Source organism: Rhyacophila brunnea, unplaced genomic scaffold (genome assembly GCF_057557595.1).
Source record: "Rhyacophila brunnea isolate RB1 unplaced genomic scaffold, BYU_Rbru_1.0 scaffold_19, whole genome shotgun sequence".
Classification (NCBI taxonomy): Eukaryota; Metazoa; Arthropoda; class Insecta; order Trichoptera; family Rhyacophilidae; genus Rhyacophila; species Rhyacophila brunnea.
The window spans coordinates 19,114,967-19,259,145 of record NW_028232848.1 but is presented as its reverse complement, the minus strand read 5'-3'; the positions used below and the strand labels follow the sequence as shown (position 1 = coordinate 19,259,145).

At 34.5% G+C, this 144,179-nt stretch overlaps 3 protein-coding genes across 6 annotated transcripts; 2 read left to right on the top strand and 1 right to left on the bottom strand.

The window, feature by feature from the left end:
• The first annotated feature begins 36,946 nt into the window (after positions 1-36,946).
• Positions 36,947-45,414, top strand: LOC147072821 (uncharacterized). Its single transcript, XM_085945727.1, has 6 exons — positions 36,947-37,072; positions 38,666-38,714; positions 40,426-40,628; positions 41,062-41,310; positions 44,047-44,229; positions 45,244-45,414. The coding sequence occupies exons 1-6, from the start codon at positions 36,947-36,949 to the stop codon at positions 45,412-45,414; spliced, it is 981 nt and encodes a 326-aa protein (XP_085801853.1).
• A 16,495-nt stretch (positions 45,415-61,909) lies between these two features.
• Positions 61,910-99,311, top strand: Upf1 (Upf1 RNA helicase). The gene is made up of 12 exons (XM_085945804.1): positions 61,910-62,265; positions 74,707-74,897; positions 75,309-75,509; positions 75,615-75,685; positions 76,472-76,655; positions 77,228-77,437; positions 89,101-89,271; positions 90,654-90,813; positions 93,773-93,967; positions 94,215-94,509; positions 95,162-96,885; positions 98,477-99,311. Exons 1-11 carry the CDS (start codon positions 62,083-62,085, stop codon positions 96,460-96,462), a joined length of 3,162 nt encoding a protein of 1,053 aa, XP_085801930.1. The 5' UTR covers positions 61,910-62,082; the 3' UTR covers positions 96,463-96,885; positions 98,477-99,311.
• Positions 99,312-119,504: 20,193 nt separating this feature from the next.
• On the bottom strand, positions 119,505-141,401 carry LOC147072819 (poly(A) RNA polymerase gld-2 homolog A-like). Of its 4 annotated transcripts, none has more exons than XM_085945794.1 (10): positions 141,165-141,401; positions 140,499-140,882; positions 139,346-139,543; positions 137,964-138,082; positions 137,701-137,872; positions 136,606-136,752; positions 135,709-135,837; positions 134,655-134,832; positions 120,105-120,214; positions 119,505-119,951 (listed from the first exon to the last, which is right to left on the bottom strand). In XM_085945794.1, the coding sequence occupies exons 2-10, from the start codon at positions 140,818-140,820 to the stop codon at positions 119,818-119,820; spliced, it is 1,509 nt and encodes a 502-aa protein (XP_085801920.1). In that variant the 5' UTR covers positions 140,821-140,882; positions 141,165-141,401; the 3' UTR covers positions 119,505-119,817. The 4 variants fall into 4 exon arrangements, with proteins under 4 accessions (XP_085801920.1, XP_085801921.1, XP_085801922.1 ...); XM_085945795.1 differs by having other exon boundaries at positions 140,499-140,793; XM_085945796.1 differs by having other exon boundaries at positions 141,243-141,398.
• Between the last annotated feature and the right edge of the window lie 2,778 nt (positions 141,402-144,179).

Below are 144,179 nucleotides of genomic sequence, written 5' to 3'. Positions count from 1 at the left end.
TTCAGGGTATATTTAAATGTTTTAAATAATTTTCTTAATAGAAAACCGCCATCAAGTAGTCGATGGCGGTTCTTCTGGCATTTAGGCTACTACGAAATCAATTTGGAATGGTCTTAGGCTCATTTGAAAGTAGTATCTGTTAATATTGTATTCATAAACATGACGTTTTCATTATAATAAAACGCATGTATGAAATTAAAAAAAAAAAAAAAGAACTAAGCTTATATGTACACGAAATGATAACAATTCCTAGTAGGTATTTGGAAGTTTTACAAATCTTCCGTTATGCAACGCTCAAAATAGAAAATTTCACAAACCGGAGAGCTCGATAATTTTCCAAAAATGTTAACATTTATCTAATTTTATGTATATTTTATAAAAATAAGTGTTAGATTGTTTTATTATCATTGATTATTGATTTTTTAAATAACTGGATGATCGTCAGACGGAATTCTCATTTTTGACAAAAAAATGTGTTTATTCGTTCTTATAAATATATAGTACTTAGTCTGATGACAATTAATTTACTTGAATACAATTTATATTTAAAAAATGATACAATCTAAAAGTTCATCATCCAGAAAAGCCTTAAAACCAAACCTTTTAAAAAATGCTACTCAGTCAAGGTTTGTTTCAATATATTATATAATATCCTATGTATGTTTTGTAGGCTTTTACAATATCTTTATTTTTAATAGAGAATGTTAAATCAAAAATATTAAATTATTCATTGCTGAGTATAAAATAGTATAATTAAAAATACAATCCGTTAAATTAATAATAGGTTAAAAAATTTATATTAAATTATTATCAGTACCTTCGCTCGATGGGTGAGTTGACACGATGTTGGGCACCATTTTCAAAAAAAATATTTATTCAAAAATTGTTTTCTATAATTTAAAAAAAATGTTATGGATGCTAGTTTGATAAAACATATCATTAAACAATTAAATGTAAAACATTATTATCTCTAAACTATAGCTTGCTTATTGCTAATTGCTATTACTTGCACACTATGAATATTTATGAATTTGCAACAAGATTTTTTTTCTTACATTAGAACAAATTCATCACTATGTAAATTGCACGAGTTTTCCGTTTTCAAAACAAGGTGATTTTGAATGTAAATGAGGCGCTTAGAGACGAAAACAGCAGTTTCCATTTTCATAAAATGTTGACGAGTCAATAATAAACATGTTATAATTTCTGAAAAAAAGTATTTTAAATGTTCTTTGTATACCTACTAATAATATACTTATAACATTTTATAATACTTTTTTAGAAATTATACATATTACGTTTTTAAATTTTCTGTTGAATCATATAAACTTGACTTGACTAGCTTAAACGATCAAAAAAAATGTACTTGATAGAAATAATACTGAAATGCCATATTGATTTCCATAGTAACGCACGTATATATTAATGATTTAGTTGCTAGGATCCACTTAGCAACCAATAATAATTTTACTTTTTACGGATTTCTTCCGAAATAACTTTTCATACAAAACAGAATTAACTGAAAATGAAATCAATTCTACTTAAAGATGGCTAAAAGTATTTAAAAAAATCATTAGCATCGTGTTCTGATATATTCTAAAAGTTTCAAATGTCTAACTAGTCAGGAAGTTAGTAAAAAATCGATTGCAAGATTTGTACCGGACAAATAAGAATACGAGCTTGTAAAATGGAAACTGCTGTTTTTGTTTATCAAATAACATCAGTTATTTTTTTTAACTTAATTTACACACAATTTAAAACTGAACAAGGCAGATTCTATCCGCTTAATTGTCGAATTATCTAGATTGGATAATCTATAATACTGATATGAAAATATGTTGACTATGACTAATAGAATAGCGGAATAAATATTGTTATTGTATATTTTGACTTTTTAGAAAGTTCGTTTTCCACTAGGCTTTATTACATACAAAATGCAATAGAATATTAAGTTCCCAACAGTAGATATACCTACAAGATGATGATGAAATAACATCTACTGCAAACAGTATTTTTTATGTTTTTTTAACGAAAATTATCCAGTAATCGGTATAGTTTCTTTATTATTAAATATTACTTATTTCATTAGATAAAAAATCGATTGCCAGATAAATTGAATAATCTACACAAAAACTGTATTTATTTGCAATTCTGTTAAACACTTTATAATAACAACACTCACTACATCTAGAATTACTATTTTGTAATTATTTTCTAGGAACATTGAATGGTCTTGTGAAAATACGAATACTTAATTTATTATTACTTTCCTTTTCCCGTTGGTTACTGTTACTAGCTCAAAATACAAAGGACACTGCCATAGTCACAGTTATTTTTTTTTATTTATACGAAATTAAAATTCAAAATTTGTAGAAAACTTAAAAGATGTGTATGTCTATGGGGCGGCGCATACATTGGTCTTCATGCGGTGCATAAAGTAATTAAAAAAATACATTTATTTTAAACATAATACGACGATTTTGTTTATCTTGCTTCTTGTTTTACATGCACCGGGGTTGCGAAAAGATTTATTACACAATAGGCCTCTTAAATCAAAATAGACCAAAGTTTGCACGATGAGGATTCTGGCTTATACCTTTTTCTTTAAATAATTAAGACTTGGACCACAAAAGAATAGGGGATACATAAAACGTGGTGTAGGAGGTATATGCCAAAGATGTCAATGAATAATATATATTTTTGTAAATCTCCAGAGAGTTTGCAGTTCTTTAGGGAACAAACAATTTGAAAATGTTCATCGTTAGCGCATCGAGGGTCGACCCGAAAGGAAGATGCTGTCTATTTAATTTTACGACCACGTTAAGATCACTACAAGCTTTTCAGTCATCAGTTATGACGTTTAAAATCAGTCAGCATCCTTACATTACTATCTATGTCAACCTTCTATGTCACAGGGCTCCATATGTTCACACTGTTACGTCTCCTGCTCTTTACGTGTTGACTTGTTAATAATGGAGACACTATATCGCTGGCACTATTGAGAGCAATTAAAAGTAAATATTTTTTTCTGTTTATCCTCCTCACAATTCTTCTACATTCAAAATAATGCTTTCCTTCGGTCAGTAACGTCACCAGATAAAAAAATGTCGCCCACAGGCAGCACCAAAATGCCACCCCATTTTTATACAGTATTTTTATCATCTTTTCATGACTCCAATTTCTAAGAAACATGTTGCGTGGATACATTACTAACAAAATATAAAGGTACTTACCACTAAAATATACAAAATTAAATTTATACATATTTTCCCCCCAAAGGTGGGGATTTTTGAAATTGGAAACACAGTAGCTTCGTAGAATATCCGTTTTATAACTTTGCACTTTTTTGCACTTTTTACTACACTGATACGCCTCTTTACCTGATTATCTCACATAAAATTAGATCAAATGATATTCACTTGTATTAATAATGTAATTAATGTTTTTAGAATATATTACATCACTTTTATCCTGAGCTTTTATTTTGAGCCGGAGTGCAGAGTTATGGAGCGTATACCTACTCTACATCTCATAATATTAATAATATAACCATAATAATATATTGCATCTATAGATCTTTATCCAATGCCATCTATAGTCAGGCCTTGGTACGAGCTTGTGATTTTCGTTCGTAGTGCTAATTGTTGCTTACACTTTGAATCGTTTTCGTAATCGAATTTCGCAATAAATAAAGATTTTCGATTGCATATTTAGTTTTTATTAATTAACGTGTTATTTTTAATATTAAATAATAATATTTTCCTACAATCATTTTACCGTATTGCATTCGAAGTACGAGTATAAGCAATATCTAGCAATACTATCAAAATTCACGATTTCATGCCGCGGCCAGATTATCGAAGTTCTTGTCCTTATAATACCTCGACCTCCAAACTAATATCATTTTCTCTAAACCATTTTAAAATGTGGACTTACCTATATAATATAGTTATATTACATGTGCTAGTTAATAAAATGAATTTATCAAAAATAGTTAGGTACTTAAAAGAAATAACAATTTTTATTATTATTATGATTATGATATATTTTTATCTATTATATTATTAAAGTAGGTAACCTTTCCACATATTGTATTAAGCCAAAACCGGTTTCAACTTCCGGCATTATCAATTGTTAATATTAATTTATTGTGTTCTTTTCACTGACAGTATAGAGAAAATAATAATAAAAATATAATTTTAAAAAATAATTTAATTATTCCTTATCATCATACTTCGCTTTCTAAATTTTACATGCATACGTAAATGGCCTTGTATTAATTTTTGGGTTAACGTGACGCCTAAAAATCAATTTTAGGATCATGTACTTGACCCCAGTAATATAGCATAATATGAATGTTTCCAAAAACTTCACCGGAAATATGAACTGTCACATGTATAATATATGGATATTATTTGTTAACGTTTGAAAACGTAAACATTCTATATAATATATAACAAGATAAAAAGAACTTTTTATATACTTACAGCGTTTTTAAATTTTCTGTTGAATCATATAAACTTGACTCAGCGTGGGTCAAAATTGAGCTTTTTTTCTATTTTCAAAGCATGATTCTGGACATACCTTAAACGTTGTAGATAATCTATTTATATAATTTTTGAAGCCTTATTATCCTTTATATTTATTTTAAACATTTGATGACTGCATAAAGTATTTTTATTACATAAAATAGTATTCTTTTAAACCTCTCGCTCTAATGTTTTAGAATATAGTCATATTTCAATACATAAATGTGCAGTGGCGTAAAGATTTTTTACATTTATTAATATTTAAACGCATTTATAAAACCATCAGTATAATTTATATTGACATTATTATAGTGAAATATTTACGATAAAAAAATATATTGATAATCTCTGTGATCCCAAATTTTACAAGAATTAGGCATTTTATTATTCAAAAAATGGGCAAGATTAACACATTTGAAGATAATTCTAAAGATAGTAATTATAAGCTATGTCTTTGACCATTCAAGTGTGATAAACATCCTACGAATAATGATTGCTTTATAATAATTATTTACCTATAAATAAGGTAGTGTTTTTTTGAAATACGCCATTTCTTTTGGCATTCCCCAGTAGTTAAGCTAAAACATACGGCCGTAGCCATAAATTGACAAACTATAATTGAAGTAGGGAGTAAAATGATGTAAACGCGCGTGTTTGAACATGTACCTAACCGATTTTTTTTAAAAAAAGAAATTTGGCAATCACGCAGTTACGATCAATGGGGAACGCTAGAGAAACATGATTATACTATTTTTTCTGGAATGAATTGTATGGTTTTGATATGTACGATATATTGTGGTTCCAACAAGATGATGCAACATGAGAGAAAATTTCAGTGAATATATCTCTTAGATAATATATTGATAACTCTATAATATTTACCTGATTAATATATTTGACGATTTTTTTAAATTCTTGGTTCTCGGTTTACATTCTTCGGAACTACGAAAAGAAAATTTATCACAGAATACAATATGTCGTAAATAGAACAATGACAAAATATAGAAAAGAAGTGCCTTATAAAAATGGACTTAATTTTGCCTAATGAAGATTCAGGTTTCTACCTACATCATTTTTATGATGTGGTGATTTTTTGAAAATCAGTATTATGGCCTGATAGCTCAGATTTAAAAAAAAATATTAATACAGAATGACGTAATATCGTCGCTATAGGATTTGCTTCCCGAATATCCATTTTTGTCGAAATCGACATTTTAATGCAGTTCAATTTCTTTTATCGAAGTCTACCGAAATCATTTATAAAAACAATATATTTTTATCTAGGAACAGAGATATTTTTTTAAAAAAACCCGAATACGCCATGTTAAGTTACAATTACTCTGTGGTGTTCTCCCGAATGTCCAACAGTTCGTACCTGAATATCCAAGTTAATTTCGGTCGAAATAAATCTCTGGCTGAGTTTTTATTTCACGAATATGACTTTTAGCCAATCAAACCGCGTTGACGCCGTGCATCTCGCTCCCATATTCACGCTGTCTAGCTCTAAAACAATCACGCCCACTTTCATATTTTTCGGCCGTCCGGAGGGCTCTTTCAATTTTCGTCTTATTGATATTGTTTTTAAAGTTACTATTGTTTTAATAGTGAATTCATCAAATTTGAAGAGATCATTTATAGCTGATACATCACCAGTTCGCCCTGAACTTATAGTAAAGTTATGGAAGTGAGTATTTTAACCTAAATAACTGCATTTTGTTTTGATAAATGACACAAAATCCCAAAGGTTATATGAATTCTACAGTATGACCCGGCAACTACTATGACGTAAAAAATAATTATTATTTCAAATTATTATTAATCAAACATTGTTTGTCTTTATTTTACTTTTAATCTAGGTATTTCTATGAAAATAAAGGCGATGCTATTATTTATTTTTGAATGCGCTGATAGTTAATTTAATTTAATATGTATGTTAGTAACTATTTATTTGGTGAATATTATATACTTAAGATATTGGTACCTACCTAATATTAGCAGCCAATGGTTATTATTTTATAGATGCTATTATTTTGTGTTGTCATTCCAATAGTAAATATATAATATTTATTTGATGGTTTGTAATAAATTTAATTGTTAATTATAGAAATATATAGATAAAATAATATATAGATTATTTTTTTTGGAAAAAGTATTAATATAAAATTGTTGGCAAGTACGAGTAAGTACCATCATAAAATATTGGAGAAATCCGTGACGTCGGTTAGTAATTGAAGTAGAAGATACCTACTTTTATTTAATAAACAAAAACCGATCGCCGATAGTCGCTTGATTTTGAAGAATACTGATGAGCAGGTATTAAAAGGCCAATAGTTAAAGTTTGTCGTTATAAGTATGTCACCTCGTAGCATAGTGGATAATTCGTGGACTGGGTCGTAAACCCAGGAGATGCAGGGACGATTCCTGCCAGGTGTCTTACTTTTTTCAAAAAGATTTTTTCTATTGGTTATAATATATTTTCTCAGAAGTGATTTTAAAAATTATGTATGTTCAATTATTAGAATGGTACATTCTTAAATCTTGTGAATTTTTCGTTCAATAAAAAATAGTTAAAAACTATTTTATTAGGTACTTAATCCGAAAAAAACCGAAAAAGCGATTACCGCATGTTATTATTACATACAAACTTCGGTGATTACGATCATTAAGTATTTAAATAGTAGAAGTAATTATTAACAATTATCGTGTAAATAAATATAACAATTGAAGCGCGTACTTTTTGACCACTCAGTAATCCGTGGGCCGTGCAGCAATACGCTATGGTCTTAAATCCCGAACGTCCTTGTTTTGTACCGAATATCCATTATTCTGAGAGAGAGCTAAAAATTTCCCGAATATCCACAGTGAGTACTTGTGAATAAAACGTATTTTCTGTGCATTTAATGATTTATACCAGTATATTATTCTTGGAATCTATTTTTAGATAATGTTGCAATCATACAGTGTAGAAAGAATGATTGATGCATCTACTAATATTTAAATATACGACAATGAAATTTGTTTTTCGTCTCCTGTAAAATTGACATTAGGTCTATTTGGGAAACAAATCCTATAGCGACGATATGACGGGATGATTACTAAAATACTTTTTCTTTTATTTTAATTTACTGCAAAAAGTTTTGTATCCCGTTCAAAAGACAATTTTGCCTACGTCTCGTCTTCCCAGTGATTTTATATTCAGTAATGTGTTAGTGCAGTAAATTTTTGGAGCGGTTTGGTTCTTGCTTCTTTGGATAGCGTTTTTGTTATTCGATGATCTATCGATCTGTAACTTTCACTAACATATTCCTTATGGACGGTTTCCGGATATAAATGTAACACACATATTGTGTCGTCGATCTAGTTACGAGATAATGGAACTTGGGCGTCGTCGATATATGTGAATATTGAAGTTCCGATAAAGGCACTGCCATGAGATTGGGGGGCGGGAGAAGGGGGGTGGACTCCATCTAGTACCTTTAATATTGGAATAGGTAGTTACTTAATACAACAACTGACCAAAACAACTTTACTGTAGCATCCACATAATAAAGTCCATATCTGTCAAGCAGCACGAGATATTGTTATAATGATGATAGCGTATATTTAGTGTTATTCCGTTTTTTAATAATATTTTAAGTTATGACTCTCTAGACAAGTTACATTTAGTAAATTGACCCCCTTATGGGGATTAGACCGGAATCGGCTTCTATCAATCGTATAACTAAGAACTAGCTTCAATCAAGTAATAATAATATTAAGTTGTTATTTGAGATAAGATTAGCTTGTTGCTTAACTGGACAAATTTTGACAAGTCAAATCGGCAATCGGACCTCATCAAGCGAAACGTCGCTCTGGGAGTCTCTCGTCTGCGTGACGGTTAAACAGAGTTGAAAAAATGTAATAATGCCAATTTATATTATTTTGTAAGTTTTGGGGGATATGTCACCTCTCCCTCGCTAACCTTATACAATTAAATCATATGTATTTCAATCTATATTATGTCATATTAAATTCGCTAAATAAATAAATTCTAGCGTATGCAGTATGCACCTACATGAATGCTGTGTTATAATAATTGTTACCGCTGATCTCCCTTTGTAATATGATCCAAATTCCAAAGCTTTCAATTGTCTATTTGGTAAGTAAGTTTTAGACAGAGTTTTACTGTAGTTATATGTAAATGTAAAAAAATTTGGTTAAGATCATACACTTGACCCCAGTAATGTCGGATAATGTAAATGTGGTCAACAATTAATTTATTAACGAACGGTCGCGTTTACAATATGGATGCTTGTTAACTTTGGAATAGGACGACTTATGTTTTAATAATATACTATTTTCACAAATCAGTGAAAATCGTCGAAATATCGCAATACATAACTTGCACCAAAAGAAAAAAGAAAAATTCAGCTATAAAAAAACTATCCGCAGTCTTAAATGTTTTTTTTTTTTCAGAATAATTGGCATTCAATAAAATTTAAAAAATGGAAAAAAATCAAGAACTCCAACTCTGTAGTTAATCACTTAAATCACTGTCCACATTAAATTTATTAAATTACTTCTATACCGGTATTTTAAAACTGACATTTTCAGTATCTTTCAGACACGTTTATGTTTTTTCAATTAATTTAATGTTATTTCTCCATTAGGTACTTACTATTTTTTACGATAATATCCGATACTAGAAGATCATTTTATTATGGGGATCCATAGAGTTTGTATTAAACAGATATGTCCATACTCTGACTCATACACAAATTGAAAAACAATATGTGTACTTGCCAGACCCAAAATTCGAACCTTAGAGCGAAATGCAGAAACATTTGTCATAACTAAAATTTCCTTAGCAGAAAACACTATGCAGAAACATTGTCCTTAGTTAAGATCATTTCTATTGAAAATAATACCATATTTAAAAATTTTCTTTCCTATAGTTTAGGTAAATTATTTTATAATTGTTAAACGATGACAAAAATATGACAACTGCATTTTATAAATGCAATAACTATAAATACATATTAATATTTAATTATAGGTACTCTTATGTTTCCGTTATAAGTCATTATACGTGATTCCACAGGCACCGCAAGATATTTTTTTAACATGGTAACACTAGCGTCAAGTGTCATTCTATCACCTGGCATCTTGTATTTCTGCGGGCTGGCGTATAAAAGTAAAATAATATTCTGCAAGTACATGCCAAACGAATTAACACTATCAATAGCCATATTGAGATACAATGTTAAATGAATTTGAGTGTATGGACTGTTTTATAGACATGCGAATTTATTTTGACAGCAGCTGTCAGTGGTAAGTGGCAATACAGAAGGGGGCGTGTTCATAACAAAAGTAGTTTATGGTTAAGGAATCCTTAACTCTATACTCAGGATTGTCTATTATAGTTAAGGCATGCTTTTCGGCGACTTATCCTTAGGATCGAAATCTTAGATTGTGCATGCCGCTCTAAGCTATTACCCACGACTTGCTATCGTATTGCCTATTAAATTGAGTGTAAAACCTCTGTGTTGCTAAAACGCAAATACATTAATTAACTGAATCCAACAAAGATGAAAAAAATAATAAAATAAAATCCATCAAATATATTCATTAAACGGTCGCGATGAATCTACATATTATTTTAAAATAGAAAACATCCGTTACAAATGTTTTCAAGAATCCTTTGAGCATTGATGACGTTACGTTCAACAACCGTTGAATTTGAGAAAGCTTTTCCTGCAGCCGGACTTATTTGCACTTGATGGACATAATATTTTAGTTAAAATTATCAATAGGTATGTATGCATATTCAAATTATTTGTAATTTTTAATTTTTATTTGTATTCTACGATATTATGATCTATACATATTTTTAAAGGTTAACATAACTAATATTGGCAGGCACCTACCTACTTTAAGTTTTTGCTATAAAATAATGTATCAAATAGATTTGAATAGATCCATTACCGGTGTTCAATAATAAATAAGTACTTACCAAAATACCGATATTTTCATTCGGTATTGAAATCCCTGGTAATATGTTCCTTGGATACTGGGTACATATTTAGCTGGATTATTAGAAAGGATATAATATTATATTGTAATATGAGAAAAGGATAGTTCGTTAAATTTCAAGTTATAATAATAATTGAATCAAAGAAATGGGAATTTAGAATAATCGTTCTAATGCTCGATGTATTTTTATTTGATTGTATATAATAGTAATAACAATAACGGTAATAATTCGTTTCGTGTTCGTTGTGTTCGGTCTTGTATTATTTATAGTTGTTGATTTCGGTTGGTATGGTTTTTTACTCTAATATTATTTTCCGCCTGTCGCCGGTGTTTCCATCTCTGCTATAACAGGAACAATATATCCTCACCCCTCTATTTTTTCCCAAGTTGTAAATTAGTTCAAAATATCAAGCATCCCTTTCTCACATTACATAGTTTCTTTTGTACCCCCAACACACAGTATTGACAATAATACTATAACGTTACATAAACTAAAACTATTACTTTTATTCAACGAATAATTCACAAGGTTTGGGAATGAAACCTTCTTTATATTGAACATACATACTTTGAAAACACTCCTACTAGAAAAAAATCTTTTTCTAAAACTACGACGCCCAGCGGACAAACCTCAAGTAAGTCCCGTCGGGCATCGTATGTTTTAAAAAAAGATTTTTTCTGGTAGGTATATATAAATTTTAATATATTATAAATGAGGTGTCAAATTATTTATGTTCAATATAAACTCAAGCATAAATATCATTCCTACTAGTGCAGGATCCCATAGACTTTTCGTATACATAATATGCGGAACGCATTCTGAATATTGGAATAGGTTTTAGGAGTCACAAAGATATATAATGTTGCCAGGCGATATTAGTGGTCAATTTTTTTTTATTGAGGTTTTAATTTTTTTTTCTTATAACCCACCAAAAATTGTTCTGTGTTCTTCAATAAAGCCAAGACCGAATCAAGGATTAATTGAAAATGCAATAATTGTACCCAAATAAAAATAGCGGGTAGTGCAATGTGTTCAAAATTATCGATTCTTAGGATCCTCCTTGGCTTAAATTATTTTATTTAGTAATATTTTTGTATAGAATCACCCAGATTGGTTTCTTTACCATATATATGTATATGACATTAGTTTTAGTATAATGGTCAATCCAGAAACAGTGTAGGTTGCACATATAGGTAGGTGAATAAATGAAATAACGATAACCACTAACCACACTAAGTGCACTTTATTAAAAAAAAGAAACAAGTCAAGTGTTCAAACTGCTTTAAGTATCATGATCACAGTTTTTACAAACACTACTTACAGATTTGCACAATGATATAGATGTCAAAGCCGATTTCTTATAACTACATGATAATGTACGGCAGTTAGAATAATTACATTTGCATGGTTTAACTAAATAATTTGGTAGAGGTTCATTCGTTATTTTTGTCTTAAATACAAATTATTTTCTCGTAACTCATAGCCAAGTTGTAGGAAATCAACAGGCTCAAATAGTGGATCAGATGAGCTTGTGAGATGAGATGTCCATCTGACAGGTGCAAAGGTGGGGTGGGAAATTTTCAAAAAAAAATTAAATGAACATTTTCCGGATTTTTTTTTTGAATCAAGTAACACCCACTTATATGAAGGAAAACAAAAAAAACTACAGTCTTTGAAATTGTCTGATCGCCGAATAAAGTGGACAAAACGGCTCAGCATTTTGTAAACACATTGACTCTATGGCGGCCATTTTGGGGAATCGACCAATCACAACTTTGCGATAGCCGCTGCAGGTTAAGAGACCGCCCCTTTATTTAAATAAAACAGTTATAAATTGCGGTTCGAAGAGACACCACGTATGTTGTCTCCGAGAAAAAGAAAGATAAATAAAACGCAGCCATTTTGCACACTTGCCACGAGTTAATTTTATTGTGGTGGTAGCGGCGTGTCACCTTCCGTCCGAAGTGAAGTATCGTAATTAGCAGTAACAATACACCCGCGCGGTAAAATCTCCGTGCGTTTCCCGCGTATAGTGTCGCTTAATACGTTACTATACTTCACGTCGAAAAAAAAATCAAGAAATTTGAGATACAATAATATGCAATGCTTGAAAATCGCACTTATAATACGAATTTTGAAATTCTGTAAATGGCATCATATGTAATACATACTATGGATACGAAAAATGAAAAAAGGTGAAAAACGTCATTTTGTTAGTTACAATATTATACGTAGGAGGTGTCGAAATGTAACAAACATTAAAATACGTTGATAAGCAACAATATACTAAACAAAAAATAAAGAGAAAAAAAATATACATCAATTTTTATTTTTTTGTACTATCGAGGGGTGATAAAACTACCACCTGAGCTACCCGACACCCCCCAGATATGTCAGTACCCAGGCAGCCTGCTGCTGAAAAAGCACGTTCAGCTTCCATACTCGTTAGAAGCATTGTCAGCAGATATTTATATACCAATTCAAGGTGATGACCACGTGAACCCCCATTTTCAAAGAATACCATTTCTTTTTTTATTACGGACATGAGGCTAGTATCATTTTGAACTTTCGATTCGCATGTCATCATGATTTTTGTTATTGCGTCTTGTAACTGTTCTTTAATCGTCATTTGTTCACTTGATAAGGATTCTATAATATGAGATGACTGTTTTGAAGAGCATTCAATAGATGCTGTTCGATCGAGTGGCTCTGGTATTTGCAGCATATCTTGTTCCTTTTCTTCGGCTAATCTTTCAATTAATTTTTTAATTGTTTCCCTCATAGTTTTAGGAGTTGCTGTCGAAAACATTTTGTCATTTTCATTGTCATCGAATGATTGAGGATTTATTAGATATTTAAGTGTATCAGTTAAATCGGTTCGTCTTCGTTTTTGTATATGTTTTTTTTAGAGAAATTGACATATCTTTGCTTAATGCAGATTTAAGCTCGGTCAATTGCTAGAAATTGAAATTTAAAATTGCGTCGGCTGCGGACAAGTTGGAGTCACGTCGACAAAGTGCTTTGACAGTTAATTTTAAGGGTTTCAAGACTTCTATAATTTCTGCAATTTTCATGACATTTAACGGGAATATTCCTCAAATCTATTAGTGTTTTTTGTATACTTGATTTCAAAGATATAAATCGCTCCAGCATATTATAAAAACTATTCCACCTTGTTTTACGGTCTAATATAAGTGAAAGTTCTTTTCCGTGTTCATCTCTAACGAATTTTTGTAAATGAGCATCATTTTTAGAGGGTGATCTTCTAAATAACGCTACAAATTTACTGTATTGCTGAGAGTGTTCTACCGATAAAATGATATTTTCCGATTCACAATAAGCCATGTTAAATCCTCCTTCTTCATGGCCATCAGTTAATTCGTCATTTTCTTCAGAGCATGATTCCGTGGATTGAGCTGGAATCTTTATATAAAGGACTTCAGGAATAGCAAGGTGAATTCCATGAGCGATACATAATTGGTGTTCTGAGATGACAAGCTTTCCAACGCGCACCATAACGCTTGCACCGTCGGTTACTATGGAAACTATAAATCATTATCCAATGAAATACGGTGTTTTTCTAGACGTTTCTTCATTAATTCTACACAAGCATCAGCTGGCATTGATCCATACACTCTAGATAAACCAATATTCCAAAATTTACCATTTTCACTGTGCACATTAATGTTCATGTAGCGTTTATTGTCCCCCGATGTCCACTCATACAACGTCAAACTAAAACGCTTTCTTAGATAATTTTATTTCAAATTTTCTTGCTGTAATCTACTACACGGTTTCTTATCGAAGTAGCAGAAGGTAGGAACTGGTATCTTTTAGCCAACAGAGCTGCTCTCAAATCAAACGATATAGTAAAAACACTGAATGGCAAACCATCTCGCGATGTCATCCGTGCCAGCACAGCCTCAAGTGATTAATCTTCTTTGGTAAAAAAATAATCAGATATTAATTTTCTCTTCAGCGGTTGTTCAGGAGTTTTGGTGGTTTTCGTAATAGGATTGCATGTACTTAATGGAAGAGAATTGGCAGAAGTTGGCTCATAAATTTTCATCTTGTGTATTGAAAACATATGTGTGTGCTGTCCTTTGGTATTTCCTCCGCCAGTTTTTAACACCACATTGCATGTTTTACACTTAGCTGTAGCTCCATCAACCGATGTCAAATAGTATTTCCATATTGAATTGATATCACCATCTATCTTGTGAATGTGATATTTTAATTGTTCATTAATTTTTCTATTGGTGTCCTGTTGAAATGCGATCTTAGAACTGATTGAAATAAAAAAGATGCCAGATTATGTAGGGTAAGCCGCCCAGTGAATGCACACTTAAGGACTTTTAGACAATTGTAAAATTTCTAAAAAAGCATAGGGTATTCTTATAGTTCTTTTAAAAATTATTGTACTCATATATAGCTTATGTAGATTTAAATGAATTTAATAGATATATTGTGCAACACATCTCTGTTCAATAAAAAACATAATATATAAACTAACACAGAAAAGCCCAGTAATTGAATACAGAATCTAAAGAATGCACCTGAAAAAAACCAGTAAATGAACTAAGCATATTAAACATATTAAGCATTTATTATTTTACAATTATAACAATATGTAAGTGTACAATAAATTGTGTATAGCTATGTTATTACTAATTTTATGCGATTGAAGATGATTTTTATTAAAAAATAGGAAAATTTTGAAATTTTGTTAAGCATTGAAGTTGCTCATTTATCTGCCGCCACATCATAAAAACTGTTACTGTACTGTAAATATTCCTTTTTGTGAAGTAATCATACATAAAAAAAGTTAAGGTCTACTTTTCAACCATAATGCATTAATAAATTCTTTGGTCCATTCATTAGATTAAAAATGCTCGTTAATGAATTGGTACCGTAGTGTTAAAAAAGGTGTTCAAATACTAGCTATAAGCTTCCTAAAAAATTTAAATACATAAATATCGACATTACAACTATATATTGTAATCATTACAGGGTATAATAATAAATAAATAAATTATCACTAATCTAAAGAATAAACACACCGTTTATTAATTGGATTAACCTCCATTAGAAAAACCACTTAATGAATACTCATATGTAACGTTACGGCACAAAAAACATACAAATAAAAGGATATCTTACCTTTATAATCTTCAGTTACTTCAGCAAAATCAATAATTGGGTAATATATGCAGGAAAAGGGTTAAAAAGTCACAATTAAAATTTCGGCCTACTCAAACTCCTGAGTACAGCTAGGAACAAAACTTCATGACCAAAAAAGTCGACCGAATATCAGCATACCTCCTTGGCAAGTGAGGCAGGAGGAAGTTTCTGAAGTTGTTTTCATATGGATATAAGTGCTGTCAACGTATAAAAAAATCCCTACTTCAGAAAAATATCACCCAATTCTTTTGATTTTAAAATAATCTAGTTTTGTTCATTCACTGGGGGGGGGGGTTCATTCACTGGGCGGCTTACCCTATTATCTGAAAGGAGTGATTTTTTGTTGATTCGTCATAATTTCAAACTTCAATTGTTATTATTTCAAAAGGAGAGATAATAAATAACGTTTTTATTAATGAAAAATGCGTTAACTTCCCCGATGCTATGATAGAGTTCAGACTTTAATGGATTTTACATCCATAAAATACATTATGAATCACTTTGAACGACCGGTACGTTTCTTAATTTAGCCGCCTCACGGAGCGTCGTCAACAAGTGCGCGCTTATAATATTTTCAAAGTCTTCGCAAATTATTAATAATATTAAAATAATTATTATGTAAGTATGTGCCGCCAAAGAAATAATTCCGGGATTGGAATCGTTAGTGGTGAGTATCAGCTAATATTGTTTTTTTTTAAATTATGGTGCAGGATCCCATAGACTTTTTGTATACATAATATGCGGAACGCATTCTGACAATTGGAATAGGTTCTAGGTGTCACAAAGATATATAATGTTGATGTTGCCAGCGATATTAGTGGTAAAAAAAATTTTATTGAGGTTTTAATTTTTTTCTTATAACCCATCAAAAATTGTTCTGAGTTCTTCAATAAAACCAACACCGAATCAGGGATTGATTGAAAATGCAATAATTGTACCATGCCATCGGCATGGTCGTAGAACGGTTCGCCCATTTGAAAAAATAAAAATAGCGGGTAGTGCAATGTGTTCAAAATTATCGATTTTTAGGATCCTCCTTGGCTTAAATAATTTTATTTAGTAGCATTTTTGTATAGAATCACCCATATTGGTGTTTCTTTACTATATCTATGCATATGACATTAGTTTTAGTATTATGGTTAATCCAGAAACAGTGTAGATTGCATATAGGTAGGTGAATAAATGAAATAACGATAACCACTAACCACACTTTAAACAATTATTAATAAAAAGAAACAACAAGTCAAGTGTTCGAACTGCTTTAAGTATCATGATCACAGTTTTTACAAACACTACTTACACATTTGCATAATGATATACATGCCAAAGCCGATTTATTATAACTACAAGATAATGTACGGCAGTTAGAATTACATGTGCATGGTTTAACTAAATAATTTGGCAGAAGTTCATTCGTCATTTGTCTTGGAACTCAAAACGTAACTCGTAACTCATAGCCAAGTTGTAGGAAATCAATAGGCTCAATAGTGGATCAGATGAGCTTTTCCATAAATAAACTTGTGCTGAAGCCCAAGTTCCCTCAAAATTCCCTGTTATTTTTTTTTGAGAAACAAAAAAACCTATACATTTGCAACAGATGACAACGCGTACTATATTTTTTCCCCAAATACTATAATTTTGGAGGCCCTGTACTATAATTACACTTTGAAAAGATGGCAACACTGTGTGTCAGTCACAGTGAAGTAATAATAATTAGGCGGCCAAGTTCGTGCTATTAATTATTATTGTTCGGCTCAGTACGAAATTGGCCAAATAAGACTTATGGCAATCATTATTTTATGATTATTTATTATTATGGTAATGTGTCCTTAAACGTCAAATGTATTATTTTACCGATAGAGAGATAATAAAATCACTGTGACCGACATCACTTTTTGAGAATTTTATCCTTTACTTGAGACTGTGGAAACCAGTGGTGAAGAATTATCACTAAGTATACGATTATTTAATTAGAACCTAACTTAATAGATTGGCACCTACCCAAAGAAAAATAAATTTTAATTATAAATGGTGAAAATCGAAATCAATAATGATTATTAAATATAACCTAGATAAACGTTTAATGTTTACCTAGATTGTAAATAAATCATTGAATAATGAGAGTTCATTTATTAATTAACCACAATCAAAAATCATGGGTATGGTTATTATTATTAATAATAACCACTGCTTTAATTCACTCATTTAATTGCTCTCTTAATTAATATCAACGAAAGTAATATTAAAATTATTGATTAGTTTGCTTGATAACAAAATGGCCGCCAATAAAACAAACGGATAGTATTCTTTCAGATATATTTACAATAATTAATCATTTTTACATACACATCACACATTAAGTTGATACAATATAATAGCATACGATGCTGCAATGACTGTTAGTGCGTATACGTGGGACATGTTGATTTGGATGATCCGCGACTCTTGATTGGAGAACCTTCCCACCACGCGAGACATAGCCAGGAGCTGTCCTCTGTCTTCTGATTACGATTGACACCATGGAAATTAAACAAAGAGCACATTTTCATTATTTGATACTAGTATTGTGAAAGTCATTGTATACTATTGTATATTGTGTGGATTGTGAGATCTAAAGTTTTCATATGTGTCCGATAAGAATGCATCCTCTCTCTCATATAATCATAGAATATTATGACTGTAAAGAAGTGCTGTTGATAACAAATCTCATGAATAGATTATTCGCAAAGTGGAAAGATAAACAAAATGAATGATCACATCAATTATTTACAGAACGAAGATATTACCCTCACTGGCACGGTACCCATACTCGTTGTCTAATGCTTGAGGTATTGGCTTCTGGTTCCATGAATAAATGAAGAAACAGAACGGTGACAAAACAGAAAATGAAAAAACAGAACAGTTACAAACAGAACAGCGATAAATAGAGCCATGACTTTTCAGGAAAAATATAACATTTAATATTGAAATTGTCGTATCTCTATAATTATATTGTATATTTTTTTAATAATACAGGTTTTCAATAGGTACGTGATAAAAAATCAAATTAGTAATTACATAATTTCTGCATTCCTAATAGCTGGAAAGCCTCAATTAAACGGGGCTCAACTCGGTGTTGCCGGCAGGCAAGGTATATTTCAATCTAATATGTTCAAAATGTAGTATTTAATTAATAAATAGATACGAAAAAAAATGATGTTTTATTTTTCCACTGGCTGTTCTGTTTTGTCACTGTTCTGTTTTGTCACCGTTCTGTTTCTTCATGTTCTGTGTATTCATGTTCTGTTTGTCCGGTTACCTGGCTTCTCGTCCGGAGGCTCCAGGCTCGATTTCTATTGAGGTTATAGGTTAAATACATCTATTCAAAGCCGCCAAACAGTTTTAAAAAATCCTATTCAGTTTTAAAATGGTTTTCCTAGATAGTATAATTATTACTGTGTCTGTATGACGTATTCTAGCAATGTCATCGTGAGGTGTAATTTGTGAAAATAAATAGTTACATGAGTTTGAAGATGTGTCGATATACCTATGTAAGGAATCCGGTCGCCGTAGTCAGTAGCCCGATGCACATTTTGCTCATGTGGACAGCGCAAGCCAGTATGGTAAACAATAGTCTGATAATCCTTGATGACTTATCCATTTAGGGTAGTGTATCATAGCCAAATAAAACTACCTATCTCTACCATCGTGGTCGACAATTATTAATAAATTATGACAGTTTTTTGTCCGTTAATCGAAACACATGCATAATATAACGATTACCAGTTTTCGTTAATCCACTCTTATCAGAAGAAGTTGGCGCTTTGTGCTTCTCTTGCTATAGAAAAATATGGCCAGGAAAAACAAGAAAGAAAGAATATTTCAATACGATTTGGTGCGATAGGAAGATGGTGAAAATCCCTGTACGGCCAATCGATTATCAAGTCTCTTTTATTGAAGATATATTATTATCATGACGTTTAGTCTTGAATGCAATGCGTGATTGTCATTCTGTTATTATTATATACTGCAAATACTTATTAGGTAGAATCTCAATCTTTTAACTTACTGATTGATAAAGTATTCAGCTTTGCGAGTAGAACTTTTGTCCATTCGGCTTCTGCCTCTAAAGCTCCCCCCAGTGCAGCAGGACCCACAATATACAGTCCATAGTGGATCCACCAAGTAATAATGGAAACATGCTGCATAACACTCTAAATAAGTAATAAATAAGTAGATATTATCATTATTAGGCCATTTCTATTTATCAACTCTTCACTCTTTCACCTGTAAATAGTAGTCTTGCACGTGTTTTCTTACCAGTTGAACGTTCTAATTAGTGTTATAGACAAAGTGGGGCATCTTATAAATCCATGTTAATTCTTTTTAACTGGAAAATAGAGATAATTAAAGAATGCAATCAAAATATTCACACACCACAATTATTATATATTGTGCATGGTAGCTCTTCCAGTTTGGCGGGAGATTTTGTTAGTTACAATAATTATGTCAGATTGTAAAGAAATGTGGTCAATAAAATGCATGTCGATTTTTTAAAATATGGCATGTTCCTGATATTATTCCAAATTGTATGTATAATCTGTAATAAAGAATGATACATTACTTAATTTTGAGTTTTATTCTTTTAAAAAATTTAACTTAATTACCAAATTTATTTTTATTGTACAGAGCCCTGACAACATTTTCTGGGGATGTCCTGCATCAGCAAAAAGAAAACTCTTCGTTTATATCAATCACCAATTCACATTCTTTAGAACGAATGCTATTTAACTAGGCTAAACCGCCAATTTGAAAGGTCACTCATCGGGATTAGTATTTTTTTAATTCCCGGGATTAAAAAAAAACAAGTTAAATTATTTTTTAATATATTTGATACCGATATGTTGTGTAACGTATTTTTTTGTAATACTAGAAATGGGTCATTTTGAGCACTCTTGGTTTATGCTTTGGGTTATAATTACCGATTCCATAATCCGGCAAAAATCACGGTATGGATTGTATTTTTGAGATGTATTGCTTTATTAATAAACCAACCAGTTATTAATATGTAGTTAGTGTAGATAAACTTCTTTAATTATTGACAAAATATGTACAACTATCATGAAACTCAGGATTGCAATATTTTCAATTCATGGATTTGGAGATTAAAAAGCGTCCCGGCGTTGCAACCCCTAATTTTTTTATTACGTATAAATAATTCGGATTCATATATAAAACAATTAATTCTTAGATTCAATCATATACCTATCTAATGTTATTTATTAACCACACTTTATTGCAAAGCAATGAAGTCTTCGGTAATTGTTTCCCAGTTCCAAGCTGAAATTCGCACGTCGCGCTGTGAGACACTCCCTGTAAATAGGAGTTAAAGTTACTTATAATATGGCGGTAACGTCACTAATTCTCATGTTGGCACTACAATGCTATGACAGTATATTATTGCCCTCCTCCTGAAAACGCCTTCACCATTTCTTGGTACAATTCTTCACACCAACTTATCCATATTACCTATGGCTACTTCTAAAAGATAGATTATTTTATTTGTATATAGGTACTTACGATGTACGGATTGATTGTTAAGAAGAAGAAATTAAAGATGATGACAGTTGCAACGACCCCTGCCAAACTTGCAATGAGATACTGAAATAATATATTTATTAATTTAAGAAACCAATCAATAAATCAACTTTTTGCAGCCATCTGAGCCAATGGCATTATTAATGGACGACGCATTCAATACAGTAGCTAGCAAGTAAATTCGCGCATTCGCATGTATAGGTAGACGTCACGCAATTTCCATTATGCGATATCACGCATCGGGAATTTATAGCAATATGACCTTTATTGTAATTGTGCTAGAGCAGTGTTTCTAATGTCAATGTTCATTTGAGCGAACCCGTTCGAACCAAACCATTTGGCAGACCCAACAAAAAGCATCAGGAATTTATAGCAATATCACCTTTATTGTAATGGCGTTAGAACAGATTATGCTATTCGGCAGACCCGACAATAAAGTGAGTGTCATTTTCTTTTCCAGATGATTCGTCCATATTAATGTCATTGATCTGAGCAGATACCATACAAGATTATGACAAGTTTCTTTCAGCTAACGTTGTAAATGGTTTGAAGACATTCGGAATTCGGTACATGCGTAGAAATGAATTTCCGTCAGTGTCTATATTCAAGGTGACTAGAATTCTGTTCGACTAAGGATTTTTGCGGCTCTCGTGGTGCAGTACGTAAGGCGCTGGCTTTCCATCCGGGAGCTCCGGGTTCGATGCCCGGTGAGGTCAAAATATATTTACATAATCTAATATGTAAATTCCTCAAGCCTGGGAGTTTTTCCACTGTTATTGGGCTTCACGGCCTGTTGTTGTGTTTAACAAAGAAAAAAATACTCAGATGCTGGACTGCTGCTATCTGCTTCAGAATTTTACCAAATAGTAACCGAATAGATCATGGTTTCCTAAACTATGGGTCGCGACCCACCAGTGGGTCGCGAGCGAATATTGAGTGGGCCCTCGCCACTGTATACATGAATTAAAAAAAATATGAACTGATAAATTTGATATTTCATTCAGCTAAATACCGAAATAAATTGAATATATCAAACTCACTGCGATTAAAAGTAACTTAAGTTGAAGTTGATGTTAAAACTGTAATGAAGAAAAATAAGATACAAATACATCATTCCCATTGAAATAACTTTGTAAAAAAAACCTTGCAGGTGTAGGTATTTAAGTAATAATTTTTTTTTATTTAAGTTGTGTTTCTTATTTCAACAGTCTTTCATTCATATTGGTAACACTTATAATTTTTTTTTTATTTCAATTAGAACAAATAAGACAGCATTAAGTAGTTCCACGACTCGCCACTAGGGAAACTGAGCATTACCAATATTTATGCCCTCTTTTCTCTAAGACAGCTAAGAGGTGGGTCCCAAGATTGGAAATTTTTGTTAGATGGGTCGGAGCCCAATCAACTTTGGGAACCATTGGAATAGATTGTAATGACATAACCAACAATAACAACATATCGTGAGGATATTATTGTCAAACGCTTGGATAGATTCAAAAGCGTACCTATTTAAAAATCCACTCACAATGATATTGAAGAAATATTGAACATTTTCTTTCCGCAGAAATATAGTTTACTATTATTGAGTGCTTTCTTTATAATTTTGAGTACCTAATTCTAGTGTACAGCCAATTAAATGAATTACGCCAATGGACTTGAAAAATAGAGAAATAATAAAAAAATCGAATATAGAACAATAGCTGCAGAAAATATAGTTTATATATTTTCTGCAGCTATTGTTCTCGCGGTCCATTTTCCGTGAAACCAATGCATCGTCATATTTAACATTGTGTGATCAAACTGTTCTGGATTAGTGCAAGCGCAAAAAAAGCGTGACACTAAAATCAAGTCCGTCAGTGATTCAATTTATGTTTACTCACCACAGGGAATAGACGTTCTGTTATAATTGACGTGTTATCAGTTAGTATTGACAAGGCTCTGCTTATTGATGTCAACTCAATTCTGCTCATGATAACTTTGTCTTTTGGCAAAAAGGAAGGGAAACCATTTCTTTCGAATTCTATTGAGTTACTAATGTCATATTTAAAACTTTGCAAATGAAAATTCAAATACTGCCAACGCAACAAACACTGAAACGAATCTGACATGTAACGGAACAGTGCGAAATCTGTCGTCAAAAGCCTAATGAATATGAGTACTTGCTCGTAATAAACGCTATTAAACCATACATAATAATCTAAAATATTGTAGAAAATTGTGCGTATTACAATCACAAAAAAAGATTTCGATATCCTGATAGATGCGATTTTGTAGAAATCATCTGGAGACTGTAACAGCTGATCAACTTTGAGAAAATTGTTGAAAATTACAGTCCTGTCATTTTTTCTAAATTTTGTTTCGACCAGCAATACGACTATAGCATTCAAGCTTTCTAAGATATCGTATGTCACATTGGCACTGATATACAAAACGTTTTTCAATGCCTTAGATATACCTTCGATTTCGCGGTAGTTCGCGTACAAATTAGCAGGACACATGAATACCAATTGAAGCATTGCGTATATTTTTACATATGGCCAGATCAACACATAGGCGCCATTTTTTATTTTCACTGTTTGAAAACCCCAACAACTATAACATTTCCGCATAAAAACACAGAATATATCTTCCTTTAACATATTTTAGATTATTTTCTCCTTTCTGTTATAGTGCATATTATAAACAATTATAACTTCCTGGAACACTTTTTTAGAATGACAATCGATCGACCCGATGGTTTTATTCAACAATTGAAACTAATTTAAAAACGTGTTTCATTTATCTGATTATTGATTATCTAGCTTTCATATGAGTGACAACTTTCATGTGTGGATTGTATTTGATTAATCTAAGTTACGCAAAACGTGGCACATATTTTATAAATTGTATGTAGGTATAGTTATTGTTTATTAAGCGATAAAAAAAGTATTTAGAAAAAGTGACGAATCGATATAGGCAGGTACATTAAATTTCAAATTTCAGGTAGTGATTGCAATACCGGTATTTTGAAAACCGGGATCGTGGAATTAATCAACACCGAAGTACCGATTTTAAAATCTAAAATTACAAGATAAAAAGAACTTTTTATATACAACGTTTTTAAATTTTCTGTTGAATCATATAAACTTGACTTGACTAACTTAAACGATCAAAAAAATTTGTACTTGATAGAAATAATACTGAAATGTCATTTTGACATTTCATATTGATTTCCATAGTAACGCACCCATATATTAATAATTTAGTTCGTAGTACCCCAGACCCCTAGCAACCAATAATGATGTCGAAATAACTTTTCACAAATAACAGAATTAACTGAAAATGAATTCAATTCTACTTAAAGATGGCTAAAAGTATTTTTTTAAATGCATTGGCATCGTGTTCTGATATTATATTCTAAAAGTTTCAAATATCTAGCTAGTCGGGAAGTTAGTTAAAAATCGATTGCAAGATGTGTACCGGACAAATAAGAATACTAGCTAAGAAAAACGTTGTAAAATACCGGTATTTTCAGTAATTCGTAAGCAGAAACCAAAATACATTTTCATCCACGAAGATTTAAAAAGGCAATCTGTAACCTGTTGGTTATACGGTAAAGAACCTTCTACTTCCATTTCCATAAATGACGATGGTGAAGATGAAGATGAAGAAATCACATCTCCTGATCCTTACAGTCTCCTTTCATTACGAGATATGTTGAAAAAATCGATATCTACCTACATAATAGTTACACTTCAAACTACAAGTTACTACATAAACATTCCCGACATAATATTGGTGAATCTGGGAGCATTCATAATTCAATATAATATCTTATATTAAAGTCAGCATTTTACTCCACTTTCAAGATCTCTTTCTTTCTTTCTTGTATCTATAGGTACATACTTAAATAATTATGCTATAAAATTCCTATTATTTTTTGCTATGTATATTGATAGACATGTATATTTTTAACGTGTATCTACCTACTGTTATTCAATAAAAATATCATTAATGATATTTTTATCCGGGATTGCAATCCTTAATGTCAGGAGAATCAGAAGAGACATACGTCAAGCTACTATTGACAATTGAATGATATAGCTATACATACACTACGTTATAATGTGTACCAACTTCATACTTACGACTCTTACGAGCACCTACCATAATTTTATATATATAATTAAGATTACGATTGTATTTCTAATTTACTAATCTACTTATTTTCTTCTGTCTTTCCCTTGCATTCTGGTAGCTTTTATTACGTATTTTTAAGAGTTTTATTTAGATGAAATTGATCTCAATACTATTCCGCCATCTATTTCCGATACAATATTTCACGGTGAACTGTGATACGTCCAACTACATATTATTATAATATACACCTTTTATATGGACGCTGTGTAAAAAATATTCTGCCCAGCATTCATTATTTGTTTGATACAAAGACTTGGTCGCCACATAACCCAACTGCAGATGGATCTCTTCACAGTTGTATGTATCAATATTATTTTAGTCTTTTTTTAAAATAATATAATATATTACTTTATGAATATTAATCATTTTTTTGTTAGTTCACCGTGATTCTCTCTCCCATGGGCACTTTTTGTTAGAATGAGTCACAGTAAATTCATTCAAAGCATACCTGAGTGCGTGACGACCTTAGTTTTGGATATCTGCTCCTGATATAATATATCCAAGCGAAAAAAATGCTGACACTTCTCATTATTCTCCGTATATATGGACCGATTAGGGATGGCACCAATTGGAGGAGAAGATATAATGCTGAGCTCTACGGGCTGTACGAAGATTGCAGCGCAGTTGAATCAATTAAGATTAGGAGACTGCGATGGCTAGGTCATGTGCACCGTATGAATGACAATGAACCGGCAAAGAGAGTGATGTCCAGCAATCCAATAGGACGTAGAAGAAGAGGGAGGCCAAAGATTCGCTGGTTAGATGGAGCTGCCAGTGACGGCCGTATTCTGGAGGTACCAAATTGGAAAGCGGCCACACTGGATAGAGACAGGTGGAGGGAGCTGTTGGAGGAGGCCAGGACACACACCGGGTTATCACGCCCCTGATGATGATGACTTCACATTCAAACGTGATACGCTCGAGTGTGGTGCGGGGCGGTTGGTTTGGCAGGGTCTACATTAATTGTGTTGATACAAAAAGAGTTTTGGTATAAATTAACGGGAAATATACCCATCACCTGAATATTTTTAATTTTATGGTTTAAAATTAATGTAGTAATTACGCATACAAATACAGAAAATGTCTTCCGTAACTTGTCTTTATAACCACAATAATACTTATTTAGTACAGTATATTGTTACTATTATGAATCTTATAATGTTATTAGTTATTATAAGCTATAATACCTATGATAAAATTATGTACGCGCGTTAGAAGTTAGGTATACTTCTTTGGCGTAACAAAACAAAATAAGCCGTTACCTGAGTATATTTATATTACAGTGGATTAGGTTGATGAAAACGTACGCGATTCATCTGTGTCTCATATAACACATGATTATTGTAATTTAATTATTGTATTGGACCAAAACTCATCTTTGCCATACAGTGGTTATAATCGATTCAGAGGTGCCCATGATGAATTAAAATTATTTACCAACTCAACATTCACAAAAAAAATTTATTTATTGATATATAATTTTACTCATAAACAATACTTACATAAATATAGCCTCAAATCTTGATACACAATCTTTACAATGAAAAATAAATATACACTCAAACATAAATAAAGTTTTATGAATATAAATTAACAGTGTAGAATGTTAGTCTCCAGAAATTTGTTTATAAACATATATATTCGCCAAAAAAAGTATAACTTCAAAAAGTTTCAAATTTTTAAAACATATTGAATAATTATTTATTTAAAAAGAACTAAATCAATGATTTTTTGGAATAAAACGCTTGGGAGTTTTCACATATGCTAGGGCGCTAGGCTAACAAATCAGGCGGGAGTAAAAGATTAGAAGAAGTTGATCAGGAAATAACACGAAAAAATGAAGTACTTATCTAAACTAAAAAAGTCAGGGACGCCTATGGATTATTTACCAAAAAAGCCGCGAAAACACGGATTGAAGTGTCAAATTGTGTTAACCTTTCTTTACGTTACATGCTGCGTTTCCATCCATCTGGGTTCCTTGAACGCTTCCTTTCACTTCTTTCCTTTCACCTTCCACGACTTTCCAGTTGTGAAATTCGCAGTTATTATAATTTATAATCGTCGCTATTGCAGTACCATATCGTGGTGCAAAGGTAGTGCGTTCGGGTGATAACCGAACAATCGGTGGTTCGAATCCACTCGAGTGCGTTTTTTTTCGTGTGAAAAAAATAAATTATGCTTTACATCGGCGCGCGCAACTTTGTCACGCCAAAAAATACACTATGCTCTGATTTCCCAAACGCGCCATAGGAAGTATAACTTCAAATATTGAAAATCATTTATCTAATGAGTATGGTTATAAAATATATCATGTAACATGCTGTATAATATAAAAACGTTTACGTGGTGTAATTACTTAATAGTTTCTGAAGGACGCAAAAATCGATTGAATAAACTATTCACTGTTGTAATGCGATTGATATCAGGGTTGATAAAAATATTTAATTTATACATACAATAAAAGTATATTGACAATTTTAATTTAAAATAATGCACATAATATTGATAGGTACTCGTGTTATCGTAGCCATGTAAGACAATAACTTGCCAACAAAAATTAATAAATTAATAACTTATTTATTTATTTAAGTATACAAAATATTTCACCAAGATGACAATATAATTATTTATTATTTCAACGAAGGTTACTACTTATACTACAAAACGACAGACATACTTGAAGACCAAACACGTTGTTACAATCATGGCACCTACAAGTGGGGTGCTGGCAGAACTCTAGCCTGGGTGTCTGGACTGGGGGGCCCGGCGTGGCGGGTCAATAAGTTCAGTGATATAAACACACTCAAAGAAATTTGCTCTAATAGTAAAAAAAGTCGCCATTTCACTTGAAGATTATTAACATTTCAAAAAAAGTGACTGTGCGATGCAATCTGATGATTGATATAATTAAATGATATTCACGTGTAGAATTTTATTTTATTGTTATTCTTAGCGTGTTTCGGGTCATCGGGTTTTAAAACCATTATGTACCACATAATCAGAAGTGATTTTCAATACAATGAAAAATTGTGTTGAATGATAGTCGAATTAACTAGTTTAAAGAATATTATCAATGGGAATATTATTAAATACCTATATACTATGTTAAAATAAAGATAGGTAAGACACTTATTCTTGCCATGCCATGTTTTCTAAATAATAATTAATTGGTATATCAATGTATCAACTTTACCTGTCGAACACAGGTAACATTTATATCATGGGTGGCCAAACCGCGGCCCGCGGGCCGCATGTGGCCTACTAGGTGTCAACTTGTGGCCCGTGGAGCAGTGAGAAAATAAAAATAATATCAATGCTGCCGTTAGATATGCTAATTTAGCAAATTGAGATTCGATATTAGCTCAAGATTTTAAAAAGCACCGTCTGCTTTTTGCTGCATTTGCAACCCCATTCTCCGTAGATGTGAATTTGCAATTTGGAACATTGTGAAATATGTTGCGATGAACAGTTGAAGGAGAAATTCCATCAGGTTGGTTTGGAAGAGTTTTACAAAACATTTATTTGGATAAGGAGAAATTTCCTACATTTTACAAACATGTTCAAATGATGAAACTCTATTCTAGATAGATCATTCTAATGATCTAACACGTGTGAACTGCGTTTTAGTCGAATGAAGCATATCAAATCCCGAGTGAGAACACGAATCACTGATGTGCATTTGGAAAACTGTTTGCGTGTAGGAACAACCTCACTCGATATCGATATTAATGCACTTAGTTCTTCCACACAAAATCAAACTTCTCACTAAAATTTATTATTTTGTTTGTTTTTTATTATTTAAAAAAAAGTCTAATCTAATAAAAATGTTTGATTCTCATTTTTGTTTTATTTAATTAATATATATATATATATATTTATTTTTTGTATAATAAAAAAATCGGTTGTACGGCCCGGTAGGAAATCTCATTTTTAGAATCTGGCCCGGCTGCTGAAAAGGTTGACCACCCATGATTTATATGGAATAAATGCAATTGAAAAAAGTTAAATAACTATCACAAGATACATATATATTATATCAGCATATTTAAACAGATAGGATTATAAATACATTCTGGTCCTTCATCCCTTAATAAGTTGATATAAAATAATCGTGTATGAAGCAGAAATTGATATGAGCGAGTAAATCAGTGACAGATTAATTGGTAAAATACTTGAATCCTGGTTAGACATGATGTTTGCTTTGCGTGACATGGCCACCATTTGACCCCTGTCTCTGCCTTCTAAAATAGTACATAAAAACAGTCGATTAATATGATTTATATTATCTAAATTGTATTTTATCGAATTTTCCGAAGGTGCGATGGAAATAATTTCGTTTCATCAGATATCAACATTCATTCGATGACATATCTCTTTATCTTGCTAAACTCTCTGTAGTAAAATGACATCTACATACAGGCAAAATTAAATATTTTTAAAATGAATAACTAAATACACGTGACTAGTACCTAAATACAATAATAATGGTACCGATGAACACAAACCTTAAAAGAAGACACGATTTTCGAGTGTGGAGAAATAATATAGCATAAACAAACACTACTTGTTAAAGAATATGTTATTTTCAGTGTTTTCAGTATTACGCCTGTGTCATAATATTCATTAAAGTTTGTCACGTAAACGCTACGTGCATTCAATATCGATAATGTTTGAAGATACTTAGGTGGGTTTAAATTTCTTGCGTTTAATGGGTTGCCCCTATAAGTTGTAAACCAAAATTTCCGTCAAAGTCTTGGTCTATGGCAGGGGTCGGCAAACCGCGGCTCGCGAGCCACATGCGGCTCTTTGGGTATTGGCGTGTGGCTCTTTGCCAAATTCCCAATTCATATTTTTTACAAAAAAAGGATGATTGTTGTCGTTTTAAAATCCGCCCATTCCAAAAGTCGACAAATTAAATTTGTCTCCATTTCATATTGACACGAGCACTTTTGAAATAGATTTTTTTTGTGGATTTAACAAGCAAAGAGTTATGTAGCTCCAAATTTGTAGGTCTTGCCACCAAAATTGAGGATTTGGAGAGAGAAAAATGCAATTTAATTTCACATCTCAGCAGAGCGCTCTAAAAGATCTACATAATAAGGTAGATACTACGATTTTAATACATTGTATAGCTTTCCGAACTCATATTCGAGTCTACTTGATATGTATGTGAACAATCATTATTCAAATATGAATAATATAAATAGCATTTAGAGAAGCCAAATAACCGATGAGAATTTAGAGTCGCGCCTAGAATTGAAAACTACAAGCTACATACCAAAAATACAGACACTCTCCAAAGAAATGCAAGGACGGTCATTTTTCACATTAGTTTTAAGGAATGCGTGAAAATGGTATGTAACTCATTTTCTGTAAAAAATATATTTATAATTTCAACAATAAAAAACTTATATTTGCGTTAGTTTTATTCGCAAAATCTTCTTCACTTGATAAATAAACAATAACATTCAATGAAATAAATCGTATTTATAAAAATATATTTATGGCTCTTGAAAAAAAATTTGACCGTTGTGATACTCATATTAGGCTCTTTTGGTCCAAGAGTTTTCCGACCCCTGGTCTATGGCGACTGGCTTTCCCATTATTTATAACTTATAACAAGTCGTTTGTAGATTTTTAAAAAGTAAGTAAACAAATCGAAATAACAGATAACCTAATTTGCGTTATGCTTTCATTTGCTGGGAAATATTTGGATACAATTTCGATAAAGCAGCTTAGAGCACACTATCAAATTGAATATTGATAATAAGATCAAACCCTTGTGTTTATGTTACTGTGGCTCGACAATAGGTACCTAGCTAGTGTTCTTCATAGTTAGGATTACTGTCAAAAATCCTTATATAGAGAAATACTTGTCACCATTGAAATGTTGTCACCAGCTTGATCACTTATTTACATTCATGCAGACAACATAAAGTAATTCGCTTCATTCACTATAATATACTTGTGTCTAATAAATTGTATATTACCAAGAGATAGGTATTCAAAGTAAACAACAAAAACTTGATATTATCATCATCATAATGATAATATATTATTGTTTACGGTATGTAGGTGCGCATATTATATTCCTTACGAAAGTTCATGAAGATATCTAACTTCGCCAATAAGTCTCTAGTCCAAGCTGCTTCACCTTGTAACATCTCTCCTATAATACATGGTCCTCCAATTACTTCAACGTAATGAATCCACCAGGTAACTGTCGAAATATAGACGCCTGTCATCTGTAAAATAAAATAAAATATTCATTACAGTTTTCGATATCAGTGTCTCAATTTCATAACATTTATTTTTATCACATCATATCCATTTCAGGGCTCGAAATATACCAGAGCGCAGCTTCGGTTCTTGAAACCATCGAGATTATCGCTCCGTCTCCAATGGCCACTATATTCCGGTAAGGGTGCAGACACACTGCATTGCAGTAGAGTCTGCAGCCTTACGGCACAAAACTGTGAATTCCGACCGTAATGCTTATACTTATAATGCAGAAAATGACGGTTATTTAATTTTTTTTTAAATGGTAATACGCCATGAACGAAATATGCAATTAAAAATCTTCACTTAGCGTGATAATAATACCGGATTGCAATAACTAGCACTAGGATAGGAAATCTCAATTTATTGCCACGGCTATTATAGACCTATGTTGCTTAACCTTTTTACATCCGCGGACCACAAAAAATCAAAAAATGTCTTGCGGACCATCAACGTTGGAATAAAATAATAAATATTTATATTTACACTATTTTTGAAAAAAATGTCGAAATATAATACAACCCCACTTCAAATGTTGGGTTTCTAGGTAAACCATGCCCCCCGTCCTTCTATAAAACGACTAGGTATATACAATAGTGTCATTCATTCCGGAAATGACTTGTTAATTCATTGTGAACCCTTGTAGGTGCATGAGTTCCGAATGATATTTATTACTTGAAATTTAATATAAGATTTTAAAAATGAATACTAACTATTTTTGAACTGCAGAATATTTTTGCGGCCCACCAAAAATCTTCGCGGACCACCGGTTAAGAAACTATGCTCTAGCTAGACGACCATGCTTTGTCTAGTGGAAAAAAGTAAAAAAAGTGTTCCGGTTCTAAAATTATTTTTTCTTCAACGTTAATACGTTATTTTTGTCGGAAACATGCTAAATCAATAATTTATGAGTACAAAGCAATGACATTTTATGAGTTAGGCAGACTATATCATAAAGAGAGAAAAGATAATGATACAACTGCGGACAGAATATTTCGTAGAGTGCACGCCAACCAAGGCTTGGGAAGTTGCTCCTGGGACACATCCAGTACAATTTTGAAGGTCTCCTAACATTAGTTACGCCTGCATAACGGGTATAGAAATTTGGCCGGTGGTGGAGGGAAGAGCAAGTATATTTCGTAGATATTCGGTTTATTTCGCCTGCGATGCTGATAAACTTTGCATGCCAATTTTTTAGTGGATATGCATGCCATTCAAATAATATCATTGTTTTTATCTATATAAGATAGGTATGTAGGTAACTATGTAATAAAACAAAATATCGATCACCATCGACCATTCAGGTTGTCAAAATGTTATATTACGAGAGCTAATTCACTTTAATATTATAAGAATACCGTGGATAGATGTTATATTTATTATTGTAAGTGCTCAGCCGTAGTGGTTTGGCGTGCGCGGCGCGGCGGCGTCTTGCGAAACTCAAACGTATAACCGCCAAGCCACAACAGCTGAGCACTTAGGAGCACGATGATCTAATTCACACAATATCACAGGCATACGGCAGTAAAATATTGACACTTGACAGCACTACATAGGTAACAAATTACTGCCGAATATCCGTCAGAATGGATGAGAATGCTTGAGATACCCATGAATGACGGGGCAGGAAAGTAGATATTCTGAATTTGTATTATTTGTAAGCTTTTTTACATGTAATACTTGAGCCCTTTTACAGAAAAAGATCGTCATCGCAGCAGCACTAATTTTCATTTAATCAGTTAAAATGACGCGCCATACATTTATTTACGTATCAGTCAAACATCAGTATTAAATTCGACAAAATGTAACAGTAGACTTATTAGAGTGATGACTCGCGGCACATATCACCCGTTTTATAATATTATATTTCATTTAAGATTTCAGGATAACGCTATCTTGCCGAAGAGGGCTCAATTGTGTTTTGATACTTACATTACTATTGATATGGTCGACGAAGAAATAATTGTTGATAGTGGCATTAGCCATAATCGCCGCCATATTAACCAGAACAAACTAAAATAAAAATCTTATGTATATAACTAAAAGACAACTTCGAATTGTTGATAAAATCATTAAAATCACTATCTACCGACATAAAAATATCGACTGAATAGAAATTAAAGCACAAGAATTTCCGCACTTAGATTACATTATACTAACTACCCTACCGTAGACATGTCGATTATTGACGTACTTATTCCCAAACCACGTGATATTAAATCTAGCATTTTTGTGTCTCAAATAGGTTTCATAAAATGCTAATTGGTCACTTGAATAATTCACCTAAAATATAGGTGAATTATTAAGGATGGACTTCTGATATTGTTGGCTCATGCTGGCCATAAAAATACGGTTTTTCTTTCAGACCTCAGACTCATTGAATTTTAGAATTTTCATCGTCCATTAATGTGGTAAATGTTTGTCGAAGACTAGCCGCTATTTGTAAAGGAAGAAAAGTATCGAACTATCGGTCAAAAGAACTGATAAATATCGATATTTTTTGACTTCCTGTGGTTAGGGCCGGATTTAACTAAATTAAAATTAGTAGAGCCCCGGGAACCCCACAATGTATTTGAAAAAATCAATAAAAACGGAGGAATGCGCAAATGTATAAACTTCTAGATTCTAGTTTGGAGTACAAATATAATTATGTATATTTCCAATTATCAAATCGCTCTGGCAACAAAATTGCCAGAAAGATGATTGTCCACATTGTCAGGAAATGAAAATTATCGGCTAACTTTGTTTAAGACGTGTACTTGCATAATTTCTGACGTGTGAAAAACAGTAGATTTTGAGGAAATATAATATTTTTAATGTATTATTTTATAATTGAAATTCATTTCAAATGTCATACTTTAAGCTAGTTATCTCTGACTATAGTCAGGCCGTGGCACTGAATTGAAAATTATTATGATGGTAGTGCTAGTTATTGATTATCTTCAAATGCAATGCGGCACTCATAACCTATGGAGTACCAACATGAAGATTGTCGATTGTATATTTGGGAATGTATGAGGAGGTAGGCAGGTGAGTTGATTGAGGCAGCATCGATGTGGATGTTTGTAGCGTTTATTATCTTGTTACACGACCTCTCACAAACAAAAGATTCATCGAAGTAATCAACAAAGGAACAGCATGTAAAAGCGTCTGAAATATTCTAAACATCAACGTATACGCATGTTGTCCTCTTTTCGCTATAAGCGCAATAAGTAGGCGAGAAACGGCTGTTTCTCGTAGACGTTGTGCAATGTCAGTTGCCACGTATCTGTGGATGGCCTCAGCTTTTAATGCGCGACCTTTACAAAGTATCGCGTTGAGCTTAGGTGCTTAGACCGAACCGCGATCCGGTAGTGATGATGATCAGGTGACGAGCTCGGGATTATGTGCTCGAGGAATTAATATCGAATGACCAGTGTCGAGAACAAGAGACTGTGAGCAGGTGACTGAACTCGAGTGGAGTGAAGAGTTATGGCTCACTCTTGCTTATTTTATACAAAAGAAGTCCATACATTATAAGAGTCACTGTCGCAACCAAATCATAATAAACACTGTTGATATAGGTTATGATCATTTATGTTATTCAATTACGATGAAGTGCTGACCAAGTGCTTCCGCAACTCTGATTTGTTTTGAAAACCAAACATGAATATCGAAGTGTATCAATATATTATTGTAATGCTGAGTGATATGCTCACCATAACAGTTTATTATTTTGCATTCAGCGCTCGAAATGGAAAATTTTACGAATCGGAGCGCTCAATAATTTTCCGAAATTATTATGTAAGTACTCGTATACTTACCTACTTATTTTATAAAAAAACAACTGTCTTAGATTTTTTGTTATATAGATTTTCTTGTTCAGATGGTCAAATTCATTTTTCCACGAGACGGAGCGATAATTTTGGGGATTTCATGAACCGGAACGGCGCTCCGGTCGATTTCGAGCCCTGTTTGCATTCTAAGTATGAGCACTACCATCGAATATTTCAGTTTTGTGTCATGGCTTCACTACAGTGGGCCTTGCCAATTACCGAATGTTTGAATATGTTCGTTATATTTGCGACATTTTCAGTGAGTATGAAATAGGCTTTACTCAATGCATCAATGCGACAAATTCCCACGTTCGGAATACTTTTCTTTGGGATCATTGAAAAACATCCATTTCGTTGAAATCGTATGTCCACTTCACATGAAATATGCTCTTTGTAATTTTGGAGATGGTAATTTAAATATTGGAAACGTATAAGACACTGGTAAATGTCGAACATGAATCTAATTACTGACAAATCTATAGCCATTATCCTAATATACACAAAAGGTTGCTCCATCCCCGTATTCCACAAAAACAAATTAAGTATATTATAAGCAAGGGTATATATAAAGTGTAAAGCAAGTAATTATTTTCAGTTAACAACAATTCATCTACTCGTTTAAAATTATTATAAATTGTAGTTCTTTTTATTTTGTTTAGAATAGTTCCAGAGAATATTGAAATGAAAGCATTTAGTCCCTCAACAAATTTAAAGGCGAGCATCGTCCTATCGTAAATGATTCCACTCTGATAGCAATTAACTTCTCGGGTAAATACCGCGAATCCATAGATATTAAAAGAGAAAAATAAAATGAAAAATAGTAACGCGTATTGTTTTATACGGGGGCGTGTCAATATGAATGATTTTTCGATTTGCGTCACAGTTTGGAAACCGTAAAAACTGTAAAATCCGCGCATAAATGAATACGTGCATAATTTCAATGCATCCATATTACGCAGATAATATATTATAATAACTAAAGTTTGGAAAGAATTTAGTTTTTAATATTGATATAAGAGAACGTTGTGCATAGTCAAATGGCTCAGATTAAAATGATAATGATAAGTGCATATTTCTTTTTCTCAATCGATTTTCGCAGCAGGTGTTGAAAGCCAATTCGATAATTAAAACGTGATTGAATTAAAAACAAATACTGCAGCATAAAAGAATAATTATTTTATTTAAAAAAACATGCTTATAGTAAGTTCGCAGTGGCGAAGGGAGAAGTAGGCTGTTGATATCCGATATAAATAGTGCACACTAACAATGACGTTCCTAAGCAAATTGCCGCCCTTAAGCAGACTTAGAATGCCGTCCCTTTTCATTTATCTCTTCAAATTTACTGCAAATCGTTAGGTTATGACGGTTATGTAATGCGCCGGCTAAACGGCAGCGACTTGGCTGCGCGGTATAGACTTTTACAGCGCTTTTCAGTTTGCGGGAGCTTCAGTTTTCCCGTCCATACACACAGGATTCCTGATAGAAACTGGTTTGCGCAGGTAACCTTATGGTAAAGCATGAGCGTCTAGCCGGTGCTTAAGGTTAGAAGTCACCAAATCTTTAAATTAATATGCACACCATTATTATTATTATTATTTATTTTTTATCGTAAATATTTCACTATAATAATGACAACATAAATGTTACTAATGGTTTTACAAATGCGTTTAAAAATTAATAAATGTAAAAAATTTTAACACCACTGCACATGGATGTACTGAAATATGACTATATTCTAAAACATTAGATCGAAAGATTTAAAAGAATACTATTTTATGTAATAAAAATACTTTATGCAGTCATCAAATGGTTAAAATAAATATAAAGGATAATAAGGCTTCAAAATTATGTAAATAGATTATCTACAACGTTTAAGGAATGTCCCGGATCATGCTTTGAAAATACCATAAAAGCTCAATTTTTACTTACGCGGCGCACGTTCCCCCTTAATAAGGAAAACGTTTGCTCGCAAATGTAGGTGGTTCCGGAAAGACTTGCATAATGCGCGGCCTCCTTACGCAGGGCGGAAAACTGCTCTTCGGGATGACATTAAATTTGTAAAAATTAATCGTATTTAATAATATTAATTAAAAATAACAGCATTATGTTTTCTGTCACTGACAATTCAGGTTATATTCCTTTTCTACTGCATAATTTGTTCACATATCACACATAGAATTTTGTCGTATTAAAATTTGGTGATGAAATACCAGGGAACACGGAATTAATGGGAACTAGTAACAGGCAACCGATCTAGAGTGTGGAAGAATATGGGATAAACTTAAACACGTGCCAAGAATACGCGATTCTAAACGTGTCCTTCCTTCCAACAACAGTACTTACTGCTCTCGGTTTATGCACTGACGCTCGTTCAATATTGGTGTATTTGAAGGTTGCAACACACACTATTGCATGTCTATCCCAACGTCAACTTCTACATGCTCACATATACACATTCACACATTCAAAATGTAGTCTGTTAGGGTATAACCTATCAGAATTCTATTTATTAATCTGTTCTGGGTGAAGTACCTACCTATTTATTATTTTGGGCCGTGGTTTGTGCATCACTGGTGTATACAAACTATCATCTCAGGTAGTTCGAATCAAAAAATAAGCCGCGTCCCTGATATTTTGTATACTCAAACCTACCAAGCACCCGTCTAATAACCAATTCCGGGATGATGAGATTAAGTATTTAAATCCTGGGGTTGTTATGTACGTATGCTTATGTTCAATGCAGTCGTTGCAAGAGCATTTTATAAAAGCAAACTAGGTAGAACAATGCCGTATTGATTTAATTCGTATTAGTCAGTTACTTTACTCGAATAATAATATTATAATGTACCTACCCAATAAAATCGATGTGGTTGAATTTAATCCACTTATAGAAACTGTCAGTCATTCTATTCTGTCTTGCATCATTTATTTTACAAATATTGCCGCGCTTTGACGTTATACACCTACAGCACGCAAATTGTTCGAAATTTAAATTTAAAATGTACTATTACGTGAAAAAGATAAAAAAAATAATTAGTTGGTTTTCGTTTATTATAGTAATTAGTATATTATATCAATATTTTAATCCAAAGCCGAAAAGTTTAGTGACATCTGTAAATGCTGAATACGATTTCATCATTGGTATGTAAACAATGTTTTCAAATAATAAACTTCATCATCATCATCAGAGGCGCGACAGCCCGGTGTGGGCCTCCTCCAACAGCTTCCTCCACGTGACCCTATCCGGTGTGGCCGCTTTCCATTTCGGTACCCCCAGAATACTCAAGAGTCACTGGCAGCTCCATCCAACCAGCGAATCTTTGGCCTGCCTCTTCTTCTACGCCTTATTGGAAAATTGAATCGTAGAGTATCTTCTCTGGTTAGGAACATGCTGAAAGAGTTGTTTGAGGAAACGCGCATCCATCCAAGTGAGGGCAAGTGATTCGAGTAACACCAGCTGTCGACGTCATCAGACAGTTGGATGTATAACTACAGTAACGTACCGTGAAGTAAGGCATTGCATGCGCTGCGTAGAGGCGGAAAATTGTAAGGGGTGACAACTTAACAAAGTAATACAAATAGGGCCGGATTTAAAATTGAAAGGTGTGAAAGGTGTCCCCTAAAAATACAAACTATTAAAATGTCGTTTTAAATAAGTACATTTTCATATTACAGCTTTGGTTTTTTTCTCTGTAATATTTCACCTGTTCTGTTATTAACTTCGAAGGATTTTGATTATGCATGCAAAATTATGTTTACTTGTTCAAATGTCTGAACGTGTAAACTGATATATTGTATGGAATGGGTTTCAATAACATTATATTTTATTCAACTAATTCTGTTGAGGTTTTTGATACCAAAATTCAATCGCGACTATTTTGAGAACTAAAGATAGACTAGATAGGTATGTTATGGCCCTGCGTACGGATATTGGAACTTTTGAAAGTTATTTGCCATTCCTTTAAACGTGAGTGTACGGGATCTAAAAATCAGTATGTATCATAATAATAATAATCATAATAATATCATTCAGTGAAACGGCAAATAATTTTCAGCAATATGTGGGACGTAATTTCGGCCGCGTTGCCAGTCGGAGAGCGATAATCAATCTGTTAGCACGTCAATTTGTTTTGTGATGGCGTCGGAGGAATTATTTCTTAAATCGTGTAAAAATGACTAAAAAATGTTACGTATTTACTCGAAAAACAAAACATGTCAATGAATATATTATTATTATTACAAATAGAATAATAAACATACCACTAAATGGACGTATGTTGACTTTTTACGACAAATTGTTTTGTTCTGCACGCGTCGTTTGCACAATATTCGCGTCGCGCAGTCTCGATCGTTTTAGACCGTGCCCCAGCTGAAGTACAGCCTTAACAATTTACATTAAACATATTATAATATGTCCGATTAAAAGTGCGAAGAATAAAATATAGATAACGCACTTAAATAAAATTTGGTACTTCGATACTTCCGTTCAAATCACTAGTAAAAAATATTTATATTACAGCCACATATGTGTATCTCAGGACGCAAGAGGTTATGGTGTTTGCTAAAGGGTGCACTTGGCATAGGGATGTCACTGCACAAGTGCGACTATTTTTTTCGGTTCGTCTGTTTAGGCTTTAGGCCTTTAAGGGAAGCCAGCGGCAAACAAATTTTGAAAATAGCCGATAATATCGGCAATATAATATTGGATTATTTGATAGGTTAGGTTATCATTCTTGAATTCATGAATTTTGCCGAAATCGCATATAAAATTTTCCCCTGTTCCTGCCTTTCCAGTAAACAGACTTATACTTTTTTTCTAATAATAATCGATGAATTACCATGTTTTTTTCAGTTGGTGGTGGCACTGCTGGCTGTGTTTTGGCATCTCGCCTATCCCAGTCAGAAAATGTGAGCGTCTTACTCCTGGAAGCCGGAGATCAATTCGGTTACCTCTCCAGACTTCCGATTGCACCAACACTGCTCCAACGAGGGTCAAACGACTGGGCTTTCGAAACGGAGCCGCAGAAGTTTTCCTCCATTGGACTTAAGAATCAGGTTCAGTTATAATAAATTAACTATGTTAGTCATATTTTGTAGGCCAAGGTGCCTCCGCTGGGTAAAGGGCTTTAGTGATGTTTTTATAATTATACTCTTGTTGCATAACAACTATATTTCAATTATTGGACAGTTTGATTAATTCATGCATATGCATGAAGCACTACAAGCTTCTGATATCCAATGTTGAAATAGCACTACGGATTTACTTACCATGTAATCAACCATGTTTTATTCAAAGCTCGCTCAAAGATCCATCTGAGTTGGGTCTATTCTGGCTGTTATTACTATTTTATTGTTTTAATTCTCCATCTTTACCTTCTTATTCCTGCTGACTAAAATGGATTTCCGGAATTCACTGACTAGATTATATATAGTGTATATGCATAATTTCAGTTTGTATGTTTTTTATTTTGTGACATTTTCAATTTAGATACAATTCCTGCCACGAGGAAAGGGTCTTGGCGGATCAGGCCAAGTTAACTACTTTCTCCATGGTACCGGAGTTCCTAGTGACTATGACAACTGGGTGAAGATGGGTGCCGAGGGATGGAGCTATTCCAGCTTGGAGAGTATCATCAAGAAAACATTCGTTTCAACCAGATGTGCATCATCAATAAGCGACACGTCGAACCAATCTGACAAAATCAATTGTTGCAAAGATAACGACTGCAACGGGAAGGTATAATGTTTTATTTTCCTTCGCGATTGATATCCATCAATGGTTTTGTTGTTTTTCATTCGCAGCAATTCAGAAAAATATGTTTTCCTTAGGATATGATCTGGCTTTTCAACCCTCGGGGCCCTTACCAATTTGGAGGACAGACCGACGAACCATTTTATTATTACTGTCCAACAAGAACATTTAGGCATATGACGGAAGGCGCTGTCGTCGACTAAATGGGAGGAGCTTGTTAGTTCACAGTTTTAACACGTAGCCAAGAAGTTATTGTTGGACAGTAGTACAAATTGTTTACCCATGTCCTTATTTATTTATTAATTCATTTGTTTATTTATTATAGCAGCCGATTATTAAAATAACTGACATTGATGACAATTTGAGTGAAATAAGTCAAATATATTTGAAAGCTGCTTCAGAATTACCCAGCGATATAAAATTGGATGTGAAAACAATGATGAGTACAATATTTAATGGCGAAAGAGTCTCAAGCTATGCTACATTTCTATTACCATCTCTCAATAGAAATAATTTGCATGTTTTCAACAAAGCCATTGCTACAAAGGTAAGTTGTAGTTGTCATCAGTGGCGGCCGGTGATTTTTTGGATTGTAATTTTTGAGGGTGCGCTGGAAACCCACCTTATTGAAAAATGAAATCAATTCGGCCTTATTTTTGATTTGACAAAACGTTATTGACATTTGGGAAATTACCTGTATATTTTATATTTTTAATAAAACATGTTGCGAGTTACTTAAATCTTTATTGGATTTGTTTTAAGAAACGATTTCATCTCTTATAGTAGATAAATACCTCTTACTTTCAACGTAAACCATCTTATTCTATATAAGTACATTATATTTAGCAATTTGTACACTGTATGAATATTGATTATTATGAAACTGCACTTTGTGAAATAGTACTAAGATTTATTAGCTTATCACTAGAATTCATGAATTAATAATTTTCTATACCTATTATAAATAACCGACATCATTTCGCATTTAGTCAACACACAGGATAATGAAATATTAATTTTCCATAAATGCGATAGGTACCAAAATTATTTTTATCTTCATTGATTTAATTTGCAGTACACATAAATCAAAATATCTTACCGACATTCTATTATATTTCTTATCCATTTTAAATTTATAAAATAATGAATTCTATTGTATTAAGTTTAACAGGCATTTTACATACGAGATTTCTAAATATGATACTAAACATAATTTGAGCGTGAAGTCGCGGCGTCTATAATAACAACAATAACAAACCATAATTCAAATCTGTAAGTGCTCTCTACTCAGAACAATATGATGTCATTTTACCCGGTCGGCGCTCGATATTCTGGAATTTACGCAAGGCGTAAGTGATTAGCACGGTTTAAGTTGTTTTATAATGGCTTTAGTTAATACTAAACTTTGGGTTCATTTTAAGTAAACAAAATTATTGCCGGAGCGCAAACGATTTCAGCGAGGATGACGTACACGGTGCATAGTGCCTGTATTATCGCCGATTGGGAATGTGGGCACATCGGTTTGTGGTTTGCATTACAATAAGTGAGCGATAATATTAAAAACCTATGAAGAAAAAATATAATTTATGATTTTGAACGATGTTTCATAGCAATGCAAGCAGTGCGGTGCACTTGCATGATGTTAGACCAGCCGCTGCTGGTTGTCATAAGACATAGATCCTGAAAATCTTGATTTACCTATAATGATAACTCCGCTCATGTCATCTAGACCGGTGTTTCTCAACCTTTTTACACCTGCGGACCACTGAAAATAGGAGAAACATATTGTGGACCGCTAACGCAGAAATAAAAAATATTATTTATATAACACGATCTGAATTTTCCGGCGTTTCTGGGGTGAATAAAAAAGTAATAAATGAAAACGATATTTGTGAAATGTTCAATTTCAAAATAAATATGCAATTTTGTTAATTTTTAAATTTTATAATATAAAACAATAGGTACTAAAAAAATGTTAGAAGACGAATTGATTAGGTTTTTTTTCTTTTGAGTTTTAAGTGCACTTCCATTTACGTCTTCCATGGGGGGATAAAGTGCAAGTGAAACGTCTGATCGCGGTTGATTTCGTCACGTAAAACGATAAATCTATTTGAGGATCAAACACACAATACACAAACACTCGCACGAGCACGGATTTTGAAGATTTCATTGGAATTTTTAGCATAATAATTTGGACGCCAAAAATTTGCGAACCACCAGTGGTCCACGAACCACCGGTTGAGAAACACTAATAGACTCTAGAGCAGTGTTGCACAAAATTTTTGAAAGGAGTGCCAATTATTTATCCAATTTCTAATTTTGGACGGGCTGCAGTGAGTTGAAAAATAATGTTATATTATAGCTACTAGAAGAGACATACATTGTATTGTTTTAAATTTAATAGGTTACAATGGTTACATATTGATGATGAAGTAAGTACTTGTTATGTTGGGCCGCAACAAATCCCATTTTGGGCCGCGGTTTGTGCATCACTGCTCTAGAGGCTGTGATCCATAAATCTCAAGAAATAATCAGAAAAGGTTAATCTCTACTCTCGAGATTAATTTCTCAATAAATCATCAATAAGAATAATTCTCGAGAGATCAAGAAATTGTCACTAGACTAAGCTGCATGAGAAAATTTGATGTATTATAATAATATAATATAATTATGAATATAAGAATTATGTATTTTTTATAAATTGTTTTAATGTCTTTACAGATAAATTTCAATGCAGAAAAATGGGCAGAATCTATTGACATTTTTCGGGAAGGTGAAGAAATCAGAAAAGTATTTGCAAAGAAAGAAATAATTCTATCCGCTGGATCCATCCACACTCCACATTTGCTCATGTTATCAGGCATCGGGCCTAAATTAGAACTGGCGAAATTTGGAATACCAGAAGTATTTGTCTCGGAAGGGGTTGGGAAAAATCTTCACGATCATTTAAATATGCCGCTGTATATCAGTATCAAAAAGCCTATATCTATGACATTAGATAAAATCAAAACTATGAAAACTCTCTTGACTTACGTATGGAAAAAAGAAGGTAATCTATTTTAAGCGGGGAATTAGTAGAAAATCGCGTTGAAGAAAATCTTTACATGTAGGTACGTGATGGGACCTAAATTTAGTGATTCAATTATCTGCATGTCGGGATGCATGAAGTTCATGCATGTATTTTGGTTTATATTTATATAAAAATTGTAAAACTTTTCACTTATTATTAACATTTTGGATATTGAATCCTGTAAGGTGTAAGACATATTTTGCGTCTTTCGTTGATCTCTAACGATACGTTTATATCATATTTTTTAACATTATATATTGATTTTTAACCATTCAAACGTCTTGTATTTTTCATTGAAGGTTATCTTTCATCTCTTGGTATAGCAGCAATGGGCAGAGGAGAAAATCATTCGTCACTCGTATTATTTGCCATGGGATCCGTAGACGAAGTCCTTCTGAGAGAAATTGCCAATTATAAAACAGAGGTAAATAACTACGTAGGTAGAGAAAATATAAAATAATAATACAATAAAGTTCATAATACAATACATACAATAAGTACAAATAACATGATAACTTACAGAAGTAGGTACAGAAAGCTTTTGATATTTTTGTTTTTGGTTAACTTCAACTACTTTACAGAAATCTCTCTTAATGGAAGTCTGTATAATAATACATTCCATAGTTTTATTCTTCTCATGCCATCCCCTATCGGTGATCATCCCTCTATTTTCTGGAATGGGACAGTTCAGTGGATCCGCATTCGTATCAATTAGGTAGGACACGAAATGTGGCGCCATCCTTTGCTGCATTTCCCGTTGACCTTTCCTTGGACAGCGAGCTAGTGATTGGCCTCTCATAATGTGGTCGTGATATTTACTATAGTTTTCTATTTTTGGTAATACGCAGAACTTCTCTGTCTTTTCCCATTCATTCGAGGATGTCAACATTTGTCACCATATCTCTCTTCTCGGTCTTTCCCTCATGGCTGAGGATCATGACCACTCCGAAATGCAGTCATCTTTTGAGCGACTAAGACTCTCCACCCCTGTGACCCTCTGCTCTCTTAGGGCAGAGTGAATGCTTCCCCCAGTAAGCCATTTCACTTGATCGCACCGACACTCTTCTTCTGCTTCGCTTTCCCTGGAGGCTGCCCACCAGTCTCTCCAGATTATCTATTCTGCGTCGAACAATATGTCCCTGCCCAAACTATTTTTCTGTGTGCGAGCCTGTTGTCTGCTATCCTGTGTACCTAAACCCTTTAAGTTATCAGTTATAGTTACCGTATAGTGTTATATTACCTTAGTCCCCGGCAGCCTTAATTAAATGACCAGAATGCGCTTAGAACCCCGGGACGGCTATGAGTATTGTGACCTGAAATGTGCGATCAATATTTTAAAAAGGCAAGGTTCATACTTAAGTACTTATAACTATTAGTATTTCCATTAATATTTAAATTGCGTCCAGTCTCCAATCCACATAATTATGTTGTTTATTATTTTTATTAAAATCATCTATTTTCAGACATTCAGGGCGCTTTTTCCATTCTACGAGGATTCCGAAAAAGAAGGTTTTATATTCTTAGCAACATGTCTGCAGCCAAGAAGTCGTGGTCAAATTACTCTTAGAGATGTTGATCCGAGAAGTTCACCAAGAATTGATCCAATGTATTTGTCAGATGAGGCCGATGTCAGATGCACAATCAATGGTAGATCCAATACTATTATCATTAAAAAGTACCCATACATTTAAAAAAATAAAATAAATGAATGTCATATTGTTTGTACAGTAGACATCAATTTTATTTTATCCGAAATTTACTAGACTGTTTGGAGTAGTATATTAAAACGTAGGTATATACGGCATACGCAGTGTAGAAAATTAATCCCACGTAATTCAGGGTAAAAAATAATATTATAATTTATTAACATTGCGTGTCTATATAAGTATTACAGTAAGTAGGTAAATGTACAAATGCTGGTTCAGAACAAGATACCTACATATTATTAAGTGCGTAAACAAAATGATTATTCTAACAAAATGTTTAAGAACATTAAAAAAAATTGATCAAAAATACTGACAAGCGTGGGAATGTTTTTCATCGGAAGTAGCGACGCGTGGTCTAGTTATATACTATTTAGATTAAATCGCGCAATTCTATACGACATAAACTATACAAACTACTTTTAATTTGATTGCAGTGCTTGCAAGTTCGGATGTGCGTTCAATTTTAAAACTTTTCATCAGTGGAGCGTGAATTCCATGAACATTTGTGTTAAGACAAGGGCAGTCTTAAGACCTTCGTAGGCCCTAGGTACTTTTATTTCTAGATGCCTCAATCTCATTATTTTATATTCTGGTCCGCAGTGTGCTTTATACTTAAGGTGGCCTTTTCAGGACAGGTGTTTAAGGAGTATTAATTTGTTCGCGCACAGATGTATCTTAGTCTGGACTATGTACAAAAATGTGGTATGCATTGGCACATTTTCAGATGTCTGTAAAATTCGTCCATGCCATTACTAATCTGTGCCTTTTATTAAATATCGTATATATATTATAACACTTATTATACATAATATAGCATCTTTTTTTTGGTGTTGCCATATTTTTTTTGACCAAAGAACTATACAATTTTTGTGTAGACACACAATAATAATATGTCTTGTACCTACCTATTTACGAGGGGAGTTCTATAAGTTCGCGAAATGGGACAGCAAGGAAAGAATATAATTATAATATATGTTTAAAATTATTGTTATCTTTCAATATATCTAATCTCCACAGACATGGATACATTTCTTATATCTGTCGATTAATTTTTATAAACTTTCAAAAAATATTTTTCCAATTTGCCTTCAAAATGCTCGTTTACGGCTGCCTGTAGGGACTCATCATCATCAAAATGTTTTCCATGTTACTCTTTCTTCAAATTTGGAAACAGGTAATAATCACTAGGTGCCAGATCAGGACTGTAAGGTGGGTGAAGCAATTCCTGGAAGCCGCATTTTCCCATTGCGACCATTGCAATTTGAGCCTTGTGAACAAGTGTGTTGTCCTAAAGTAATAACACGCCTTTTGTTAATAATTTGCTCCTCCTTTTTACTTTAATAGATTCTTTTAAGGGGCTTAGAATATTATCGTAGTATTGTCCTATGCTGTTGCCATCACCTTCCTGGCCGATGGTACGACCTTAAACTTCTTGGGGACTTAACCACCATTTATGCTCCTGCATAGGCTCCTGTTTTGACTTATTGTCATAATGATGAACCCACGTTTCATCCCCCGTAACAATTTTGTTAATAAGTTCCTCTTGATTGACGCCAGAAAGCTTAAAAAACTGCCTAGAACATTCCACACGGTAACTTTTTTGATGTGGCATAAGCATCTGTGGCACCTATCTTGCGCTTACCTTTGACATCCTGAGATTTTCGTGTATAATTTTGGAAATTTTTGTTTTGGATAGATTGAACCTTTCTGCGATTTCGAATACTTTTAGCCGACCATTTTCCATAAGGGCATCTTCCATTTTTAATGCTATTTCATGTGTCACTTGGCCTTCTACAACGGTCATCATCTTCTAATGATTCTCTACCTTGTTTAAATAAACGTGAACACTTGTAAACCATGGTTATACCACAACAAAGAATACCATAAACAAATTTCATTTAATTTTAGATGGTTTCCACACTTTTCCCCTATTTTGTGAGGAATTTAATTACTGCACAGAGCTCAATATTAATTGACATCTTTAAAATTATCATAGACTTTCATTTGTTCTTTTGAATATTGGAAACGATTTGATGGAACATCAACTTGAAATTGCACAAGTATACCTAAAAAGGATTACCTAACAATAAAAAAAATATTTTAACCCCAATAGTTGCTACTTTCACCACCATTCTGCAAACTTATAGAACTCCCTTCGCAATATTAAATAATAATATACCTACCTACAAATTATATGAAATTATGTATTATGATCTATTTTGCAGGAATTCGAATAGCCATAGAATTAATAAACACGCAATCGTTTAAAAGTATTGGCGCTATAATCCATTGGCCTGACATAAAAATATGTGCACATCTATGGACAAGAGGCATTGTAAATGATGATTATTTGGAATGTATCATCAGAGCAGTTGCCCTTACAGGACATCACGCTGCTGGGACCTGCGCCATGGCTGGGGAAACTTCTGTTGTCAATCCATCATTACGGTCAGAAATTCGTCATTTTTGTTCTTCCGCAGGTTCTTATACTAACACTAAACTTTGTTTAATTTAATTATGAATATTTGTCTCGATTGCTTAGTTATTCTTAATATTCTTAGTAATTAACCCTTTTCTATCCTCTGAAGAATCTAAAGACTCTATGTTTGAATGTTACCTAATGGTTAGGGTTAGGCTATATTATGAACAGAGTAAGCACATTTGCAGCGTCCAGTGGCATAGAAACCAACACCATAAACTGGCAACTGGCAATAAAAGTTCTTCCTTGTATGATATGTAGGTATATTTAATTATTCATCAAATAACATAAAAACATAAATTAATGTAATTTTGGTGTACCTACTGTCATCTCCCTCCATTTGGCGAAAATGAAAAGATGATGTCACATTTATTTTTTTAAGGTTTTTCGTCTTCGGGACTTGGAGGTGGACAAATAAGCCACCGGAATTGTAGTCAGAAACGACGAGATTTATTTACGTTAATATCTACTAATGGTTACATTTTTATAATTTCTTTTATGCGTAGCGCGAGTTAATAATTTTTACTCTTTGACTGTCTGCAGCGTTCTGTCCGCCATTTTATATTTCGCTCTCAGCGAGAAGCGTCATTTTCGACAGCGCTTTCAGTGACCTCTTCCGCTGAAAGCTGTCTACAATGGCGACGTTGCAGATATTTTTCAAACAGCCGCGATTGACAGCATTGCCGGCTTTATTATTATTTATTTTCGTAATCAACCCTTACTATTTATCGGCTTCCGGATTCTCCAGATCCACAGAGACATCCCCAAATGGGGACCATTTGGGAGTGTAACACTAACTATATTTTTTTAACTTGTGGGTGTGCCGTGGAATTCTGGGAAAACCTTTGATGTGCCGTGGGTAAGAAAAGATTTCGGAGCACTGCTCCATATGACGCAGCAAACTTTTCAAATGGCTCAAAGTCGGCGTCGCCAATTGGGTCCGTGTGTTGACAGACCCTGACAAGCAAGTCCGCTCGGTCAGATTCCATCAGCGGGAAATCCCAGAGGACATGCTCAGCGTCTTGATGGTCGTGACCGCATACGTGCATTCCGGCCCATGTTCTATCAAACGAAAACCACGTAGCTTGGCTGCGAAGTCACCATGGCCCGTCAGGAAATGGCTTATCCAGTGTGTTGGTTGTCTCATCTGAAGCTTACAGGATTAATTATTAATTTATGCAGTTATAAACTAGGTAGTCCTTACATTTAAATAATATGTTTTTACAATTAATGGACGAAAGTCAAACGAGCGCAAAAGATAATTATTTACCTACGTTATCATTCATCAGTGTAGGTACATGTTATTATCTTAATGATACTCACGGCGGTTGCAAACACATGATTGTATATAGGTAAGAAAGATAGTAAGTTAGGTACTTACCTACACTGTAAGAATAAAAGGGATTTCCCGACTCGATAATTATTGTAAAAAAATGGTAGGTACTTACTCAACAAAATATGCTACCTACCAGTTCTCTATGGTGTAAAAATAGAACCATAACTACTTATTTTTTTCAGAAATATTTAAGGGATATTGACACGCTCCCGTATAATTAAGTTCAGGTAAGACGACAAATTAGATTTTGCTACTTTTTAACGACCTCTATCAGCGCCATCTTTAGATTAATAAAGCCTGAGCATATCTTTTTGCACAAGCAACGAGTGGTTCACTGTCCAGCTGTCAAAATCAGAACCCAGATTGTTTGACATATTGATTAAACCTTTCTCGTTTCAAATTGAATTATAAAAAATTCTCAAATCAAATATATTAACTATCAGTGTTATTTATAAATAATATACTTACATTCCTGTTATTCATCAGCTGTCAAAGTCAGACTAGTCATTCACACAAAAACCGGTGGTTATATCGATTTCCAAAAAATATGTAGCATTGATCTATGCATTACATTTTTAGAAGGTGTGTTAATGCTAGTGTATTATTTATCATGTAACTTATCTATTCAAATCAAACCATTCCTTGTATGAACACGACGGACGCGTCAGTATGAGCACTCCATATAACAATGACAGGTCATCCATAGACAACAACGGGAGGGGCGGAAATAGTAGAACCAGTCGTTGTAAATGTATCGGCTTTCTACTTGAGTCGGCAATGCCTCTATGCATTCTAAATGCGTTCTGTCGTGCAATGTAATCTCGCCACTGCTGCTATATAGTTTATTGAAATTTTCCGGGTCTACGTACAATTCAAAAAAATACGCCGGTAAGAGGTCAGTCAATTTTGTCACACGAGCCACGTATAGCAAAGCATGACTTAAGAGCATACCTGCCAGTGACGAAGGCTCCATAGTAGGCGATTATTTAAAGCCTACCTTCTAAGAAAAATAGATCTTCAAGTAACTAATTTAAGTTAAAAAATAAATAAACACACAGAAAAAAAAAACATCCAATTGAGAGTCATCTATCATCATAATTATTAGAAGTTTTATTTTATTTAATATGGTTTATAACCATATACCCATACTAGCGCCGCCTGGATTCAACTATATTATGAATTAATTTGACCCCTTTTCCAGATCTATTTTGTATGACTTCAGTCTCATGGCGCCAATCACTGTCTGGCTTTTTATTCCGAAATCATAAGTTGTTTAGTTTGCGCTTACATCGGAAGGGCACATTTATTCAAAATAATTATTAATAAGATAATTTAAAAAATAATTTCTATGGGATTCAATCACAGATAAATATTGATTGTTAAAAATATAAAATAATTTATCTCGCGATTTTTATTTATCAGTTATTTATACCAAAGTCTGTGTTTTAAATATAGATATAAATATATAAGTAATTTAAAAGGTCTAGTTTTACAGGTTAAATTATAAATTGTTATGGAACATATTATTATACACAACAACGGATATTTTCAAAGATGATAGGTTATGTTACGTTTATAAATATTTAGGAAAATACATAATTCAAACTAATTGCTTATTTATAAACTAGTTATATCAAACTAATTGAGCTTTTGAAATTTCATCGATTTAGTGTACCTATTCATCAGTAGTAATATTGGGTTATCTTCTTATTTCCCGTAAATATATATGACAAGCGTGGTTACTCCACAGCCTACCTCTTTCCAAAAGTCACCCTTCGCCACTGATACCTGCATACATAAGTAAAACGGCAAATAATTTTCAACAATAGATGGGAAGAAATTTCGCACTCATCGCCAATCGGCGAGCGGCAGTCGAGGTGTGAGCACGTCAATTTGTTTTGTGATGGCGTCGGAGGAATATATTTTTATATCGTGTAAAGATGACTAAAAAACGTTACCAATTTACTTGAAAAAGAAAACATGTCAATGAATATAATGTTATTATTAGTAATAGAACAATAAACATAACATTAAATGGACGCATGTTGACTTTTTATGACAACTTATGTTTTGTTCTGCACGCGCCATTTGTACAATCTTCGCGTCGCGTAGTCACGATCGTTTTAGACCGTGCCCCAGCTGAAGTATAGCCTTAAAACATCATATGAAAAAGTCAAGATTTTATAATATTTTATCTAAGGCGATGTCTTTACCTACCAGAGGCACCTAGCGGAAAAAAATACAACATAAGTTTGCAAGTTGAGACATTTTTTTGACAATTTACAATTTCATCTGCATTAATAATTAATAAATATGTATCTGAAAACATAAAGAAAAACATTTTTTTAAAGATAAACTTATAATAATTGTAAAAAAATCTGGATTTGTCAAAGGACCTCATATTATTATTACATATATTTTATGGTCATAGTTATTATTAAGATTTAGTTTATTAAGTTTTCTATGTTGTACCTAAGAGATTTTTGACAAATTCATAGTTATAATATTTTTTATATTTATTTTGAAAAACATCGATTTTTATAAAAAATATAAATGTGTAGGTATAACTTGAAATCCTTATTATTTATATCAAATCGAGCTTCAATATTGGCACCATACCTAAATAAGATAGCCCTTACAAATCTTTCCCTACCTATTTCTGTTTGGAAGTTCTAAATTTATTATTGTAAGTAAGTATTTATTATGAACTTTATCAATTACAGAGTGCTTGGAGTAGGTGGACTGAGTGTGGTGGATGCCAGTATTCTTCCAACGCCAGTCTCTTCTCCACCCAATTCTGTTATAATCGCAATCGCAGAAAAAGCGGCTCAGATTATTCAATCTCGCCACAATATTACACCTTCACCAACAACAAACTAATTTTTAACAAAATAAGATAAGGTGTTGATTAAACATTTGAACCACAAAAACTGTTTGATTTTGTTGTAAAATGTAATCCCATATTACCATCTCCATATGTTTTGTAATTCTGCGGATTTTTTGGAATAAACGTAATTTTGTTTTATTTTTTACACTTTCGCTTCTCATTGTACCCTAAATAATTAATTAACTGTAGGCTTTTCCGACGTTTTGTGTAAGTAGGTACTGACACGTCCTCACACTTAACTCCTCAAAAAACTCCTCTAAAACCTCATACTTAAGTACTTTTGAATCTTTTAAGAGGCCTAATCATCCCCATTACCATTACCGACTCAAGAGAAAGCCGAAACATTCACGACTGGTCCTACCATTTTCGCCCCTCCCATTGAGGGACAGTTATTCGAAGGGCGGCAAATTGAGGAGAATCATTAGATATATGTATAAATAGCTACATAAACTTAGTAATAACGGAAATATCTTTCCATTAAAAATTTCACCTCAGTGGTTGGAAATAAAATGTAATTAACATAAAAGGTTTAACAGAACTGCACTAAATATTTTATCGGCTTCGCGATGTCTAGTTTACTTCCATTGTCCTTGGACGTTATGTCCTTGATGGCCAGCAATGGCACGAGCAGATTTACGAAGTAGGTATATTTTAATTATACGTCGGTACATAGTTAGGCACCTAATTTAAATAGTATTCAAAAATATTTTTGCCAGTCACTCACGAATTTTGGAAGGTGTCAGGTATATTTTTAAATGTATCTGAAACCGTGGACTCGCAATATTGTCTATTGAAGCAGAGATGGCATTTAAATAAAATTAGATTTAGTGGTAAATTTTGTTAGTAATGTATCCATACAACATATTTCTTAGATATTAGGGTCATGAAAGGATGAAAAAAACTATATAAAAAAATCTGTGTGTGTACTTATGTACGCGCGTTAGACGTATATATACTTATATACTTATTTGGCGTACAACGATGAAACATAATAATTATTAGGTATTCGAATTTCACTTCGACACAAAAATACATATTTTTACAGTATAGGATAATATTTGTCACATATCCCGTGTCAATTTATTTATTAGCGGCTTATAATAATTGAAGACAATAATGAAAGGAATTTTACCTACCAATAAAACTCGTATTATTCATGTTGACTTTGAAGTCCTTGAGATAGAGTTTGCTCTTCCTTTATCGCGTGAGGAGTTATTTTACTAATTTATCCCATTTCTTGTCCTTTTTCTGGCAATATCCAAACCCGCGTCCCAAACAACTTTTTATACACAGATTTGGGCAGCGCTCGAAATGGAAAAGTTCACGAACCGGAGCGCTCAACAATTTTCTGAAGATATTACATAGTTACCAAATTTTATGTGTACCTACTTCATAAAATTAAATGTGTTACATTTTCTATTACATGGCCTATCTAGCTTAGACGGTCAAAATATTTTTTCCACGAGACGGAGCGATAATTTTATCGATGTCGCGAACCGGAACGGCGCTCCGGTGCATTCCGGTCCATTTCGAGCCCTGGATTTGGGAGGCTGCTTTGTTTCCAGGGGCGGCTCTACCTTAAGAGACCGAGGGGACAGCCACCCCCATCATTTTTTAATTAATATTCAATTACATATTCATGTTACACATGCCTGCCACAATACATAGACTTTGTTAAGTATAAATTAATTATATATTTTATTTGTACCGTTTTCCCATCCTTGATTCTTGTTTCTTGGCCTAACCCTAATGCTCTATATGAGTTTTGGCTCTACCTACATAGTACAATACAACGATACTTCTGGGGTCCAAATTGGGTGGCCCCATTAAAATCAAAGCAATGTTTATATTATGAGATGCTATATGCGATTGCCAGTTATGATTCTCAAAATTCATAAGGAAGCTGAATAATAAGTACATCTGTAGGCCGCTTTACACGTGCCATCATCGTGCGATGCACATTTTACCCACATGTACCGATGCTGGACCGGGGACACCGTAGCAGATACCTGGTCCTGCATAAGTGTGAGTAGGCAATAGTGGGCGTATTATTATCACTTATAATATATTATGAAGTTATCTTTTCGGTCGGCTGTAAATTCATATCCCATGACCCACCGGTTTAGTTTATTGGTTAGTTTGCCATTAAGTGATCAAATATGTAATATATCTCCTTAAGTTTTAAAATATATTTGTTAATACATACTAAAATAATTTATAATATCTTTAATAATAATAACAAAGGGTATGTGCTATTTCAGTTAATTATATCAATATTAATTTGTATTACTTAAATATTAATTGTAAAGTACTAGTTGTGGATAGTTGAATTTCACGTTAGTAAAATAAGTTTGATAAATAATATTAGGTATTATGATGAATGAGGTGATTTATTTATTGAAATATAAGTTACATATAAGTTACAAGTACATTGACATTTGAAGACAAACTAGAAGTGAAACGATTAGGACCTCACCAACCAGTCACCCACCGTCAACAGATTTAGTTATTGTGTATGAACTAATCAAAACAAAAAAAAGCATTTAACTCCGAACGGTTTACCAAAAAAACATGGTTGACGGCGAGTGTATCCTTGAAAAGACTATTTTGTTTTCCTTGTAGCAGTAAGATTCTTTCGAACGCAGGAGGCATATGACGATGAAGTAATAGGTACAAAAAGATATGTTTTCTACGTTTGATTAATATTGATTAGGTAGGTACTTATTACATATTTCACGCCATCTGACCCCACTTACTAAAAGATGCTAGAGCCGCCACTGTTTGTTTCATTAACAATTTGGCTTCCATATTGTCTGGGTGTAGCGTCTAATATTTCTTTCGTATTTATCTAACAAAATAATCTTGTCGTATGTTAAGTGATCGTTAAGTTAACATTAAGTGATCAGTGAATATGGCGCAACACCTGGAGGACCGTGAGGAGGAAAATTTACAATTGATAGACACATCAGACGGCGAAACGGAACTTCTTCAGGAGGAAGAGTTCGATGTCAGAGTGTCAATCAGGACGCAAATTTTTTTTTTTTGTTTTTATTAAGGAAACAAACAGTTACATTTTGATGTTTGAGGTATCTTCACCACGTACCTTATTTCAGCAGGGGGACAGACAAGGAGTGGCACATCCACCGCCGACCCTTGAGGCGGAGAAAACCTCGGTGATGAAACGTTTACGCCCGCCGCCAGGCGCCGACCCCCACACAACCTTGGGAGTCAAAGTACCAGTAATTAAAACTACTGTACAGGAACCGATGTACCCCAAGCCAGACTCGGCTCGAGTCTTGGAATTGACTGGACTCCAACATTTCGACTCCTATGATTGGGCCGGTGTAAGGTACAACGACGCCCAAAAACAATTTTTGGCGGCCCCTATATATATCCCCTATATGCCCCTATATGGCGGAGAGGACGCTCGTGGCCCTCCAGAATGCGATGTTTTCCCAACGGGACAGCTTTTGGAAGGCTATGCAAGGGTTGATAGATTTGGCAATCGATCCTCAAACCACCATGACTGCCGCGGGCTTGTACCCAGGGCTCGAAATGGACCGGAGCGCACCGGAGCGCCGTTCCTGTTCCTGAAATCGGTAAAATTATCGTGGAAAAATAATTTGACCGTCTGAGCTGGATAGGCCATATAATAGAAAATCTAACAAACTTATTCGTCTTAATAAACTTAAGTCTGCCCATAATAAAATTTGTGAGGAGATTACCCAAATCCTCACTGGAAACGCGCTGAAATTATACAGGCTCGGCGCCAGATGATTTGGGCCTCGGTGAAGGATACCTTCACTCGGGAGGCACTGTCAAAGATTCCTTCAAGCTCGGAGTCTCTTTTTAATAAGGACCAACTGGCCACCTTCCTCCAGAAGGGAGTTGGACCGGAGAAACTCTTCGAGTTGAAACCAAAAGAGTCCTCATCTAGACAAGCAGGAACATCTGGGGGAGCTCAGAGGGCGCCCTTTCCATGGAAGCTTCGTCCCGGAAGGCACTCGACCTCGCACTATGGCCGAGGTACTTCCAAGGGGCGACGTCCTGTGGGAAGGCAGTTCTCCAGAGGAGGTAGGGGCTCCACCAGGGGTCCGTACTCCAAGCGGAGGTGACCGCAACCGGACGACCAACAACATTGGGGGGCGCCTGAGAGACTTTCGGGGAGTCTGGATGGCGGAAGGGCTCCCCCAACGTTGGTGAAAATGATAGCCGGAGCCCGCATTACCCTTTGTACGAAAACCACCATTGGTAAGTCCTTCCTTACTTTTACGAAAACAGTTTCAAACGCGACAATCAGCAAATGTCACTCTCCAGATCAAGGAGTTGTAAAACTCAGGGGTTCTAGCCCAACTAGTTCAACTAGTTCAACCCTGTTTCTGATCAGGAAACAAGACGTAGCCCTGTATTCAACCTAAAGCGTTTGAATGCGTTCCTACAACCAAAGCCATTCAAACTATTTCACCATTACAAGGTTCCAGCCTTCTTGCAAAAAGAAGACTGGCTAATAAAAATAGACCTAAGCCAGGCGTACCTCCATGTACCCATAGCTTCTCAACACCGTCAATTTCTTCGACTAGCCTACCATGGGGAGCTCCTACAATTCACGTGTCTCCCGTTCGTACTGTCAGCCGCTCCGATTATGTTTGCGTCCCTGACCAATTGGGTCGCCGAATGCCTACGAAAGAATGACTTGAGAAGAGTCACTTACCTAGACGACTTCTTAGTATCCAACCAATCCCGAGAAACACTCTCGGTTCAGGTGGAATACATGATAATCTTCCTACAGTCGTTAGGGTGGATAATAAATATGAAAAAATCCTGTCTGATCCCAAGCCAACAACGAGAGTTCTTGGGTATCACGTGGGACACACACAATCGGAGATTCCTATCGCTGGAGAAGTGTGTAGCGCTCCGTCACCATCTGCTAACGCAGTTACAAAAAGGCAGTTGGTTCGCAGTTCTCTCTGCAATTCAATCCCGGGTACAAGCAATCAAAGGATAAAATCTGCTTCTGCAGACTGACAACAAAACAGTGGTGGCATACATCAACAACGAGGGCGGCACAAAGTCTGTCCCCTCCTAAACCTAAGCCGAGAGATCCTAGTATTTACCAGTCAAGCCAACATCACGCTTACTGCACAATATCTCCCCGGAAAATACAACTGCGTGGTAGATCATCTCTCCCGCAGGAAACTCATTCCTGAATGGCACCTCATCAACACCGCAACTGTCCCCTTGTTTCAAAGATGGGGAGTTCCCGATGTGGATTTATTCGCATCCGAAACAGCACATGTTGTTGCAACGTACGTCTCACGAGAAGTTACAGACAGTGGCGCTCTGTTTCACGGCGCTCTCAGCCGAGTATTGGACTTCAGACTGGCGTGGATATTTCCCCCACCAAACTTACTTCCACGAGTCCTAGCACACCTGAACTCAGCAAGAGGGAGGTAGGTACCTACTAGTGGCACCGAGTTGGAAACAATGCTTTTGGGGAGCGGACTTACGACGGAGTGCTATAGGTACTATACACAATACATCACCTACAGACGACACTAGTAGATACTGTGACCAACCGTCCACCTCCAAGGACCCAGGATCTGTCCCTTCAACTATGGACAATTTCGGGTGGGCTGAAATAACAGCAGATTGGACGGTAGAAGAAAGGGCGCTCGTTATTTCCGGATGGTGCCCTTCGACCCTAAAAACATACAAACCAGCTTGGGACAAATGGAAGGCATGGTGTAACATGAACCTTATAGATCATAATAGCCCTCAACCAATGGAAGTGGCCAGATACCTAGGCTACTTACACAAGAATGAGGGTTTTTCGTACAACACCATCCTAGTACACAAGTCGGCCATAGCTAAATTCTGCAAACCAATAATCATTGGAGATATCAGCAGCAACGTGGTAGTACGGCACACGTTAAAGGCAATTTCGGTACATAAAACCAAACCCGTAAAACCACCGGTTTGGGATCCAAGACGAGTGATAGATCATCTTAGGAAAACAACACCGGTGGAATACAGCCTATACGAAACGTCTCGCAGCACAGCTACTCTGCTGCTTCTCGCATCGGGACGAAGGGTTCATGACCTCACACTACTCAGTATAGTAGACAATGGATTAGTGGATAAAGGTGACCACATAATTTTATGGCCAGTGTTTGGCGCATAGACAGATACCGCCAAGCATCGTCAATCGGGATGGAAGTTAAGCACTTCCACATGTCAGAACATCGACCCAGTATTCTGGCTACGGAAACTCGTATGCGTGTCAAACCCAAGGAGAGAGGAAGGTGGGGATATTTCAGAATTATTTATATCTTCAAGATGACCACCAAAACCAGCCACCAGGGCAATTATAGGGAATTGGATAAGGTCAGTCCTGTAAGAAGCAGGGGTACAAGAACCATCAGGCAGTGTCCGATCAGCGGTGGCTTCCTTAAACTGGCTAGAAAAATACCCGATAGATGACATCTTAGAGAGGGGTAACTGGCGTAGTGAGTCGACATTTCACGACTACTATCAGAGAACGATGGACACACCACCATCAGAAGGGGAAAAAACCCATTAACTTCTCTATTCAACCCTATACATTGAAGGGCACGTTGGACTATACCTCGTCAATGAATCATGGTCACATACAGGAATTTGGCATACCCAACACCATGTGATAACAAACAGATATTTCAAGGACTTCAAAGTCAAATTCTTAATGAGGACCGGGAGAGGCTGTTGCCTCCAGGTTCAAGTGTTGTAGTTTCAATTGATTTTAATTTTAATATTCGTCGGCATTCTTCACTCTTGGTTCTTCGTTTTTCACCGGCCGTCCGTTCTTCCTTCTCTGTCTCTTCTTTTTCTGCTTGGAGAATGGTTGTTCTGGATCAGTGTCTGGTTCTGGATCCGAATCAGGTTTAGATGGTGTTTCTTTTGGTCGGTAAAGGTACTTGACTTCATTTGGGAGGTATTCCTTGATTATTTGGCGAAATTCTGGGTAGAGTCTAAATGCGGGTTCTATTTTATCGGTCTGACGAAGGGTCATCAAGAGCTTCGTTGTTGTACTTATTTGGGGTCTGGCTGATTGTTGGTTTTCGCCTGTGGTCTTTTTTCTCTCCAGTTCTTGACGGAGTTGTTGGAGTTTTAGCTCGGTGGTTAGCTCTAATTTGGACTTTTCGCTTGTGGTCTGGTCAGGTTCGCTTATCTGGATGTCGGAATTGTCTACTTCCGGGGTATCTCTGGTGCTTGGTGATCTGGACGGTGACGCTGTTGTTGATCTGGTCGGTGTGGGTGGGAGTTCGGCGTAGGAGGTGCTGATGGCATCGTCCACGAGAGTCTCCGTGTGATGTTCTGTATCGTCTAGGTTAGTTTTTTCTTGCGTAGTGTTGTCCAGGCGGTGCTTGGGAGTCGGTTTGGGTTTGAGTTGTTGTAGAGTTGAGTCGATTTGGGCTGTAGTGTGTGTTGCAGCTCCTCCTCGGTGTTTCGATGCTTAGTATGCGGTGTAATGCGTGATGTAGAGTGTAGATTAGCCTCCCTCTGTCGTTGTCCAGGAGTTTGACTAGGACAAGAGGCATCGGATGCTGACTCCTGCCCCGTGTTATCCTCCGGACGCTGACGATCGGGAAGCCTCTGCAAAGTAGGTCATTGGTGATGTCTTCCGTGTTGATGCCGATCGGGAAGCCCCTGATAACGACGGATATTCGGTCGTCCTCGTGTCTTGTTTATGTGACGGGGTCTGCTTCCTTGATCGGCGTGAGTGAAGGTGATCTGTAGTAGTGTTTCATGCTCCACAGAGGAGCATTCCAAATCTATGTATAAAAAGTTGTTTGGGACGCGGGTTTGGGTATTGCCAGAAAAGGGAATGACCAAGACAAGAAAATAAATGGGATAAATTAGTACAATAACTTCTCACGCTATAAAGGAAGAGCAAACTCTATCTCAAGGACTTCAAAGTCAACATGAATAATAAGAGTTTTATTGGTAGGTAAAATTCCTTTCATTGTTGTCTTCAAGTATTATAAACCGCTAATAAATAAATTGACACGGGATATGTGACAAATATTATCCTATACCTACTGTAAAAATATGTATGTTTGTGTATGAAGTGTCTAAATACGGTAAATTTACAACATACCATTGTTTGAATTATTTACCAACTCAACATTCACAAAATTTATTTATTTATTGATATATAATTTTACTCATAAATAATACTTACATAAATATAGCCTCAAATCTTAATGAATAATCACAATAAAATCATAATAAAAGTTGCAAAATTATTTGGAACACCCGCGCAAAATAAATTATGTTGCATCGCCGGGCAAAACTTCCGTCCCACGCCAAATTAATGCGTTACATTTGCGCGCGCAACTTCGTCCGACGCCAAAAATACACTCTGATCTGTTTTCCCAAACGCGCCTAAAGAAGTATAACTTCAAAAATGGGGCGGCATTTTGGCTCTGCCTTGAGGCGGCATTTAGTCTAAGGACGTCACTGGTAATGTGTGCATACATCATATTAGATAATATTGAAGTCATGAAAGGATGATAAAAAAAAATACTGTATAACAAACAGAGGCGACATTTTGGCGCTGCCTAGGGGAGGCGTTTTGTCTAGGGACGTCACTGTGTATACTTATGGCCTGTGTTGAGATCGGAGGCGTAGAAAATCAAACCTGATAGATTAAATTAAATTTATTGATGGAGAAATCATACAACAGATATTGTTATAAATTTTCAAATGAAATGCCTACGTCAAAATAAAATAAATCTTGCAAAAATAATAAAATGGTTTATAAATCAATAATTGTCTGGTTATTAATTTTGTATGTGAATAGGTAACTACCAAACTACCTAATAAATGATAACTACTGTATCATCAACATTATGCCTCGAAACGCCGTGAAATGTATTTTAATAAATTGTTGTATTTTGTAAACTTACTATGAAAAATACAAAGAACAATATAATTACCAATTATTATTGTTGTAAAATGCCTACCTATCTAGGTAGGTAGGTATCATCTTTTTTTTGGAAACGTGCTGATTTTATTGTCTATGGAAACATAGAGCTAAAGCAAAATAAAATATCCATGCTCTATTGCCTCTATTAAAATATGGTCGTTTCGTCGGGCTGTTTGGTTACTACTGCTGATCATGATTTAAGTGTAAATAGTTGTCAATTTTAATTTGCAGTGTCAAAAAATTTAATTTAAAATCAATTGTATATAAAAGTTAATGTAAATCCGCTGGCATAAAAATAATAGTGAAACACGATGAGTGTCGATGCCTACGGACCGAGCTCCCAAACTCTCACGTTTTTGGATACTGAAGAATGTGATCTCATCGGAGCTGACACTCAAGGATCGGAATTCGAGTTTACGGATTTTACATTACCGTCTCAGAGCCAGACGCAAGCTTCGCAGCACGATCATGCATCGCATGGCATTTCCAATCAGGTAACTGGAACTGCGTCGATTCGCTCATTACATGACGTTGTCACATAGCTATGGTATGATGGACAAATATATGATTTTTTTCCAAGAAGAAATTTGAGCGCTCCTTTGTTTTTCAGTTAGCGATTAGTATGAAATAAATATGGATGAGCTTTCATTAGTTATTTTTGGCTGTGTTTGTTGTTGGTAAGCAACGATATGAGCTGACAGGGTCGTTAAATCCTTGAATTCAATCTGTCGAAATTGCCATGAATGTGAATTACTGCATTTTAACCTTAAAATTATCAATTTGTCACTGTTATTGCTCAAATAACATTCTTTCTAATCTAATGTTACATTGTTCGATAACTAAGTACCTATGTATGTGATGTTTCAAATTACTTCTCTTATTGGTTATGTTTACTGGAATAATCCAATATTATTCATTATAATTATTATACATACATACTAGGTATCTCAATCGACAAAATGACTTGCTTATTATTTTTGGTACAAGTCGGTTATGGGAAAGCCAGGCATAAACCGCGCTAATTGCCATAGCCGATTTTGGCAATATTCATGAATTCAAGAATGAAACCCTAACTTAACATAACCTAAACTAAACTAACCCAACCTAACAAATAATTCAGTATATCAGCTATTTTCAAAATGTGTTTGCCACTGGCTTGCCTATAACCGACTTGTACCTTATTTTTAGTAAACATACAATATTCCATGTCTTTCTTTTGGTTGTGGTCTTTTTCGAGACATAAAACAAACCAAAACTTACCATGGACTAATACCCCGTTTACACATGCATGGATGTACTGTGCACAGTAAGAAAATGTATGGGGATATATGTATTATCCTGCAGTTGGCAAGATTGGAAGATTCCAAATTGTGATGATTTATTGCGCGCAAGTAAGATTATTTTCGAACTGCGCCTGCGCAGTAGAGCGATAGGGGCGAACATGCCGGTAAAAAAACGAACTACTCATTTTGAGCTCCGATTTTCAATACGACCCGTCAGATAGTAGTGTAAAATGACAACATCACGCCTCACTTACTCTTGATGAATGAAATTGGAGAGACAGTCAGCACTTTTACGTGTAAACAGTTATTGTCATGACAGTTTAAAATAAGCACAATTGCCGACAGTAATTCCATGCACGTGTACAGGCGTCATGACTGTATCTTTATTTCATGTTTTAATTAATCATTTTTATTGTTATCAATGTACATATTGATAAGGCTTTAAATAATTACACCACAGATAACAACATTGATAATTCAGATAGTGATTATATCCAATGTATTGAATGGTGTTAATCAATAAATGATGATGATGAATGTGTCTAAATGTTTTATAAGTGTGTACCTACTTGTCTAATGATTTATATGTGCCGCAGATGTCCGCATGAGCTTTTATAATTATAATTTTTACGAAAACAGTTTATTCCTCGTAGACCAGTGTCTGCCAAACTTTTTTACTTCACGGCACACTGGTGAATGAGATTTATGCCGCGGCACACCAAATAAAAATGCCTTAAAAAGGAAATGTACCTTATTAATATGAATATGTAAAGGAAATCATAGTGTAGGTAACAAATATTTTTAATTTTATCAGCATATATCTATGTACATAGCAGTGGCGGCCGGTGATTTTTTGGATTGTAATTTTTGAGGGTGCGCTGGAAACTTACCTTATTGAAAAATGAAATCAATTCGGCGTTATTTTTGATTTGACAAAACGTTATTGACATTTGCGAAATTACCTGAATATTTTATATTTTTAATAAAACATGTTGCGAGTTACTTAAATATTTATTGGATTAGTTTTAAGAATCTCTTATAGTAGATAAATACCTCTTACTTTTAACTTAAGCCATCTTTTCTATATAAGTACATAGCAATTTGTACACTGTATGAATAATGATTATCATGAAACTGCACTATGTGAAATAGTGTGAAGATTTATTAACTTATCACTAGAATTCATGAATTAATAATTTTCTATACTTATAATAAATAACCGAGATCATTTCGCATTTAGTCAACACACAGGATAATGAAATATTAATTTTATATGACAGAAATGCGGTAGGTACCAAAATTATTTTTATTTTCACTGATTTAATTTGCAGTACACATAAATCAAAATATCTTACCACATTGTATTATATTTCTTACCCATTTTAAATTTAGAACATAATGAATTCTATTGTTTTTAGTTTAACAGGCATTTTACATACGAGATTGCTAAATATGATACTAAACATAATTTGAGCGTGAACAGTAAGTCCCAGCATCTATAATAACAAACCATAATTCAAATCTGTAACTGCTCTCTACTCAGAACAATATGATGTCACGATATTCTGGAACTTACGCATGGCGTAAACGATTAGCACGGTTTAAGTTGTTTTATAATGGCTTTAGTTAATACTAAGCTTTGGGTTCATTTTAAGTAAACAAATTATATTGCCAGGGCGCAAACGATTTCAGTGAAGATGACGTATACGGTGCATAGTACCTGTATTATCGCCGATTGGCAATATGGGCACATCGGTTTATAGTTTGCATTACAATAAATGAGCGATAATATTAAAAACCTATGAAGAAAAAATATGATTTACGATGTTTCATAGCAATGCAAGCAGTGCAGTGCACTTGCATGATGTTAGACCAGCCGCCGCTGGTACATGGGTGGTAATAATTTTATTAGCGAGAATAATACATTTGATTTTTAGAAACAATTCTGTCAAAACGCGGCTCTAAATTAGATAACCAAACACGTAATTTCTCATTTACCATTTGCAACCGCTCTCGTTTTCTTGATTTCATTTCCACGAGCGCTGAAAAAGATAATACCCTAAAATACGACGATCCAAACGGCAACAAAGATTTAATTGGTGTTGTAGCCAATCGAGGATATTGACTCCAAAGCGATATACAAAATGCTAACAACTCTAGCTCAGAAAATGAGGCTTTGTGCACAACATTGTTTTTTTAGATATATTAAAATTTCCTCCTTTGTTAGTGTCTGGTGTAGGGAATCCAATCCCGAGCCAAAATTCCGATCCCGAGATTTCGGGATTACAATTTGACAATCCCGGGACTGGTCCCGGGATTGGCATTTTTTTCCATTGTTAATATAAAAAATTTATATTTACAAATAACATTGATAAAATCGGTCAAAAATAAATCTAGTATAATTTATTCTATTTAAGACATTTATATTGTATACGTTCAATCTTGGAAATACACAAGTTTAATGGAGTAAATAATATTGTAATATAAATAATAATGTGAATTTAATATGAGATTGCTGTTTCTGATAGTAAAGACATAATGAATGGATTAGCAAGATTTAAAATAGTAAAGCAAATAATCATGGCGTACTTATGGCCTTTCCGCTTCATAAATCTAATTAGTCAGCCAATTATGAAACTGCCGTAAAACGTATGATATCATGGTGGAATTACTTTGTCAAAAGTGCGAAGCATTGTTTTTTTCCAATCTTTCTCATTTTTAATGATTTATGTGAAAAAATAAAATGAATCGGCTACCTACACATGGGTATAAATCAAACTTCATTCAAACTCAGTTTATTTCTAATGTAGTTATTTTTTGACGATGGCCGCGTGGATTAAGCGCCGGTCTATAGTGTTGAGGGTCCCATGTTCAAATCCTGGGTCTGGCAAGTTCACATATTGTTTCTCAATTTGTGCATGAGTCAGAGTATGGTCCTAATAGGTTGAGCAAGTGGCTGACATCCATTTCTCGTAAAAATAAAATCCGTTAATACAAACCTCCACTCTGTGGAGGCCCAAAGGATCCTATTAGGATCGGAAATGGTCAAAAGAAAGAAGAAAAAGAAGTTATTTTTTATTAAAAGTATTTTTTTCTGTTTTATTTTCGCTTTTATTTTATTTTCCATAAAAATTGATAAAAATATCAATCCCGAAATCCCGGGATTATGTTTATCAATCCCGGGATTCATATGTATCGAAAATAGCTCGGGATTCGGGATCCCGGGATTCGGGATCCCGGGATTCGGGATCCCGGGATTGGAATCCCTAGTCTGGTGTGAACCGTCAAATCTTACGAATGGATTGATGACCCACTGGTACATTATTTGATAATCAAGTGATGGAAAATACTTGGAAAATGATGCAGAAAAGAGTTTTAATAACCTCTGCGCTTCTGGCAAAATTTTAGATTTGTTGGGAAGCAATCAAGCTGTGAGTTTTTAACTTTTTTGGTCCACCCTAACTTGTCAGCGAAAGATTTTAATTTTCCTGTAATTGTAATATTTTTGTTCGCTCCTTGCAGGCTTAAATTTAAATTATTTAATTTCTCAAAAAGATCATTAAGACATGTTACTTCCAGCCACTAATTGTCTTCGTGAAGAAAATCATAACCCATATTCTCAGTATCGAAGAAAGAAATTATTTCTGCTCGTCTCTTTGCGATAGTACCTACTTTAATTGTGTTAGTACTTTTCCTTTTGAGACCCAACGTAGGTACTTCAGTATGAAGCAGCATACATTTAAAATCAGAATCCATATTTTCACACAGTGAAAGTGACAAATAGTTATTAATGTAGATGATGAATTTATTTTAAATTGAAGAAAATTTATAGGCATTAATACAATACATTAACAGTTTGAAAGCTTCTTCCTTCGCGGCACATCTAAGACTTCTAGCGGCGTACTAGTGTGCCGCGGCACACAGTTTGGTAGACACTGATGTAGACAATTATATTAAATACCTTTTTCTGTCGGCGCAGATGCTTTTCGATCCGATAATTGTTAATTTAAAATTTGATATTTTCATACATTTCGATGCATCATTATCACACACTAAGATTATGTTAGGTTATATGAGGTTGGGATAGGTTGGGTTTGGTCTAAAAAAAATTATAAAAGCTCATGCGGCACTGTTACCTTATTAATAAAACCTTTTTTTTTACAATGGAACTTCTTTCCACACCCTGGACATCGATTTTTGAACGAAGCGCTTTCGAAGTATGCAATGAGTTTAGCAAAAAAAAGTGAAGGATTGTGTGAGGATAGCTAGATTTTGACCACCGCGACTAAAACTGCCGTATGCATTAAACTTCACATGCTTTGGCAGTAGAGGCGTTAACTGCGGTCGAATTTTGACAGGTGTCAGATTGTAATCAGATTAAATGGTAAAGTAAGTTCTCAATTTGTTTCCTAAGTTAAAAATAACAATGACCTTATTTTATATATTCATATTACATAATACCCCGTTTACGCGTGCACGGATTTATTGCTGACAGTATATCTTATCGCGGCCATTATAAAAAAATGCACTTGTTGCAAGATTGCATGTTGGATCAAAAAAGTTTAGCAGCTTCTGAATTTTCACGTGACAGTTTGAACTTGTGAGATATTTACGCCTGCGCAGTAGAATGATAGTGGCGAACCTGCCGGAAAAAGAGCGAACTACACCGCGTAGAGCATTTTTGACGTTAACCGATATTCACAACCAGTCAAATAGCACCATAAAATGATAACGCGTCTCACATACACTAGAAGAATGAGATTGGCGAGACAGTCAGGACTTTTATGTGTAAACAGTTATTATAGCGATAGTTGAATTTACACACTATTGGTGCCAGTAAATTAATGCACGTGAACAGGCATTATAATGTTAATTAGAACTGTTTGAAAAAGTGTCAGAGCATTCCGGCTTCATACGACTAATCATCTGAGAGACAGACAACATCTGAAAGTGGAAATCACTTGCATGTGCTAGTTCTTTATTTTGGTACGCGGTTATGTTATGATGGTAAAATAACGACAATGGCAACGCGGTGAATATTTGATGCACTTTTATCAGTGTTGCCATCTCTCGTCAGCAAATATGCCAGATGAGATACAAAAAGAAGCTATTTAAAAAAAAAAAAAATAGATTTCCTTGAAGTATGTAAGTTCTTGGTATTCTTTTGCTTAAAATCATGTAAATTCTAAGTTTAAAAAACATTATAAATTATAGTAATAAAATCCCCTGCGGTGCAATTTTGTTCAGTAGACATATACATTTATAATTTGTGCTTGCGCGATACTATAGCGGAATAATTTAACCTTGAACATGCACTGTTGTGATATCTTCTAGTGCACATGAATTAGACAGGGCTAGTGTTTATTATTCTTACGGTTGCTACCTCGGCTGTACTTACATCAACAATATTAGCTTTCTCTTGCTTGGCGCCTATTTGGCTATGTATTGTTTCGCACCAAAACCATTGAACATCACGGTAATGTGGTATGTTTGTATACATTTTTTAGTTTTTAAGCATTTAATTGGCTAAACAAGTATACCCATGGCTATTTTCAAATTTTGTAATGCATCTGCGTGGGGAAAGTTACTGACCTACAGAAATACATATTTCATTGAACAAGCAAATTTAATTATCTATCTATCTGACTATCTGACTTCGTTCTTTACAAGATTAACCACAGAACAGACTAATAATATATAAATGCAAAAGCCAGTCTCCATAAATCAAGGCTATGAATTCTGTTTTGACTTAAAACCTATTGACTGTCAATCAGACTGCAATTGAGGCTATTAGTTTCAAAGTTGGTAACCATCATTTTTATTTTTTTTTTGATATTATTCTTGATTATAATAATTAGGTAAGTCTTTTTTCATTATAAGTACCTATGTATATTCATAAAATTTCAAATCCAGCTTCGTTTGTTAGTCAAGCATAATTAAATCGGAGGTTTAATCATTTGGACTCATTAACTGCCATTTTTTATATTGTGCGACTAACTTTAAACACGATTTTTATTAATTTTAATGACGTTAAGGACAGGGTCATATAAACTTGTGGGCTTTAATCATAACAATATTTCACGAGATCACGTTATTACTTCCGATGAAACACTAAAAGTGCCCCTCGAAACATGGCAATATTAATTGCTTGTTTGTCAGTATTTTTTGCATGTGCACAACGACTGTTTTAGAGTGAGGATAAATTGTTTTCAATATTGAAATTTTTAATAATAATTGCAGCCGATATCAAATATTCATCAAGAATGTTTAATTTTTCTGTTACCCGCTAATAATTTAAACAAATTTATTCATCATCGAAATTTATATATAATTTACATTGAACGCAGGAATTGCTTTAAGTAGTCCTTTCTTAGTTTTGAATATTTCTTCATTCATTTCAATGGGTACATACTCACACAGTGGTTGTCAACAGTTTTACCTTGTTTTAATTACCTAACCCTAGTACTTTCCTAGTTTTATTTTCTTTATTTTTATTTTACATTCACAACATATTAAAATTGACTTATTATGTATAATTCAGGCATGTTCAACATGACGATCACAGGATGGATTTGGTCGATCCATAGGAATTAAGTTGCGAAAATGTAAAAAGCATCTGTTCCGTTGTAATATAACATGATTTCATTGTGATTTTAAAGGGGAAACATTAACCATTACTATTTTTATTTCCTTAATTGACACGTGAATGTCGTTTTCAAATTAACCATTATAAAGTCAAAGTCCCCATGACGGCCTGCTGCAGGAGTGAGTAAGAGAATACTTATGTGAATCCCTAAGCTTCAAACTGAGGAGTAGTTTAATCACACAGTCGTGCAGTAGGATAATACAGTAAGTCCTTGACTTACGTTTCAATTTGTGTATGAATCAGAGTATGGACCTAATAGGTTGAGCAAGTGGCTAACATCCATTTCTCGTAAAAACAAAATCTGTTAATACAAACCTCCACTCTGGAGGCCCATGTGATCTTATAAGGGTCGAACATGGTCGAAAAAAAAAATGTAGGCCCATTTTATTTTCACATATCCTTTGAAACTAACCATATTTTAAAAAATTGCATGATTTTAAGTTTTATTCGACTTACATGAAAATCTTCAGAACGGATTAATCATGTAAGCCGACTATGAGTGTAGTGACTGGCCAAAAAAGGCAAAAATAAGTGTTATAATGCCTCGGTGTGCTCGGCCAAATATAATACGTTCGTTTGTTGAAGAATAATGACGAGAGTGCTAGCACTGGATAACTGACAGTTTTGATACTGGTTAGTAGATCACAATCTACTTGAAGTTTGACATGCTCGAGGTATATTATAATATTAAAATAGTGACCTGTATTTATTTGTATTTTATCTTTTTATTGGTTGCATAGGTAGGTGTAGGTAGGTATTTTATCTGTGTTGACAAACCGCAGATAGTTATAGAAGATGGCATTTATTTATCAGAGATAAAGTTTAATGACAAGCCAACATTAACAGTATCACCGATATATAAACTGATTGAAAGCGGATCGGTTGGTGTGAGAATATTAGTTGCATAAAAGAAAACAGAGTGAGATACCGAACAGACCTATTGAAAATGAAGAAAAAAACAATTTGTACATTATGTAAACTGTACTTTACCGTTATGTAATGTCTGTGGACGTCTTAGCGGCAATCTGTGAAACTACGGCATCCCCCACACATGTATATTTGTACGCCCTGACCTTCGCACTGTATGCAGCACTATAAAATCACACTCAAGATATGATGATTCTAGAGTAGTTTAGTTTCCAATTTCAAGATGATTGGAAAATTCATAGTTATTGGTGAAATATCCTCAGGTATATTACGAACAGTATAGCAAAAACACTGTAGTTATTTGCTCAGTCCCACATTGAAAATCTTGTCGACTGGGATACAGTCATAAAATAGTCATAATGTTGTATCTTTCTTTCGTGCGCGCATAGACGAGGCCATGTCAGGACAGTGACGTCACACGGCTACCCGAAATGAATGCAAAATCAACTCCTGCACATGTGCCGGTATAACATGTTGGTAATATATATGCGCCCCCATCTTAGGTAAAATTTGTTGCTTGGGACACCAGCTATTTTTTTCAAATTAAAATGTCGCATTCGAGCTGTACATTAAATTACAAGTGTTGTGATTCCCAACAAAATCATATTGATATACTCGATTGCAGTCGAGACGAGTTTAGATGTGCAACCCGACCCGGCTTTTGGTTATTAATCGTATTGACTCGCACACATCTCGTAGTTGCATAGACTAAAAGAAATAGCTGTTATACATGGATCTTATTCATGAAACTCATCAATTCTGACAGAGAATAATAATATATCATAATCCCATGTTAAATCACGTTAATATGGGCAGAGACAAATTTAGTTTTTTAGTTTTTTTTGAAAGCAACTACCATCAATGACCAACAAACTAATTTCTGGAATTCAATATAAGTAATTATTATTAACGGCCCACATGCTCGTCGTAGGTCAAAATTGAGTTTTTATTGTATTTTCAAACCATGATCCTGGATACTCCTTAAACGTTGTAGATAATCTATTTATATAATTTTGAAGCATTATTATCCTTTATAGTTATTTTAGACATTTGATGACTGCATAAAATATTTTTCTTACATAAAATAGTATTCTTTTAAACCTCTCGCTCTAATGTTTTAGAACATGGTTTCCCAAACTATGGGTCGCGACCCACTAGTGGGTCGCGAGCGAATATTGAGTGGGCCCTCGCCACTGTATACATGAATTAAAAAAATAGGAAGTGATAAATTTGATATTTCATTCAGCTATTTATAATTCCTAAAAATTTAAATAAACTTAAGTTACGAAAAATATTGTGATAAAATAATAATAATTTGAATTGCCAATGCACTACATTGTTAAATAATAAATAGTTTCAATCGTAAACAGTTAACGAAATTTTGGCTCTCAGTTGCTGATAATTATCCTTGCCTGTTCGATGAAGCTATGAAAGTCCTCCTCCTCTTTCCTACCTCATATCTATATGAGGTCAGATTTTCTGCTATGGTTAACATTAAAACTAAATACCGAAATAAATTGGAAATATAAAACTCACTGCGATTAAAAGTAACTAAAGTTGAAGTTGATGCTAAAACTGTAATGAAGAAAAATAAGAAACAAATACATCCTTCCCATTGAAATTGCTTTGTAAAAAAACCGTGCAGGTGTGGGTATTTAAGAATTTTTTTTTTTTTATTTAAGTTGTGTTTCTTATTTCAACAGTCTTTCATTCATATTGGTAACACTTATAAAAAAAAAAATATTTCAATTAGAACAAATAAGACAGCATTAAGTAGTTCCACGACTCGCCACTAGGGAAACTGAGCATTACCAATATTTATGCCCTCTTTTCTCTAAGACAGCCACCGCTCGAAATGTAAAAGTTTACGAACCGGAGCGCTCGAAATTTTTCTGAAGATTATCAAATTTTATGTGTACTTTATAAACATAAGTGTGCCAGATTTTCTGTTATATCTATGGCATATCTAGCTCAGACGGTCAAATTATTTTATCCGTGAGACGGAGCGATAAATTTACAAATTTCACGAACCGGAACGGCGCTCCGGTGCGTTCCGGTGCGTTCCGGTCCATTTCGAGCCCTGAAGACAGCTAAGAGGTGGGTCCCAAAATTGGAAATTTTTGTTAGATGGGTCGGAGCCCAGTCAACTTTGGGAACCACTGTTTTAGAATATAGTCATTTTTCAGTACATAACTGTGCAGTGGTGTTAAGATTTTTTACATTTATTAATTTTTAAACGCATTTATAAAACCATTAGTATAATTTATGACGAGATAATTTTTGTAAAATATTCATGATAAAAAATTATATTGATAATCTCTGTGATCCTAAATTTTACAAGAATTAGGCATTTTATTATTCAAAAAATCGGCAAGATTAACACATTTGAAGATGATTCTAAAGATACTTGTTATAAGCTATGTCTTTGACCATTCAAGTGTGATAAACATCTTATGAATAATGATTGCTTTATAATAATTATTGACCTAAGAATAAGGTAGTGTTTTTTTGAAATACGCCATTTCTTTTGTCATTCCCCAGTGGTTAAGCTACAACATACGGCCGTAGCCATAAATTGACAAACTATAATTGAAGCTGGGAGTAAAATGATTGACGCGCGTGTTTGAACATGTACCGTTTAAAAAAAAAATTCGGTTAGGTACATGTTCAAACGTACACGCGCGTTAACATAATTTTACTCCCTAATTTAATTATAGTTTGCCAATTTATGGCTACGGCCGTATGTTGTAGCTTAACCACTGGGGAATGCCAAAAGAAATGGCGTATTTCAAAAAAACACTACCTTATTCTTAGGTCAATAATTATTATAAAGCAATCATTATTCGTAGGATGTTTATCACACTTGAATGGTAAAAGACATAGCTTATAATGAGTTTCTTTAGAATTATCTTCAAATGTGTTAATCTTGCCGAATTTTGAATAATAAAATGCCTAATTCTTGTCAAATTTGGGATCACATAGATTATCAATATAATTTTTTATCGTGAATATTTCACAAAAATTAACTAGTCATAAATTATACTAATGGTTTTATAAATGCGTTTAAAAATTAATAAATGTAAAAAATCTTAACACCACTGCACAGTTATGTACCGAAATATGACTATATTCTAAAACATTAGAGCGAGAGGTTTAAAAGAATACTATTTTATGTAACAAAAATACTTTATGCAGTCATCAAATGTTTAAAATAAATATGAGGGATAATAAGGCTTCAAAATTATATAAATAGATTATCTACAACGTTTAAGGAGTGTCTAGGATAATGGTTTCAAAATACAATAAAAACACAATTTTGACCTACGACGAGCATGTCCCCCCTTAATATACTGTTTGTGAATTAATATAATAATAAATCCCAAGGTTACCCAATAACTTTGGCTATATTTGATCACTTCATCTTTTCAATTCTAATTTTAATACCGAGTAGTTTTGCGCATGCTTTAGGTTGAAAGCGTGTTACACACTGCGTCAACTGTCGACACTTGTACGTCAAATAGTTTTCAATTTTTCACGCGAAGCAGTGTTGTCATATTTTTATAATGTTGATTTTAATACAGAGATGTAAAAAATATAGAATTTGAAAAAAACTGTAGTACACAGAACATTTCTCATTTTGCATCCTACAGAATTATAGTATTTTTGGCTTAGTCGGCATAGAATTATAGTAGAAAAAGTATACCATAATACATTTTTCTCAGGGAATTATTCGATTGGCAACACTAATGCGCTGTTGATTAGATATCCATCGGTGATGGATCTATGTGCATATGTGCACTAGTACTTTCATCATAAAAAATGGCCAATTTGAAACCGGTTTGAGGCAGGCTCTGTATGCACCGTGATGCATTCATCTAGCAAACGAAAAACTGCCCGAATATAGACAGGGCTAATGATGTACCTCTCATGTACAACTCATGGTTTCAGCAGTCAATAGAAAGCAGATCTCTCAGCATAACGGCACTATGAATATTTCATTCAGTTTCTGAGACTAGAGTACATTGGAAGCAATGGTTATTGACATCAATATGCTAATTTAAAGTTTTTTTTATTGACAGGTGAATGGGATCGGAAAGTCAGTTGACATCAGTTCCAAAATCGCCAGCACTTCCCAAGCGTTGGCTGAACTGCAGTTCGAGGAGGAAGATGATGTCCTTTACAATAACCGGGAGCTGCCCGATCATGCGTGTAAATATTGTGGGATACACGAACCCAGCACCGTTGTCATGTGTAATGTCTGCAAAAAATGGTAAGAATGAGTAATTCATACAAACTACTGTTGCTTAGGAAATCTTTTGAAACTGAAGAGGACATATAATATATATAAATATGAGTGGCATAAGAAGTTGGAAGATTTTGAGAACCATAAATATATTTTTACAAGTATAAATATATTAAAAATAAATCACAATACACGAACATTCCTTAAAATTAATACAAATTTTAACCTTACATTTCAGTTCTTCAGATACATTTATAAAACAACTTTTTATATATTCACTATCTGTGAATGGTTTTATGATTATCTGAACGATTTAATGGTGCAAGATAAAACTTGCAATGTTCTCTTTATTGGCTATTATCGATCAATGAAGTACTGAACTTGGTTTTTCACATTTGTTCTAATAGTCTTCAACTGCTTTCTACTTACATGTTGAAGGTTTTGCAACGGAAGAGGGAGCACTTCTGGTTCGCACATCATCAATCATTTGGTGCGAGCCAAGCACAAGGAGGTGACCCTGCACTGCGACGGCCCGCTCGGCGAGACCCTCTTGGAATGCTACTCATGCGGAGTGAGGAACGTCTTTGTGCTGGGATTCATTCCCGCCAAGGCGGACTCAGTTGTTGTTCTGCTCTGTAGGTATGTAGGCAAATACAATATAAATACTGAATACCTTATTTTAAGCAACATTTTGGTAATGTTTCAACATAATTGTCTATCTATTGGTGATTTATTTCTTTTCAGACAACCTTGCGCCGCTCAGAGCTCTCTCAAGGATATGAATTGGGACCAGGAACAGTGGAAACCTTTGATAGGTAATTTTTATATATTATATTCAATCATTGTTTAGGGTGAACTTCCTGTCATTTTAATGCTCTATCTTTTCGTACCGTGCAAATTATCATCTAATGATCATCACATGAAATATTTTTATACCTTAACTTCCCAATACTTAGGTTCATTATGCCGGGTCCACACTGGCAACCTCGTTAGATTTTATGATAATTATCGTAAAATTTAATGAGGTTGCCAGCAACTTGTTACCAGTGTGGACACGGCATTAGGTAGAATATTGTTCAATTGTTATGTTGTAAAATATCTATATTGTTTTGACGTGGAATGACAGCAGAATTTAACATACTTAACTCCTCGGCAGTTGCATAATTAGCTTGAAAGTTTTTTACTTTCCTGCCAAGCCAAAGCATGACATCATTATCAGCCTGTTTTAAATCCATTGTTGGATGAAGGCCTTCTCAACACGGGGGTCTGGCAGAGGAATTGGAAATTATGTTTACTCATTTTCATACAAACTGTGAAGAGTTTGGAAAGTTTTTTGTTGCGTAGAAAATGGCACTTATGTCTAACATGTCTAACAGGTCTGATTCAGCAGTATTGATAGAGAAACCTCGGAAGGCTCACATCTGGTAAAAGATCATTGATAAAAGGTACATTGATTTGTGAGGTCATCGGTATTTTAGTCCAGTTTTCCAGTATTTTCTGCGTTTTGTCACAGAATTTGACTAACGCAGCGTTGAAAGCTGACCTTAGAATGAAGTTATAGTAATCATTGTGTAAAGTTAATTCTGTCGTTGCTGTTGTAGCGGACCGTAGCTTCCTGCCGTGGCTGGTGAAAGTCCCTTTGGAGCAGGAGCAGGTGCGGGCCAGGCAGGTGACTCCGCAGCAGATCGTTCGCCTGGAGGAGTTGTGGCGGGACAACGTGGACGCCACCTTCCAAGACCTTGAGAAACCCGGAGTGGATGAAGAGCCTCACCAGGTCTTGCTTAGGTACACCCTCAACCGTCAATTATGTATATATTTTTGAAACCATGTCTGAACCTAAGAAGATCATAGGGGGGTCTCCACAGTGAGGAGGTTGGATTAACAGATTATTAGTTTTTACAAGAAATGTATGTTGGCCACTTGCTCAACCTATTAGATCCATAGTTTATGTCAATTCATACATTGAAAAACAACATGTAACTTATTTCGTCTGACCTGGGATTCGAACTCAGGACCCACGGCATTACATGCCTACACGTTATCTGCTCGGCCATCGTGGGCTTTTTTTAATAACTTATTTATATTTTTATCGTTTTAGTTAGTTATGATTATGAGCATTCACAATTTTTGGTTTTCCCCTTTTTTCTTCATCATGACCTCAATAAATCGAGAGTAGACCAGCGGCCAATAAGGTTTTTTTTTTAACTTTTATTGACAGGTACGAAGATGGCTTCCAATACCAGAACGTGTTCGGGATTCACAATTTTTGGTTTTCCCCTTTTTTCTTCATCATGACCTCAATAAATCGAGAGTAGACCAGCGGCCAATAAGGTTTTTTTTTTAACTTTTATTGACAGGTACGAAGATGGCTTCCAATACCAGAACGTGTTCGGGCCTCTGGTGAAGCTGGAAGCGGACTATGACAAGAGGCTGAAGGAGTCTCAGACGCAGGAGAATATCGAGGTGCGTTGGGATGTGGGCCTCAATAAGAAGACCATCGCCTACTTCACTCTGGCTAAGACCGACGGAGACATGAAGCTCATGCACGGAGATGAGCTGCGCTTAAGGTTTTTATTTTACTCACTCATTAATACTAATCTACTGAGTGACCTTCTAATCTCACTACATATTTGTGGGATTGAAAAATACTTTAATATCTCTATGTGTTGCATATTCATAGTCCTAATGCTATTAAAAATATGAAAGGAAATCAGAGGTATTATGCATTTTCGTTTTCCCAAAATGAATGGTAATCCTGGAAACAATATCATTCAAATTAATTTAAAACTGTCTCAAATGTGAATCGTTAAAACTTTTAGTGTCAGATGGCATTCGTAACTATTTTCTTTAATATTTTTTTTACCACGTTTGATCCTAAGAAGATAACATGGGCCGCCTCCACAGAGTGGAGGTTGGAGGTTGTATTCACAGATTTTTGTTTTTACGAGAAATGGTTGTTAGCCACTTGCTCAACCTATTCAAGAGACGACATGCTAATATTTCAGATGGTGACAGTATATTACTACCACAGTCAATTCGGTTGCGATCATCACATAAATAAAACACCACTTAAGGGCGGACGTGCTCAGCGTGGGTCAAAATGGAGCTTTTATTCTATTTTCAAAGCGTGATCCTGGACATTCCTTAAACGTTGTAGATAATCTATTTGTATAATTTTGAAGCCTTATTATCCTTTATATTTATTTTAAACATTTGATGACTGCATAAAGTATTTTTATTACATAAAATAGTATTCTTTTAAACCTCTCGCTCTTTTTTACCTAACCGAAAAAAAAATCTTTTTTTTTAAACGGCACATGTTCAAAGACGCGCGTTAACATCATTTTACTCCCTATTTCAATTATAGTTTGTCAATTTATGGCTACGGCCGTATGTTGTAGCTTAACCACTGGGGAATGACAAAAGAAATGGCGGTATTCAAAAAAACACTACCTTATTCTTAGGTCAATAATTATTATAAAGCAATCATTATTCGTAGGATGTTTATCACACTTGAATGGTCAAAGATATAGCTTATAATTAGTATCTTTAGAATTATCTTCAAATGTGTTAATCTTGCCGATTTTTTGAATAATAAAATGCCTAATTGTCAAATTTGGGATCACAGAGATTATCAATATAATTTTTTATCGTAAATATTTTACTAAAATTATCTCGTCATAAATTATACTAATGGTTTTATAAATGCGTTTAAAAATTAATAAATGTAAAAAATCTTAACACCACTGCACAGTTATGTACCGAAATATGACTATATTCTAAAACATTAGAGCGAGAGGTTTAAAAGAATACTATTTTATGTAATAAAAATACTTAATGCAGTCATCAAATGTTTAAAATAAATATAAAGGATAATAAGGCTTCAAAATTATATAAATAGATTATCTACAGCGTTTAAGGCAGGGGGGGGCAAACTTTTTGGATGGAGGGCCAAATTCAAGAACTCAAAATGAGCGGCGGGCCGCAAGTAAAATACCATTTTTAGATATACACTATTTATTATCACGAAAAATAAACAATAAAAAAAATAATGAGAAGAATGAAACTGTTGTACATTTTTTAACATTTTTTTTAAATTCAGGTGTTAATTTAGTAGTTGATATTCTCAAAACTGCTTGTAAATGGGCATCGGAGATATTTGATCGTAAAGATTTTTTATTGAGGTTCATGATCGAAAATGTTTGTTCATTCGTCACTGTTCTGGCAGAAGACACTAATTCGAAAAAATGACAAATTGAGTTAGTTATATCAAAATGTTCCTTATTTCAAACTTTACCGTCTGGAATTCTTCTTAATAAATAAACAGTCTTTATTTTAAAGTCATCCTTTTTACGATTACTTAATAAACTCACATGATAGACCATTTCAAACATTTTAACAACTTCAATGTCAAATTACTCAAAACTAGTATTCTTCAGTTAGTGTGTTCTGCCAGAACAGAGACGATAATATATAGGTCGATCAAAAAATAACGAACATTTTTCTTGGATAATCTTTAAGTTGGTCGAATTTGTCTGAATTAAGGGCATTGCAAAATTTGGACATTTATTCACGACGATGCAATTCTCTTAAATCAGTGTCACACTGCAGATCAATAATCTCAAGTTGTAGCTCTGTCGGTACACTATCAATATCTATTGAAAATGGATCGCGTACTATTGCTAAACTTGTCTCAATTTTCACCAAATCTTTGTGAAAAATCGTCATTCAGAGCTTTAATAATTTTACCATATTCTTCAAATTTATATTCTGATATATTCAGCAACTTCAAAGTTGGAAAGTTTCCACGTTGTTATTCGATATTTGTTGAAGGAATAACTTGAGTTTTAATTGAAATCCATTCAAACTTTTTACCATATCATGGGCATATATTTTTTTTCCTTGCAACGCAGAGTTAAAAGTATTTAAATGTGTCACGTTCAACGTAGAAAATAGTGGTTACATAGTGTGAGACGAGACGCAAGGAAGACGTACTGAGATAATACATTTACGAAACAACAAATACTTACCTCAAATTTTAATCTATTGTGAATATTTTTTAAAAAATTATAAAAAAGTTATTTGTAATTAGAAGTACAATTAATGATGGCGAGCCGCAAAAAAATACCCGGCGGGCCACATGCGGCCCGCGAGCCGCAGTTTGCCCCCCCCCCCCCCCCCCGGTTTAAGGTATGTCCAGGATCATGCTTTGAAAATAGAACAAAAGCTCCATTTTGACCTACGCTGAGCATGTCCCCCCTTAACCTGTTCTATGCCAGGAGGTATTAGTATGGCCATATACGGAGGGCCGCGATTTTCTTTGAAAAAATAAACTTTAGTAAATATACCTTTTTTGGCATTATATTAATACTATATCATATAAACTTACCAAATTAAGGCCATTGGACCCGTTTTTTCCTGTCTTCTCGGAATCGCGGAAATGATAAGCATATTTAAAACGAATTGATACACAATAAACTCTTTATTTATATAAAATCTAATAAATAGTATTCAACTAAAACGTACTGTGTCATTAAAATTTTTCGAATCGCTTTACTTTTTAAAATAAATGACAAATAGTAAGTCCTGTTTTCGAAATTGGTCAAAACGACTGTCACGCCACAATGAATGTTGAACTTAATAATAGTTTTGCAGGTATATATTGTATGAGAGAAATGGGTAAAACAATACATTTCATTGATTAACCCACGTACTTTTTTTAATTTCAGAAAAATAAAGATTTTAAAGCCATTTTAGTTTGAGTATACATCAGCCAATTTTGAATGATTTTTTCTCACAAAATAATATATACTGCACAATAAAAATATTTTTTTATTATAATATAACATTTCCGTAATACTATAAATAATAATTTATAATAAAAAAATAAATAAAACCCCATAAATTCGGTACAATTAGTGACGCTATATTACCAAAACACGTCGTACATTTTCATGTATTTATCCTGTTTTCAGACAATTTAGAAATATAATGATTTTGCAAAATTAACAAAAAGAGACCATTTGATCGATTAATCCATACAGTTTTTCTAATTTCTTATTTCTAACGTTAGTACGATCTGGAATTTCATCTGGAATTTCAACGGGTAAGGACGTCTTTTTTTTCCCAAAATTTAGTCCGAAGCAATATTATTTGACTCATGGAAAAATGACCTCTACTCTCTTTGCAGTAACAATCAAATTGGCAAGTCGCAATTATTCGTATCGTTCTATTCCGAACACAGGACGCATGCCAGGTGCTATAATTTGTGTTGACTAAAATATCAAACATCATATAGTACCACTGAATGTCAAACTGAAAAAAATGCAGTTTTATTATATTTATTATATTATTTATTATCTTGTTATTGAAATGGTTGCAGCATGTGAGATATTGTAAGATAATTGAATCTAATAACCACGATGGCTACAAGGAAGCACTGAAGGTATTCGTTCGGTGACCCATTTATAAAAAAAAAATATTTTGGTCTTGAGCAGTTTAGATAAAATATAGGTGGACTTTAATTGTTTTGATAAATATGTACCTACTTGGTTAGGCTTTAAGCGATTTGAAAAACTTTGCATGTACTTAATACAGTTTTTATGTACCTGGGTGGCCATGTTTTGTTATTTTTAAAGGGACGTACGTATCCAGTTGTATGTTTATTGGCATTATCAAAATGCGTTTTCCGCTGTATCCGCTTTAACCAAACAGTACCGAAAATTTAAAGTAAAATACGTTTTCTAATGCTGTCATCGTAATGGCCACTGAAACATGTGTCACAATTTTATTAATCGTTAAAATAATAATAAAAAAAGTCTTTTGGGGCACAAAATCACGTATATGTTTTATGATATATGTATTTTTCAGATGGTTTGTGGTAAAATCTTTTTTTTCATACTGCCACAATTCAACTATTCATAATTAATTGTTTGTTAAATTTTTCATAGTGATCTTTGACTTAATAGATAGGTGATAAAGTTTTTACCTTACTTTATTGTATTAATTTATTGTTAAGTGAGTATTAGCTGCTTTCGTTGTCAGTGTGTATTTGATGAGTGCGCATAGTGCCTGACGATGTCGAAAGGCGAAACCAGGATCGCATAAAACGACTCAAATGAAATAGTACAAAACTTAAATCCATTAGAATTTAATATATTTAATGCCGAGTTGAATTGAATGGAATCACCTTAGGCATGTATTAGTAATTATTTAACACAAGTAAAAAATATATTGAGGTAAGAACCTAGTTCATTGAATAATAAAAACAATATTACTCGTTACATCACAACTGACAAGATGTATATGAATTGTATATTGCCTGAACTCGTTGATCCTAGACTAACACGGTTGATGGATATAAGAAACAATATAATAATTATATTAGATGCTATCAATAGAGATGAAAAAAAATTTAAAAAATAATAATTTATAATAGTTATTCTAATACATTACATACCGTTAAGCCTGTACACTAATTAAAGAACCAATTATTAATTTTATATACACTAATGTTCCGAAATCCTCCGCGGCGACCAAAACGTACTGCCGTCAAATACACGTTATTATAATAATGGTTTCTTAAATCTTGATTGTTGCTTACTAAATTTAAAAAAAATTGTGCCTCGACAAATATTCATTGAATTGCTTTCTTTTATGAGTCATGTTTTTGTAATTCAATAAAAACGCAATAATAACAGACATCTTTTATGCCATCTTGTGAATGTTTTAAACTTATAATTTGTAATGTTAGCTCATGAAAAAATGAATAACTTTTGTATTCATACACACCGATATATATAAATAATATACCAATTTGAAACACCTCAGAAACATACCAGAGTACCATACCTCCAAACTCCACCAGAGTGGAGGTTGGAGGTTGTATTCACAGATTTTTGTTTTTACGAGAAATGGTTGTTAGCCACTTGCTCAACCTATTCAAGAGACGACATGCTAATATTTCAGATGGTGACAGTATATTACTACCACAGTCAATTCGGTTGCGATCATCACATAAATAAAACACCACTTAAGGGCGGACGTGCTCAGCGTGGGTCAAAATGGAGCTTTTATTCTATTTTCAAAGCGTGATCCTGGACATTCCTTAAACGTTGTAGATAATCTATTTGTATAATTTTGAAGCCTTATTATCCTTTATATTTATTTTAAACATTTGATGACTGCATAAAGTATTTTTATTACATAAAATAGTATTCTTTTAAACCTCTCGCTCTTTTTTACCTAACCGAAAAAAAAATCTTTTTTTTTAAACGGCACATGTTCAAAGACGCGCGTTAACATCATTTTACTCCCTATTTCAATTATAGTTTGTCAATTTATGGCTACGGCCGTATGTTGTAGCTTAACCACTGGGGAATGACAAAAGAAATGGCGGTATTCAAAAAAACACTACCTTATTCTTAGGTCAATAATTATTATAAAGCAATCATTATTCGTAGGATGTTTATCACACTTGAATGGTCAAAGATATAGCTTATAATTAGTATCTTTAGAATTATCTTCAAATGTGTTAATCTTGCCGATTTTTTGAATAATAAAATGCCTAATTGTCAAATTTGGGATCACAGAGATTATCAATATAATTTTTTATCGTAAATATTTTACTAAAATTATCTCGTCATAAATTATACTAATGGTTTTATAAATGCGTTTAAAAATTAATAAATGTAAAAAATCTTAACACCACTGCACAGTTATGTACCGAAATATGACTATATTCTAAAACATTAGAGCGAGAGGTTTAAAAGAATACTATTTTATGTAATAAAAATACTTAATGCAGTCATCAAATGTTTAAAATAAATATAAAGGATAATAAGGCTTCAAAATTATATAAATAGATTATCTACAGCGTTTAAGGCAGGGGGGGGCAAACTTTTTGGATGGAGGGCCAAATTCAAGAACTCAAAATGAGCGGCGGGCCGCAAGTAAAATACCATTTTTAGATATACACTATTTATTATCACGAAAAATAAACAATAAAAAAAATAATGAGAAGAATGAAACTGTTGTACATTTTTTAACATTTTTTTTAAATTCAGGTGTTAATTTAGTAGTTGATATTCTCAAAACTGCTTGTAAATGGGCATCGGAGATATTTGATCGTAAAGATTTTTTATTGAGGTTCATGATCGAAAATGTTTGTTCATTCGTCACTGTTCTGGCAGAAGACACTAATTCGAAAAAATGACAAATTGAGTTAGTTATATCAAAATGTTCCTTATTTCAAACTTTACCGTCTGGAATTCTTCTTAATAAATAAACAGTCTTTATTTTAAAGTCATCCTTTTTACGATTACTTAATAAACTCACATGATAGACCATTTCAAACATTTTAACAACTCCAATGTCAAATTACTCAAAACTAGTATTCTTCAGTTAGTGTGTTCTGCCAGAACAGAGACGATAATATATAGGTCGATCAAAAAATAACGAACATTTTTCTTGGATAATCTTTAAGTTGGTCGAATTTGTCTGAATTAAGGGCATTGCAAAATTTGGACATTTATTCACGACGATGCAATTCTCTTAAATCAGTGTCACACTGCAGATCAATAATCTCAAGTTGTAGCTCTGTCGGTACACTATCAATATCTATTGAAAATGGATCGCGTACTATTGCTAAACTTGTCTCAATTTTCACCAAATCTTTGTGAAAAATCGTCATTCAGAGCTTTAATAATTTTACCATATTCTTCAAATTTATATTCTGATATATTCAGCAACTTCAAAGTTGGAAAGTTTCCACGTTGTTATTCGATATTTGTTGAAGGAATAACTTGAGTTTTAATTGAAATCCATTCAAACTTTTTACCATATCATGGGCATATATTTTTTTTCCTTGCAACGCAGAGTTAAAAGTATTTAAATGTGTCACGTTCAACGTAGAAAATAGTGGTTACATAGTGTGAGACGAGACGCAAGGAAGACGTACTGAGATAATACATTTACGAAACAACAAATACTTACCTCAAATTTTAATCTATTGTGAATATTTTTTAAAAAATTATAAAAAAGTTATTTGTAATTAGAAGTACAATTAATGATGGCGAGCCGCAAAAAAATACCCGGCGGGCCACATGCGGCCCGCGAGCCGCAGTTTGCCCCCCCCCCCCCCCCCCCCGGTTTAAGGTATGTCCAGGATCATGCTTTGAAAATAGAACAAAAGCTCCATTTTGACCTACGCTGAGCATGTCCCCCCTTAACCTGTTCTATGCCAGGAGGTATTAGTATGGCCATATACGGAGGGCCGCGATTTTCTTTGAAAAAATAAACTTTAGTAAATATACCTTTTTTGGCATTATATTAATACTATATCATATAAACTTACCAAATTAAGGCCATTGGACCCGTTTTTTCCTGTCTTCTCGGAATCGCGGAAATGATAAGCATATTTAAAACGAATTGATACACAATAAACTCTTTATTTATATAAAATCTAATAAATAGTATTCAACTAAAACGTACTGTGTCATTAAAATTTTTCGAATCGCTTTACTTTTTAAAATAAATGACAAATAGTAAGTCCTGTTTTCGAAATTGGTCAAAACGACTGTCACGCCACAATGAATGTTGAACTTAATAATAGTTTTGCAGGTATATATTGTATGAGAGAAATGGGTAAAACAATACATTTCATTGATTAACCCACGTACTTTTTTTAATTTCAGAAAAATAAAGATTTTAAAGCCATTTTAGTTTGAGTATACATCAGCCAATTTTGAATGATTTTTTCTCACAAAATAATATATACTGCACAATAAAAATATTTTTTTATTATAATATAACATTTCCGTAATACTATAAATAATAATTTATAATAAAAAAATAAATAAAACCCCATAAATTCGGTACAATTAGTGACGCTATATTACCAAAACACGTCGTACATTTTCATGTATTTATCCTGTTTTCAGACAATTTAGAAATATAATGATTTTGCAAAATTAACAAAAAGAGACCATTTGATCGATTAATCCATACAGTTTTTCTAATTTCTTATTTCTAAAGTTAGTACGATCTGGAATTTCATCTGGAATTTCAACGGGTAAGGACGTCTTTTTTTTCCCAAAATTTAGTCCGAAGCAATATTATTTGACTCATGGAAAAATGACCTCTACTCTCTTTGCAGTAACAATCAAATTGGCAAGTCGCAATTATTCGTATCGTTCTATTCCGAACACAGGACGCATGCCAGGTGCTATAATTTGTGTTGACTAAAATATCAAACATCATATAGTACCACTGAATGTCAAACTGAAAAAAATGCAGTTTTATTATATTTATTATATTATTTATTATCTTGTTATTGAAATGGTTGCAGCATGTGTGATATTGTAAGATAATTGAATCTAATAACCACGATGGCTACAAGGAAGCACTGAAGGTATTCGTTCGGTGACCCATTTATAAAAAAAAAATATTTTGGTCTTGAGCAGTTTAGATAAAATATAGGTGGACTTTAATTGTTTTGATAAATATGTACCTACTTGGTTAGGCTTTAAGCGATTTGAAAAACTTTGCATGTACTTAATACAGTTTTTATGTACCTGGGTGGCCATGTTTTGTTATTTTTAAAGGGACGTACGTATCCAGTTGTATGTTTATTGGCATTATCAAAATGCGTTTTCCGCTGTATCCGCTTTAACCAAACAGTACCGAAAATTTAAAGTAAAATACGTTTTCTAATGCTGTCATCGTAATGGCCACTGAAACATGTGTCACAATTTTATTAATCGTTAAAATAATAATAAAAAAAGTCTTTTGGGGCACAAAATCACGTATATGTTTTATGATATATGTATTTTTCAGATGGTTTGTGGTAAAATCTTTTTTTTCATACTGCCACAATTCAACTATTCATAATTAATTGTTTGTTAAATTTTTCATAGTGATCTTTGACTTAATAGATAGGTGATAAAGTTTTTACCTTACTTTATTGTATTAATTTATTGTTAAGTGAGTATTAGCTGCTTTCGTTGTCAGTGTGTATTTGATGAGTGCGCATAGTGCCTGACGATGTCGAAAGGCGAAACCAGGATCGCATAAAACGACTCAAATGAAATAGTACAAAACTTAAATCCATTAGAATTTAATATATTTAATGCCGAGTTGAATTGAATGGAATCACCTTAGGCATGTATTAGTAATTATTTAACACAAGTAAAAAATATATTGAGGTAAGAACCTAGTTCATTGAATAATAAAAACAATATTACTCGTTACATCACAACTGACAAGATGTATATGAATTGTATATTGCCTGAACTCGTTGATCCTAGACTAACACGGTTGATGGATATAAGAAACAATATAATAATTATATTAGATGCTATCAATAGAGATGAAAAAAAATTTAAAAAATAATAATTTATAATAGTTATTCTAATACATTACATACCGTTAAGCCTGTACACTAATTAAAGAACCAATTATTAATTTTATATACACTAATGTTCCGAAATCCTCCGCGGCGACCAAAACGTACTGCCGTCAAATACACGTTATTATAATAATGGTTTCTTAAATCTTGATTGTTGCTTACTAAATTTAAAAAAAATTGTGCCTCGACAAATATTCATTGAATTGCTTTCTTTTATGAGTCATGTTTTTGTAATTCAATAAAAACGCAATAATAACAGACATCTTTTATGCCATCTTGTGAATGTTTTAAACTTATAATTTGTAATGTTAGCTCATGAAAAAATGAATAACTTTTGTATTCATACACACCGATATATATAAATAATATACCAATTTGAAACACCTCAGAAACATACATAAGTATTAGATTTTTTTTTGAAAAATATTTGGACTGAATTTGAACCTACAATATGATAGGTTCAAGAAAAGGTGTCACTTCACAAATTCAGCATATCAATAATATGAGGTTCTTATTTGGAGGTCTACTATTTTTATTATTATAATTTATTCTACCTACCACAAAAATGTTTATAAAATATGTTAGAAAAAAAATATTATTAATTCAACACTTTTAAAACCTCTGATTTCGTATCTAGTCCCGGAGACGCCGAGCGAAGCGATTTTTGTTTTTTTACTTTGATATGCGCTGAAGCTTATGGCTAATTGTTGAGGCGCTTACGTCAAATTTGATTCTTACGAATGAACCCATAGGCCTTAATACACAATGTGTCCATTTACGCCGTCATTTATCGAAATAAATCAAACTTAATATTTCACAAAACGTCAGGGTTGTCACAACACTTACACAGTAGAGATGAGAACGTGATTATGTATGAGAAATAATTCTACAATATGCAGCTTCATATGCACTGGGAATCAAAACATATTTTTCCTCTTCATCAAAATCTACATCAAAATTACTGTCATCCGATTCAACAGTGAGGCCTGTTCGGCATTTTATGATGTACCTTGTGTTCTTTCCATTTTGATTAGGAAGAAGATAAAAAATTTTATATGTAAAAAAGTTCAAATATCCCAGAAACTTGACTTATTATAAAAAGATATAATTCAAAAAAGTCAATGCGAATAAAATAAGTCCCGACACTAATATCTTATAAAATAAACAATAACCGACACAACACAGATTACGAAGGTTTAAAACTTACGAAATCGTACACGTAAATTACGAATAAAATGCAAAAAGTTTAAAAGTAATTATTATAAAACTATCATAAAAGAAATGAATTATAAAGTGAAAATATTTCAGCCGCGAAACCGAATTAGATATGTCAAATACGACTATGAATATTCAACTGGTATGTATTCCGAGATGTGTCACTCCTATCGAGTATTAGTGTATATTCAGGAATCACAGTATTCCCCGTTTTTCGTATGCATAAGCGAACCATAATTTCGATTGCATCTACTATAAGTAAACGGGAATCCCGGCGTGTGGCACAACCCTACTAGCGACGCGTTTCGGTAACCCAAGAAAGCTTTGTTTAAAATTGACGTTTCGTGATGATAATATAGAAATTGTCAAATGTAAGTATTACACCATGATCCTAAGAGATGTCGCTGTGTGGGCAATGTGATTGAATTATTCAAAATATTGACCTCGGCCGATATATTGCGTTTCAAGTGGAGCGTCTTTGCACGCGCATTTTGCTTGGCCGGCCCTCTGTTCTTGGAATAGAAAAGTGTGCTAAGACGCTGGCGGCAGTTATCCGGTTAAGGAATGATGTGGATATCGAAACATGCTAATAGCATTTTCTGTTGACAGATATGTCGGGGAAATGCACAAGCCGTGGGCTGGAGTGGGCCACGTTATAAAAGTGCCTGACAATTTCGGAGATGACATCGGCCTGGAACTGAAGAGCAACAGTGGAGCGCCCAGTGACTGCACCAACAACTTTGTCGTGGACTTCATCTGGAAGAGTACTTCCTTTGATAGGTCAGCTTTTTTACATTTCTAATACATTCTGTTACATGATGTCAAAAATCATGACTACACTGAGACATGGGTTTTGAAGTAATAATTGCATTGATAATCAATTATTTATTTATACCCTGGTCATTACTTACCTTATGAGCTTGGATCTACAATTATGTTGATGTAATTTTTAACAGTGTAGTCTACAATTAGTTATTCACTGGACCCCTACCGGTGCTTTATTTAACATGTATCAGTGACAGTGTTGCCAACCGTACTATAATTATAGTACAATACTATAATTTTGATCCTGCAAAAAATGTAAAATACTATAATTTTACGCCAAATATGCCAAAATACTATAATTTTAAAGGATCCGAGCCGAAAAATGTTCCTGTACTATATTTTTTACAGAAAAAACTATAATTTTTACGCCTTTGTACTATAATCAGCATAGAAAAATATAGCAACACTGATCAGTGACAAATAATGATACATACAGTAAAACCTCGTTAATACGAATTCCATGGGACCGAAAATCGAATTACGAAATATTAAATGTATGGGGGAAAAATATTAAAATTTTGAAAAAAAAAAAAATTTTGATTTTCATTCATTTTGTATCCGATCATAGATGTGCCTATCGAATTGGGTCATAAAATGTCAGAATTATTTTTATTACCTTCATAAAATAAGTAATTTTTGATGTTTTAAGAAAAGTCTGTCACAATTTTCAATGACTGGCTCATGAAATAGTGTACTTTATTACGATTTATTGAATATTTTTATATGCCAGGGACTCTGAAATCATTTCGAATTACGAAATTCGAATTAAAGGTTTGGTTTTATATGAAAATAATGTTCAAGGGACTTTTTTTCGGGAAAATTTCGAATTACGGCGAATTTCGAATTATCAGTGTTCTTACTAACGAGGTTTTACTGTATCTTCATTCCTCCCATGTTCGAATCGCAGAAGTTTCTTGCGAATGATTTCACAGGCAAGATGTTTCTTGCAAGTCTTTTCCACAACCTCCGTAGGTTGCGATAACACTAATTCGTATACTGTCAAATAGTATATAGAACATGTATTTTACATTGTGAATATGTTAAAAAGTTACCTATGATTTCATACAATTTGTTTCATAAAGCACCCACATAAGCGTCCCGTATGACATATTTCAATGTTGTTTTAAAATAAACTCTACCTATATTGCAATAAGGATGCACATTGCAAGTGTTTTTGAGATCTATTCTGCTTAAATATTCACCATTGCCCACTTAAATATAGAGATTTTCTTTCTTTACCGTGTACAAGTTTATGTCAATGATTTTGTACTACGTTTATAGAAAATATACTTAACATTCCAGCGAATGTAATGAACGTATGTGTGTATTGTTTGCAGGATGCAGCTAGCTCTTCGCAAATTTGCAGTGGATGATCAGTCTGTGTCAGGGTACATCTACCGGCGCCTGCTGGGCCACGAAGTGGAGGAGGTTCTCTTCAGATGCCAGCTGCCCAAGCACTTTAGCGCTCCCAACTTACCCGAGCTCAACAAGTCCCAGGTTAGTTTTAGATACATCATAATGTTGATTAATGTATGCCAATTTAAACCAGAGGCTTGGAGCGGACATTTTTTCGAGGTGCTCCGCTCTGGAACCTAATACTTGCTCCAGCTCCACTCCAGGGTCTGCTGCGATCCGTGTAAAAAGTTTTTATCGGTATTATATTTATACAAATGTTAAAAAATAAGTAGTTTTAAAATAAGGTTTGTTATTTGTCATTTTAAATATTAATTCTATTAAACAAAATTTCCGACAGCAAATCGTCTTTCATTATCTGCCTCTTCTGTCGAAAAAGGTGAGGTTATTTATTACTCGGCAGTGTTGCCGTATTTCAAATAATTCCAGTGTTGCAAAGTGTCAAATATAATATAAGCACTACAAATTTTCGGTGCTCCTGGTATATCCCCATTGCTCCGAGCTCCGCTCCAACGCTCTGGTTTAAACAACTTTACTCATGAAAAAACTCCTAATGTATTCTAGACTTCGACTCGGCCCTGCTTATTATTCGATGTGTTCAAGTGTTATATTATTGGCTTTATCTAAGTTATTAAATTTTTTTATCGGCAGGAAGTTTAATGATTACTAAATCAATTCTTTACATTGAAATTGCTGATAATTATTTTATGAAATAGGTACCTAGTTAAAAACATTTTTTTTTAAATTGAACCATGTTAGGTTAGGCATTCATGTATCAAGTGACGTAAAAATGTGCTATAAATGCCAGTCGCTAGTACATTCAAGTTATGTAAATAAGAAAAAATTAAACAGTCGAAAATACTTCATGTACTTCAATTTTAAAGAGTTAGACAGCGTCATTTTGCGGATCCTTGCATATAAGAAAAGATGTTCAAGTTAATTATGTCAGGTTTAAGAATACACTTCATTCATAATTACACAATACTTTTCCTAATGAGAATTCATCTACTATTGTATGGTTGTAAACGTACTATTATGAATGGGAATTAATATGACAAAACATGACTTTAATCATTTAAATTCATCTCATGCGGTTTTGTATAAAGTTTGAAAGCATGATTAAGGGCCGTTAAAAAATGGTAAATGAAAATTTAAGTAGTTTATAAATTCGTCCCTTCGTTCCTTTCAGGGGCAAAAAACAGGCCTTCTTCTTTAGCCGTTTTTGTATTTTAAATGAAGGTATTAACTACAGGTAACCCCCCTGTTCATCGCAGGGGATTCCCTTGTTTGGCCTCTACGTTTATTGTGCAAAATTTGCGATTACATACTGTCAAGTAATGCATTACAGCCACGTTTTACAGCACTCACTCGCTCATAATCTTTATCGTTCTCTTCGAACAACTCCATTTTCCACAGTTTTAACACCTAACATTTGCACGGGAAGTGGTTCGGAGACGTCATTTTCTAGGGACACGTATGGCAGTCCATTTCCTGCAGCTCTTCATTAATTAACACATTGATCGCCAACTAGTTTTACATAAAATAGTTAAAAAATGATTATTTGTTTCTAAGGTATTATTTGATAGGTTATGAAAGAATATAGTGTTTTTTTTCATTTTGATGATTTTTTTACGTAAATATTGGTTTTTATGATGTGCCGGTCACATGTGTCCGTCGCGGCGCCAACAACTTAATTTATTATATTGCGCCGGGCCGGCCATTTCGCCAGTCACCTGTCCATATGTGTTGACGAGAGCATGGTGCCATTTTGAGGCCGAATTATATTTAGATTTAGATAGTATAATAAACAGAAAAGGCACAAATACGGAATAAAAGTTTTCAAATTTGGTAGTATAATACCTGGTTACACATAAACTGGAAATATACATATACATACATTATAATCATTTTTATAATTCTATATTTTTATTATTTACATAATTTTTATAACTTACATTTTTATAATCTATTTAATTTTTATTTTTTATCAATAAAAACACATGTACAATTTAAAAGAACTTTTTTTTTCATTATGTACATTCTTTACATTAGTGAGTCTATATTTTGTGACTGGGAAGACATATTTTCAGGCCAAGTGGCAGTAATATACAGAAAGGCCATGCCGGTCACCGCGTATCGAAAAATTCACTGCACGCGTGCCCGCCGGCGCTGTAGAACAACTCTAAGGTTGTCTTCTTTGCCGGTCACCGGTGACCCCCATGGCGATCAACGTGTGATTTTAACAAAGTCTGACTATCATCTACATTAACATCTTTCATGCGTCCGGATATGGCTTTAAGACAACCTCTTCGATGATGTTTTGAATATCATTTTCATAATTACAGTGCACTTCAACAATATCACTGAACAACCTTTTCCAAACACCCTTCATACACGACTGGGTGACTTCATTCCACGCTTCGTCGATGTTTCTGGTAGCTTTCATAATATTAAATTGTTTCCACCAAACCCGCATGGCATCTCTATCACCTCCATCAGTTGTTTCTTCAATGAGTTGAGAGAAGAAGAGTTAGACGATCCTTGGATGCTTTAAATCCAGAAGCAGTCTTCTCCTCTATGGAAATAAACGTATATGTTGGCATTCGTTTCCAATAGAGCCCCGTCTCATCCACATCAAAAATTTAATTTGGTGGATAATTTCCCCTTTCCACAATTTCCAGTTTTAAAAAAGATCGCGATATAACGAATCCGCATTCGCCGGGGTCGCGATGAACGGGGTTAGCTGTATATAAAATTCTCTTCCGAACCATTAATTGAAATCAGGATTCGTGGCCTTCACTAAAAGGTAACCGAAGGATGGGAGGTTACAGTACTGCCCTGCTAAGTAAAAAGACTGTTTTTGGTTCTCATTTCACTAAAACCAAAAACACAGTCGTTTTACTTAGGAAGGCAGAGTAAGTACGTGCGTTTTTAGGATAGTGTAAAGTTGAAATGAGTATTAAAACTAATATTGACCATAGAATCGTTATGATCATATTGAGCGTCCTGTAATTTTTGTGTAATAAATTTACATTATTGTCAGGTGTATGCGGTGAAACATGCCCTGCAGAGGCCGCTGTCTCTGATCCAGGGCCCGCCAGGTACTGGCAAGACAGTGACGTCGGCCACCATCGTGTACCAGCTGGTGAAGCAGGGCGGCGGGCCCGTCCTGGTCTGCGCCCCCAGCAACACCGCCGTCGACCAACTCACTGAAAAAATTCACAAGACTGGACTCAGGGTATGGATCCCATTACATTATTTGTACAAATGTGAGGCATCTTACTAAATTCTTGTGTTGTAATTTCAATACTTACAGATGTGAATCGGAATAGTAAATCTATTTTACTATTTCTGGCAATTACATTCATTATATTGTTTTACATATTCTCAAGATGTAACACTAATGATCACTCACTATTTATTTTAGTTTGAGTCTCACTGTTTTAATTGTCGTCTAAATGTTACCTGAATTAAATAAATTGTAGGTGGTGCGACTATGCGCAAAGTCTCGCGAAGCTATGGAATCTGCTGTGGCCTTCCTCGCCCTTCACCGGCAGGCGCGGGCCTTGGAACCTGGCTCGGGAGAGCTGAGAAAACTTCAACAACTGAAAGAGGAGGCGGGAGAACTGGCCGCAGGAGACGAGAGGCGCTACAGGACCCTTAGGAGGGCCGCCGAAAGGAAGCTGTTGGAGGCCGCTGATGTCCTATGCTGCACCTGCGTCGGCGCCGGCGATCCACGCTTGGCGCGACTGCGCTTCCATTCTATCCTCATTGATGAAGGTGAATAATTATTTCATTATGTGTGATTCATAGAACAGAAATTGGAACGCTCGCCTCCAGGCCTTAATAACATAGTCAAAATTACTTGTTTGTTTTTAGGCCAATATTAAATGATTTTGTGCATTTCTATTCCGTGAGGCTCTTGTTGGAATTGCAATATTATTGGAGGTCACTGACTGTTCAATTGATTGCAATCTGGTTTTATACAAAGGGCTTAAGAATAAACTGTAATGTGACTGTAAATGTAACACAATATTATGTACCTGTGTGTATCTTATGAGTGGATTTGATATTGAATTTGAAAATTGGTTTTTGGTACTCAAGTATGTATGTATTAACTATAATATTAATACATACTTAGGTAAAAGTCTATTCTTTGGTATCTCAAGAAATGTCAATATTTTCGAGCTTGCACATTTGTTTGACTGTTATATATAACATAGACATCATGACAGCTGTGAAAACTCATCCATACGTGCAAGGTAAATAATTCAATCTGATAATTTGTCGGAATTTGTTTACTGACTTCGATAAAAAATACATATTTGCATATTATGTTATAGTTTTTTTTATTGATTGTACTGTTTTTACTGAAATGTGAAATTCCAGATAATATAATGTTGAAAATTAATTATATTGTTTGTATTGTCAGGGATGCAATCGACAGAACCAGAGTGTATGGTGCCGGTGGTCTTGGGGGCGCGGCAGCTGATCTTGGTGGGCGACCACTGCCAGCTGGGGCCCGTGGTGATGTGCAAGAAGGCGGCCAAGGCAGGATTGTCGCAGAGCTTGTTCGAGCGACTCGTGGTGCTGGGTATCAAACCCTTCCGTCTGGAGGTGCAGTACCGCATGCACCCCGAACTGTCTCGCTTCCCCTCCAACTTCTTCTATGAGGGGTCCCTCCAGAACGGGGTGGGCGCGGAGGAGCGCACACTGCATAAGATTGATTTCCCGTGGCCTGTCCCAGACAAGCCCATGTTCTTCTACGTGACACAGGGTCAAGAGGAGATTGCCGGCTCTGGCACCTCGTATCTAAACCGCACGGAGGCAGCCAACGTGGAGAAGATCACTACGCGCTTCCTCAAGGCGGGCGTGCGGCCTGACCAGATCGGCATCATTACGCCTTATGAGGGCCAGCGCGCCTATCTGGTGCAGCACATGCAGTACCAGGGCAGCCTGCACTCCAAGCTCTACCAGGAGATCGAGGCGGCCAGCGTGGACGCCTTCCAGGGCCGCGAGAAGGATATCATCATTATGTCATGCGTGCGCTCCAACGAGCACCAGGGCATTGGCTTCCTCAACGACCCGCGCCGCCTCAATGTGGCCCTCACGCGTGCTAAGTACGGTATTATCATCGTGGGCAATCCAAAGGTACTCTCCAAGCAGCCGCTTTGGAATCATTTGCTCTCTTTCTACAAGGAGCAGCACGCACTTGTGGAGGGGCCACTCGCCAACCTCAAGGAGTCGGCTATCCAATTTGCCAAGCCTAAGAAGTTGGTCAACGCCGCTAACCCCGGTTCCCATTTCATGTCAACATCTACGTACGACGCTCGTGAGGCACTCGCACCCGGTGGAGCCTACTGCCGCGCCACGCCCCGACGCCCTCGTGACCCGCTCGCCTACATAGGTCCCGAGCGGGCGCAGGCTGCCTTGCACGCGGCCGCCGTGCCCGCTGCCATGTTCATGAACATGGTGCATGTCCCGCCGCGCTTCTGCCGCCAGCAACGACGCCAGCGCCGTCCCGTTCCCACTTCGGCACGCCTCCTCTCGCAGGAGCCTCTCTCGCAGCAGGGTGCCCCACCATTGTCGCTTTCCCAGGGTCTCTCGCAGCCAGAATTGAGCCAGGAGTCAGCTGCACCCGAGTACCAGTCGCAGGCGGATGGGTTGCTATCGCAAGATTCTACTTATCAGGGCAATTATCACCCGAGGGCGCGCTTTTCGCAGCCGTACTGACGGGCAGAGGGACGCGAGCCCCCGTGGGGGGACCCCGCGAGACGCAGGGGCCCGGGTCTCGATGACCGAGGGCGACAGCCGTAGACGGCGGACGGGACGGACGGGCGAACCGCGGGTAGCTCCCTTCGGAGATCGCGAGACGGAAGTCCTTTTCTAATGAGTGTCTCTCGGAGCCGGAGATCTCCTCCGGAGGTCGGCTCCGCTCGTGACATGCGATTTGTCATTTTATTTTCTCGCATCCTTCGCGCCCCGTTTATTTCCTCAGTGTTCCATCTCCCATCCGGTCGAGGCCGGACGCAATAGATCGCGCCGTCTGCGACCGTCGACAGCATAGAATATTGTCAATCTTCAGCTGATAAACTTGACTCTGGACCGTTTGCGATCGACTCTGACGACGGCCGTGTGTTGTCGCGCACTTCGCCCGCCAGCTAAAAACACTCGGTAGAGACATCTTTATCGAAAATATTTTTTTCCGCTTTAGTTAATAAATTTTCAATGATTCATTGTGAAACTGAACATTTCACAGTGGATATCGGCCGACTAATTTTCTAATTCGATCAAAGTGTAAATATGTAGACGTCACAATAGACACGGGGGTATTATATTATTATCGTTACCGTTGGAGGAATATTATTTCTTCGCAACGAGGGATTCCACTTACGGAAATATTTGGTCACGATGTGAACTCCTGCCGTCGTGTAACATGAGAGTAATATATTCATCCTTTCTCACTAATCCTGCAATTGTTCTGATGTGAATAAAATATATCTATATATATATATAAATATTTATAATTTCATTTTGGGAAATAAGAATTCTCTTGTCTTGGGGAATGACATCACAAAGTAATGAAATGATCGATTTGAATCTGTCGAGAGTATATATTTTTTCAGGAGCAAATTGAAATTTAAAAGTACGATTTTAAATTTAGAAGTAAATGGTAAAATTATAATAAAGAAACATCACAGAATTAATAAAAGACATTTATGTGTTTACTTTAGTGTCAAATATGACAATATCAACTCGAGTTTAGTTGAAAGTGGATCTTCATATAAAATGTTTTCATTTCGAATGAGGGACATGTTGTTTTATCGTTTCAAATAAAATAATACAGAATTTACGAGTCGTTGCCATGGAATAACAAAGCTAAAATGGTAATTATTGGGTGTGGTGGTTATGAGTTTCTCACTAAATATCTTAATATAATGATATATTATGTACTATAAAACATTTACCGGAAAAAAGTTGTACAACGTATCGACTCAAGACTCTTACCATGTTACCATAAGAGCGAATGGATGTACAATACAACCTCCTCATATCTCTTTCACGATGATAACTGGATGACCATGGCTGGCAGATAAACTGCATAATATGTAGCCCATTCTCTACTTCTGTTAATCTATGGTTATTTCAAATTAAAATATAATTCATTTTGCTGTGTGTATACCAGTGGCGAAGGGTGGAGGTAGGCTGTTAAGATCCGCCATAAACAGTGCACATTAAACTTTTTCAGACATACATATTTGTTTTCATTGATAGGTATAAGACTACAATTTACAGATAGTGTTGGTTAGTTTTTAAAATTCAATTAAACTCTGAGAAACCAAGCCATAATAGATAACAGTCAAAAAATACATGTCTATCTATAAAATATCTAAAAATATGCAATTAAATCATATATAACTTTGAATATTTTATAAATAGAATAATATTTTTTATTTATTATAGTTTGGTTTAGGCAGGGCTTAATGAATTAAAAAAATTAACCAACAATATGTGTAATATGTATTTTTAATCCAACGAAAACAAATAACTATGAATGAAAAAGTGTGCACAATTTTATCGTATTGCCCAAATTAGACCAAAACTATTATGGTTTCGTTTAGGCAGGGTTTAATTGATTTTTAAAAACTAAGTAACACCATCTGTAAATTGTAGTCTTAGTTCAATAAAAACAAATACATATGACTAAAAAAGTTTAGTGTGCACTATTTATAGCGAATCTTAACAGCCTACCTCCACCCTTCGCCACTGGTGTATACACATTATTGTTTAGAAGCAAATTATTAATTGGTTATTAATTTTTCTCATATTTATACACTTGACTTGATTGCTAATAGCTTACATACCTTAAAAAATCAGTATTGTTAGGAAATTGTGTTCCATATAGAAAAATGAATAATTATGTTTGAGTAGTTCATGAGTATATTACATACAGTAAAACCTCGTTAATATGAATTCCATGGGACTGGAAATCGAAAAAAAATTCGAATTACAAATTATGAAATGTATGGGGGGAAAATTTAAAAAAAAAAAAAATTTTGTTTTTCATCAATTTTGTTTCCGATCATAGATGTGCCTACCAAATTGGGTCATAAAATGTCAGGATTATTTTTATTACCTTCTTAAAATAAGTAATTTTTTATTTTTTAAGAAAAGTCTGTCACAATTTTCAATGACTGGCTCATGAAATAGTGTACTTTATTACGATTTATTATTATTCGAATTACGAAATTCGAATTAAAGGTATGGTTTTATATGAAAATAATGTTCAAGGGACTTTTTTTTCGGGAAAATTTTGAATTATCAGTGTTCTTACTAACGAGGTTTTACTGTACTTATTTATGATTGCATGAACTATAAAAATATCAATTTTATTGTATTTTTTGGGTAGTTTGAAGCACAAAAAAAAGATATCGACTGTTAAATTTATATGAAACATACATCTGATTGTTGAAATTTCATTGTGCTCAATTCAATCGACTGAAAATTATTATGTAGTAAAATTATAGGTTACACATCTGTTACGAATGACCTTTGACTCGTTAAATATTTCAGTGAGAATTAAAAAAAATGTATTTATAATGTGGCCAATGATCATTTCATCCAACCCTGATAACAACTGTACAGTAAAAACCCCATTAATTCTAAATCGGAAAAGTAAATATTTCGGCGAATTTCGAATTAAACGTGTTCGTATTAATGGTGTTTTTACTGTTGTAGTACCTATGTAAAACAAAAATGGCAGGCCTTCCATGTTTTCAAAATGATTATAACATAATAATTCGCACCGTGAGTGTAAAACCAGGCAAGTGCATATTTTTCAATTTCGAGATTAATTGCGAAACAACTGCAAAAGTCGTGAACTTGATAATGTAAAAGTGAAGTAACTGAAAGAACATGCAATATAATGTAGATAAAAACCAAATATTATGGTTTTTTTAGAAACTATTTGTCCTGACAAAACAAAGACTTCAAACCCTAATATGTATCTCCAAAATATGTCTTTTGCACATGTCATGGTTTTACACTCACTGTGCGATATGTACATTAATCTTTTTCACTTTGACTGCATGACTAAAAAGTATGTATTATTTATTTGTCCATTTGAGGAAAAAAAAACTTATTGCTGTCTTGTCACAGTCCCAAACTTTTTTTATATATTCGTGGATATAGCAGATTTAGAAATAGATGATTCAATTCGGACTAATTCTTGGATCTTTGAATGCAAAATAATTCCATTAAAAATTACTGTTTGATAATTTGAGATGTTTAGGATAAATGGGTACAAATGACATGTAATTGAAAATATAATTAGGAGCAGTTTCACATCCACAACACATCTATTTATGGATGAAACAGGATTCAAACATGTAACTGGTTTGAGTGAAAAGTTATGAACACTATTTTCTATAAAATATTATTTTCATTGCAGCATAAATGATTGTGAATGTTTTAGCTTCGACTTGTCCTCTGTCAAACGCAAAAAGCGCATTGCAGAACCATAAGATAGACCAAAATAGCCGACTTAGTTTGTGTGAGATAGTATATTATTTTTATTAAAACGCCTTAGCGGAAGTGGGAAAGAAAATGCAATGTTTCCTTACAAATTGATCATCTTTTCTACTTACTCTTCTAAGTATGGTTCTGCATCACGCTCTGAAAACATTAATATACATGGTATCGATTCTATTTTGTTGAATAGTAATAATTGATCATTTAAGAATGAGACCCCATTCACAGAATTCAATGAAGTCGATTTACTCTACTTGGTCAGTGGTGTATTTGTATTTGTTTAATCTTCAGCAACTCATTTATTTGACTTGCACAGTTCATAATACAATTTTCAAGCCTTTTTTCCTATTTATTTATGTCACACACTCAATGAAACAGTTGGTCTCATGTCAGTACAAAGGAATGTTTCTCTACTATTCGTTTTTGTACTGTCAATTATGTTGATTATGACCCCTAATATGAAATCTATTGTAATTTAAAAGCAGTTCAGTGCGGAGTTCATACGGTGTTACTTGTAAGCGCTTGCATCGTGTCAATGTAATTAAGTATTGTGTTGGATTGCGGAGACTTATAATTTAAAAGAATATTCAAGACGTTACACACAAAATTAACTATGTCCGCGTGAATTAATTAAAATAAATACACATCAATAAATTTAAGCTTGAAATGTTGACAGATATAGAAACTTGTGTTAGTTAGAATCGACTCATTCATTCAGCAATAGATGTATATGCATATATTTGTTATTTCTTTCGTAGCCAGTACTTACATCAAATGTTATAGTTGTCTTTATGGGTTATAAATAATATGTATTATTTTTTGGTGTCTCGAAGAGAGTATTATACATTTTGTTGTTATTTGAATATTCAGGGTTGATAATAAACATACTTCTGATCCATAACAATGTGTTTTATTTTTTACTTAGGCTTCCCTACAAATGTTCTTGGCTTATAAGACATGGGATAGGCCCTCTTGCGTTTCATCTATGCTAATGGATACATTAAAGCAGAGGTGGTTGATGAAATGTTGAAATTAACCTTCTAGAGTTTTGTGATACTCCGTTTTTGGCGAAATTGTCTTTTTAATGCAGTTCAATTTCTTTTATATGAAATCGTTGAAAAAAATTTAATGTTTTTCATTGGGAACAGATATTTTTTCAAAATTGTCCAAGAAACCACAGTACAAAACAATCGGTATCGGTTTGCCCAATATGTGGACCAAGCGGCGCCAAGGGTTGTTATGCGGATACTGATGAGGACTACAACAGTGCGAAATCTTTATGGTGATAGGCGGCGGCTTGGAGAACTACATCCCCTCTCGTTTTTCAGTACTTTAAAATCGAAAACCATAGACAAGATCATTATTAAAAAATGTGTTATTTTTTGCTGGATGCAATAAAATTAACAGCTTCTAGTTATTACATGTCATGCAAATTATTTTATTAAGGGCGGACGTGCTCAGCGTGGGTCAAAATGGAGCTTTTATTCTATTTTCAAAGCATGATCCTGGACATTCCTTAAACGTTGTAGATAATCTATTTATATAATTTTGAAGCCTTATTATCCTTCATATTTATTTTAAACATTTGATGACTGCATAAAGTATTTTTATTAAGGTGAGTCGGGGTAAGTGTGACATAGAATTTGATTAGATGAATTTCAACCTGGTTCATGATGAATTTTTTTTTTTTTTTTTTTCGACCATGTCCGATCCTGATAGGATCATATGGGCCTCCACAGAGTGGAGGTTTGTATTGACAGATTTTGTTTTTTACGAGAAATGGATGTCAGCCACTTGCTCAACCTATTAGGTCCATACCCTGACACACACAAATTGAAAAACAATTTTTGTACTTGCCAGACCCAGGATTCGAACCTGGGACCCACGGCTTTATAGGTATGTTTTAAACAATTGAAAACTTTACCATATGATCTACAATATCATTACAATTAATATGTACAGAAGGAACCCACTGTATATCTTACTATAATACGACATTTTAATAGTTTTTGATTACTAGTCAGTTTGTTACACTTACACCAATATTGGGGTAAGTGTAACTAAATTCACCATTATTCCAAAAGTTCTTCAAAACCATAACGTATTACATGCATAGAAAGGTAATATATCATTTAATGGATATTGATTCTTAAATTAAAACTTTTGTATAGATTTTCAACAAAAATGATCTCTATCATTTTTTTGGTGTAAGTGATGTCCCGAAACAAAAATGAAGTTTTTTATTAGGTAGGTACTTAATTATGTAATGTGGTTATCTCAACAACAGGAGTGTTTGGTAAATCAATCAAAGGCTTTTGAAGATTAACTTATAATTTTATTCGTCTCAAAAGAGCACAAATACGAAGTATACAATACAGGAATGCAGAGTAACCCTAAAAATAGTCAGTACTTACATGACAAAGACGTAAGCACTTACAGTAAAATCAAAACGATAAAGAGGTTTGTCGATTCTGTGCGGCGTGAGAATAAGTGTACGAAAGAATGAGTTAAACTTGAAATGTTATAATAGCTTTACCAAGAATTAACAGGGTAAAACATTATTTTTTTAGCTCGAAATAGTTAGCATTAACAAACAGTTGATGAAATTTAATATACCGAACATGATTATTTTCGTATTATTACAAAATTAAATAACAATCAGCAAAAATAAAATGTGGATACAAATAGAGAGTAAGTTATAAAAGAAAAAATAATAATTAATACACAAAAACATTAAATCTCTAGTAACGTTTTGGGTCTCATTCTCGAATCATTCTTTCGTTTTTACTGTACTTACAATTCAAGTTAAGTGCTTACTTACAAAACTATTTATTCTAACTTAATTATTTCGAATTGCAATATTTGAAATTGCATGACTAGGTACCTACTGAATATTGAAACCAGAGATTTTTGTTTTGAAAATTATTTCGCCTCTTCGTCCAGTTGATGGTTGAGGCAATATGCAGATGACATCCTCTTCTTTCACTTCGTAAATGTCTTCTACTCTTGGAAATGAAAACATAGTTTCATTTTCTTTTTTAATCGTCTTAAGTTTTCGAGGAAACTTTATCAGAATTCTGTCATCTTGCTCAAGTTTTATTATAACTCCGACAAAATGTATCACAGTTTTTTTTGTAGCAAATTGTACTACAATCCAATTTCTAACATTTCTGAATTAGATGCACCTGCAGTATCATCAAACTGATCAAACATTGATATATTAAGCATATTAATAATTGAAGGATCGTTTTCCTCATCGCCGAGCAAATCATTAATATAGTCTTGCATATTATCTTCGCTTTCGTCATTTGATGTCCATGACAAATCTTTTTCCGATGACATGGGTTTGTGTTTTTTTATGTTTTGATGTACTTTTATCGGTTTCAATACCTTCTTCTGCATGTTAGTTTTGTCTTGCAATGGCTTTATTTTCTTTTCTATTGGGACATTATTTTTCATTTTCTCGATAACATCATAACATGTAATCACTTCTGCTCCTGGAGCAACCATTTTTCTCTTATTCTTTATAGGCGCCTTACTACTGATAGAATTCATTAAAAGTGTTTCAAACAAAGTTTTTTCTATATTTTCTGCAGGAAACTTTTGTAACAGTGGCATTTCTATTAAACTTTCGGTAACTTCTTTATTTGATAATTGAACAACTTTGCAATCCATAATTATAGGCTTAGAAAAACATTCTGAGTCGAACAGTCCCCATACAAATTGACGATTTTTTTTCTTCTTCAGAAAATTCCATTTAAAGCGATTTTCGCAAATTCAAAATCAAATATTCAGAGCAGTGGCGGCCGGTGGTTTCCAAAATTGCTTTCATTGGGGGTGCACTAAAAGTTTTCTTACCTTATTTAAAAAGCATATCAATTCACCGTTGTTTCTGTTTAGCGAACACCTCAATCACTTCTCATTAAAGTCTTGAACTGTTTGTAAAAGTTTTTTCTCAATGCTTAACCTAGGTAGACATGTTAAGTCAGTCCTGATTCATGGTAAGTATTTCTGAAAGACGATTTAATTCTTTTAATGGTTGAAAAACACTTTTCAATTTCCACAGATGTCATCGGACCATCCTTTTTTTATTCTGACTCTTTTTATTATTATTGATAAAGTCTACGTTTACCGACATCATTTTAAAACACATACACTTCACTGATTGAACTATAATTATAAGTATTAAGTATTATAAATCTTTTATTCAAAATTTATCATTTTAAAACACACACTTCCCTGATTAAACAATAAGTATATATATTGTTATTAATTTATTTTTATGAACAAAACTATCGAAATAACGTGACAAAACACCTAAAAAAGCCGACTATACCGACGACCGCAGAAATCATACTGAATTGTATGTAAGAAATAATATTTGAAGAAACTATTAAAAAAACAAAATGGGTAACTATCGATTGTGTTGAATAGGTAGGTACGTATTTTTCGACTCTCGACAAATCGTCAGTTTTTTCGTCCACAAAAAGCAATAAAACTCCAGCAAAATGCCTGCATTGTTAAAAATATGACATCATGCTAATAATTCACTTCCTTTGAGAAAGAACATGATAACTAAGATTTTAATTTTTTATAAATTATATTCAAATATTTGCAAATATAGAACGATTAAAGGATCGATCCAAAATATTTATGTTTATAATCAATTTTTATTCAATATCAGCCTATTTTCAATGAATTTATATGAGATTTAAATAAAAAAAATCTATTTTTTTATCAATCCTGCTAAATCTCAGTTACTACATTTTTCAGCGTAACTTTTGAGCTGTGTCCCAAGTGGTCATAAAATTTTGTGTATTAATGAGTTATTTATCGTTTTCACGTGTCGGCTTGAACTGTTATTACCCAATGTAATATGAACGGCAAACTAATTCCATATTTGTGCGTTCACGTCGAGCGCACAAATTCGGTGACTGTTTACTGAGTATATGCTTTTGGTATAAATTTACATGGATTAAATTGCGATAAACGAGTGATGACTTATGAATAGCATTGTTGCACATTGAGTGATGTTTAGGAAAAAGCAGTGCAGCGCACATGCATGGTGTTAGAGGAGCCGCCGCTGATTCAGAGTCCCTTGGATTTCGAATTATCTAGGTTATACTGGTATACAAATTATTACATATAAACATTCTATTTCAATTACGAACATTTTCGATCTTCGATACTTCGATCGATATAAATAATGCGTCATGTCCCATCACTAGTTAAAATATTGACTTTGCAAATTCATAGAAAATATATGGGGGAAGTGTGACAAAATACAAAGGCACACTTACCCCACGTGTTTACTTTCGTGGGGAAGTGTGTCTACTCGATTAAAGGTTTCAAATGCTTATAAATCAGTAAAACGATAACACAACGCGAAGCAGCGTATCAAAACACATATACTCACCAATTTTTACAACCACAACATGCAGATTTCCGTGTTTAAAAAAATATTTTAGTAACAGCTACCAACTCACTCGACGACATCAAAATGGCTACTGGAGAATAATCCATGTGGTCACATCAGGAAACACGGTATTGACATCATCTCTGATTATTTTTATAAATTAGTGAGTTTGCTATCATCTTTCTATAGATGGCAGCATCCAATTTGTAGTAGATACTGAGAAAACTTAGTAGCTACACTTACCCCAAAGTCACACTTACCTCGACTCACCTTACATAAAATAGTATTCTTTTAAACCTCTCGCTCTAATGTTTTAGAATATAGTCATATTTCAGTACATAAATGTGCAGTGGTGTCAAGATTTTTTACATTTATTAATTTTTAAACGTATTTATAAAACCATCAGTATAATTTATGTCGACATTATTATAGTGAAATATTTACGATAAAAAATTATATTGAAAATCTCTGTGATCCCAAATTTGACAAGAATTAGGCATTTTATTGTAAAACAAATGGGCAAGATTAACACATTTGAAGATAATTCTAAAGATGATTATAAGCTATGTCTTTGACCATTCAAATGTGATAAACATCCTACGAATAATGATTGCTTTATAATAATTATTGACCTAAGAATAAGGTAGTGTTTTTTTGAAATACGCCATTTCTTTTGGCATTCCCCAGTGGTTAAGCTACAACATACGACCGTAGCCATAAATTGACAAACTAAAACTGAAGTAGGGAGTAAGATCATGATAACGCGCGTATTTGAAAATGTACCATTTAAAAAAAAAGATTTTTTTTCGGTTAGGTACATGTTCAAACACGCGCGTTAACGTGTTCTAACGTAACAAAAATAGCGATTAACGTTTAGCATTAGACCAAATGTTGGCAAAGCAAGTGTACTCATAATGGATCAAAGTGAATAATGGAAAAAATGTATGATAAGACAAAAATTAAGAAAGGGTCTGTTACAAAAAAATTGTGTTCAATTTTTCAAAACCATGTTGCTGTTTCAGTTGTTGACCATCGAAAAAATTTAAAGTTCCAGTAGTTGACCAATTTATTTTTCAGTACCTAGTTGACCATGTCTAATTAGGGGTTCAAGTAGTTGACCACTACATTTTTCAGTAGTTGACCATGTCTAATCAGGAGGCTTCATGGCGAATCTGTCATCAGAGTTGCCTCAAGGCTTCCTGTCAGACCACTCTATCCCATAACTACTTGAATCAACTTGGTAGCAATGGGCGGTTCAGGAACAAGTTACATAGGAAAGGATTTTGTTTGACAGCCAATCATCAGCTTTGGTCGGGTAACAAAGGTGCAAAATTAGTTACTTCATCAAAATAAAAATACTTACAAAAATATATTTATTTTAGCAACTAGGTACATAGTAACGCATAGGCTCAGTACTTACCAAAATAAAACTTAACATAAAAATCCTTAGATATTCCAAATAAAGTCCAATTCCGGAACTGAATAAACATTACGAGTTTTGCTTACTTGTCTCGGGTCATTTATGTGGGATACTACCGTCTTCCATTCATAGCTAAGTACATCGGGCCGCTCTGGCCATTTCCATAGTCTCCTGCACTTTTGCATCGATGAAATAATAGCTTCTACTTTAGAAATATGGACGATTTTCCCCGGGAATTATTCTCCTTAAAATAATGTTCATTAATGACTTTCATAACGGGCAGCCATCGAGTTTTAGGCTTAAAGCTTTCATCACTAGACTTATGCCATTCACTCTCCGCTGAGTCTGAAATGTCAACACTTGGGTTAGAAGACTCAGAAGAAAAACGCATTTTCTTCTTGACTGCTTTCAATTTCCCCATTTTTTTCCCTTCCTTTGCTTGCTCGTTCAGTTCTTTCTTTGCCTCTCTGCAGTTCGTTCTTTTTTCAACCGTTCCATTATTTCTACTTCTTCCTCTTTTTGTTTAGGAAATACTCCTGGCCAGTGGCGCACCCAGGATTTAATATTGGGGGGGCCCAAGGAGGAGAATGTAAATTAGTTCTATATGCTCTTTTTCTTCTTCACAGCCTAATTTCTCGTTTATCGGTCTTTTGTCTATTGCACTCGGTGTACCTACACCATGATCCCCACATCCTGAAGCGGGCATACCTACCGCTAAGATTAAAGGCAGTGTGAAACACTACATTAACGTTTATCAAATTGTGTTTTAGTTCAAATTGAGGGTACTTGTGTATTATTAGCGTATTATTATTAGTACAGTGAATTATTGGCGATTTTTTGACACATAATAATCAAAAAATATATTGCACAATTATATAAGTAATTGAAAATGTTCATGGCCATGGAATATAATAGCGCCATAGGCGACTTTTTTGCTATTAAAGCTAATTTATGATGTGTGTTTATCTCACTTATCTGGTCAACCCGACATGCCGGGCCCCCAGACTAGAGCAATGTAAGCCCTCCCCAGCCATGACCTACACCACTCTGGAATTCGGGTGGACACCGAGAATTTTTTGACAGTTCCATTAGGGTTTGGGTTTCTAAAAAACCTGACATCAGTGTTTCGAAATTTTTGTGTTAGAAATTAAAATCGAAGAAATTTTTCTAAAAAGGGTGCTGGAGAATTATTACAAATCATTTTTTTGCCGTGTTTTTATTTGTCTAACCCCAAAAATATAGTTAATTGGCTTTCAATTTCAATGTTTAAAATCATTCTGATAATTTTCATTTTTGGGGGGTGCCAGGGCCCCTTGGCCACCCCCTGGGTGCGCCACTGCTCCTGGCAAAGTTTACCGGAAACAATAGTGGGAGTTTTTTCCCTTTTCGTCTTCTTGTTGAATTTTTCTTCCCCATTACCGAGGAAGAAAAAATATCTCTTGAATGGACTACGAACATTTGATGGACCAGCCACGGGTTCACTGGCGATTGGAGACGAAGTATCATTACAAATCCTTATACCAACCTCCTGTGCACTGGCGATTGGTGACAAATCACCATCACAAGTCGTTAGACCGGCCACAGGTGTCCTAGCGATTGGAGATGAAACATCATAATAATTCGTAGTATTCCAGGCGGCCAAAGACATATCATTGGATTCCTCTTCTTGCAATGTCTCATCGATGAGTCTGACCGGCTCAGGTGGAGTGATATTTTCCAACTCATTTTTTACTTTTCGCCACAGTGCGAACAGTGACTTGTCATCTTGATCAGGATCGTTGTTTTTGCAGAATAATTCAAGATTTTCCTCATCAATGTTTCTACTCAGGAGCTGCAGTCCTCTCTCTAAATACCACTTGCGTTCCTCTGATGTAACCATTGAAGGCACAGATTCTCCTGGTACTGTTACAACTCGAGGGGTCCATGGACAAAGTCTACATTTTCGGAAATTTCTTGAGGAATTCTTTTGTACTTGTAGAGGACTGTCGTTGGTGTGACAGCCCCATGGATTCTTTATCATCGGCATTTACCTGCTGGTACACTGTCTAGTTTCCTTTTTTGACTAAGAGCCTGCCCCCTAGGGGCGGCAGGTTATATGAAAGTATGGTGAAGGATGCAGGTAATATAAAAAAGTATGGTGAGGTAGGCTGATAATCAATTTGCGGCAAAATTAACGTTAACATTATTAATTATATGGGTACGTTATAATGACCAAAGTAAATCCTCCGTGATGCCCTGCATTTTTTTTTATCGCGTCGCTATTTCTCGTAAAGTTGTCGGCTATTGTTGGCCTGCTTCATTCAGTTGCTATATATTCAGGGCATTCAAGAAATTTTTGTGCTGAAAAAATACACAAAACCCGTCGCTGAAAAAATAATAAAAAAAAGTTGACCCCTAGGTGATCTACTGGATAGAACCACCCTGGACACTTCTAATTAATAAATAATCATTGTTCCACACTTATGAATATAAAAATTGTTCAAAACTATGTGATATAATTTTAATTAATTTATTGAGTAGTTGACCGCCCCCGGTCAACTACTGAAAAAGTATTAAAAAAAGTTTGAGTAGTTGCCCCCCCCCCCACAAACTTGCTTCCTTGTAAATTTAACTTAAAAATGATTTCGATACTTCAATAGTATGACTGCCCGTAATGCATCAACTTGATATCATGAAGTCAAACACATTAAATTGTCATAATATGCTTACATCCACCTTAACAATTTACTTAAGAAATTAAAAATAAAATGCTTACGGCGTGATGTGTTGTTTTCAAATAGCTGCTATGACGCTCCTATGACATATGGTGATGTGTTAGTTCCTCAATCCGGCCACAGATGGCTTCACTTGTCTTAACTTTACAATTTAGAGCAATACCGCGTCTACGTTTCTTATTTTTGACATTTTATTGAAAAAAGGTCAACTACTGGTACATGGTCAACTACCGGTACATTTACCTTATTTATAATCTACTTCAAGTAGGTATATTTGATATTTTATATCATTAAATTCAGAAAACCAAACCCGACAAATTAAAGTCGCGTAAGTCTTAGTATAATTAATTTCCCTTATAAATATTTATTTTATTATGTTCTTCCTTCTACTCTTTATATACAAATAATAATCTGAACAAAAACTATGAAATATTTTGCTTAATATAATTCAATTAACACAATCACTGCTGACCAGAGATGTTCAGAGATGCAAACTGTGTGCAACACGTGGTCAGTTTGCACTATCTCTCTTGCTATTTTCCGGATATGGGCTCAATTAATATTTACTTAACACATTTAAATATCATAAAAAAATACAGTTGGGAATCTCCATTATTCACAATTGGAAGAGATCGCTGCTAAAGTGCAGTATCTGCCGTTAAATAAATACAAATTCTTCTTCATAATTTAATGAGTAATATCGCTGGATTACTATTTTAATATATTCTAATATAATGTATCTCACATGTCTAATAAATAAATATGAAAGATCTTCAAGCATTGAAATATAAGGTAATGAACTTTGTTTTTCGTCTCCTGAACATTTCACATATTGTCGCTTTGGACAAACCAATACTAGGACGAAGTTATAGCGGCTCTCGTGAAGCAGTGCGTAAGGCGCTGACCTTCCATCCCGGAGTTCTGGGTTCGATTCTCGGTGAGGTCAAAATATATTTACATAATCTAATATGTAAATTCCTCAAGCCTGGGAGTTTTACCACTATTATTGGGCTTCACGGCCTGTTGTGGTGTTTAATAATGAAAAAAAAAAAAAAAATAGCGCCTGTACACGTGCATGGAATTGCTGTTAGCAATTGTGCTTATTTTAAAAGACAATAACTGTTTACATGTAAAAGTGCTGACTGTCTCTCCAATCACATTCTTCAAGAGTAAGCGAGACTCGATGTTGCCATTTTATACTACTATTTGACAGGACGTATTGAAAATCGGTTAACCTCACATGAGTAGTCCGTTTTTTTACCGGCAGGTTCGCCATTATCGTTCTGCTGCGTAGGCGCAGATCTTCTTTGTGCGTAATAAATCATCACAATTCGGAAACTTCCAAACTTGTTTGATTCATGCACGCAATCTTGCCAACTGAAGGATAATACATGTTTCCCCATACATTTTCTTACTGTGCACAGTAAATCTATGCACGTGTAAACGGGGTATTATGCTAGTAAATTCTAAACTTTCTATTATTTACAAAACCTATGAATTTATTGTTCATGAAATAGTGTAATAAATACACTATTATATTAAAATGTTTGTTGATGTCAACAAACCCACATAACTATTAAATGTTTTCAGGGTGTGGAAAACGAGGGAGAAATGTTGTAATAAAACAAACTATTGTTCTTTATCAGTTTATTAATTAGAAAATTGTACAAACACTAGCAGACCAATAATTTATTTGTATAAAATAAACCAATAAAGATTCATATAACGATGGTATTAACAACTTCAAAAATACACAATATAATATGTATAAATATATCGAATGTAAAACATAATCATACAGCACTTACATCATAATATTATCTATAAAGCGATATTCGACTGGCGCTTTAAAGTGTTTTTAATGTGGAATGGAAATGTATATTTAGTTTCAGATATTATAAATCTACTATTTTTACAGTCACAGAAAGCTTCCAATTACAGACTTTTTAATACTTAATTGGTGTATGTTCGATCATCACTCATATTTAATAAATTGTGGCAGAAGGTAGTCAATACATCTGTTTTATTATGTATATATATTTTTGAATTATTTTCTTGTTATTCAACATTTTCTAAAATACTTATGTCATAATTTCTTATTCAGTATCGGTTCATTTATGAACATACAGAGTACAATAAACCGAATTGCTATTTTGTTTAAATTTAGAATTATTTATTGGCAGTGATTAAATTATTGACCAGATTATTAATTTATATTTATACATATTTGGTGTAGTAAGGAATATATTATAATGCTATTGAATAGTGACTTATAGAAATGTTATGTAGTTTTATATGGAAGAATGTCAGGTATGATAATACTAACTCCTTTCGGTTATATATAAGATTTTACTTCTAAATCTTCTTATATAACCAAAACTTGACGATGCAAAATAACAAATTACAAAAAAAAATATAAACTTGTACACATTCAGTCACAAAAATCTGAAGACAAAACGTGAGCCTAATACTACAAGGTTCTAAGTGTTCATCCTTGAAAAAACGAAACCCAACAAAGAAGTAGTATTCTAAGCTGCCTCATTGTTACTTTTGTTTCTCCAAAGACAAACACTTAGAACCTTGTAGTTATCCACTCGCGAAAAACTATCAAGTCTATAGAAATAAATATTTTACTACCTATGTTCACAATTAGAAAGCATACCATCTCTTCAGTTATGGTGCGCTGTATGTATGGCAATATGTACAATGTCTGAAATCACACGAGCAGTGCTTTTTTATAAGATGAAATAACAAACGCGTTTCTTTTAAAATAATTAACTATATTATAATTACGAGTATTAGAGTACCTATCGTAAGTTTCAATGATTGAATGAGAGCACGCACTTTCTTATTTGTTTCACAACAATTTTTAGTTACTCCTATAACATTACATTCGCTGTTTTATTTTACAACAGCAAGATGACCCAGTTCTATATGGAAAAATTTAAAAAATTCAATGTTTGGGTTAATGACGCCATTCAATGTAGGAAGGATTTTTTTATGATTCAGTAAAAAGAGACATGTTAAAACTTCTTTTGTCATGAAATAGAATAACCCTTTTGTTAAAAAAAATCTTCTATAGATTCTAAAAATATGAAATTCAAGCATAAAAAAGACCTCTGGTCTACTGATTAAGTTAACCATAATTCGAATTGCAGTTTCTTTTGAAGAAACTTCACACTTCAACAATCTATGACATTTGTTTGCCAAAAACATCTCATGGAAAGATACTTCCATCAATTGTATGTAGGCGGCCAAAACCGATACAATAAATAATAATGTAAAACACTGAGAAATGTAAACAAAACAATAGACTTCAACCGACACAAATGCGGCCTGCCATTTTGTTTTCAGGGCTGTCAGAAGAAAATAATGAACTTACCAATATACCAATAAGAACATACAATCATTTGATTTGAAATTCAAACTGCCATGAAAATTCCTAATACTTCTTTTTTCTAGATTCTCAATTCTTTAGTTTAAACATTATTTTAATTCTATACAGGAATGTCTGGCTCGATTCCTTAATGAACCTTATAATTTTATTGAGCCTAAAAAATCAATTTTAAAAAAATGGAATGAGCATTATTGTGCAAAAATTAATAATTTAATAAGGAACCATTATATTAGAACAAGGAGTTGTGATTTGTTTCCGTATTAACTAGGTTACTAGGGTATTATTATCATATCTGCTTTCCGGAGGAGCATAAACTATTCTAAGATATTTATACTGTGGACTGACAATCTAATTTTTTTTAATTTGATGTATTCCACAATAAATTTAGATAGTAAGTAGTATTTTAGCACCGAACATTCGATTTAATATATGTATTGAGAGGGCCGGATTTACCATAGGTCTAAAGGGGTCACGGAGCCTGAAGAGAAGATTGAAAAACTCAGACCATTTTTTAAAATTTCGTTTTTTGGGACCCGCAATAAATTTAAACCCCGGGCCTTATCTAGTGTAAATCCGACCCATGTATTTTTTTTATCTTACATGCACAACCCCTGCGTTGATTGTGTAGTGAATACAATTCAGCAGTGCATTCAGGTAATACAGGATAGCCATGTGTATTTTTACAATACTAGGTTTTTTTGTGTTATAATTTAAGCCTAGTCCAGACCAATACATAATTACCCGCAAATAAATTAAGGGAATGGAAAGAAAGGAGGGGGCTTTAACACTCAAAATAACCATGATAACGTGTCATTCAAGAAGTCACACTGTAGTACATACATATGTTATTTATCAAAGAAAGTGGTACACTATGATGCCTTTTTATAATATGTATATAACTAACATATAATTATTAGTACATAGATCCTATAAGTTAGTAAACTGTTACAAGGACTTAAAATGAATAATTTGTACTATTAGAACTCTATCTGGATCCGAGGGGTAAAGAGACTTAGCGCTCGCCCGCAACTCAAACGTATAACCGTGTGTGAAAATGTTCGTAGACAATGTCTTTTTTTGGTTATATGTTTGAGTTGCGCGCGCCGTTCAACGCTCCGCCAAACGCGCCTACAATGGACGGGGCCTTATATTCAGTAGAGGTAAAAGAATAGTAGGTATTAATTATAATACTTACAGTAATAAATGAATGGCGGTGCAAAATGGCAGAATTTTGTTTCTACGTTTTTACTCATAAAAATTTACTTACCTTACTGCTCGGCTCCAGATATTAAGAATTATTTTGATGTTTTCATAGTAGGTACTTTGGTAACATTTTGGTCTAAACAGAAGTAATGTTTAGATATTTAACTTGACTGTGTTCTGCCCGAGATTGAGTCTAAATATATGAAAGTGAAGCAAAAAAAATAATACTATAAGTACTAAAATAAAACTAACTAAAACTTGCTTCAGCGATTTTGATTGGGAAACCACAGAAGGCTCTATCTCAATGATACTCAACCTTTTTTTTCTTCGGGCCAAAAACATATATTTGTAAAGTAACGCGGGCCGCATCACTACTGTTGTGACGAAAAAAATCATGAAACCCCCCCTTTTTTTGAAAACATTTTTGAGATTTTAAAAATTATGCGTGTTTTTTAAATTAATCGTGTGCAAGCAATAGCAAGACTCTTATACCAGATCTGATGTGGACCATAATGACAATCCTCTTCGGGTGTCACTATCTGTGCGTCAAAGTCGAAACGAATCTCAAGATATACGAAATTCCTGATAATAAATGTATTTCGGGCCACACATAAAAGCTTAAAGGGCCGCAGGTTGAGTATCGCTGCTCTATCTGGTTGAGAGGATTCTTCAACATCTTTGGTTCTACCACTCTTCTACATAAATAGAATATGCAAACTAGACATACTGACAATTTATTAGAGTGCTCAGTACATGTCTTTAATTTCTGTAGTACAGTGCATTGCATTACCAAGTCACCAAAATACTTTTCACAGTGAGGTTAATCGGCCAACAATGAAGATTCTCTCATTACTTTCTTCGATAAACGATGTTTGGTTTCTATAAAATCAGATGTTGCACAAGAAATCATTGATGATCATTGTTGAAGATGAAATAAATGTATTTAAACCTTTAGGACCTAATGCATAGTAATACTTATTATAAGATTGATATATTATATTGTACACATCCGTCAACTGATGCGGTGTTGCAATATTTGCAATTCAAATAGTATTGTCCAAACACTTGTATCCACTGTGCGCGCATTTATTCAATTATCCACAAATAAGGCAACTATTAAATTATTTCAAGTTTATATTAACCATTAATTTATTATTATTAAGTTTATACTTTTTTGTTTTTACAAGCTTACCATTGTCAATTTTTTTTTTTTTTAATTATTGACAGAAAAACTCTTTTGGTCACTGTAAGTAACGTTACCATGTCGGTGATTGCTTTTCTATCTGATATCTCACTGTCATCTATGAATAGCGTTCACAGTTAGGTAGTCTTATCGTACATATGTTGAGATTCTATGTATCATGCCTTCAGCGGTATGTATCAATAATTCTGTTTGAAAGAGAAATTTTTCCACAGAAGAAGAACAGATATCTAGATGTTTTAATTTAGACAGATTTTTTTAATGACTTATAAACAAAAGAAATTGTCTCACTGTATTAATTAGTATCAACAGGATACTTGAAAGTAATGATCACTATGGACTGTTTATTCCTGTCACTATAAAAAATTTACATATAAGCAAATAGAAACATAAAATTATCTTATTGCCGGTTTTCTTCCCGTTTCTTATTTTCTTTGTTATCTCGATGATCAAAATATTGATCATTGAAGCGGTTAGAAAATATCTTTGCTTACCATATTGGCACCATCTGATAAAGTCCCTAAAACATGCAAACAAAAGACTGCTAATAGTGGCAATGCAACATTATAAGTTATAAATCGTAAACAATTGATAGCTACATTTTTTTTATTTGTATTATGACAGTCACCGTCTCCGATAAACTATCAATTAGTGTAGTAATTTTTAAACTATCATAATATGGCATTATTATAAGATAACATAATCAAAACTCACAGCCTTAAAGATTTTGTTATATACACTATGCTAAATAATACAATCCTTCTAATGATAAGTTTTTCATTTAAGACTAGACTAGACTTGGAAAGATATTTTGATATTGTTTAATTTAGGTCTATAATAATTACATAGCTATGGAATCAACAATAAACTGTGGAATGAGCTTTACAATGATATTACGCTATAAACTGAAAATAATTAACATTCTCAGAAGACATTAAAAAAATATATATATTTGCGAATCAGATGTGTTTTAGTACCTATATTTATATATATTTTATAATCAAACATTATTTTCATCTACAGTCGAACTTGGTTATTACGATCACGGAAATAGCGAGATCTCGGATGTAATGAGGAAACATTTGTTGACATTTTAGTTTATGATTTTCTCCATACATTTATTCACTTTTATAATGAGCTACTTCTCCGGTATACTGAGCAAAATTGTTAATGTGTCAATCTTTAAAAACAACATTTTCAATATGGCAATTCAATATATTTAGGCAATAAAATTCGACCAATGCCGCCGGGATCGGATTACGTTTATGACACTACGTCGCTGTAGGATTGGTTTGTCGAATAGACCAAATGTTCAGGAGATGAAAAACAAACTTCATTATCCTTTAAATATATAAAGGTATTTAAATTGTTGTTTTTACAGCATATGAATGCTGTTTTCATTACAAAGCAATTTAAGAAAAGGGTGGTTCTGGTCAATTTAGATACAAAATATCATTCTGCATGCAAAGGGCAATTTCGACAAACCAATCCTATAGCGACGACTAGTTAAGTATCTAAGTAGGTACCTAATTGGTGTTTTCGCTGACAACATTGAAAAAGTATCCACGTGTTTGGTTGAAATTGCATCTAAAAAATCCAAGCATTGTGAAGTCAGTAGGTACCTACCAGTACATACCTACAATAAACAACTTCTTTTGTAGTTTATGAATGCCATACTTGTTTCGGGGATTTTTACGATGGTTTTCAGATTTTTTATGTTCTATGCTTAAATAGAATGTGGCGCGAAAAATCTTATATAACAAGTAATGCTTATAAGGTGCAAAGATAGTCGGTCCCATCTTCCTCGTAATAATCAAGTTCGACTGTATAATATTTATCATGTAGATTAGGGTTTCTTAACTTATGAGTCGCGATCCAAAATTTGGCCAATTAGCATATTAAGTGGGCTGTGAAATATTTTCAGCAATAACAATATTTTAGAAATCGTTTCAAAAAAACTTTCGAGTCACTATGCATCGAAAGTAACCGTTTGTCGGTATTCAGAATTCACTAAAACTTACTTACAGTGACTCCCCACATACTGTAATATGTATCACTCATTTTGTCAATATTATTAACCTTCCAGAGAAACTTATTGAATTATTACAAAGAGACAAACCACTTTGCTACAGTTTTAATAAAATCACTGATTTCTGTGCATTACAAAATTAAAAGCTAACATTAGTTAACGAAGCATCAATTGTACAATTGTAGTACTTCCCTTTGCAACAGCAGAGGTGTACGAGTAAGGGCTTTCAACTCTTAACTATAACAAAAACCAAAATGTGAAGCAGAATGCAGTCTGAAAGTGACATAAGATGCACTCTATCTGATATAACATTAAATATGATCTTTCAAAATTCTAGGTTTATATATGAGGCACCCAGTTCCAAAAACCATTATTTACATTTTTTTGCAAAATCATATTATGAACAAAATCTAATATGTTGCTTCAGAAGAATCAATCCATACATTTATTTCGTTCCTAAACCCGCTATTCACCACCATTTTTACTTTTCAAAAACGTGTCCAGTTCCAAAATCCATTATATGCATGACCATCATAGTTCCAAAAACCGTTATTATTGTATACAAGTTGTGAAGCGATAAGCTGTTACAGTTCCAGAATCCGTCATATTCAACCTTGTTCTTACAAAACAAGACGTAATGACTTAATAATAATAAATTTCCACTGTATATGCGCTTGTATCCTACAGCTGGATAGTTGTTAACTTATGAGTTATTACACAAAATTTATTAGCATCCTACAGCAAGTTATAACAAATAGTTTTAATGGTTTAAGTTAGAGTTTGGTGCGCACGTCGTTACATTCCATTCTTACGTTAAACATTTTTAATTGTTTATGAGTGAATCTAATATTAAATATTAAATAACTATTTCAGTGATAAAAAAAGGTGATAATCGTTTTTCGCAGTTTTCTCAAAAAGAGCAAAATGCAATAAGTCGGATTTTTTAACTGGACGCCTCAATTTAAAAGATTCAATGTTGTTACCACTAGAAGTTCCTACTGAATTTATAGTTAAGTATTAAAATATATAATTTATTTTGGGTGGCATAACCAAAAGTTTTACTAATCTGGATCGCGGCTCAAAAAATTTAAGAAACTCTTATGTAGATATCCACAAATGGATTGAAATAAGGAATGCTAAATGTTTTCACCTGAAAAATAGGCTTGCTTCTTTTCTATTCAAGTATTGTTCCTATGTAGAATCATATCCAGAATCATTTTTGGAATACTTGGGTTCTTTGCTGTCGAGTGTATGACAATAAATAAATATGTCTTTAAAAATGGCAATGACTAAGTGCCTGGCCACAAGGCGCGATTCCCATCACGATTTACGCTCGAGAACCAGAAATGGCTTTCGTCCAGAAACAGCGTAGTTTGCGCACAAGCACAACAACTCAATGGTGTTAGTCGGTTTCTATGAGATTTTGTATTTCGCCATTACTTCCAATATCCATTCTTGGCACTTTACAATCTAGGTGACATAATTTATTTTGGAGCAGCAATAAAAAATCTCGCATTCGAGCGCCAAGCGGTTGTAATTCATTTTGTAATGGCTGTAAACGCTGTGATTATCCAGAGTCTGGCGTTTATAGGCGATTGCTGCACGACAGTCGTCACGCACGAGCGCTTGTGGACAGCTGAATTGTGTTATATGTACCTGGAGAACACGCGACTTGTTACTCCCTCGCCAAAACGCGCCTTGTGGGCAGGCTCTAACCCATAGACTGTTTGACTGTTGTTAAAGTTCTAAACCGTATTATAAAAGTGATTGTATACTGGCCACAGTTAATGAACTGCATTTTGCAGCCCATATCTACCCCCAAACACAGAGGACAAGCCTAATGATAATCCAATCATTTTTTTTTTGTATATTTTCAGGGTATATAATATATAGTAAACTTTTAACCAAATACAGACTATATTACATTAAATATTTTTTTGATTCACCGTATATATTTGGTAAATAATGTTTTTCTCAAAAGAGTTAGATCACCGTCAACAAAAAAAATGTTGTCCTAATGAAAATTTGTAATCGGTGATAAGATTGACAGATTCGTTACAAATCAAAATTATTTCTCACAAACTCTTTGAAGATATGTCTAAGCACATGAATGAGTAAACTATATTAATCAATTGTTCGCACGTAAATGGTTTCTTTGGAGCACCGTTGGCGTATTGCTAAGGAAAAAGGAGCGAAGAGAATGTGTGATTATTTTCTAACGCCTCCGCCGTCGTCTTGAACACGTTAAGTACATGGGAGAAGATTTTCGGATCGTAGACTGAACGTGCCGTGTTGCTGAGATCAAACGGTTCTGTAAACAAATATATGACAACTATAAATGTATCCCATATCAGATGATATGTCAACGAGTTACTGCACGAGATAATCAAATCAACAGAAAATCGGTAAAATCGGAAAAAGGCAAAATAAATGGATATGTCATATTAAATTAAGTTATACACACCTTCCACACAAAGCAACTTCCACTGATGGGGTTCATTCTTGCGAGCAGCTCTGCATTCTTCCAAATCAAGACGTGAACCCGTGCGAACCGATACCACATGTTTCGTATAACTGTAAAAGTAATAATGTCACAGAACAGATTAATAAGATAGAAATGTAAAAGCCATCAAGCAGGATACTTCATGACGGTCAGACCATAAAATTCAATTGAAATAAAGCGCGCCGACTGTCCCCAAATATTGAAAGAGCATTACATTTACGTGACAAATTGTAATGCATATTATTATGATTTAGACGTAACTATTGAAAATAATATATTCTTTAACATATCGACCCCTGAAAATAACATGGTTCCATCCAACACTGACATAGTTTTGAAATAATGAGCTCCAAAGATTCAAACTGTTATAATTGATCCAACAATCATCATTATTTATGTTTGATTCTTTAAATAATATGATAAATGTACATGTCAAAGTATAATTTATGCATTATTTAGAATGAATTAATGTTTTAAATATGAAATCCATGAATTTGATAAAATCAGTAGGAACTTTGTTACGCAAAAAGGTGATTTCAGATAAGTAAACAAGGTTTTATCTGCAGATGAAATCCACAAAAAACCATTTTTATATGAACCATAAAAAGTTTTCTTATTCAAAAAATTCAATAAGTAATATTTAATAATACGAGGGTTGTTTGTAAAATAAGGTCTCTAAGGCGCTGGAGTAGCGAGAAACGCTTTAACGCAAGATCCGGCAACACTCGCGTGTAGCTTGGTTCCCCGACTACAAATCCCCACAAGTACGAGCTGCCTACGACACTTAGTCTTGGTTTGGTAGCCGTTCGCAATGGAGCTTCTACTTGCCACTACCGCCAGGTGTGAGTTACGTTCTGTTATTCATTTTTTGTGTGATAAGGACACTACACCTATAGAAATTTATCGACGGTTATGTGAGTATACGGACAACAGTGTATGGACATCAAAAACGTGCGAAAATGGTGTGGAGTTTAAAAACGGACGTACAAACGACCATGATGAACGGCTATCGGTTTATCGGAGAAGGTAATGCTTGAAGATCGACGGGTGATGATTCGGGAGCTGTGCAAATTGATCCCTGATGTCAGTAATACTATTGACAAGATTTTGACAGAACATTTGCATTATCACAAGGTGTGTGTAAGGTGGATCCTCAAAATGCTCACCCAAGATCACTAACGGCAACGAGTTGAAGTGCAACAACCGACCTCATCAACCAATCTGGATGGGATAACATCACACACCCCTCCTACAGCCCGGACCAAGCACCAAGTGATTATCATCTCTTTCCTGCAAGTCACATCTGGGTGGGACAAATTTCAGGACCGACGAGGAGTTGAAAGAAGAGGTTGTACGCTACCTGCATGCCGCGGCGGGAGAGTTCTATGACACGGGTATACGAAAAATACTACACCGCATGCACAAATTCATCGATCGCAACGGAGACTATGTAGAAAAATAGTAGAATGTCCAGGCTTTCCAACAATGTATAATTCATTTCAAATAAACGTGTTTTTCTTTGTGAAAAAAAATTGGAGACCTTATTTTACAGACAACCCTAGTATATACCTGTTTATATAATTTATGCAATGCTCCATACACCATGTCTTCCAAAGGCATATAGATTTACATATCTCTATACTGTTCTTTTTTTGTTCAGATACATTATTCCCAGCTGGATTACATCGCAGATGAGATGGTTGAATCATTATTGATTTGGGATTTTCTAAATCATTTGAAGGAACTTTACGTTTGGGTTTATCTTTGAATCGTAAATTTTTGATATTCATGATATGATTGTTGAAATCGGTTTTGTATCTCACTTCATGTCATACTTGACTACATTTAAGTGATGAAACTTGTCGAAAGGTATCGAATTTAACATTTAGACATTTCGCAGCAGTGACACAAGTAAAACTAAAATCATCAGAATTTATTTGCAAAATTCTGAGAGAATTTCTTTTATTTTCTGACTTTAGTAGCCTCGTGCGACTTATTGAATAACATTCAGTTTTTTGACACCGCCTTCTCAATAACACTATGAGCACTGTCAACTTATTGAATACATGAATGTCCCGGTACCGAATATTTTATGGTGATCGATTTTCATATAAGAAATTTAAAACTGCTGTGTAAGCACGAATTTATATTTTGTGGAATTCATGAATCACTCTAAGTTATTAATTCTGCAAAATTATACTCTACCAACTTAATTATTAAATTCATTATAAGGATTATCAAAATTTTCTTACAAGTACTCACTAAGTCATTTCCAGAATGACCGAACACCTGGACATTCCATAAAGCACAATAATTAATTGTTTTGGGAACCGAGTAGTGTGCAGTTAAATTATACATAGTTAGTTTCCTTTTATAATAAAATTAACTTACTCCTGGTATACCATTTTTTAAGTCGAAACAAAGGACAGATAAATAATTTTTTCTATCCCTCCCCTTTCATATATTATAGCTATCTTATTTTTTATGTGATCATCATATTTTCTACTTAATTCTTTGGATAAAATAATATTACGATCCTTTGCTACTAGTCAGATGGAACCTTGTCATATGAACTAAAGTGTGAAGTTAGCACAATCTCGTTTTTAATAAAGAGTAACAAGGTTCCATGTACAGTTGAAACCTTGTTTCGCTATTCTTTTTAAATAATTGTTGCAGTTGGAACTTTGTGCAATCTCTATCTCCGTATTTAAAAGCTAGATGGCATTGTATGTAAGAACAAAATAAAGTATACTGTATTTGGAACCGTTTCCTCCAAAAAAGTACATTTGCATAAAAATGTTGGATGGAACCTCAGGGGTCGATATGTTTAAGTTTAGCCCATATTTTTCCGCACTCGAGATCAGTAATCTGTTATAAAACACCCAGTAGAGTAAGCCAGTTCCCATTAATTTTGTGTTCCATGGATAAGCTAAATGCAAAATCGAGAGCATCAGATGTTTCTTTTCCTAAATAGAACGAACATGCTATTGGTGATTGACACGAACAAAAACGCCGACCTTCAGTTAGTGTTTATGGCAGAGTATGGTTTAACGACATAACTATACAAATCTAGCCTTGTAGTCAATTCTACTTCTCGATAGCCGTGCGACAATCTCACGACAAGGTACAAACAGAATATATAAGTCCCATGGTCCTAAACTATGGAAGAAGCAGAGAAGAAATGGTCGAAAAAGACCATGAACAGGTAACCAGTAGCGTAATCGTTTAGTATTAGGAAGTAAAATGTATGTTGTTAACCTTTTCTTTGTAAAATGTAATAAAATTTTACGTAAAAAATTTCGCCTCGGAGAATCGAGACTGTTCAAGTGTAATTGGAACGCTGTGACCGCAGACCTCGAAATGACACGCCATGAAATTTCAAATCGATCTATTTCGGAAATAATTCCCGGGAAATCTCCATTAAACTTAGAAAATAAGTTATGGGAGAGATTGTTTACGTAAAATTAAGCAGGTACATGCTTCAATAACTTTTATAGCTATAATGGAAGTGTATGAAAATTGGAAAAGAAAATTGAATATTTATAAATTTATATACTGTATAATTGTAAATAAAGAATTTTAATACTAATTTTATCAATACAAGATAGGAGTTAACTACCGTTATAAAAATATTGTAAACGCGTATCTATATCTATAGACGCGTAATTATAATTATAGATTTTGTTAATGCTATAACTTGCTGACTATAATAAATATTGTAAAAGTAACAATTGGAAAAACTTGAGATTCTGGTATAGATGGGTTTCTACCCATAAACAATAATAAATCTTAATTGCCTCCTAAGTAATAAAAGAATCAAATACTGCGACTAAAAACACAAACTGGCGCGTGACCTTGAACCTTAACTGAATTCTATTCGACTAGAATTTACGGCCCGGCTGTGTTGAGTTGCCAGATAAAAATAGATTCAAGTTTACGTTTAGATTACTATGGAAAAGCCACTATTAAGGACGAAATAAATTTGTAGTCGCTTGTAAATAACATCTTGTTAGGATTAAGCATTTATATATTTAAGTTGAAATGTTAAGTATAATATTATAGTATTTTCACGTAATAATGTTCGTCCGAAAGGTAAATATCGAATGAAACGTTTTCTGCGGCTCCAAATAGTTTTATTAAAACTTAGTAAAATTCTATTGGCCTAAAAAGGCCAAGAGTGGTGGAAAGGACTAGTACGTGGGTGTCAACCTTTCATTTTGACATTTTAAATTTAAAGACTGCCATTCCCTTATTTAGTACACGAGTACCTATTCTGATACCTCGTTGGAAAGCTAAAAACTTTCCCCTTCGTTTGAACACGAAAAATCATATAAAATCAACTATTTTGCTGACGTCACCGTAACTACGTATTTAAAGGACATGTTCTAGAGGGTGCTTAAAACACCCCTATTAAGTCTTAATTTTGCGGAAATAAAGTAGAGTAAATTTAACCCGATTTAATTAGAAGATATCTCTATTAGAAAGTTACCAGGAACGGGAGATATACGTAAATTTATCCCGTGAGAGAAAGATATACATCTGCTATCCCTTACGGACTGTTTCCTGTTAAACCTCCATCCCGAGGGTATAAAAGGTGACATCCTTTTTCCGTAAAATCATTAGTTTCTACACTTCTCACCAGCGATCTCCTACTAAGCAGCAGTCCTTCCGCGGATACGAGACACGGTTCTCAGTAACATTCGTGAAATTTACCTACGATAAGTCCCCATCGACGGGCAAAAAGTAACGCGAATATCTCGTATCTGCCGGTCGTGACGTGTGCCGCAAAACGTAGCGCGAATAACACGTATCTGTCGGTAGTGACGTCGGCCGCTAAAACATAGCTCGAATACCACGTATCTGTCGATAGTAACGCGCTCGCGGAGTAATTTCATTTTTCATTACTCATCATACGAGGTGACGTAATCGGGATAAATTACGTGATCGGATTTGTTTTATAAAAACAAATTAATAAACTCAGTTTGTAATAATAAATTTTACAAATCTTTTTTTCGGAATTATAAAATAAATTTTTGAAACTTTATTTAGTAAACATAATCATAAAATAAATTTTAGTAAACAAATTTATAAACATAAAAACAAATTTTAGTAAATAAATTTGTAAACATTAAGTAAACCTTTTGTAAACAAGTCTGTAAACACAAATAAATATTTGTAAATACACTGTGAACATAAATAAACTTTATAACAACAATAAAATAATTCTATTCTTTTATAAACCTAATACTGTGTGACCAAAGAATAATTTATATTTTCTTTCTTATGGGAAAATATTTCTTGAATTAAAAATATCCAAAGAATATCTGCGTATACATTCTCTGAATTAGGTGTGACTTTTCGGGAATTTGTGAAAGATTTCACAGAGATCCTATAGTGAACAAATAAATAGTTTGCTGATACTTTAATGAGATTTAATTACGGGAACAATGACAGTTAATCTTATTGTGTGACCGTGAACTCTAGTACCTGAATAAATTCGGCACCACACCAGCTGAGAGTTTTATTCGGGAATTCAAAAGTTGTGATACTACAAAGGAGATCCACCTCTCCTAATTCATCACTAGTCTCCTCAGTGACGGCCCGGTAGCATTATTGAGCTAGCCGTGAGCCGGGTCATGTCATTATGGCGCCCAAATGCGTGCGGCATCTTCAGGTTGCGAAAACCTGAACGATCCTACAACTAAGATCTACTAAAAGATTTTAAAAACAATATATTGTGAAGTGTATCAATGAATTGTGGTTACCTGAGAGGTTTTAAGAACCTTATACCGGAGCTACAAGAGCGATCTACCTCAACTTTATAAATGTGAGTACAATGAAATAAAGTGTAACTCGCATTAACGAGGAACCAGTGATGAATACTTTTGAAAAATATAATTTGGAGAAGAATATATACGTAAAGGCAACTATATATAGAATACTTTTCTTGATTTACTTGGAAAAGGAAAGAATAAATAAAATAAATACTTTTGGTAATTTATTAGAGTCAGATACCGACATTAAGCAAAAGTATGTCGATGAGACTATCCAAAGGATCTCTCTGACCCTTTTAAGCCATAAAGAAAGTATAAAAATAAATTGTGTTACTCACCGTAACAGAAATAATAGAATTAAGAATAAAATGCACAATAAAAATTTCGTGTGAATTTTTAAGCTTTTTTCTAATATAAAGTTGAGTACCATACAAGTATAGGTACAAGGACCCAGACAAAGAAAAAATTTTTTGAAAAAAATAAATTTATACTACTTTGTATATTAAAATCTCGATAATTATCATAACTACCGTGACGTCATGGGTATAGGTACATGAAGGCCTGTACCTATTACAATATAAGATTTTAAACGGAGAAGATTGGACGCTTGTAACAGGAGTTGCAAGCCTTCAGGGTTATCAGCGACAAGCAGCGCATGCCCTCAAAATACTTTAAACGTCGATTGCGGACGAACGGGTGGTCGTAGGAAGCTGAAAACCGGCGCAATCGATAGCTGAATTTTTATATGAATTTACGGTCGAAGGTCCGCTTCTTCCAACTCCAGGGGACGGAGGAATTCGAAGAAATTATGCCGAACCCTGTTCCGGGTCCGAGTGTAGAAGAAGACTTCATATTGGAAGAAGGCTTGCAAAACGCGCAAGTATTCCCCGAAGAGGATTCATTTTTGCAAGTAAGCACGTCGGATCCCAAACAAAAAATGGCACCACCAGAACCAGCCGTGTGTACCCCGTGCCATGTTAAGCCGGAACTCCATTCCACCTATGAGGGTAGCCCAAAGCAGAGCGTTGAACTTTTTCTCCGACGCTGCAGAGAATATTGCGAAGCTGTGAAGTACCCAGCTGAGAATTGGACAGAGTTGGCTATGCGTCAGCTCAGAGGAGAGGCCAAGACTTGGGCCAAGAATATTGACACATCGGACAGTTGGCGGTCGTTTAGTAACGACCTGAAAGAGCACTTCGAATCACCTTCAAGGCGTCGTGCTCAACGAACGGAGCTCGAACATAAAGAGCAAGGACCTCAAGAGGGAGCTTATGGTTTCCTCCTGAAGAAGATGGAGTTAGCCGAGGTACTCCTTCCAGAGATGAAGTCGGAAACCCTGGCTTCGACCTTTTATGACCTACTCACTGTGAGCGATCAGATAAGGGTTAATCAAGAGAAATGGAAGACGATGGACGAGCTGCTTGAAGTAGCTCATACACTTCGACCATTGAAATCGGCATTGGCTTCCGTGCCATCTCCAGCAAATGCCGTCAAGGCGAATAATGAAAAGAGGCCCGCTCAGCAAAATACTTGGCGCGAGAAGCCGCGTTCGGTACAAGAGACTAACGCGAAATCTGATAAGACCACGGAGGCTGTTGATAAAAGGCCTCCACGGCAATCAGACCAGCAAAACGATTCAGAAAGACCTGCGTACCGCCCACGTCCTCGCGTTGAAGAGCGAGGCAGTGCCAGACAAAGGCGTTGTCAACATTGTCCTGGCTTCCATGAAAACAAGGATTGCCCAGACAGGCAAGCAGCTCAGCAGACCAGAAAGGAGCCATGAAGACGGCTCGCGGACCGGGTTGATCGTCGATGGCTCCAAGACGACGAACACTGGCGGACCGCCGAAGAGAAGACTCAAGAAGGTGACACGAACGTTCCTCGAACGCCGTTCAGCCGAGTTCTAGCTAGTGACATAGACGCTCTTCTGGCGAATAGGGTTAACTGTGAAAGTGAACTGAAGGACACCCTTCCGGTGAAATCATTTAACCCTAAGGTTCACTGTGAGGTCGAAGCTGGCCCCAGTAACCAAGTTAATCTTTGTACAGGTCCTCTTGTAAAGGATAGCAGCGTAAGACCGGAGAATTATCGCAAACGCGATATTAATAATTCTGCTAGTAAAATAGTAGAAAATCTTAATAAAAAGAATAGCGGTAAGACGTTGTCCAATGTTGAGACTTCGCGAGCTAATAATTCTTTTACCGGCGGCGAAATAGAATATAAAAAGTTTTTAGATAAATTAGAATTAGGAAGTTATGAAATAAATGTTGGCAACAAGGAAGAAGGTTATCAAGATAAGCAGTTAAAGACAGCTAGCGGTGGATGCGGCGAAGGCGTAAGCAGTGGCGCTCTTGGTGTGCTGAGAACATCGGCAAACGTAAGTAACTGTAGTCTCGTCGATACTGACGACAGATCTCTTGTAACAAATAATCTAACGAATTATTGTGCTTCCGCTAACCATTTGTGTAAAAATATTAATAGTACTAATTATACTAAAGCCGAAGCTGGCAGTTTACTTGATATTAATAGCGATGTATGTAGTTTAGATAGTCGATCGTCGTTACAATCGAGCAACGAAACTTTAGGAAGGGACTCACCTTTTAAATTAGCGAACAGACCCCACGAGGCTGACGTTAAGAATATTATTAGGAAGAGTCGAACTAATCGTCGACTACAAAACATTAATACCTTCGGTAAATTAAGGCGAAATAAACTTAATGAAGAAGAGCTCATAGCATTAGATGACTATAATCGTTATCTTAAGCAAAAATCAAGTAAATGTAAGTCCTTTAGTATTAAGATTATTAAAAATAAGTTACGTAAGCTTAATAAGATTAATTTTGATAGCGTTAAGTTTGAACTAAGAAATATGAACTTAATGTACAAAGATAAAGCTAGATATAGTGACGAAAGAGTTGTTGTGTATGATCATCGTCTCAAAGGCGGTGATATACTCAATGACGGAGGACAAGAGTTATGGGACTCAGCTACGGTTGCCCATAACCAACAAAGCAAAATATCTACGGATTTTCTCGGTTCTGTAAATATTTTAGATCCTAGGGACAGGTGTAGTCGGGGACAGAATTTTGCGGCGTGTCAAAAGACACTACCATCTGTAACGACTGCAGACCGTCCAAATAGCGTAGTCAGAAGTACGTGGACAATTGTAGGTAGTACGTTGGATGCGCCGGGTGAAGAGAAATTGCCAACTACTGCAATTGCACGTAATAAAAATAGTTTACCTCATAAAGATTTAAATATTATACTTGATAAAAATGTTAGTGTTAAAAGTGTTTTAAATACTAGTGTTAAATTGATATATATGAGTATGATAAGCGTGATATACATATCAGTGCTAAGTGTAATATATTTTAAATTAATAGCGGGAAGAGTGTTGCTAGTTAAGGCATGGGGAAGCGCATGGCTTCCACGCTAAGTCCTTTACTAGTATTCGGAGCTGCGGTGCGAAATAGTTTGAGAAGAATCTGGCTAATGAAAGAGCAGACGACCCGGTGGTATCACCTACGCCGCTTTCCAAAGCTACCAGCGACAGAGACGAGGGAGTGCACGCCCTGTCAGAACGTCGTATGGATGCGCAGGAATGTGCGCGGGAAGAACTACTGGCGAGTTCAGGAACAGATTCCGAACTTAGCGGTGGAGGAGCTGAAGTGGAAAGAATTGTTGACTCGACAATATCTAATGAAGAGAGGATCCTTGGCGAGAGGCTGGATGCGTTGGACGCAGTCTTACAAGACGCCCCCATCAAGATAGCGCCCCCCAAGAGAGAATTTAGGAGAGTGGGACGGTTGGGAGGGCGGCGCCCTGCGAGGACCAACTTCCCAACGCCCTGGAGCAAAGATCAAGGTACTACCTTTGGCGAGTGGCGGGATGCGTTGGACGCTGTCTTACGAGACGCCCCCATCCGGAATGCGCCCCCCAAACGTCAGTATCAGCGTATAGGCCGATCAGGTAAGCGTCGCTCAAAGCGATCGCTACCGCCATCGCCTGTAAGCTAAGTCTCTAACTAAACCGAGCTATAAGTCTTCGAGAGGAGCGATAAAGAAATAAGTCTATTATCGAAGCGAGCGATAAGACTTCGAGAGGAGCGATAAAGAAATAAGTCTCTGATCGAAGCGAAAAACAAGTCTTTTCTCGAAGCGAAAGAGAAATAAGTCTTCGGGGAGAGCGAAACGAAGAACGTGTTGCTAATTAAGGCGTGGGGAAGTCCGTGACTTTCACGCTAAGTCCTTATTAGTATTCGGAGCTGCGAAACAAACAAGTCTTCGAGAGGAGCGATAAAGAAATAAGTCTATTATCGGAGCAAACCACAAGTCTTCGAGAGGAGCGATAAAGAAATAAGTCTATTATCGGAGCAAACCACAAGTCTTCGAGAGGAGCGATAAAGAAATAAGTCTATTATCGAAGCAAACCACAAGTCTTCGAGAGGAGCGATAAAGAAATAAGTCTATTATCGAAGCAAACAACAAGTCTTCGAGAGGAGCGATAAAGAAATAAGTCTATTATCGGAGCAAACCACAAGTCTTCGAGAGGAGCGATAAAGAAATAAGTCTATTATCGGAGCAAACAACAAGTCTTCGAGAGGAGCGATAAAGAAATAAGTCTATTATCGAAGCAAACGAGTCTTTTCTCGAAGCGAGAAAGAAATAAGTCTTCGGGGAGAGCAAAACGAAGAAAGTGTTGCTAATTAGGGCATGGGGAAGTCCTTGGCTTCCACGCTAAGCCCCTAATAGTATTCGGAGCTGCGAAATGAAGACGTGTTGCTAATCTAGGCGTGGGGAAGTTCGTAACTTTCACGCTAAGTCCTTATTAGTATTCGGAGCTGCGAAATGAAGAGAGCGTTGCTAATTTAGGCGTGGGGAAGTTCGTAACTTTCACGCTAAGTCCTTATTAGTATTCGGAGCTGCGAAAAATAATTCTCTTGATTGGGATTGATTTCAAATTCTTGTAGAATGTAATATATAGCTAGGAGTATTGAGCGTTAGATTGAATAGGTTTAAATGACCCTATGTAATTTAATGTTAAAGGTATTGTCAGGGGAGTCTCCCTGGCATATCATGGTACTATGCCGTATTTTCTAGTAAGCGGGAACGTGATTCGCGACGGGAAGTCGAACTCTACTTCTGTCCATGGGTCGTAAAGGGAGCGTCTCCGTGAGTCCTCTTCCTTGCGGTTGTCCCTCGGCAGGAAAAGCAGTAGTCGTCCCATACAGCACTCACCGTCCTCAAAATAAAATTTTTAACTTCAGAATTATTGAATTATATAATTTTCTTTTATTAATTAGAATTTTAAGACCTGAATCTGGGCGAATATTAATTATAAAAAGTAAAAGAAAAACTTTGTGTGCATGCGCAGATTTTGTGTATTTTATTTTGAATATGCTTTACTGTTGCTTTATCGCTTTGCATATTACTGAGTCCTGAGGTGTGGCAATGGTGAATTGAGACTAGACATATACAGTTATGTCTTTATTAAGGGTGGGCATTTGACACGAACAAAAACGCCGACCTTCAGTTAGTGTTTATGGCAGAGTATGGTTTAACGACATAACTATACAAATCTAGCCTTGTAGTCAATTCTACTTCTCGATAGCCGTGCGACAATCTCACGACAAGGTACAAACAGAATATATAAGTCCCATGGTCCTAAACTATGGAAGAAGCAGAGAAGAAATGGTCGAAAAAGACCATGAACAGGTAACCAGTAGCGTAATCGTTTAGTATTAGGAAGTAAAATGTATGTTGTTAACCTTTTCTTTGTAAAATGTAATAAAATTTTACGTAAAAAATTTCGCCTCGGAGAATCGAGACTGTTCAAGTGTAATTGGAACGCTGTGACCGCAGACCTCGAAATGACACGCCATGAAATTTCAAATCGATCTATTTCGGAAATAATTCCCGGGAAATCTCCATTAAACTTAGAAAATAAGTTATGGGAGAGATTGTTTACGTAAAATTAAGCAGGTACATGCTTCAATAACTTTTATAGCTATAATGGAAGTGTATGAAAATTGGAAAAGAAAATTGAATATTTATAAATTTATATACTGTATAATTGTAAATAAAGAATTTTAATACTAATTTTATCAATACAAGATAGGAGTTAACTACCGTTATAAAAATATTGTAAACGCGTATCTATATCTATAGACGCGTAATTATAATTATAGATTTTGTTAATGCTATAACTTGCTGACTATAATAAATATTGTAAAAGTAACAATTGGAAAAACTTGAGATTCTGGTATAGATGGGTTTCTACCCATAAACAATAATAAATCTTAATTGCCTCCTAAGTAATAAAAGAATCAAATACTGCGACTAAAAACACAAACTGGCGCGTGACCTTGAACCTTAACTGAATTCTGTTCGACTAGAATTTACGGCCCGGCTGTGTTGAGTTGCCAGATAAAAATAGATTCAAGTTTACGTTTAGATTACTATGGAAAAGCCACTATTAAGGACGAAATAAATTTGTAGTCGCTTGTAAATAACATCTTGTTAGGATTAAGCATTTATATATTTAAGTTGAAATGTTAAGTATAATATTATAGTATTTTCACGTAATAATGTTCGTCCGAAAGGTAAATATCGAATGAAACGTTTTCTGCGGCTCCAAATAGTTTTATTAAAACTTAGTAAAATTCTATTGGCCTAAAAAGGCCAAGAGTGGTGGAAAGGACTAGTACGTGGGTGTCAACCTTTCATTTTGACATTTTAAATTTAAAGACTGCCATTCCCTTATTTAGTACACGAGTACCTATTCTGATACCTCGTTGGAAAGCTAAAAACTTTCCCCTTCGTTTGAACACGAAAAATCATATAAAATCAACTATTTTGCTGACGTCACCGTAACTACGTATTTAAAGGACATGTTCTAGAGGGTGCTTAAAACACCCCTATTAAGTCTTAATTTTGCGGAAATAAAGTAGAGTAAATTTAACCCGATTTAATTAGAAGATATCTCTATTAGAAAGTTACCAGGAACGGGAGATATACGTAAATTTATCCCGTGAGAGAAAGATATACATCTGCTATCCCTTACGGACTGTTTCCTGTTAAACCTCCATCCCGAGGGTATAAAAGGTGACATCCTTTTTCCGTAAAATCATTAGTTTCTACACTTCTCACCAGCGATCTCCTACTAAGCAGCAGTCCTTCCGCGGATACGAGACACGGTTCTCAGTAACATTCGTGAAATTTACCTACGATAAGTCCCCATCGACGGGCAAAAAGTAACGCGAATATCTCGTATCTGCCGGTCGTGACGTGTGCCGCAAAACGTAGCGCGAATAACACGTATCTGTCGGTAGTGACGTCGGCCGCTAAAACATAGCTCGAATACCACGTATCTGTCGATAGTAACGCGCTCGCGGAGTAATTTCATTTTTCATTACTCATCATACGAGGTGACGTAATCGGGATAAATTACGTGATCGGATTTGTTTTATAAAAACAAATTAATAAACTCAGTTTGTAATAATAAATTTTACAAATCTTTTTTTCGGAATTATAAAATAAATTTTTGAAACTTTATTTAGTAAACATAATCATAAAATAAATTTTAGTAAACAAATTTATAAACATAAAAACAAATTTTAGTAAATAAATTTGTAAACATTAAGTAAACCTTTTGTAAACAAGTCTGTAAACACAAATAAATATTTGTAAATACACTGTGAACATAAATAAACTTTATAACAACAATAAAATAATTCTATTCTTTTATAAACCTAATACTGTGTGACCAAAGAATAATTTATATTTTCTTTCTTATGGGAAAATATTTCTTGAATTAAAAATATCCAAAGAATATCTGCGTATACATTCTCTGAATTAGGTGTGACTTTTCGGGAATTTGTGAAAGATTTCACAGAGATCCTATAGTGAACAAATAAATAGTTTGCTGATACTTTAATGAGATTTAATTACGGGAACAATGACAGTTAATCTTATTGTGTGACCGTGAACTCTAGTACCTGAATAAATTCGGCACCACACCAGCTGAGAGTTTTATTCGGGAATTCAAAAGTTGTGATACTACAAAGGAGATCCACCTCTCCTAATTCATCACTAGTCTCCTCAGTGACGGCCCGGTAGCATTATTGAGCTAGCCGTGAGCCGGGTCATGTCATGATGCTAATTGGGAATGTCTATATTCAGCCGATTTGCTATACCCCGTAATCAATATGCGAGTTTAACAGACTGTTTATAAATTGTTAAATTAGGGTATTTAGCAAACAAAGTAATAACCTTTATAATATGTATCCCTAGGATATAATTAAATAAACGGATAGAACATGGTCATATATGTCGAGTCAGAAAATAACATACTGCTGGTTGGATTCTTTAATTTAATCATTAGATTTAGTAACCACTGCCTTAGTTGAGCTTATATCACCGTGGGTCTCGAGTTCGAATCCCGGGTTTGGAAATTTCCCATGTTATTTATTTCAATGTGTGTTCGGACCTAAAGTACCTATGTACTTAATAGGTTGAAAAGTGGCTATCATCTATGTCTTGTAAAACAAAAAATCTGTTGAGAAATCACTTCATGTGGCGGCCGAGATCCGTATCGGACTCTAGAGGCAATTACAAAAATCATTTTTTTTTCACATTATATTCAGGCTCCGTCTATATAGAGAAAGTTTTCGTGCATCCATTGTTATATTTCATTATTATAAAGGTTTTAAAATGTTTGAATTAATAAATTAACTTACTCAAAATCAGTGTAGTATTTGAAAAATCCTAACAATAGTTCGCCAAGCGTTTGCTCATTCTTAGTGTTGTAAATGGGCATCTGTTCCATCAAGTCTATGTGGTGTATATCCAAGTTATTGTTGAATTTATTAGGCCAATCTTCTTGAAGGCAGGGCAACAGTGACGGAGTCGTTCCACCTGTAGCATGGGCAACTGATTAAGATGACATTGAAAGAGTAATATAGTCGTATATTATCAGTCGTGACTATTGTTTCTTTCATCGGATTACTAGAAATCACTACATATATAAATAGTTTCATGAATTTTAGCAAATATTTAGATTTAGAATTAACTGTGTATTAATGGAGTTTTACTGTAATGTAAACAGAATACAGATTGTGTTTCCTAGAAGCTACAGCTTGAGAACTGCATACGATAGAAGGGCCATATGTCCGCCACATGGCCTAATATTTTTTTAAGTGAGCAGAGTGTGGGATATCTAACAAAAAAAATACTTTAAGATATTAATACATTGGCCGCTAAAGACGCGCCCGGCACGTAACGATTAGGTGGCCATTCGATATAATTAGCATGCTATTTATATGTGGTAATTAAAAAGTAATTATCTAGTCAGCAGTCAATGTCACCCGTAAAGCATCGATAACAATAATCGAAACAGTTTACAAATTATTTCTCCAACGGTAGAAGCATCAGCACAGTCAATTTAGTGGAAAATTTCAGCAAAGTAGACCTGAGCCCCCGTCCTTGAGTTACGACTGCCAGCTGCTGTTTACTGACCATCACATAAGGAGTCGAACTCCCGTCTCATCTACCTACCCACAACTCCACGATTGATGATATTGACAACCAACTCCCAACAACTTATAATATCTATGTGTGACCATCCGTATTATTAATTTTCAATCACCTCATATGGTAATTATTGCAAATTCAAGGTGAAAACTGTCATGGGGACATGTGTCATCATCTACTATTTGGCCGCAAACTCTTTTCAATGCATTGATTAGCCGCAGGCATGCTGTCTCCTTTTACAACATTTGAATAAATACTTACACTGTAAATAATGTATAACCATCAAGACGAGCGAGTAGCTGGAAACTGTCATGGCCTTCGCATCATTTATGTTGTGATGTTGCGCCCACTGTTTTACTGTCAGAACCAGGGGACGGACACGCCAATCCACTGGAAGAAAAATTCAATTTAGGAACATGTACAATACATTGTTAAAGAAATATGACTACAGGCAACCCACTTTTGTAATAACCCCAGCGAGTGTGAATTTGTTATATCGTATAAATTTTTAATATTATTTTTTTTGTCCCGCACTTAGTTTGACACGTGCCACATGCCAAGAATTGTTATACTGAGTAGACTGACACACGTACAATCAGATTATTTGACAATTATTGATAATTTTTACATAATACGTCCAGACAGGCCAACCAGGGTAAACTATTTAGATTGTCAATTTTTCTTTCTTTCTTTCTAAGTTATATTACTTTTATGTATGATATATTGTATTTTGTTTTTAATTCTTGTATAGTTAATTAAAAAGACATTTTCATATTTTAAGTTGTTTTGTTTTTCAAATAACGTTGACCAAGAAATTTTGCTTAACGCGACCATGTCCCAAACATATCCCCCACAATCAATGCGGGGGGTTATCTGTACATACCTATACTCAAAACTTAACATAAATAATATGCATATCAAGCAGTAAGAATGAGATATTTGCCAAACACATTAACATCATAAAAAATTGCTTGTCTTTTGAATTATTTAGTATTTTCTATTATTATGTGTTATGCCGGTCTTCGGCCAGTGAAATGATTACTGAGAGCTTGTTCACTGATTGGAATGGCGAACTTGATCAGCCGTATGCGAAAGGGCCCATTCCTTCTCACATAGTTAATACACATAGTAAATTTATGATGGTGTGAAATGACTCACATTGGGAGTAACAGTAGAGGAGATGCGTGTTTCTAATGCCAACCACATTATTGCAGTTGAGGTCTACTTCGAAGGAATAACGATTGTCCTTGAACTTAAGTATGGGCACCTTCGCCTTTATCAATTGGGCATCGCTAAATTCATCATCTGTGAAACAAAATAATATTATACAACATTTATAAATACACAAACTGACGTCAAGTATGTATTTATTTTTAATTTTATTGCATTTATATTCAATACAAACAATTAAATTAAATTAAATTAAAAAAATTAAAAATAACAAAAATTAAGAATACAAACTTCAAAACACAAATATTCGGAAAAATCTTAGCACCAATAAAAAAAACTTAAGCCCAGTAGATATTATGAAATATGTATTTGCAAAAGAGAGACTTGGATTGATAGCTTAATTGTTAAGAGCCATATTATGTCCGCAAGTGAACGATGTATAGTTAAATCTACGCATAGCCATACATAAGAGGGCTGATACGTTATGTAGGTGATTTCGGGGCGCATAGCACATAACGAGTGGTTTTCCTATTGTCGAAATATAAGTGACAGGTGCCAAATAAATGTCAGAAATTAAGTAAATATATTATTGAATGTTGTTTACTCATTTTGTACAAATGAAAATTGTATCGTGTACCGATTATCGAACACCGACCAAAAAAGACAACTGGAATGAATAATTTGCATGCATTTAGTATGCAGATACAAGATTTGTGAATAATAAACCTGAAGAGGGTGTCGCCAGTTCATTAGTAAATTAAAAGAATTCCAGGGATACTGTATTCATTGTGTGTGCATTTATTCAAATAAACTTGATAAATAAGCATTACATCATTTAAATGTTTTAAAAATTTACAGAGCATCAAAATTGTAGCACTTTCAAATATCAGAAGTGATGTTATTTATTGTTTTGTCAACAATGTAACGAGTTCATAATTAGTGCCTTAAGATATTTCCTAATAGGTGTGTTTCTGGTGTTATTCCAAGTTGTGTAAATCAAACAGCTAATATAAAATAAAAATTCCGCAATTATTCAGAAAGCATAAATTATTTAAAATATTACATATGTGTATAGAAACTTACGACGCGATTTAATAAAACGAAGAGTGCTATCTAAATGAAACATTGTTTGAGATCGGCTATCTAGAGAATCCACCGTTTTGACAACGAGGCATAGGTCCATGTCCGAACTGTTGGCTCCAAACCCAGATATCGTGGATCCAACCAAATATAGACCGTGGCGAGGGAACATGTTCTGTAAGCAATGCAGTAGATAATGATATGTAGGTTTTGCAGGAAAAATAAAAATTGTATTTATTACGAGAATGAAACAGAATGAAACTCACTTTGATTGCAATATATAAAAATTTCCATAGCATCATCTTATTTTTGAACGTCTCTTCCGATTGCTGCATTCTTATGAATTTGTGCCAAATATCACTGGAAAGTTTGTCCCATTTCGAGCCTGAAATTGTTAAAAATTCCATATATAATCATTTGAGACTGACAACTCTCGACGTGTGGTGGCTTGTAGAATTAATAGCTCGCAATACATACGACACTAACGCCAAGGTGACGCTTCAAGTTATAGTTGTGAGTCCATAGGACAGTTCTTGGTTGATACATTTAGGCCCTCCTCCCACGTGAATACTCAAAAAAGACGAGACTGAAACTCCAGTATTAAAATCTCCTTAAGAGCAAAAGCCAAACTTAAAAGCAAAAGCCAAGCAAACCAAAAGCAACTTAAACCGAGGAGACGCAACATACTAGTCACCAGTCTCTCAGTCGCCAGTCAGCCATTAACTCATTTAGTGCTGACACCGCGACTGGCATGTTTGAGTTAGTTGGCCATTAGATATAATTAACATATTTAAATGTGGTAATTAAATATTAATTACAAGGTCAGCAGTGATTGTGTTTTAAATAGTGGTACCAATATCAGTAGATTTGATGAAAAATTATATTTTCTTATCAAAAATTAAAAATAACAAGATGATAACAAGCCAAGACGTCAAAAGTTAAAGATGGGCGAACCGGTTTTTAGTTTCCGCATGAGAGGATGACCTTACACTGACTGACTTTAAATAAAAAAAAAATATTTAAATATGAGAATTTGGCAAACTAATGCAATTATCATGTATAGTTGGAATCAATGTAGGTATATTAATTATTAAATTGTACATAATGAAATTATAACATGAGAAAACATTCATGAAATTATTGACATGTATTCGTAACTAATATTTGTTTGGATATAACTAGAGCCGCACTTTGTTAAAATAAGAAAGATTCAGAAGTTTCTATGCAAAAATAATATTGGATTCAAAAAGAATACAATACATTAAGTTTATTCTGAAATTTTTCAGGTAAGAGCAATTTACCATCCACGGGAAGTAGGTACAACACATTGATCATGGTCAAAATGTATTTTTTTATTCTTTTCGCTTATTATAAACATTTACATCCGTCCAACAGTCAGTCGTCGCCACTATTGTTTGTATTGGTGATAGGTAAGATGTAAATGTAAAACAAACAAGTGTAATGACTTTCACGCACACCTTTCGTTCTTACACATGCAATGTTGTCAACTCTGGGAATATTAATTTTCATATATTTACTAATAAAGCCATGCCGAAAATGTAAGTATTTGTAATACAAAAAGTTAGTATTTATCTCTCAATTAAAGAGTCACAAAATTATAACAACGACATGAAAAGATAAAACATACCTGTATTGAGATTAGATGGACTATTGGTAACGAACAAGCGATGAAATTTCATCAAAAATCTGTCAGGTGCAATAGTGGAGACGGGGTGAACATTATAGGAGATGGGTTGGTGCCAGCCCAGCGGGTTTGATTTCGGTCCACGGGGAGAGTTACGGCTTCCATTGTAATGCGTCTTATTACGGAACGACGGGGGATAACCTGTAATTGAAGCATGTTCTAATTACATAGGCTGTACCACTCTCTCGACTTTCATTTAAGTACACTTATCATCAAAATGGGTCTTTGCCAAGGCCTGAACAAAATTGAACCATAAGTGGAGTGAGTAAGCATTCGGCACGCTTATATCTCCGCTCTATGCGTTAGAGTAAGATAGAATTCCTTCAGTTGAATTTTAAAAATATGAAAACGTCGCCGGAAAAAATTGATTTGGCTGATTACATGTTAAAAACTGCGAGCATGTGCTGAAATTTACTGTTTTTGTGTTAAATATAAAGTTAGTGGTAATTATTTTTAGTTATTTTAATATAATAAAGTATGTTGTGTTTAAATTTGGTGGTCGTACTAAGAAGCAACACGGTGGTATAACGTTTCATAGTTAAGTTGATAATAATTAAATCGTTGTTCTACTGTGCGTTATATGCTAGAAATGCGGCTTCATTTTGCTTAAAAATAGGCCCTCTCTATGTATCATTACACTGAGCTCTTTGCTATAACAGCCATTTTTAATTGTGGTGTAGTATCGATTTAGAGCCCAATATAGCCAAAAAAATGGCCATTTTAACAAATAGTGTCTTAAATAAGGGCAAGTACTTTATAACTAAAATTTGGAGAGATCGTGACACAGCGAATAATCACGCTAGTTCAAATTGATTGTGATGAAGAAGTGTATATTTTTAATATATTGCGAACCTAATACTACAAGTTTTAGTGTTTATTTTTGATAAAAAACCTAACAATGACGTTGTACTCTAAGCTGCCTCATTGTTACTTTTGTTTCTCCAAAAATAAATACTTAAAACCTTGCAGTTCTGCACTCGCGATATAGAGAATTATGGTGTCATATTAAGAAACACGGAGCAATGCTTTCATGATTTTTGCACAAGGGTCCAATATTTTTGGCCATCCTACTGTTGAGTATCAAAGCTTCACATACCTCTTCCGTCATATGAGCGGTTTATGTTGGAGCGGCTGGAGTCGTCTGAGTCGTATTCCAAAAAGCCTGCAGAATTATGATGCGGATGGAAGCTCCTTAGATTTCTTCTGGGGACCCAATAATTTGAATTCCTTATATTTTGATTTCTCGGCACGTAAGCGGGAGCACTCATGTCTTTCATGTGTAAGAATTCATCTGAATACGTGACTCGCCTGTCCGCTACCCTGCTTCCGTCCCCGTAGAATATAATATCTTGTCCGGGCATATGCGAATTATTATTCAACTGCACGTATAACTGAGGAACGTACGAGGTGTGATACATAACAACAACTGTTTTCGTTCAAATCGCTATTTAGTGTGACCGACCTATTTTAGTCTATAAACCTAAATAAACAAAAAAACATAGCACAGTGGCCCAAACCAATAAAACTTACTCTACAATGAATGTAAAAAAACAGCTTTCCTTTACAAAATCGTCAACGCACACAGTCTTTCAACATTAATTTGACAATCGACAAAGGACCGCTGGCACAATAGTTTTATTTCATAAATGGGCTCTTGATTTATTAATGGCCATTTGTATACTGTCAAAACAGATTTTCCAAGTTAATTAAACGAATATGATTCACAAAATATATCGTTTTCAAAGCAAATAATCAATCTTACTTCAAGCTTAACGTTTAATAATGTAACCTATTCCTATTCTACAACACTGATAGGTAACAAATTGAATTATCACTTTACAGAGGTGACAGCACTTATAAAAAAAGACTAGACGTGAGTGTAAAATTCGTGATTCCATGTAACTTGGTGGGACGATATTTGTATTTAATTATCGTAAAATGGATTATTCTTCATGAAAGGAATCATGCAAGACAAAAAATATGAATTTCGAACGACATTAAATAAGTATTGCCACTTTCGTCGATAACGACCATAGACATGTCAAAAACATTGTTACCAGCATCCACAAAATCATAGCAAAGCACACAAATCTCTGATCATAACGTCATCATAACATACCTAGGTAGGTACTAACATATCGCTCATCCCTTACACACCAGCAAAAGTCCCTTAAATAACCAAGTGGTACCATAGGTATTCCACTCCGCTAATTGACTTAGGTCAAGAGCCGCTTTTTAGGCCTACAAAGCCTTATTTCCGACTTCCCATTTAAGATGGGAAGTCCATGGGCATGTCAGTACCTAGTTCGTATTATGAAAGGAGTTTTACCTACCAATAAAACTCTTATTATTCACGTTGACTTTGAAGTCCTTGAGATAGGGTTTGCTCTTCCTTCTTCGCGTGAGGTGTTATTCTATTAATTTAATTTCCTTTTTCTTGTCGTTGGTCATTCCTCCCTTTTTATTAACTGGTCATACCCGCGCGTCCCTTTTTATTTAGGGAGTTTGGGACTCCTTTGTCTTCATTATAATATGGCTCATGGAACCAACTAGAAGTTACCTGGACTTCAAAGTAAACATGAATAATAAGAGTTTTATTGGTAGGTAAAATTCCTTTCATTATTCGAATTTGACTTGGAAGTCCTTGAGATATCTGTTTGTTATCACCTGGTGTTGGGTATGCCAAATTCCTGTATGTGACAATGATTCATTGACGAGGTATAGACCATCGTGGTGTTCAATGTATAGGGTTGGATAGAGAAGTTAATAATTGGTCGTTTTCTCCTTCTGATGGTGGTGTGTCCATCGTTCTCTGGTAGTTGTCATGAAATGTCGACTCACTACGCCAGTTACCTCTCTTTAAGATATCATCTATTGGGTAGGTATATTTACAGTTTAAGAAAGCAACCACTGAGCGGACACTACCTGGTGGTTCTTGTACCCCTGCTTCCAACAGTACTGACCTTATCCAATTCCCTATAACTGTCCTGGTGGCTGGTTTTGGTGGTCCTCTTGAAGATATAAATAATTCCGAAATATCCCCACCTTCCTCTCTCCTTGGGTTTGACATGCAGAGGAGTTTCCGTAACCAGAATACTGGGTCGATGTTCTGACACTTGGAAGCGCTTAGCTTCCATTCCGATTAACGATGCTTGGCGGTATCTGTCTTTGCGCCAAACATTGGCCATACAATTATATGGTCACCTTTATCCACTAATCCATTGTCTACTAACTATTACTGAGTAGTGTGAGGTCATGAACCCTTCGTCCCGATGCGAGAAGTAGCCGAGTAGTTGTCCTGCGAGACGTTTCGTATAGGTTGTACTCCACCGGTGTTGTTTTCCTAAGATGATCTAGGTACCACTCGTCCTGGATCCCAAACCGGTGGTTTGACGGATTTGGTTTTATGCACCGAAATTGCCTTTAACATATTGTGTTGTACTACCACGTTGATGCTGATATATCCAATAATCACCGGTTTGCAAAATGTGGCTATGGCTGACTTATGCACCAGGATGGTGTTGTACGACAAACCCTCCGTGTTGTGCAAGTAGCCTAGGTATCTGGCCAATTCCATTGGTTGAGGGCTATTATGATCCATTAGGTTCGTGTTACACCATGTCATTGTCTTCCATTTGTTCCAAGCTGGTTTGTAAGTTTTTAGAGTCGAAGGCCGCCATCTGGAAGTAAGGAGTGCCCTTTCTTCCACTATTAAATTTGATGTTATTTCACCCCACTCGAAATTATCCATAGTTAAAGGGACAGGTCCTGGGTACTTGGAGGTGGACGGTTGGTCTCCGTACCTACTAGTGTCGTATGTAGGTAAGGTATTGTATAAGGAGGTACTATCGCCCTTTTTCGTAAGTCCACTACCCAAAAGCATTGTTTCCAGCTTGGTGCCACTAGTAAGTACTTCTCTTTTGCTGCGTTCAGGTGCGCTAGGACTCGTGAAAGTAAGTTTGGTAGGGGAAATATCCACGCCAGTCTGAAGTCCTATACTCGGCTGAAGGTGTCGTGAAACAGCACGCCACTGTGTGTAACGTCTCGTGAGACGTATGTTGCAACGACATGTGCTGTTTTGCTTGCGAATAAATCCACCTCGGGAACGCCCTATCTTTGAAACAGGGGGGTGGTTACGGTGTTGATGAGATGCCATTCGGGAATGAGTGTTGTCTGCGAGAGAGATGATCTGCCACGCAGTTGTAATTTCTGCGGAGGTATTGTGCAGTAAACGTGATGTTGGCTCGACTGGTAAATACTAGTATCTGTCGGCATAGGTTTAGGAGGGTGACAGATTTTGTGCCGCCCTCGTTGTTGATGTATTACACCATGTTTTTGTTGTCTGTCTGCAGAAGCAGATCTGATCCTATGATTGCTTGTACCCGAGATTGAATTGCAAACATTTCCTTCCTGATGGAATGCCATGCCATGCTAACTGGTCTTGTTTCCACGTACCTGATAGGTGATGTTCATTCAGTTGGGCTCCCCAGCCTGTGTTGGCTGCATCTGTCGTCAGGAAGTGATTGAATGTCGTTTTGTGTGTCAACTCTGAGGATCCTATCACCTGGAGCCACCACATGATGTCTTGTTAGGCCTTTGGTGGGATTTTCGCCTATTGGCGAGAATGGGACCTCTGCCATATTGATGACTGGAGCGTTGTAGCCGTTGGCAATGCAACCTTCCTCGTGGAGGTAGGATGTGAAGTTGAATCGCCCCAGAAGGAATTGGATATGTGCCTGTCTGAGGGACGAACTGCCTTTTTGTACCTGCGTTAGCA

Bases quoted from the DNA above. Each gene is read 5' to 3' on its own strand.
- LOC147072821 (XM_085945727.1), top strand. From the start codon at position 36,947: ATGCGCCGGCTAAACGGCAGCGACTTGGCTGCGCGGTATAGACTTTTA. The intron at 40,629-41,061 runs GTTCAGTTATAA...TTTTCAATTTAG, and splicing joins CCATTGGACTTAAGAATCAG to ATACAATTCCTGCCACGAGG. The intron at 44,230-45,243 runs GTATTTGTCTCG...GGTAATACGCAG, and splicing joins CGAAATTTGGAATACCAGAA to AACTTCTCTGTCTTTTCCCA.
- Upf1 (XM_085945804.1), top strand. From the start codon at position 62,083: ATGAGTGTCGATGCCTACGGACCGAGCTCCCAAACTCTCACGTTTTTG. The intron at 74,898-75,308 runs GTAAGAATGAGT...TACATGTTGAAG, and splicing joins TGTAATGTCTGCAAAAAATG to GTTTTGCAACGGAAGAGGGA. The intron at 75,510-75,614 runs GTATGTAGGCAA...ATTTCTTTTCAG, and splicing joins GTTGTTGTTCTGCTCTGTAG to ACAACCTTGCGCCGCTCAGA.
- LOC147072819 (XM_085945794.1), bottom strand. From the start codon at position 140,820: ATGTATCACACCTCGTACGTTCCTCAGTTATACGTGCAGTTGAATAAT. The intron at 134,833-135,708 runs GTAAGTATTTAT...CCCATGCTACAG, and splicing joins GGTTATACATTATTTACAGT to GTGGAACGACTCCGTCACTG. The intron at 120,215-134,654 runs GTAAGTTAATTT...TTACTTTTACAG, and splicing joins AAATACTACACTGATTTTGA to TTATACGAAACATGTGGTAT.